General features: G+C 45.2%; 1 long non-coding RNA gene across 1 annotated transcript; it reads right to left on the bottom strand.

Moving 5' to 3' along the window:
• Nucleotides 1–46,096: 46,096 nt before the first annotated feature.
• LOC138416895 (uncharacterized) lies at nt 46,097–92,296 on the bottom strand. The gene is made up of 3 exons (XR_011247872.1): nt 92,081–92,296; nt 48,428–48,631; nt 46,097–47,582 (listed from the first exon to the last, which is right to left on the bottom strand). It is a non-coding gene; the product is annotated as an uncharacterized lncRNA (long non-coding RNA).
• Between the last annotated feature and the right edge of the window lie 51,883 nt (nt 92,297–144,179).

Here is a 144,179-nt window from a genome sequence, read left to right as displayed (position 1 = left end):
AGTGACGTTTGCAAAGGTGTTCATTGTAGCACTATTTACAACAGCCAGGACATGGAAGCAACTTAGACACCCACCGACAGACGGATGGATGAAGAAGCCGCGGTGGGTGTACACAGTGAAGCACTTCTCAGTCATCAAAAGGAGCGCATCTGAGCCACTTGTAGTGAGTAGGTGAGCCGGGGACCTGGTAAACAGAGTGAAGTGAGTCAGAAAGAGGTAAATAAATGTTGCGTGTTAATGGATACGTCTGGAATCTAGAGAATGGTACTGATGGGCCAGTTTGCAGGGAAGGGATGGAGACGCAGATGTAGAGATGGGCTTGTGGACCCAGCGGGGGCGGGAGGCTGGGCCACACTGAGAAAGTGGCCCTGGCGTGCACACTCTCACGAGCCACACAGGCCCGGGCTGGGAAGCTGGTGGCACAGGGCCTCAGGCCAGGGCTCTGCGGTGACCTAGGGGGTGCGGCGGGGGAGGAGGCTCAAGAGGGAGGGGGTATACATATGACTGATTGGCGACGTTGTATGTCAGAAATCAGCACAACATTGTGAAGCAATTTTCTTCCAGTTTAAAAAAATGGTCAGCTCTCTGCCATGCTCTGAGAACGCTTATAAGTAATAAGCTGGCTCTTAAAAAAAATGGCCAGCTTTGTTAAAGCCAACTTTTTGCAATATTTGTTTCTCTATCTCCCTCCCTCCCTCTTTTCCAATGATCAAAACACGGCAGGATGCACCTATGCACGGCAGCCCGCACATTGTCAAGAATTAGGCCCAAGTCATTTTCCTCACAAACTCCAAGGATCTTTTTTAGACTTAATTGGCCAAGAAGGAGGAGAGTCCAAATGGCTGCTTGGGTGTAATTGCCACCCACCGTTGGTTCTTCCCACCTCTGAACAGGTGTAGAAGTCATGAGTCATCCCTCTTGATTTCTTTTGGCATTTTGCAACTCATTGTTTTAGAGGCCAAACTGTTTTGTGAAAAATCTAACTTGTCATGCTGTCAGAAAGCTTTCAGGAAGCTATTTGACATTTCAATATTTTTTCAAGTCAATAATCTAGGAGATGCTATACATATTTCTCTGGCTATTTCAAACATGTTTGTTGTGAAAGGAAACCATTTTCAGTGGAGATTAAGAAAATGCCTACAGTATAATCTCAGAACACCTGGTCTCATTGTAAAAGTTATGTGAGTGCTGTAGACTGTTTCTATCATCTTTTCTACCATCATGAACTAATCACTAATCACAGAGAGACTCTATTTTTGCTGGAGAAAGAAAATGAATTGTTTTCATTTCTCTATAGAAAATGTTCATGCTAGGGACTCTGGAGACATGTCGTTGACTACAGAACAAGAAAACACACTTTGGATTTCCCTGGTGGTCAAGTGGTTAAGAACCCACCTTGCAATGCAGGAGACACCAGTTCAGTTCCTGGTCCAGGGAATTCCCTCGTGCAGCAGGGCAACTGAGCCTGCGCACCACACGCCCCAGAGCCCACACTCCCTGCTCCCTAGAGCCCGTGCTCCACGCGCCCCAGAGCCCATGCTCCACACGCCCCAGAGCCCGCGCTCCACGCGCCCCAGAGCCCGCTCTCTGCAGTGAGAGGACACAGGGCAGCGAGAGGCGCGCACACCGCAAAGGCGAGGAGGCCTTGCTTGCCACGGCGAGAGACAGCCCCCTCGCAGCAATCTAGAACCAGCCCAGCCGTAAGTAAATAAAAGTAAAATCAGAAAACGTATTTGATAAAGCAATTCTAGAGTGAGAATGAAAGGAATAATACTGAAGCGTTGTTTAGGGACTCCCCTGGCAGTCCAGTGGTTAGGACGTCACCTTCCAATGCAGGAGTGCAGGGTTAGCCCCTGGTCAGGGAACTAAGTTCCCACATGCCGCATGGCCAAAAATCCAAGTAACATGAAACAGAAGCAATATTGTAACAAATTCAATAAAGACTTTAATAATGGTCTACATTAAAAAAATCTTCAAAAAAAAAAAGCCTCATTAATTGCGATGATTTCACAGCTGTCATTCCCATGCACTAATCAATGCTCTACACTTATTAGCTCATTGACTCCTTGACAGGCCTCATTATAATCATTTAGGAAGGTGGAAACTGGGGTTTAGAATGTTAAGCAACAGTCTCCAGACCACCCAGGTAGAGCCCAGCTCCCAAACTCTGTTATCAGGATCCTAAGCTGACTCGGTATCTGCTTTTGCCTGCCTTCCTTATGTCCTACAGGTAAACTTACATTGAGCCCCCCTTAACTGCTGAATGCAGCCTCATTAAAGTACTACTGCCACTTCCAAAAAAGAGAGATGACAAACAACTTCAATGTTTTTTTTTTTTTAAGTGTCAATGACAAGATAGAATTGAAACCTCTCTTGAAGTTCTATGTACACATAGAGTATTAAGAACAATGCCAAAATAATCACAATATTGTCCCATGAACATGGAGTATCCAGGACTTCCCTGGTGGCTCAGTGGTAAAGAATTCGCCAGCCAACCCAGAAGACTCGTTCAATCCCTGATCTGGAAAGCTCCCACATGCCTCAGAGCTGCTAAGCCCACTTGCTTCAACCATAGAGCCTGCACACCCTCGAGCCACACTCCACATCCAGAGAAGCCTGCGCCCCACAACCAGAGACTGGCCCCCGCTCGCCGAAACTAGAGCAAAGTCCGAGAAGCATCGAAGACTCGACACAGCCAAAAGTAAATCACTGAAATTATTTTCTAAAAAAAGTGTCAGTTCCTACTTTGAGTATGTTTATGCACTTGACCTTCAACCAGAGCTACACAAAAACCTGGCTTAATTGGAGGACAGGCCTGCCTGGTAGGACAGGCAGTGGGGGCTTTCAAAGGTCAAGGACATGATCCCAAGCTGGTCATCCATGTGACTCACTCAGACAGCCGGAGCCGACTTCTCTTGCCTCTTCTCCTCACCGCCCTGGAGCATTTGTTTAACATTTGTATGCAAGCATTTCTGGCCAAATTTATAGTTTTAAGGAAGAGCAGGGACAAGGGTCATATTCACTTGGGTGTCAGGAAACTTAATTCTGACTGTAACTTAAATCTTTCTTTGGAACAAAGTAGATGAAGCTGATCTTTAGAGTCAAAGAGAGATTAAATTAGAAGGAGGCTGTGTCTCTAATTTCCCAGGGGTGCTGAATTGGCATGCTCCGGATCTAGCTTCTGCATTTTCTGTTGCTGTTGTTTATATGTTTGCTTCCATTCTGAGTATTGTCCTTTATACTGGGGAGAGCTTAGGCATTCAGAACACAAGATTGGTTTCTCTTTTTGCCAAGTGCAAAGTTTGTTTGCAAGAAAGCAATTGTTTTCTAAAAGGATTCTAGTGAGCAATTAGAACTATGGTCAAAGAGCCGTGAGTGTGGGCTTCACACACAGCAATGGCGAAGGCTTCTTTTTGTGATTACTGACCTGAATACAGTGTAAAAGAGAATGTTTGAATGCGTTCTTTCTTGGGATATGGAGTATAAACCATATGCATCATGATTCACTCCAGTTCTGTCTGACTCTGTGACCGCGTGGACTCTAGCCCACCGTAGCACGCACGCATGGGGGAACACCAGGTAAGAAGACGCCTGTTTACAGGGGAGAAAACAAAGAGAAAGCTTTCACTGATCACTTATTAAATGTTAGAAACTGTGCCCATTAGCTATGGGTGTCGATGACAAGGATAACTATACAAAATCAGCAGTAACCACTTCAAACGTCGCTGAGCACCAGTACATGCCAATTTCTGTGCGTTCTCTCTAATTTTCTATGCATCCTTTCTATATCACCCAGCAACCCCACAGGGTGAATATTCTTTTTTTATCTCTACTTTACAAGTCAAGAAAAGGGACTGTGGCCCAAAGAAGCTGGTTAACTTGTCCAAGTCTGGAAAAGTGACAGCTTTGATTTGAACCCCAATCAGCCAGCTTCCTCCTCCAGAAGCCAACTAAGGAGAAGGATACAGTGAAACAGCGTGGCTGAAAGGCATTTAACCAGAAGTAGCAACAGGTTTATTAACTGATGAATCAGCTACAAATTCTCATACAAATTTAAGTAATCACTGCTTAACATACTTCAACTGAAAAAAAGAAAACGCACACACTTTCTGGGGAGTCAGCAGGAGCCAGTCTCTTATGACTTTGCAATGGGTGGATATCTGTTGATTCAAAGAGCTACTCTCCATCACCGTCTCTGAAACACTTGCAGACCCTCCCCTCCATTTTCAGCTCCTATGGCTTAGACGGAGGCCTAGGTCTGCTCAGCAGTGTGATGTCATGTCCCTGACCGGTGTGAAGGGTCCACGGATGGACACAGGATCCGAGCCATCCAGTCTCAGAGAAAGGTGGGCTGTGTGCTAACATCTGGGGAACCGTGTTCTGTTTTGCCCTGGACTGGCTAGATGCCTCCTGAAACTAATGCCAACAAAGTAGAGGAGAGATGGAGAGAAATGTGCTTGTGATGATATCATTTCTGCCTCTGACCAATCCCAGTCTTAGAGCAGTCTCACCTGTGGCCTCTAAAGTTACTTACGCAGTAGTGATTTTGGCATTTAGTCAGGCTGGGCAGTTTCTTTCTCATGTAATCGGATGTGTCTGATTCATGATTGCATATATCCTATCTAAGGCTTCCCAGGTGCTCAGTGGTAAAGAATCCACCTGCCAGTGTAGGAGACGCAGGAGACGTGGGTTAGATTCCTGGGTCGGGAAGATCCCCTGGAGAAGAAAATGGAAACCACTTCAGTATTCTTGCCTGGGAGAGTCCATGGGTAGGGGAGCCTGGAAGACCACAGTCCATGGAGCTGCAAAGGAGTCAGACACCACTGAGTGACTGAGCATGCGTGCAAGAAGGGGACACCCTGCCTCAAGGGAGGATGCCGGGGCACAACATGAGCTGTGGACTTCCCATCTGCACACCTACCTGGGACTCTCTGCTTCATTATCTATTAGTTAGGTAACCTTGAACTAGTTCCTTCATCACTCAGAATGTCTTTTTCTATTTCTAATGGTGGAAAGTAAAGAGGAACTAAGAGCCCCTTGATGAAGGTGAAAAAGGAGAGAGTGAAAAAGCTGGCTTAAAGCTCAACATTCGAAAAAGGAAGATCATGGCATCCAGTCCCATCACTCCATGGCAAATAGATGAGAAAACAATGGAAAAAGTGTCAGACTTCATTTTGGGGGGCTCCAAAATCACTGCAGACAGTGACTGCAGGCATGAAATTAAAAGACGCTTACTCCTTGGAAGGAAAATTATGACCAACCTACTCAGCATATTAAAAAGCAGAGACATTACTTTGCCAACAAAGGTCCATCTAGTCAAAGCTATGGTTTTTTCAGTAGTCATGTATGGATGTGAGTTGGACTATAAAGAAAGCTGAGTGCTGAAGAATTGATGCTTCTGAACTGTGGTGTTAGAGAAGACTCTTAGACTGCAAGGAGATCAAACCAGTCAATACTAAAAGAGATCAGTGCTGAATTTTCACTGAAAGGACTGATGCTGAAGTTCCAATATTTTTAGCCACCTGATGCAATAAGCTGACTCACTGAAAAAGACCCTGATTCTGGGAAAGACTGAGGGCAGAAGGAGAAGGGGATGACAGAGGATGAGATGGTTGGATGGCATCAGCAACTCAATGGACTCGAGTTTGAGTAAACTCCAGGGGATACTGAAGGACAGGTAAGCCTGGTGTGCTGAAGTCCGTAGGGTCACAAAGAGTCAGACACAACTTAGAAGCTGAAAAGCAATAGTCATGTGACCTTGAAGTAGCCCCTTAATCACTCAGAATGTCTTTTCTGATTTCTATAAAACATGGACCTAAAACTCCAGTTCTCTGATGTTGAAGGTAATGTGAGGAACACATTACTTCAAGAAAGAATTTTGAGAGGAGCAAAGAACTACATGGATAGAAGGATTCTTATCTACAATCTAAGCCAACTAGGACAGTAAGATATTGTGTCTCTCAGTCCAAGCGTTTTCTTTAATCAAGGTGCTGAAGTACTTCTGATCACTTTAAAGGCTATAAGTTGACCCTGTGCTTTCCAGGGAAATAGGAAAACCATGATGATATTTATCTTACTCTGAAATAAACCAATATTTCCTGTTTGCATTATTCACTTTACAGGAAGTGCAGCATTTATTTGCACCTGCGATTAGGAAGCTTAAAAATCTAAGCCTCAAAATTGTGCTCTATTGAAATGAATGTCAGGCTTTATGTAGAGAAAGGAAGACTAAGGCAAGTTTTCTGAGTCACAGGTGAGTAAGTAATTATGTTGCAGCTCATTTTGAGAAATGGCACCTGTGAGGTTTTGAAACAATATAAAAATAACACACAATCTGGATTGAAATTAAGGTGTGGCAAATCGACCTAAATATTTCTCACATACAAAAAAAAACAAAAAACAAAAAAATCTACCGCCACTCATTAAATTGTTCTCCTTTGAAAGGAGAATAGCGTGCCTTTCTTTGATAGACAACTATTCAGCTTACTAACTAGGGAAACACTGTAGATGGCACTTGTCAAGAGTTTGTCTGAAATTTTAGCACCCACTCAAGAGCGTATACAGATGAAGGGCTGCAAGTCCTATAAAGTGACTGCCTGCGTAGACATGTGCGTGCGGTTGTTAACTGGCGTGTATCACGTGTTTCAGCCCCACGCACTTATTTCCCGAAGCAGACTTGCCGTCTGAAGTGCGTTTCTTGTCGTTTAGTCTCTACGTCATGTCCGCTGCTTTGGGGACCCTCCAGGCTCCTCTGTCCATGAGATTTTCCAGCAAGAATCCGGGAAAAGGCTGCCATGTCCCTCTCCAAGGGGTCTTCCCAGCCCAGAGACTGAACCTGAGTCTTCTGCGCTGGCAAGCAGGTTCTCTGCCACTTCACCACCAGGAAAGCCGCATGTGGTGGGCGATGCTCCTTATTCAGTCTATCAGGCCACATACAGATGATCTCTTCCAGAATCACCCCAGTAGACACACCCAGAACAACGCTTCACTCTCCATCTGGGAAGCCCTTATCTCAGTCAAGTTTTATAAACTGTTATCTTTTTCCCAATCTTCCTCAAAGACACCCAGGTTTCTGTTCATTTGTTTGTTTTTGCCAGGATAGCAGTTCATCAGGGGAAGGAAATAATCAAACATTTTCCGGATTATTGGCACTGACTCTGAACTGATACTGATTTCAGAAGACCCCAAACATCACTGCGGACCTCTGGTCAGATCGACGGCATTTTAGCTCTGGTTCGTCTCACAGAAGGTCCGGAGACTCCCCTGACCTACTCTGTGCTTGTCTCCCCAGGTCCAGAAGCATAATAGACAAACCTAGCAGCTGATGAATTCTCACACTGCGTCTCTGCATAGGAAGTAGGGGCTCTTATGGTGGAAGAGGCCACGTGGAAGCCATTAGAACTGCCTCAAGCCCAGGAAAACGGTCAATCTAAAGCAATACTGCAGGGCTGGAGGATCGAGAGGTCAGTGTCCCAATCAGCGCTCAAAAGACGCAGGACTGGTGATCCCCCCCCCCACATCCTTGTTCAACAAGCTTGCCTTGCTTTCTAGGGCAGATCACACGACTTCTCAGCCTTCATAATCATGTGAGCCAATTTCTTTCTTTTTTTTTTTATTTTTTTAATTTTTAGTTTTTTATTTTTTAAATTTTAAAATCTTTAATTCTTACATGCATTCCCAAACATGAACCCCCCTCCCACCTCCCTCCCCATAACATCTTTCTGGGTCATCCCCATGCACCAGCCCCAAGCATGCTGCATCCTGCGTCAGACATAGACTGGCGATTCAATTCACATGATAGTATACATGTTAGAATGTCATTCTCCCAAATCATCCCACCCTCTCCCTCTCCCTCTGAGTCCAAAAGTCCGTTATACACATCTGTGTCTCTTTCCCTGTCTTACATACAGGGTCGTCATTGCCATCTTCCTAAATTCCATATATATGTGTTAGTATACTGTATTGGTGTTTTTCTTTCTGGCTTACTTCACTCTGTATAATCGGCTCCAGTTTCATCCATCTCATCAGAACTGATTCAAATGAATTCTTTTTAACGGCTGAGTAATACTCCATTGTGTATATGTACCACAGCTTTCTTATCCATTCATCTGCTGATGGACATCTAGGTTGTTTCCATGTCCTGGCTATTAGAAACAGTGCTGCGATGAACATTGGGGTACATGTGTCTCTTTCAATTCTGGTTTCCTCGGTGTGTATGCCCAGCAGTGGGATTGCTGGGTCATAAGGTAGTTCTATTTGCAATTTTTTAAGGAATCTCCACACTGTTCTCCAAAGTGGCTGTACTAGTTTGCATTCCCACCAACAGTGTAGGAGGGTTCCCTTTTCTCCACACCCTCTCCAGCATTTATTGCTTGCAGATTTTTGGATCGCAGCCATTCTGACTGGTGTGAAGTGGTACCTCATTGTGGTTTTGATTTGCATTTCTCTAATAATGAGTGATGTTGAGCATCTTTTCATGTGTTTGTTAGCCATCCGTATGTCTTCTTTGGAGAAATGTCTATTTAGTTCTTTGGCCCATTTTTTGATAGGGTCGTTTATTTTTCTGGAGTTGAGCTGCAGAAGTTGCTTGTATATTTTTGAGATTAGTTGTTTGTCAGTTGCTTCATTTGCTATTATTTTCTCCCATTCAGAAGGCTGTCTTTTCACCTTGCTTATAGTTTCCTTTGTTGTGCAGAAGCTTTTAATTTTAATTAGATCCCATTTGTTTATTTTTGCTTTTATTTCCAGTATTCTGGGAGGTGGATCATAGAGGATCCTGCTGTGATTTATGTCTGAGAGTGTTTTGCCTATGTTCTCCTCTAGGAGTTTTATAGTTTCTGATCTTACATTTAGATCTTTAATCCATTTTGAGTTTATTTTTGTGTGCGGTGTTAGAAAGTGATCTAGTTTCATTCTTTTACAAGTGGTTGACCAGTTTTCCCAGCACCACTTGTTAAAGAGATTGTCTTTACTCCATTGTATATTCTTGCCTCCTTTGTCAAAGATAAGGTGTCCATATGTGTGTGGATTTATCTCTGGGCTTTCTATTTTGTTCCATTGATCTATATGTCTGTCTTTGTGCCAGTACCATACTGTCTTGATGACTGTGGCTTTGTAGTAGAGCCTGAAGTCAGGCAAGTTGATTCCTCCAGTTCCATTCTTCTTTCTCAAGATTGCTTTGGCTATTCTAGGTTTTTTGTATTTCCATACAAATCTTGAAATTATTTGTTCTAGTTCTGTGAAAAATGTGGCTGGTAGCTTGATAGGGATTGCATTGAATTTGTAAATTGCTTTGGGTAGTATACTCATTTTCACTATATTGATTCTTCCAATCCATGAACATGGTATATTTCTCCATCTATTAGTGTCCTCTTTGATTTCTTTCATCAGTGTTTTATAGTTTTCTACATATAGGTCTTTAGTTTCTTTAGGTAGATATATTCCTAAGTATTTTATACTTTTTGTTGTAATGGTGAATGGAATTGTTTCCTTAATTTCTTTTTCTACTTTCTCATTATTCGTGTATAGGAATGCAAGGGATTTCTGTGTGTTGATTTTATATCCTGCAACTTTACTATATTCATTGATGAGCTCTAGTAATTTTCTGGTGGAGTCTTTAGGGTTTTCCATGTAGAGGATCATGTCATCTGCAAACAGTGATAGTTTTACTTCTTCTTTTCCAATTTGGATTCCTTTTATTTCTTTTTCTGCTCTGATTGCTGTGGCCAAAACTTCCAGAACTATGTTGAATAGTAGCGGTGAAAGTGGACACCCTTGTCTTGTTCCTGACTTTAGGGGAAATGCTTTCAATTTTTCACCATTGAGGATAATGTTTGCTGTGGGTTTGTCATAGATAGCTTTTATTATGTTGAGGTATGTTCCTTCTATTCCTGCTTTCTGGAGAGTTTTTATCATAAATGGATGTTGAATTTTGTCAAAGGCCTTCTCTGCATCTATTGAGATAATCATATGGTTTTTATTTTTCAATTTGTTAATGTGGTGAATTACATTGATTGATTTGCGGATATTGAAGAATCCTTGCATCCCTGGGATAAAGCCCACTTGGTCATGGTGTATGATCTTTTTAATGTGTTGTTGGATTCTGATTGCTAGAATTTTGTTGAGGATTTTTGCATCTATGTTCATCAGAGATATTGGCCTGTAGTTTTCTTTTTTTGTGACATCTTTGTCAGGTTTTGGTATTAGGGTGATGGTGGCCTCATAGAATGAGTTTGGAAGTTTACCTTCCTCTGCAATTTTCTGGAAGAGTTTGAGTAGGATAGGTGTTAGCTCTTCTCGAAATTGTTGGTAGAATTCAGCTGTGAAGCCATCTGGACCTGGGCTTTTGTTTGCTGGAAGATTTCTGATTACAGTATCAATTTCCGTGCTTGTGATGGGTCTGTTAAGATTTTCTATTTCTTCCTGGTTCAGTTTTGGAAAATTGTACTTTTCTAAGAATTTGTCCATTTCTTCCATGTTGTCCATTTTATTGGCATACAACTGCTGATAGTAGTCTCTTATGATCCTTTGTATTTCTGTGTTGTCTGTTGTGATCTCTCCATTTTCATTTCTAATTTTATTGATTTGATTTTTCTCTCTTTGCTTCTTGATGAGTCTGGCTAATGGTTTGTCAATTTTATTTATCCTTTCAAAGAACCAGCTTTTGGCTTTGTTGATTTTTGCTATGGTCTCTTTTGTTTCTTTTGCATTTATTTCTGCCCTAATTTTTAAGATTTCTTTCCTTCTACTAACTCTGGGGTTCTCCAACTCTTCCTTTTCTAGTTGCTTTAGGTGTAGAGTTAGGTTGTTTATTTGACTTTTTTCTTGCTTCTTGAGGTATGCCTGTATTGCTATGAACTTTCCTCTTAGCACTGCTTTTATAGTGTCCCACAGGTTTTGGGTTGTTGTGTTTTCATTTTCATTAGTTTCTATGCATATTTTGATTTCTTTTTTGATTTCTTCTGTGATTTGTTGGTTATTCAGAAGTGTGTTGTTCAACCTCCATATGTTGGAATTTTTAATAGTTTTTCTCCTGTAATTGAGATCTAATCTTAATGCATTATGGTCAGAAAAGATGCTTGGAATGATTTCAATTTTTTTGAATTTATCAAGTTTAGATTTATGGCCCAGGATGTGGTCTATCCTGGAGAAGGTTCCATGAGCACTTGAAAAAAAGGTGAAATTCGTTGTTTTGGGGTGAAATGTCCTATAGATATCAATTAGGTCTAACTGATCTAATGTATCATTTAAAGTTTGCGTTTCTTTGTTAATTTTCTGTTTAGTTGATCTGTCCATAGGTGTGAGTGGGGTATTAAAGTCTCCCACTATTATTGTGTTATTGTTGATTTCCCCTTTCATACTTGTTAGCATTTGTCTTACATATTGTGGTGCTCCTATATTGGGTGCATATATATTTATAATTGTTATATCTTCTTCTTGGATTGTTCCTTTGATCATTATGTAGTGGCCTTCTTTGTCTCTTTTCACAGCCTTTGTTTTAAAGTCTATTTTATCGGATATGAGTATTGCCACTCCTGCTTTCTTTTGGTCTCTATTCGCGTGGTATATCTTTTTCCAGCCCTTCACTTTCAGTCTGTATGTGTCCCTTGTTTTGAGGTGGGTCTCTTGTAAGCAGCATATAGAGGGGTCTTGTTTTTGTATCCATTCGGCCAGTCTTTGTCTTTTGGTTGGGGCGTTCAACCCATTTACGTTTAAGGTAATTATTGATAAGTATGATCCCGTTAACATTTACTTTATTGTTTTGGGTTCGGGTTTATACACCCTTTTCGTGTTTCCTGTCTAGAGGATATCCTTTAGAATTTGTTGGAGAGCTGGTTTGGTGGTGCTGAATTCTCTCAGCTTTTGCTTGTCTGTAAAGCTTTTGATTTCTCCTTCGTATTTGAATGAGATCCTTGCTGGGTACAGTAATCTGGGCTGTAGGTTATTGTCTTTCATCACTTTAAGTATGTCTTGCCATTCCCTCCTGGCCTGAAGAGTTTCTATTGACAGATCAGCTGTTATCCTTATGGGAATACCCTTGTGTGTTATTTGTTGTTTTTCCCTTGCTGCTTTTAATATTTGTTCTTTGTGTTTGATCTTTGTTAATTTGATTAATATGTGCCTTGGGGTGTTTCGCCTTGGGTTTATCCTATTTGGGACTCTCTGTGTTTCTTGGACTTGGGTGATTATTTCCTTCCCCATTTTAGGGAAGTTTTCAACTATTATCTCCTCAAGGATTTTCTCATGATCTTTCTTTCTGTCTTCTTCTTCTGGGACTCCTATAATTCGAATGTTGGAGCGTTTCATATTGTCCTGGAGGTCTCTGAGATTGTCCTCGTTTCTTTTAATTCGTTTTTCTTGTTTCCTCTCTGATTCATTTATTTCTACCATTCTATCTTCTATTTCACTAATCCTATCTTCTGCCTCCGTTATTCTACTATTTGTTGCCTCCAGAGTGTTTCTGATCTCATTTATTGTGTTATTCATTATATTTTGACTCTTTTTTATTTCTTCTAGGTCCTTGTTAAACCTTTCTTGCATCTTCTCAATCCTTGTCTCTAGGCTATTTATCTGTGTTTCCATTTTGATTTCAAGATTTTGGATCATTTTCACTATCAATATTCGGAATTCCTTCTCTGGTAGATTCCCTACTTCTTCCTCTTTTGTTTGGTTTGGTGGGCAACTCTCCTGTTCCTTTACCTGCTGAGTATTCCTCTGTCTCTTCATCTTGGTTATATTGCTGCGTTTGGGGTGGCCTTTTTATATTCTGATAATTTGTGGAGTTCTCTTTATTATGGAGCTTCCTCACTTTGGGTGGGGTTCTATCAGTGGCTTGTCAAGGTTTCCTGGTTAGGGAGGCTTGTGTTGGAGTTTTGGTGGGTGGAGCTGGGTTTCTTCTCTCTGGAGTGCAGTGGAGTGACCCGTAATGGGTTATGAGACATCAAAGGTTTTGGGATAATTTTGAGCTGCCTGTATATTGAAGCTCAGGGGAGTGTTCCTGTGTTGCTGGAGAATTTGCGTGGTATGTCTTGTTTTGGAACTTGTTGGCCCTTGGGTGGAGCTTGGTTTCAGTGTAGGTATGAAGGCATTTGATGAGCTCCTATTGCTTAATGTTCCCTGAATTCAAGAGTTCTCTAATGTTTTCAGGCTTTGGGTTTAAGCTTCCTGCTTCTGGTTTTCAGTTTTATTTTTACAGTAGCCTCTAGACTTCTCCATCTATACAGCACCGATGATAAAACATCTAGGTTAAAGATGAAAAGTTTCTCCACCTTGAGGGACACTCAGAGAGGTTCACTGAGTTACAAGGAGAAGAGAAGATGGAGGGGGTAGTTAGAGGTAACTGGAATGAGATGCGGTGAGATCAAGAGAGGAGAGAGCAAGCTAGCCAGTAGTCTCTTCCTTATGTGCGCTCTATAGTCTGGACTGCTCAGAGGTATTTACAGAGTTATACGGGGAAGAGGAGAGGGAGGAAGTAGACAGAGGTGACCAGGAGGATAAGAGAGAGGAATGAGTAGGAGAGAGACAAATCCTGCCAGTAACCAGTTCCTTAGGTGTTCTCTACCGTCTGGAACACACAGAGATTCACAGAGTTGGATAGAGAAGAGATGGGGGAGAAAAGAGACAGAGGCCACCTGGTGGAGAAAAAGGAGAGGCCAGAGGAGGAGAGAGTGGACAAGCCAGTAATCTCGCTCTCAGGTAAACTTGGGTAGTGAAGTTTGGGTTTTTAAATGTACAAAATTGACAACAAAGATTAAAAATCTGGAGTAGAGGTTGGATTTTCAAAGATACAATATTAAAGAAAAGCAGAAGGAAAAAGGAAGAAAGAAAAAAAAAGAATTATTAAAAAACAAACAAACAAACAAACAAAAAAAACCAAAACACCAACAACCATCCAAAGAGTATATATGGTGTTTGCCTTAAAAAAAAAAAAAGTCTTTTTTTTTTTTTTAAAAATAGTAATACTAGGTTATAGAAATAAAAATTAGAGGAGAAATAGAAGACTTAACAATTAAAAAAAAGCTCGGAAAAAAAAGAAAAAAAAAGCAAAAGGCAAAAAAAAAAAGAATGATTTTAAAAATATTAAAAAATTAAAAATATATCTGGCTCTTCTCTGATGTTATGGGCCGTGTAGGCTCACTTCCAAGGTGGTTTCCTCTGTTTAACTTCTTCTGTTTGCTGGTTTTTAGGCTCACTAGTTCAGTCGCGCTGTGGGGAGGGGGGATGCTGCAAACAAATAGCACTGTCGTATGTACACAGTATCTCTGCCCCGCTTGACCTGTCCTTTCTCGCGGTGCACAAACCGCTCTGGCTCTACGATGCTCAGCCGGGAACCGTCTGGGGCCGGCCCTAGGCTGCGTGCACTTCCCCGGTCCAAGCCGCTCAGGTTCGGCGCTCAGGCAGCCCTCAGAGGCACAAATGCGGCTGGGACTGCGCTTTGTGCTCTTCCCAGGTCCGAGTAGCTCAGGAGTTTGGCGAGCGCGATCGCCGGGGCTTGTCACCTTTTCCGCCGCTGCTGCTCAGCTTTCTGGGTGGACTGCTGGCGCACCCCGTGAGGCAGACTGTGACTGTCCAGCACCCCCAGAAGTCTTAGCAAAGGAGCCTGCTTGCAGTTAGGTAAGTAAGTCTCTCCGGGTCTGCAATTGCCCCTTTCCAGTCCTTACGGCTCTGGCTGCCTGTCCCCGGCGGGGGATGGTCTGCAGCCGGCTTTTTCCGTTCCGTCCTTTGTTCTGTGCTCGGTCCTGGCGGTGTCTTATGTTCGAGCTTTTCGCGTGGTAGCTATCCCACAGTCTGGTTTGCTAGCCCAAGTTAGATCGTTCTGGTTGCGCGTGGGGCGTTCCTGCCCGATTCTTGCAAAGCTCTGCAGCCCGCGCCTCCCGCGCGTCCCTGCCCTGCCCCCACTTCCCAATGGCGGATGCAGGCGTCTGTGCTGCTTTTCCGCTGGGGGAGTTACTGGTGGGCTTGCAATCTCTTGGTTTTAATTATTTATCTGTTTTTCCTTCCTGTTATGTTGCCCTCTGTGTTTCCAAGGCTCGCCACAGACTCGGCAGGGAGAGTGTTTCCTGGTGTTTGGAAACCTCTCTTCTTAAAATTCCCTTCCCGGGACGGGCTTCCCTTCCCGGGACGGAGCTCCCTCCCCACCTCCTTTGTCTCCTTTTTCGTCTTTTATATTTTTTCCTACCTGTTTTGAAGAGAATGGTCTGCTTTTCTGGTTGCCTGATGTCCTCTGCCAGCCTACAGAAGTTGTTTTGTGGAGTTTGGTCGGCGTTGAAATGTTCTTTTGAGGAATTTGTGAGGGAGAACGTGATCTTCCCGTCCTATTCCTCCGCCATCTTTCCCTCCCCCCCTGAGCCAATTTCTATAATGAATTTTTCTCTCTCTCCCTGGGAGAATGCAGATTTATACAATTCATCAGGGACTTGCTTGTGCTTTTTTGTATAGAGTTAAACTTCTGACTCTGCCATGTATTCGTTACGTGATCTTGAACAAGACACTTAGCCTTAATATCACAGGCACAGAACGCCTCTGTAGTGTCTGTTGCGTGGTAGGCGGCAGCGACATAAGCACGGGAAGCATTTAGGACACTGCCCCGCACACAGTGGGCACAAGCATGCACACGTGCACAGGCACACACACGGCATTAGCTCTTATTTCTGTTCTGTGATTAATTCCAGAAAATTAGAAAGTTATAACAATGTAAGAAAAAAATCACGCAGAATTCTATATCCAGAGATTCCAACATACAATATTTTGCTCTTAGTAATATTTAAAGTATTACTCATTTTTAAAAATTAGCCAAACTTGGATTGTAGTGAAGAACACATGTACTGTATCATGACCCTCCATGACCTATCTCTTTGCCGCATGCTAAGATATGGCTGCACGCATGTTCGGCATCTGTTGTTCAGTCACTCAGTCATGTCCAGCTCTTTGCAACCCCGTGAACTACAGCATGCCGGGCCTCCCTGTCCTTCACTATCTCCCAGGGCTGGCCTAAACTCATGTCCATTGGTGATGCCATCTAGCCATCTCATCCTCGGTCGTCCCTTCTTCTCCTGCCTTCAATCTTTCCTAGCAACAGGGTCTTTTAGAAACAGTGAGTCAGCTCTTTGCATCAAGTGGCTAAAAGTATTGGAGCTTCAGCATCCGTGCTTCCAATGAATATTTAGGGTTGATTTCCTTTAGGATTGACTGGCTTGATATACTTGCAGTCCAAGGGACTCAAGAGTCTTCTCCAGCACCACAGTTTGAAAGCATCAATTCTTCGGCACTCAGCCTTCTTCATGGCCCAACTCTCACATCCATACATGACAACTGGAAAAATCATAGCTTTGACTATATGAACCTTTGTCAACAAAGTAATGTCTCTGCTTTTTAGTACGCTATCTAAGTTTATCACAGCTTTTCTTCCAAGGAGCAAGTGTCTTTTCATGGCTGCAGTCACCATCTGCAGTGATTTTGGAGCCCAAGAAAATAAAGTCTGTCATTATTTCCAGTTTTCCCCCATCTATTTGCCATGAAGTGATGGGACTGGATGCCATGATCTTCGTTTTTTGAATGTTGAGTTTTAAGCCAGCTTTTTCACTCTCTCCTTTTTCACCTTCATCAAGGGGCTCTTTAGTTCCTCTTCACTTTCTGCCATGAGGATGGTGTCATCTGCATATCTGAGGTTATTGATATTTTTCCTGGCAATCTTAATTCCAGTTGGTGCTTCATCCAGCCTGGCATTCTGCATGATGTACTCTGCATATAAGTTAAATAAGCAGGGTGACAATATACAGCCTTGGTATACTCCTTTTCCCATTTGGAACCAGTAATTGTTCCATGTCCAATTCTGTGTTTAAAATTTTCATCATAACTATATAAAAAAAAATAAGTGATTTAAATAAAAATGGGTCTCCTATGAAATACGTATTTATCTTTAAAACAACTGTTCAAAAGATAATACCTAATCTCTCGTGAGAATAATGCCTCATGAGAATAATAATCCCTCATGAGAAAATATCATTATTCACATTTTTATAAACAGCTTCCATTTTTTTTCCAAAAACACAGATATTTGCATTTTTTAAGAAAAGCAGTATCAGAATACACATTCTATTTTGCAGTCTTTTTCTTTTTCAAAGATTATACTTTGTCCCTCTTTTCATCTAAATAATCATACTTCTATAACATTACTTTTTATGACTGTACAATGTTCCCTTGTGTGGTATACTATAATTTACTCTAAAAAATTATCTGTAATTGAAGATTTAGGCAATGGAGCGTAGTGACTGAAAACAGAGGCTTAGGAATCGGAGAAGCCAGCCTTCACGTCTCAGATCCATCACTTGCATTTTGGCGCCACGTACAGATTCCTGCCTCTGCTGTGAATCAGTCATAGTTTCCTCTGCTTGAAGAATACTGGACTCTGAGATAACTATTCCTACCTCACAGACTTGTTGTGAAAATTAAAAGAGAAACTGTATGAAAAGCACTTAGCTCAATGGATAATGTGTTTAAATGCAATTTACCTTGCTGTTATCACTCGTTTATTGTTATTATCATTATTATTATTTCTGGTTTAGAATGTGGGGGTATAAGATAGAATAAAAGAACACAACACATACGGGAAATAATTGCTTCTCCTTTGGGGGAAACTCGTGGCTAACGTGATAAAGTGTCTACTCCGTCACCCATACGGTTCTAAGTTCTCTGAACGTATGTTCATTCTGTTTTCTTAAAAAGCACGTTATCATTAATGTCACAGATGAGAACACTGAAGCACGGCGACCCCAGTAACCTGTCCTACCTGACCCGCGGCAGGGTCACGATTCACACCCTTCTGACCTGTCTTGGGAGCCCATGTTCTCTTTTCTTGCTTCGGGGCACACCGCATGGCCCAGGGGCCCTCAGACCCCCCTCGCCCCCCGCCCTGGTCAGAGGCCACACTCAGTCCCCTGCACTGGAAGGCAGATTCTAAACCGCTGCCCCCAGGGAAGTCCCTGGAACCTACGTTCTTAATGACTAATTTCCACTAGCTTCCAAAACAAAAGTTCCAGTGATAATTATTTCCCAAACCTGAAGCTGGCCTGGTCTAGTTTGTTCAACATTCCACTTTGGCCCCTGAATTTTTGCCAGGAATGGTATAAAGCTGTATTATTAAATAAATAAAGAAAGAATAAAACAGTTGGAAAGGACAACAGGAGAAAATAAAATGGAATTTTGATTACAACCACACTTATAATCTATTCAGCATACTGGTTGCACATATACTAATATCTTTAATCTTCACAAGGGCCAGATAAAGCTTTTGTTATTATTGCTCTAACAGCTGAAGAAATGAGGATGGGAGGGGCTGACTGTTTTTCTCAAACCACCACGGCCAATGGAAGCAGAGCTGAGATTTGAGCCAGGACTTAACAGGACATCAACACTGACCCTCATTTGTTACCCGTCCACGGAGCAGCACCCAGCATATGGTGGCTACAGGTTTGGTCCATCAGGAGCGTGGAAAGCCTTGAATCCAACTAAAGACTGGAAATGTTTTCTCCAGAGTCAGTGGTTCTTCACATGGCTAAGCTTTCTTGACAGGCTGACATCACTTCAGATCAGAAATGGTGGCCTGTAGCCATCAGTCATTTATTTACTCAACTGATACGGTTTTGAGCACCTAAAATGTGCAAAACATAGGCTCCAGGAAGAAAGAACAGACAGGGTCCCTGAGGGCAGGCAGCGTGCATTCCAGGGATGGACATTAGAGCGTCCCTAGGGACAATGGTCCCTAGACATTAGAGCTCAGCAGGGTGTAATTTGCAGAATGTACTATGCTGTGTAATGAGCACACTGGTTTTATTTTGGGAAGTGTGAGCAAAGCTGAGAGCAGAGAGGATGGTGGAGACTAGAGCCTGACAAGTTTGCACAAGTGAACCGACACAGGAGGAGGAGAGAGCCATTCTGTGTGTGTTTAAAATATTCCCTTCCTGTCAAATCCCTGCTGTTGCACCTCCCCCTGGTATGCACAGAAGAGCAAAACAGAAAGAAACGAACACAGAAATATTAGTTTTGCAGCTTTGGCTCCATAAGGCATCAGAAAACATTCTCGTTTCCCCACCAGCAATGCTGTTCACACAGCTGGGTCTGCAGGAAGCAGTCATCAACAATTTGTCAGGGTCTCATTTGATGTTTAATAACACCACCAAATAATTTACTTTTGGAAGAAAGAGAGGGATTTGAGTCCAAAATAAATTTTAGGAATAATTTCCAAACACCACCAAAAAGAAAAAAAAAAAAAGGCACCTTGGTAGGTTACAGTCTCTATTTTATTTTTAATAGATTCCTAGAAATATAAAATCATGCCAAAGTTGTGGGTTTTCATGTCAGAAGCTTCCAGAGTGTCACTCACTGGAGCATTGCTAGTAAACATCAGTTTATGAGAATGCAGGACAAGTCACTGGAAGGTCACACCTGTTCATTCAGATTCTACTGCCGAAGCAGCACATTCTCTGCACATGTCCCAAGACTGGGGGCGTTGTTCTAAGGACGCACACACTCTGTCGGAAAATGAGCTGCACGTGGACTCTTCCGTACATCTCCGCTGGTTAGTTCACCATGTAGAATATTCCTCCACGGGCGCCGATGACTAGCGGCTGCCTGTGTGGCGCAGAGGCTCTGAGAGAGAAGTCTGGACCTCAGTGAACGCAGCATCTGCTTCCCAGGAAAAGGTCTCAGGCAAGGGGAGATGCGTGCAGTGCTCCTCACACTGGTCAATATTTTCCGTATTCTGCTGGGAGTCAATCATTATTTTCACCCGAGAGCAACTTCATTTCCAGGATGACAGACCAGGAAAGGGGCGTCCTAAACCCCAGAGGGGAGCTGCCTATAGAAGGGGAGTGGACGGAGCAACCTAGCTCTCCCAGGCCTGGAGTCCCTGGAGCACGGCGTCAGCCCGCAGTCAGATTCTGCAGCGGGCGCGGGACGGCGGGGCGCGGCCGGAAGGCTGTGGACTGGAGGCAAGGCTCCGCTCCTCTCGCCTGCGTGCACCTGTGCCTGTGCTGAGGTCCCGGCCTTGCACTTTGACGCTGAGCCCAGCCTGCTTCGGTCAGTAGCTCTGGGGAAGTGTCAGCCTGGCAGTTCTGTGCTTCGCACGTTTCTGCCTTTCCTCTCGGGCCTCTGCGACTGTCACTAAGGGCCCATGTGTGCTGAGATCACTGGTCCAAGGATGGGAGACACGCGGAGTCATCAGCCCCCAGACCTGAGGACGCCCTGGGCCACGGCGGGCGGCGGCCCCTTGCTGCCCCGCCAAGCCCCGTCTAGAGTGACTGTGTCCCAGTGGACTGAAGTCCATGAGGGTAAGTTGTGCTTGTTCTAAGCCAGCTAGTTTGGTTGTGTTTGTGTGTGTGTGTGTGTGTGTGTGTGTGTAATAGGAAATGGCAACCCGCTGCAGCATTCTCTCCTGAAAATTTCCCTGGACAGAAGAGCCTGGAGGGCTAAGTCCGTAGGGTCGAAAGGAGTTGGACAGGCTGAGCACCTGTGCACACCCGTAGCATTGCTCCAGGAGGAGCAAGCCCGCAGTTTCCCCTTCGTGTTTCCACTTGGGGGAAAGGGAGAACTATATTCACACGCCATGAGCCTTGAAGGAGGAATTAGGGAGAATGTTCGTTCATCGAGCCTACAAGCTAACCTATGAAATACGGAAGGTAGTAACTGGCGGGACGGCTCTTTGCTCACTGTTCCGGCGATCTGAGTTGCTCACGAGTCTGTGCCGGGTTGGAATGTGTCCCAGATCCTTCTCTGGGAATGGCTGACTATCTGTGGGAGCTGAAGTCAGGCCTCAACGAGCAAGGGCTCCCCAGGTGGCTCTCATGGTAAAGAACCCTCCCGCCAGTGCAGGAGATGCAAGAGAGGCAGACTCGATCCCTGGCTGGGGAAGATCCCCTGAAGACGGCATGGCAGCCCACTCCAGTGTTCTTACGTGGAGAACCCCATGGACAAGGAGCCTGACAGGCCACAGTCCACAGGGCTGCAAACCGTCGAACATGACGGAAGTGACTTAACATATACACTCAGTGAGTAGCTGTGATTAATCAAAAGTTCCTGGCCGGATAAAGCTTCAGTCTCTGGTTTGCCTGTAAAATTCCTGCTGTTGGATTATGGTTCAAGGGTGGAGCTCTGATCCTTGCCTACTGTACAGCCAGCATGATTTTTAACTGAAATTTCAACTGAACAAGTATTTCTTTCCAGTGTATGTGATCTCATCCTCATCCTGTGGCTAGCAGAAGCCAAGGTGGTCTGAAGGTACCGCTAGGCAACTTTTTCCTAACTGTTTCTAAAAGTATTGACAGGCACGCAAGGGCCTTGTTCCCTCTACACTCCAGTCGATTGTAGACGTGTTGACTCGTCTGTTTGGGCAACAGTTACATCCTGATGACTTGAAGGTTCCTCGACCGTTTCATCTTCTGGCAGCTGGGTAGAGAGACACGGCGTGAGTGAGTATCTATAGAGCGGTCCTGGATGCTGCTGTAGCCAGCAGGGTCGTGTCAGACTCTCACGTGTTTCAGCTGACGCAGTCAGGGTCCAGGCGGGAACGGGTCTGACTGTCTAACAGAAACGAGAGCTTTTATGACCACCTGAAGGCATTTGATGCAATAAGGTGAGTTAGGAACTAAAAGATTTGATGAACAAGTAATTGATAAACGGCTGAACTGGTGGCTTAGAGGTAAAGAATCCACCTACTGTTGCAGGAGACACGGGTTCGGTCCCTCATTTGGGAAGATCCCACAGGCCGCGGAGCAGCTAAGCCCGTGCACCGCAGCTGCCGCGCCTGTGCCCTGGAGCCCGGGAGCCCAGCTCCTGAGGCCCACGTGCCCAGAGCCTGTGCCGGGCAACAGAAGAAGCCAGCACAGGGGAGGCCCGTGCACGGCAGCTGGAGAAAAGCCCGCAGCGACAAAGACCCGCTCAGCCGCAAACACGTGTTCAGAATTACTGAGAAGCAGAAATGGCGTCCTAACGAATTCCGTGAAAGGGAGTCCAGTCATATGCTGCATCGGCTCCAATAATATATTGCAGGTTCTGATGGGAAGAACTCTATCTCAGTCAACAGAAGGGAAATAGGTGTTAGGACCTGATGTAAATCATACTGTTTGGAGGATTTGTGTTCTTAAAAGCAGTGTAAACTTCCTCCCGGTTCAGTGTCTGTGGGAAAAGACGGGAGTCCTGGAAGTTTCTTCAGAGGTCTCTCTGATGACTATTTGGCATCAACATTGTCAAATGAGCTCACATTCTATACAATGACTGTTAGACCAGAGCCCAAGAGAACAGGGTTCAACTTGACTCTCCCCTAGTTTTCTTCACCTGTTGAAGGGATTTGGGTAAGTAGGTGACAGGCCCCTAGATCCTGAGTTCACAGGATCTAAGCTCCATAGCTGAGTCCACATATCAGCAGTATCACGTGGGTTTAATTAAAAATGCAGCATCTTAGCCAACCCCAGATTACTGGATCAGAATTTGTATTTTAACAAGCTCTTTCGGTTCAGTTCAGTTCAGTCACTCAGTTGTGTCTGACTGAGATCCCATGAACTGCAGCACACCAGGCCTCCCTGTCCATCACCAACTCCCGGAGCTTGCTCAGACCCATGTCCATCAAGTCAGTGATGCCATCAACCATCTCATCCTCTGTTGTCCCCTTCTCCTCTTGCCCCCAATCCCTCCCAGCATCAGAGTCTTTTCCAATGAGTCAACTCTTCCATGAGGTGGCCCAAGTATTGGAGTTTCAGCTTTAGCATCAGTCCTTCCAAAGAACACCCAGGACTAATCTCCCTTAGGATGGACTGGTTGAATCTCCTTGCAGTCCAAGGGACCCCCAAGAGTCTTCTCCAACACCACAGTTCAAAAGCATCAATTCTTCGTGCTCAGCCTTCTTCACAGTCCAACTCTCACATCCATACATGACCACATGAAAAACCATAGCCTTGACTAGATGGACTTTTGTTGGCAAAGTAATGTCTCTGCTTTTTAATATGCTGTCTAGGTTGGTCATAGCTTTTCCTCCAAGGAGTAATCGTCTTTTAATTTCATGGCTGCAGTCACCATCTGCAGTGATTTTGGAGCCCAAGAAGCTCCTGAGGTGAACTAAATGTGCATTAACTTTTGGGCGGTGCTACCCTAGACCAATGTTCCTCTAACTTCAATCTTTACCAGTCACTTTCATGACCTCTTATATAATCATGTGCCCTTATTTAATTGCTGTCTTAACTGCTCTTTTAAACCTAAATACATTATTGAAAATTAAATGGAAGTATTATTTGTTAGATGTACTAGGTGACAATGTAAAAAAAAACAATGAAATAAAACAATGCTATTACATTTCTACAGGTTATTTGACACAGTGGTGAAGACTAACTGTGTTGATGAGTGAAAAACAGCGGGGACAATGCCTGTCATATAATAAATAAAGGCCTTGGGACTTCACTGGTGGTGCAGTGGTTGAGAATCCCCCTGCCAGTGCAGGGGATGGGGGTTCAACCCCTGGTCTGAGAAGATTCCTCAAACTGCAGGCCGTGTGCCACAACTACTGAAACCTGCATGCCTGGCTCCACAACAAGAGAAGCCGCAGCAGTTAGAAGCCGGATGCAGAGACAGAGAGCAGCCCCTCCCTGCAACTAGAGAAAGCCTGCGTGCATCAGTGAAGGCCAGCATGGCCACAGATAAACAAACATCTTCAGCAGTCCTTCTAAACGTAAGTTGTACCAAGCCCCTACTTTGTCAAACCCCTCATGGTTTCCCATCTCACACACAAGAGGACGCAGATTCCTGGACTCTTTGTAACTTGGCCTCCAGCATCCATTCTGACCCAAGCTCTTAACAGTTTTCCTTCTGTCCACTGCCCTGCAGTCACCTCCTTGCTTCCCCGGGATAAATCGAGACATGCCTGCCTCAGGACATTTGCGCTTGCTCCCCTTCTGCCTGGAACATTCTGGCTCCAGATATCAACTTGACTTGCTCTTTGACTTCTGTGAAGTCTTTGTTCCAGAGACCTCACCTCTTTTAATCTCTATCCACCATTTATTTTCCTTTCCAGCTCATACTTATGTTTAATAATCTTTCACTCTCTGTACATTAATTTTGTTTCTTTTCACTACAAAATAACCTCCATGAGAAAGATTACCTTCCTTAAACGTAAATACCCAGGAACTAGAACAGACTTTATTTTCTTGGGCTCCAAAATCACTGCAGATGGTCACTGGAGCCATGAAATTAAAAGACCCTTCCTCATTGGAAGAAAAGCAATGACAAACCTAGACAGCATATTAAAAAGCAGAGACCTTTGCTGGCAAAGTCTAAACAGTCAAAGCTATGGTTTTTCCAGTAGTCATGTATGGATGTGAGAATTGGATCATAAAGAAGGCTGAGAGCCAAATAACTGATGCTTTAGAACCATGGTGTTGGAGAAGACTCTTGAGAGCCCCTTGGACTGCAAGGAGATCCAACCAGTCAATCCTAAAGGAAATCAGTCCTGAATATTCATTGGAAGGACTGAAGCTGAAGCTGAAATTCCAATACTTTAGCCACTAATGCAAAAAACTGACTCATTAGAAAAGACCCTGATGCTGGGAAAGATTGAAGGCAAAAGGAGAAGGGGACGACAGAGGACGAGATCATTGGATGAGTTTGAGCAAACTCTGGGAGATGTGAGGGACAGGGAAGTCTGGTGTGCTGCAGTCCATGGGGTCACAAAGAGTGAGCGACTGAACAACAACAAGCCCTGACATTTAGGAAGTGCTTAATAAATAATTGCTAAATGGATGTATAAATGAGTGATAAAGATTTGCGTTAGGTTGTTTTAGTTAGCTATTGCAATATAGCAAAACATCCCTACACTAAGTGGCTTAAATCAAAGACAACTTTCTTCACTCAGACCTCAGCAATAGAACAGGACTTGGAAGGGAACGCTTGTCTCTGTGTCACTTGCCCGGTGGGTCAGCTCAAAGGCTGGGGGCAGAAGTTAATACATTACTTAGTCCTAGTCTAATCAGGAAGATTCCACTGGACTTGTAAAAGAGTAGACAGTTCCAAGAGCTGAGTTCAGTGTGAATATAATAGGAAGTTAAAGCAGTCTGAAGATGAAATAGATGCTGAGGCAGGAAACGGAGTGTCACTGATTCTTTTTAACTTTATTGCTGAATGGTCATCATCGAAACATCTGCAGACAATGCACGCTGGAGAGGACGTGGGGAGAAGGGAGCCCTCTTGCACTGTCGGCGGCACCATGAATGTAATCACTACGGACGACGGTGTGGCGGTTCCTTCAAAAGCGAAAAGTAAAACTACCATGTGACCTAGCAACCCCACTACTGGGCCTACACCCTGAGAAAACTACAATGAAACTACAGTCATTCAGAAAGACGCTCCCCCCCATGTTCAGTGCAGCACTGCTTACAGTGGCCACGACATGGGAGCCAAAGTGCCCCCAGCAGGTGAAGGCGTGAGGGAGCCGCGGCGCGGGCGCGCGACGGGACCTTCAGCTCCGTTCAGTTCAGTTCAGTTCAGTCGCTCAGTCGTGTCCGACTCTGCGACCCCATGACTCGAAGCCCGCCAGGCCTCCTTGTCCATCACCAACTCCCAGAGTTCACTCAGACCCACGTCCATCGAGTCCGTGATGCCATCTAGCCATCTCATTCTCGGTCGTCCCCTTCTCCTCATGCCCCCAATCCCTCCCAGCATCAGGGTCTTTTCCAATGAGTCAGCTCTGCACATCAGGTGGCCAAAGTATTGGAATGTCAGATTCAGCATCAGTTCTTCCAATGAACACCCAGAACTGATCTCCTTTAGGATGGACTGGCTGGATCTCCTTGCAGTCCAAGGGACTCTCAAGAGTCTTCTCCAACTCCACAGTTCAAAAGCATCAATTCTTCGGTACTCAGCTTTCTTCACAGTCCAACTCTCACATCCATACATGACCACTGGAAAAACCATAGCCTTGACTAGACGGACCTTTGTTGGCAAAGTAATGTCTCTGCTTTTGAATATGCTGTCTAGGTTGGTCATAATTTTTCTTCCAAGGAGTAAGTGTCTTTTAATTTCATGGCTGCAATCACCATCTGCAGTGGTTTTGGAGACAAAAAAATAAAGTCAGACACTGTTTCGCCATCTATTTCCCATGAAGTGATGGGACCAGATGCCATGATCTTCGTTTTCTGAATGTTGAGCTTTAAGTCAACTTTTTTACTCTCCTCTTTCACTTTCATCAAGAGGCTTTTTAGTTCCTCTTCACTTTCTGCCATAAGGGTGGTGTTATCTGCATATCTGAGGTTACTGATATTTCTCCAAGCAATCTTGATTCCAGCTTGTGCTTCTTCCAGCCCAGCGTTTCTCATGATGTACTCTGCATAGAAGTTAAATAAGCAGGGTGACAATATACAGCCTTGACGTAACTCCTTTTCCTATTTGGAACCAGTCTGTTGTTCCATATTACTCAGCCATAAAAAGGAGTGAAATTAGTCATCTGTATTGATGTGGATGAACCTAGAGTTTGTCATACAGACTGAAGTCAGAAATAGAAAAACCATATCGTATATGAGTGCACATATATGGAATCTTGAATAATGGTCCTGGTGCGCCTGTCTGCAGGGCAGGAACAGAGATGCAGATGCAGAGAATGGACGCGGGGTCACAGTGCAGGGAGGCGGGATGACCGAGAGAGCAGCACTGACAGAGACACGCAACCACAAGCTGCTGGGAAGCTTCTGTGCAGCCCCAGGAGGGCAGCTCAGCGCTCTGTGATGACCTGGAGGGCCCGGGAGGGAGGGGTGTGGAAGGGAGGCCCGGGAGGGAGGGCGTGCATACACACACAGAGAGCTGATTCACTCTGTGAACAGCAGAAACTAACACAACATTGTAAAGCAACTACACGCCAATTTAAAAAATAAGATTTTATATTGATTAAAAATTTTGTACCTTAACTATATACCAAAGCAGTTACTTTTTTGATATTGTTTCCTTTCCAAAAATAAACAACTTCCTTCACATAAATAAATATACGCTGAGTGACCCAGAATTCTCCAAGCCAGACTTCAGCAATACGTGAACCCTGATGTTCAAGCTGGTTTTAGAAAAGGCAGAGGAACCAGAGATCAAATTGCCAACATCAACTGGATCATGGAAAAAGCAAGAGAGTTCCAGAAAAACATCTATTTCTGCTTTATTGACTATGCCAAAGCCTTTCATTGTGTGGATCACAATAAACTGTGGAAAATTCTGAAAGAGATGAGAATACCAGACCACCTAACCTGCTTCTTGAGAAATCTGTATGCAGGTCAGGAAGCAACAGTTAGAACTGGACATGGAACAACAGACTGGTTCCAAATAGGAAAAGGAGTACGTCAAGGCTGTATATTGTCACCCTGCTTATTTAACTTATATGCAGAGTACATCATGAGAAATGCTGGACTGGAAGAAACACAAGCTGGAATCAAGATTGCTTGGAGAAATATCAGTAACCTCAGATATGCAGATAACACCACCCTTATGGCAGAAAGTGAAGAGGAACTAAAAAGCCTCTTGATGAAAGAGGAGAGTGAAAAAGTTGGCTTAAAGTTCAACGTTCAGAAACGAAGATCATGGCATTCGGTCCCATCACTTCATGGGAAATAGATGGGGAAACAGTGGAAACAGTGTCAGACTTTATTTTTTTGGGCTCCAGAATCACTGCAGATGGTGACTGCAGCCATGAAATTAAAAGACGCTTACTCCTTGGAAGAAAAGTTATGACCAACCTAGACAGCATATTCAAAAGCAGAGACATTACTTTGCCGACTAAGGTCCGTCTAGTCAAGGCTATGGTTTTTCCTGTGGTTGTACGGATGTGAGAGTTGGACTGTGAAGAAGGCTGAGCACTGAAGAATTGACGCTTTTGAACTGTGGTGTTGGAGAAGACTCTTGAGAGTCCCTTGGACTGCAAGGAGATCCAACCAGTCCATTCTGAAGGAGATCAGCCCTGGGTGTTCTTTGGAAGGACTGATGCTGAAGCTGAAACTCCAGTACTTTGGCCACCTCATGTGAAGAGTTGACTCATTGGAAAAGACTCTGATGCTGGGAGGGATTGTGGGCAGGAGGAGAAGGGGACGACAGAGAATGAGATGGCTGGATGGCATCCTGGACTCAATGGACGTGAGTCTGAGTGAACTCCGGGAGATGGTGATGGACAGGGAGGCCTGGCATGCTGCAATTAATGGGGTCGCAAAGAGTCGGACACGACTGAGCGACTGCACTGAACTGAACTGACCCAGGAAGACAAACATCCTGGAGGATTCCAACCCAGGAAAATAGGTCCATTATGCTTCCTTCTATCGCCAAGGTCTCTGGCTCCTAAGAGGGGCTGTCCAGGTGGCGCTAGTGGTAAAGATCCCAGTGCAGGAGACATCAGAGATGAGGATTTGATCCCTGGTTCCAGAAGATCCCCTGGAGGAAGGCACAGAAACCCACTCCAGTTTCCTGCCTGGAGAATCCCATGGACAGAGGAGGCTGGTGGCTTACCATCCATAGGGTTGCAAAGAGACAGGATTGAAGTGACTCAGAACGCAGGCACGCTGGCTCTAAGAACCGCCAATGTATTCCGCAGCTTCCCCAGACTTCACAGCTAACTATACTGATGAATTCTTTTTCTATTTGGAGTCCTAACATTCTCATCACACAGAAGACTGGTTGAGGACCTAATTAGTCTGCGAGGGAGACGCATATCCTGATTCAATTAAATTACCCAGCCCTGCAGAAAACAATTACTTATTTTTTAATAGGTACAGTAATATGTCTGGAAGCCGTATTAATTGAAGTAGAAAGTTAAAGCTGGAGACAAAGGTAGAAGGGTCGTGTGTTGTTTCATGATCCGTGATTAAGTCTCTGAATGTGCTTGTGTGTACTGAGGATCTCACCAACTATCGCTAACGCTGCCTGCTGCATGAATAATTGATAAGCAAAAATAAATGAGGGGAGAAATGTATTAGCATGGCTCTCAGTCTTTAAAAGTTAAAGCTTTGTATGATCTTTTTTCCCCAATACATTGAGAAAGGTCAGAGTGACAGAAAGACTGCTCCGTGCTCAGTAATGCTTTTCAGATTTTTGTGTTTAATCATTGCAGGTACGTTTATGTACAGCAGGTTGGTGAAGAACTCAGGACTGAGACAAATGCAGTTCTACCTCTTAGCAACTATGTGACCTGGAGGAATTTATAACCTTTCTTAACAAACTTTGTATTTCTTGCCTTCAAGATGGACAGAGTATGGTGTCAGCCTATTGGACATTTTATGAAATAATCTGATGCATTTAAAGTTCTTAGGAAACAACTGTTGGCCAATAAGGGCTGCCGATCATCACTCTGTTGTGACTTTTAAACAGCTGTCTATGATGTGCGCAGACTGAAGACCCCTTCAAACAGTCTACAGACCTCAGGATTTCCCAGCCAGTATTTTGGGTAACACTGATTTTTACGTTTATACCTTCAGTCACTTAAATTCACCCTATTATCTTAAAAAGTTTGACAAGTTTATTCTTCTAATATCTGTTCTAGGCAAACGACTCACCTTCTAAAATTAGCACAAGAGCTAGGCCCTAATAAGACAAATAAACACAAAATATATACGTTTAAAGTTTAAATAGTGGGCATTTTTCTAAAATGATATATAGGTGTTTGGCTGAATTAAAGCTGGGAGATTTGCAACTTTAAAACTGTAAATAAAACAATGATTTCAATTCCATTTGTTAATCTAACAAGTTTCTTTGCCGGTCAATTAGCCAATCGTTTGTTTATGGAGAAATCAAGGTTAAATACATTGGTCATCAACAATTTAACTCCAGTGTGTGACTTGAGAGACTATTTTCAATCATTAAAGTTGATTCCCTAATCAGTTTATAAGCTGTGTACATGGTCATTCAACTCAATCGTGTTGGACTCTTTGTGACCCCAAGGACTGGAGCCCGTCAGGCTCCTCTGTCAATGGGATTCCCCAGGCAAGAATCCTGGAGTGGGTTGCCGTGCCCTCCAGGAATCTTCCGGACCCGGAGATCCAGCCTGCATCTCCTGCCTTCTGCTTTGGCAGGCACGTTCTTTTCCACAAGTGACACCTGGGAAGCCCTGTGTCTAAGCAGCTCAGCTTTAACCAGGCACTGGCATTTTGAAAGCATTACCAGATTGTTCATATTCTTCAGAGAGTTAGATAATATTATTAGTCATTTATTGCAACTATATTAAATGTCATCTTTAGTGGTTTATTTGAAAACAATATAAATACACAAAAATTTTTAAAGCTCTATTTGAGGGTCTGGCTTAGCACGAATAGGGGCAAAATCCTGAAGCCCCGCATCTCGAGCTTGGTCTCTCTTGCCTCGGCATACTGACAGAGGGCCTGGGCCATTCTCTGCCGGGAGGTGGGGTGTCCTGTGTGTGCTCAGGCGCTTAGCAGCATCTCTGGGCTCTAACCACTAGAAGCTGATGAAACCTCCTCTCTTCAGTGTCTCCAGACTTTGCTGAGTGTCCCCTGGGAGGGAGGGAAAAATCATTCTCTGTTGAAAAACCCTGTCCTAAACCAATCATTCCAATAATTTTTGAAAGATATCAAAGTCCTTTCTGGTTCATGTGAGTTACTGTATTATGTAAGAAAAGCAAAATCTTGTTGCATTCGTGACTTTTCTACTTTATTCCTGAATCCCAGCTCCCTTTTCTGTATTTCCTCATTCCTGCCTTATACTAGGAATCTTTTTTAATTTAAAATTTCATTAAAAATTTAATTTAAAAATTTTCTAATTTAAAATTTCAACTGGATTGAAAAGTTAATGGTAACCGCATAGTTTATTCAGTAAGGAATGTTCCCTGCTGAATAATAGGTGGATAAAATTTATTGATTTGCCATAAAAGTCATACATTTATAAAGTGCCCAGAATTTTAGAAAATAGTTATAAAAAAATCTAAATCCTTGGTGCAACACAGTGAGCTGGTAATAAGTTTTGAGCTGAATGATAAGAGAGGTGTGAAATATGTCGGTAGAATTTGTATGAACTTCGTGTTCTGCAAAGCTTGTGGAAGCTGAATAGGAAACTGCAATACGGACGGTGAAGTCCACCAGCCGCGCAGTGAGAATGGTTGCAGGAATCCAGGCTCGCGTCTCTAAGCCTCCCCTCTCTGGGGCTCGCGCGCTTCATACTTGCTGTGCCTTTGACACTGACACACTTCACGGAATGCGTGATAGAGCAGGAGCGCTTTCTGCTTGGAGTCAAAAACCCAGAGAAACAATAAATGTTTATGGAAGGTAGTAACAGTTTAGGGCTCCATCCCCAGCCGACACCAAACCTAGGAAGTCTTGCTGGAGGCAAGCACTGCTGGGATTCTGTTCTGTCGGAATCTCCCTGCGCAGAATTGGCTCCTGTTTCTGTCCCTGCTGAGGGGAACAGACTCGAGGTGAAATAAGGAGTTTTTTCTTCCTCTTTGATGACAGACAGCCCCACTGCCTAGTTGTAAAGCCTTGTGTGTCTAAATGTTTAAAATACACTTTCTAATTTCTTTCCTGTTTTAGGAATTCTATTCTGGGTCTCCAAAATTTCCTAACTTTCTGACAGCTCTCACAGTTCTCTCTCAAATCCCGAGCTCTCTCCTGAGTCTCAGACTTAAATTTTCAACCATATTTAAAGTATATCCATGAAGACACTTACCAGGTGTCTTTCTCAAGCTTAGCATGTTCGAAATTGGACCAAACCTGTTTTCCTTTTCATATTCCTTCCTACTTCTCAGTTAATACTGACTTGGCCCAGGAAAGAATTTCGAGGCCGTCCTTGGTTCGAATCTGCCGCCCTGTCCTCCTGCCCAAACCGGTCGTGCGCTCATCTCTCCTTCCCAAACGGCGCGGCAGCCACCCGCTTCTCTGCGTTTCCACCGCCCCCCTTGCTGCCTCCCTTCCTGGAGCAACCCGTGTCCCCAGCCAGGACTGCAGGCCTGTCTGTTTCCAGCCCTGCCTTCTGACAGTCCACAGTATCTTTAGCACACAACAGAGTGATAAAAAGTAAAAAGAAATCAAAGTCAGATCACATCATTCCTCTGACTAAAAAGAAAAACCAAGCTAATAGGAAAAGTGATCAGGTTTGTGGTTACTTGGCAGGGGAGAGGGGCTGGTGCTGGATGAAGGTAGTCAAAAGGTGAAAACTTAGCTGTAAGGTACAGAAGCCCCAGAGATGTAACGCACGATACAGTGATGGCTATGGAGTTGGTCCTGGGCTTCCCTGGTGGCTCATGCAGGAGGCATGGTCTGCGAAGATCCCATAGGCCTTGGGGCAACTAAGCACGTGCATCAGGACGACTGAGGCCCGTGCACCCTAAAGCCTCCGGCACACAGGAGAAGCCGCTGCAATAAGCAGCTCATGCACCAGACGCAGAGAGGAGCCCCTGCCGGCTGCAACTAGAGGAAGCCCATGTGCAGCAGGAAGATGCAAGAATAAATACATTAATTTAAAGACAGAGCTGATCCCAAGATGTTCACCACAAGAAGAAAACAGTTTCTCTTTTCTTTCTTTTTCTTGTACACACAGAAGATGATGAATGTTAACTAAATTACCGTGGTAATCATGTCACAATACATTCAAGTTGAAATGTGATGCATTACACCTTAAACTTATACAGTGTTTTATGTCAGTGAAAGCTCCATAAAACTAGAAAAAAGCTAAAAAACTAGAAAACTAATTTCAGGCTATTTTAAAAAGATTCTGCAGGGCAAGGGCTGGAAACAGCCTTTCAGTATATCTTACAATTGTCAGGCTTTGTGAGTTTAGGTTTTCTATTTCGTCCTGCAAATGATAACAAAGGGAAAAGGAAAATCAAAATGGTTAAAGGGACAGAAACCAGGTCATTTGGAAAAAAATTTTTAAATGATTGTCTAGCCTGAAAAAGTGAAAAAGAAAAAAAAGCCTCTACTGTGATCTAATGTGTGTGTGTGTGTGTGTGTGTGTGTTCAGTTGCTCAATCATGTCTGACACTTTGTGACCCCCATGGACTGTAGCCCACCAGTCTCCTCCATCCATGGGATTTCCCAGGCAAGAATACTGGAGTGGGTCGCCATTTCCTTCTCCAGGGGATCTTCCCAACCCAGGGATTGAACCCATGTCTCCTGTATTGGCACACAGATTTTTTGCCACGGTGCCACCTGGGTCGGGGAGATCCCCTGGAGGAGGGCACAGCAACCCACTGCAGTATTCTTGCTGCAGACTCCCATGGACAGAGGAGCTGGGGGCTATAGTCCGTACGGTCACAAAGAGTCCGATACAACTGAAGCAATTTAGCACACACGCACTGAGTATATGGTCTTAGCAAAGGCAATCTGAAGAACCCAGATGAAAAAAATTAGCGATTTGAAACTGAAGGAGGACATTACCAAGGGAAGAAAGACACTAAGCATGATTCCTGGGATGAATAGTTGACCATCGAAAATTAGAGAAGACTAAAGATCAAAATTTACTAGAACCCTGCAAGCCGACCAATTCCCTCGTAGCTGCAAAGCACTGTGTTATGAGAGCGATCCACAGAATACACCCTGTGTAACACAAAAGGGACTCTCCTGGGAGTTTATGGTCACATAAGAGGGCACCCAGATAGAAGACCCTAAAGATGGACACTGCATCCTCTGAGAACAGCTGGTGTTCTCAAGGCAGAACTCTTTTGAAAGCTCCAAGCCACTCTGGAATTCACCTGTGTTGTGGTGCGCTTAGTCGATCAGTCTTGTCTGACTCTTTGCGACCCCATGGACTATAGATGGAGTAAAAAAATGCTCAGTGGTAAACCAGAGGACTTATTCCCATTCTCATAATGGCTACCTAAAAGACTGTGTGGAGTATTAAAGTCTCCCGCTATTATTGTGTTATTGTTAATTTCCCCTTTCATACTTGTTAGCATTTGTCTTACATATTGCGGTGCTCCTATATTGGGTGCATATATATTTATAATTGTTATATCTTCTTCTTGGATTGATCCTTTGATCATTATGTAGTGGCCTTCTTTATCTCTTTTCACAGCCTTTGTTTTAAAGTCTACTTTATCGGATATGAGTATTGCCACTCCTGCTTTCTTTTGGTCTCTATTTGGGTGGAATATCTTTTTCCAGCCCTTCACTTTCAGTCTGTATGCATCCCTTGTTTTGAGGTGGGTCTCTTGTAAGCAGCATATAGAGGGGTCTTGTTTTTGTATCCATTCGGCCAATCTTTGTCTTTTGGTTGGGGCATTCAACCCATTTACGTTTAAGGTAATTATTGATATGTATGATCCCGTTACCATTTACTTTATTGTTTTGGGTAGGGGTTTATACACCCTTTTTGTGTTTCCTGTCTAGAGAATATCTTTTAGAATTTGTTGGAGAGCTGGTTTGGTGGTGCTGAATTCTCTCAGCTTTTGCTTGTCTGTAAAGCTTTTGATTTCTCCTTCGTATTTAAATGAGATCCTTGCTGGGTACAGTAATCTGGGCTGTAGGTTATTTTCTTTCATCACTTTAAGTATGTCTTGCCATTCCCTCCTGGCCTGAAGAGTTTCTATTGAAAGATCAGCTGTTATCCTTATGGGAATCCCCTTGTGTGTTATTTGTTGTTTTTCCCTTGCTGCTTTTAATATTTGTTCTTTGTTAATTTGATTAATATGTGTCTTGGGGTGTTTCGCCTTGGATTTATCCTATTTGGAACTCTCTGGGTTTCTTGGACTTGGGCGATTATTTCCTTCCCCATTTTAGGGAAGTTTTCAACTATTATCTCCTCAAGGATTTTCTCATGGTCTTTCTTTTTGTCTTCTTATTCTGGGACTCCTATAATTCGAATATTGGAGTGTTTCATGTTATCCTGGAGGTCTCTGAGATTGTCCTCATTTCTTTTAATTCATTGCAATGAAAAGAATAAAATACTTAGGAATGTATCTACCTAAAGAAACCAAAGACCTATATATAGAAAACTATAAAACACTAATGAAAGAAATCAAAGAGGACACTAATAGATGGAGAAATATACCATGTTCATGGATTGGAAGAATCAATATAGTGAAAATGAGTATACTACCCAAAGCAATTTACAAATTCAATGCAATCCCTATCAAGCTACCAGCGATATTTTTCACAGAACTGGAACAAATAATTTCAAGATTTGTATGGAAATACAAAAAACCTTGAATAGCCAAAGCAATCTTGAGAAAGAAGAATAGAACTGGAGGAATCAACTTGCCTGACTTCAGGCTCTACTACAAAGCCACAGTCATCAAGACAGTATGGTACTGGCACAAAGACAGACATATAGATCAATGGAACAAAACAGAAAGCCCAGAGATAAATCCACACACATATGGACACCTTATCTTTGACAAAGGAGGCAAGAATATACAATGGAGTAAAGACAATCTCTTTAACAAGTGGTGCTGGGAAAACTGGTCAACCACTTGTAAAAGAATGAAACTAGATCACTTTCTAACACCGCACATGAAAATAAACTCAAAATGGATTAAAGATCTAAATGTAAGATCAGAAACTATAAAACTCCTAGAGGAGAACATAGGCAAAACACTCTCCGACATAAATCACAGCAGGATCCTCTATGATCCACCTCCCAGAATTCTGAAAATAAAAGCAAAAATAAACAAATGGGATCTAATTAAAATTAAAAGCTTCTGCACAGCAAAGGAAAATATAAGCAAGGTGAAAAGACAGCCTTCTGAATGGGAGAAAATAATAGCAAATGAAACAACTGACAAACAACTAATCTCAAAAATATACAAGCAACTTATACAGCTCAATTCCAGAAAAATAAACGACCCAATCAAAAAATGGGCCAAAGAATTAAATAGACATTTCTCCAAAGAAGACATACGGATGGCTAACAAACACATGAAAAGATGCTCAACATCACTCATTATTAGAGAAATGCAAATCAAAACCACAATGAGGTATCACTTCACACCAGTCAGAATGTCTGCGATCCAAAAACCTACAAGCAATAAATGCTGGAGAGGGTGTGGAGAAAAGGGAACCCTCCTACACTGTCGGTGGGAATGCAAACTAGTACAACCACTATGGAAAACAGTGTGGAGATTCCTTAAAAAATTGCAAATAGAACTGCCATATGACCCAGCAATCCCACTGCTGGGCATACACACCGAGGAAACCAGAATTGAAAGAGACACATGTACCCCAATGTTCATCGCAGCACTGTTTATAATAGCCAGGACATGGAAAGAACCTAGATGTCCATCAGCAGATGAATGGATAAGAAAGCTGTGGTACATATACACAATGGAGTATTACTCAGCCGTTAAAAAGAATACATTTGGATCAGTTCTGATGAGATGGATGATACTGGAGCCGATTATACAGAGTGAAGCAAGCCAGAAAGAAAAACACCAATACAGTATACGAACACATATATATGGAATTTAGAAAGATGGCAATGATGACCCTGTATGCAAGACAGCAAAAAAGACACAGATGTGTATAGCGGACTTTTGGACTCAGAGGGAGAGGGAGAGGGTGGGATGATTTGGGAGAATGGCATTGAAACCTGTATACTATCATGTAAGAATCGAATCACCAGTCTATGTCCGATGCAGGATACAGCATGCTTGGGACTGGTGCACGGGGATGACCCAGAGGGATGTTGTGGGGAGGGAGATGGGAGGGGGTTCATGTTTGGGATCACATGTACACCCGTGGTGGATTCATGTCAATGTATGGCAAAACCAATACAGTGCTATAAAGTAAAATAAAGTAAAAATAAAAAGTTAAAAAAAAAAGACTATGTGGAATTTACACACCAGACTTTCATAAACTCTAAATAAGAATCTTAAATTGTAGGTTAATAAGGCCTTGCAGACATTAAGTTATGGAAAGTTAGGGATTATATTTACCAATTCTCTGAGTTCCTGAACCTTCTCATAATGCCTGTGACATAGCAGATGCTCCATGAACATTCACCAAAAGCATTAAAGCAGATGAAAAAGTATGAAATCCATGATTGTGACATAGTTTATATCTTCCAGAAATCAGTGCCTCCGCCTCTGGAAAGCTCCTCTGCTCAATGGGCCGTATCAGTTCCTTCTCTGATGCGCTGGCCTCTTATGGCAGGGTACTCATCTGCCTGTCCTCACACTAGACTGTAACCCCATGGATGCAGGAACCTTCTCAGTTGACTGGTATATACACAGAGTGGCCTCCATAGATGTCAAATAAATGAATGAATGATTGCTCTGTGCTTTGTAACATCATTCATTTCTGTGAATTCCAAGATCTAGCATGGTGTTTAGTACATAGCAGGTACTGAAAATTACTAATTTTGTGAAAGAATGGGTCAATAGCTTTCAGTCTTTAGAATCAATATGAACACAGATAGTTGGAGCTAGACCTCTGGAGCATGGGTCTGTCATATCTTACAACTAGAACAAGATTAAGCCCTTCAGGCATCCTAAATACTGGGCTTGCCTGGTGGTTCAGTGGTTGCAAATCCATCTGCCCACGCAGGGGACACAATTCAGCCCCAGCTCTGGGAAGATCCCACATGCTGCAGAGCAGCTAAGCTCAAGCACCACAACTTCTGAAGCCCACTGCCTGGACCCCGTGTTCCACAACAAGAGAAGCCCACGCTGCAGCTAGAGAAAGCCTACACACAGAAACGAAGGCTTGGCAGAGCCAAAAGTGAACAGGTAAGGCTTTACCATAAGAAATCCTGAACACTGGAAGGACTGTACAATTTAAAATGAAAATAAAACCTAAATGAACAGCGGGAAAAAAACTTGTTTCTAGAATGTCAGATTGTGAAGTCCATCAGAGGTGGAGGCGTCCTCCCCATGGGGACCTGCAGTTCAAGAACAAGCTGCTGTTTCTGTGATTCCTCCTACAGCCACAGGGGCTTGGCCAAGGTCTCACCTCTCCCCAGCGGGACAGCCGGCTCAGGCCAGCGGTCGTGCCTTCTCCGGGCACCCCGGCCTCGCTTCGCATCGCTGGGTATTTCTGGACATGCCTCTGGTATGGCGATTCGTGCCGATAGTTCCTGCGTCGCCTTCCCAGGAAGCTAGAGCCAATCAAAGCGAGGCAAACGTGGACAGGCTGATGGTCTGGGTCTGAGAAGGGCCCCCCAAAAGTGAAAGGCCCTTCCTGGTCACCTGCGTGGAAAGAGCTGCCTGCTGCCCTGACATTAGCTCAGTGGCTGGGGAATCAATCAGCTCGGAAAGGCGCGGAGTGCTGCCTTCCATGGTGGGAGAAAGAGAGCGCGTCTTCATCTCCAAAAGCTACAGAGGCTTGGAGCTGGAGGGGCTTTCAAAAGAAGGTGGATGTTACACAACAGGAGATAAAAGGGGACTTGAAACCATCTGTGAGGGGTAGCTGGGCATGGCGGGCGGCAACAGAAAGGACGTTCTTACAACAGTGTAGTACTCAACCTTAATTTGTTAACTTAGAACAAACCATGGACCTTGAGATAAAAGCTAAAACTTTTCATAAGAACACATAGGAACAAATCTTCAAGACCTTAGGCTAGGCAGAGATCTTCCAGGATGCAAAGTGCACATATTATAAAAGAAAAACAAACTGGATTCAAAATTGAGTAATGCACTGCTGTATTGTGCTGCTTGGATGCAGTGTCAAGCTGGGCCTCAGCCCCGCAGTTCTTCTGGAACAAAGATGGAAGGCAAAGTGTGTTAGTTTGGTTTCTGGTTCTCTAAATTAGAATACTAACTGTGTTACACTTAGGAGAGGATGATTTTGCGTTTGGGGGGCTGTCTTCCATGTGGAATGGTTAGCAGCCTCCTGGCTTCTATTAGGCACTCTCGGCATCATCCCCACCCCAGTCACGAGAGCCCAAATTGTCTCCAGGTCCTGCCAGAGGGTCCTCAGCGCAGGGGTGGGCTCTGCAAGATCACCCCCAGTTGAGAACTACTTTCTGTTCAGTTGTTAAGTCACGTCCGACTCTTTGCAACCCGTGGACTGTAGAATGCCAGGCTCCTCTGCCCTCCACTGTCTCCCAGCGTTTGCTCAAATTCAGGTCCACTGAGTCAGTGATGCTGTCTAACCACCTCATCCTCTGTCACCCTCTTCTCCTCCTGCCTTCAGCCTTTCCCAGCATCAGGGTCTCTTCCAATGAGCCGGCTGTTCGCATCAAGTGGCCAAAGTATTGGAGCTTCAGCTTCAGCATCAGTCCTTCCAATGAATATTCAGGGTTGATTTCCTTTAGGATGGACTGGTTGGATCTCCCTGCTGTCCAAAGGCCTCAGTAGAGTCTTCTCCAGTACCACAATTCAAAAGCATCAATTCTGAGAACTACTACTTTAAGTTAATTGATACTATTTATGGTAAATGAAACACTCAGAAAACTCCAACATTGTCTATCATCATCAGTAGCTCATGTGTGGGGCTAGAATAAATTGTCTCCTTTTCCTGTACATGGACATGGGGGAGAATAGAGAAAAAAAGATGGCCTCAGTGTGATTCTCACAAAGAGAACAATGTAACACCAAAAGAAAGGGAGGAAGGACGAGAAAAGAAAGAAAGGAAAGAAGGAAGAAAGACCCTACACAGAGGACGCAGTTAAAATGCAGCTGACCTGTCAACTGCCAAGGGCGATAATAACTAAGAGGTGAACTTCATTTGTTACGGGAAGATCTCAAAGATTAGCAATTAACCAACACTGTCCATCCAAATCACTGAGTCACTCTTTGAGTGGAAAGTGCAAAAGAGAAAAGGTTCTTAATAACATGTAACGCTGGCTTTGGGCTGGGAAGCCTTGACCCTGGGCCTGTTTAGTTGGGGCACATGTCCTTTCCCTAGGAGACACCTCCTGCATGTTCCCCAGGTCTGCCTGAGAGAGCTGGCCAGGCTGGTCTCCCACCGAGGAGGGACCCGGGACCCAGGGCCCAGGCACATGTGCGCTTGGAGCTGGGTGCAGAGATGGTGGGCCAGGGCGTGCGTCGGCTCCTGCAGCCAGCCACGTCCTGAGCAGCAGCCGGCTTTTGTAGGTGGCTCTGTGGTTTCGGAGGGCTTCTCGGGTGGCACTGGTGGTAAAGAGCCCATGCCAGTGCATAAGAGGCATACGAGGCGCGGGCTTGATCACCGGGCCCAGAAGATCCCCTGAAGGAGGAAAGGCAGCCACTCCAGTATTCGTGCCTGGAGAATCCCAGGGACAGAGGAGTTTAGCGAGTTATGGTCCACAGGGTGGCTAAGAGTCAGGCACAATGGAAGGGACTTAACATAGCCGCAGAGAATGTCCAATTTTCTCCATTTGGAAAATGGCCCTAGTATTTGTGGAAACAATTTTTCTGCTGCGGGGAAATTGAAGAAATAGATTGTAGTCTATCCATAGACCACTTTCCTGGAGATTAAATGAATGGACCAGACCTACAGGCGTCAACCTGGGTAGCTTTTCAAAGCTTCCTTGTGCTACAGAAGACAGACTACAAAGACACAGTTCAAGGGGTGATATCATGTGCATTTCGCAAACACACAAAACAGAATTGGGCACTGTTTGTGGATGTATATTTCATACGTAGTAAAAGCAAAAACAAAGTGCATGTAAATACTAAGCACAAAAAGATTGTCTTGTTTCTGAAGGAGAGATGGAGAGGACGTTATGAAGGAATGGGTCTCCTGGAGAGCAGACAATGCTTACTGAGAGGAAGAGTGACGCGGAGAAGGCACGGCGCAGCGTGCTAAGATATGGGGATCTGGGTGATATTTACATAGATTTCGGTTATTTCTTTTCTTTTTGGTTAACTTTCACTCTTTAAAAAAGAGTAAGATTGGGAACAACGGGACATCCGCATTAAAAAGAAAACTCTAGACACAGACCTTGTACCCATCACAAAAATTAGCTAAAAATGAATCACAAAGTTAAATGTAAAACTCAGAACAGGAGGAAATCTAGATGACTTTGGGTTTGGCAATTACTTTTTTTTTTTTGGCAACGACTTTTTAGATGTAACACCAAGGCACGATCCACGAACGAAACAATTAACAAACTGGACGTCGTCAGAGTGAAGAGCTCTTGCTCTAAGAAGGACCCTGACACAGAGAGGATATTTGTAAAAGATGTGTCTGATAAGAGAGCTAAGTGTTGGCAACAGAAAAATAAACAGCCTAGTGAATCGATGGTCCAAAGACCTTGACAGACTCCTCACCGAAGAGGACAGACGGCTGGCAAATAAGCATGTGAGCACAGTCCACAGTGCGCGTCCTGGGGGAGAGCCGGTGAGAGCAGCGCTACAGGCCTGCGGGAAGGGCACTGCCTCCCCCACGCTGGCGAGGACGCGGGGCCCAGAGGCTCCCATCCAGGGCTGGGCGGGCGCGAAGGCCGGCAGCCGCTTTGGAGGACAGTTTGCTGTCAGAAGTCCCGGGACCCCCGGGTCGGAGAGGATCCCGGGTTAGCACCAGCAGCCGCCGCGGCGGCCAGCGTGTCAGGAGGTCCCGGCGCCACGCCTCGCCGTGCTGCCTCGGCCAAACTCCCACACGCCGCTCTGCGGCAGCGGCCACGTGATTTCCTCTAATCTTGGTGACGATGCCCAGCTGTTTCAGCACTGAGTCTGATATTGCTTCTTTGTCTTATTAACCTCCCTTTAATTTATTTCTATTATTACAATGACAATGATCAATTTTACCAAACGTCCTTTATTCTTCAGTTTAGTTTAGTTCAGTTCAGTCGCTCAGTCGTGTCCGACTCTCTGCGACCCATGAACCGCAGCACACCAGGCCTCCCTGTCCATCACCAACTCCCGGAGTTCACTCAGACTCACGTCCATCGAGTCAGTGATGCCATCCAGCCATCTCATCCTCGGTCGTCCCCTTCTCCTCCTGCCCCCAATCCCTCCCAGCATCAGAGTCTTTTCCAATGAGTCAGCTTTAGCATCATTCCTTCCAAAGAAATGCCAGGGTTGATCTTCTTCAGAATGGACTGGTCGGATCTCCTTGCAGTCCAAGGGACTCTCAAGAGTCTTCTCCAACTCCACAGTTCAAAAGCATCAATTCTTCGGTGCTCAGCCTTCTTCACAGTCCAACTCTCACATCCATACATGACCACAGGAAAAACCATAGCCCTGACTAGACGGACCTTTGTTGGCAAAGTAATGTCTCTGCTTTTGAATATGCTGTCTAGGTTGGTCATAACTTTCCTTCCAAGGAGTAAGCGTCTTTTAATTTCATGGCTGCAATCACCATCTGCAGTGATTGTGGAGCCCCCCAAAATAAAGTCTGACACTGTTCCCCCTGTTTCCCCATCTATTTCCCATGAAGTGATGGGACTGGATGCCATGATCTTCGTTTTCTGAATGTTGAGCTTTAAGCCAACTTTTTCACTCTCCTCTTTCACTTTCATCAAGAGGCTTTTTAGTTCCTCCTCACTTTCTGCCATAAGGGTGCTGTCATCTGCAGATCTGAGGTTACTGATGTTTCTCCCGGCTTAGTTATATTTTTCCTTTCATCTCTCACTCTGCTCTGTGCTGACACACTTTCTTTCCAAGGATGTGCCATCATTGTAAACAGAGTCTCTCCAGCTGGCCCTAGCTAGTGGAATATATTCTTTTCTTTTGTGTTTTTTCCCCATAATTTTTCTAGCAGAGACTCCTAATTCCTCACCTGTGGATGGAGTCTGTGATTCTCCAGCTATAAAAGTGATTTCCTCTATTCTTGTTGTTTTTCATTTGCTCAGTCAGTCCTGACTCTTTGTGACCCCATGGACTGCAGCACACCAGGCTTCCCTGTCCTTCACCATCTCCTGGAGTTCACTCAGACTCATGTCCATCGAGTCGGTGATGCCATCCAACCATCTCGCGCTCTGTCTCCCTCTTCCCCTCCCACCTTCAGTCTTTCCCAGCATCAGGGTCTTTTCCGATGAGTGGCTCTTTGCATCTAGTGACAAGAGTACTGGAGTGTCAGCTTCAGCATCAGTCCTTCCAGTGAATATTCCGGGTTGACTTCCTCTAGGATTGACTGGTTGGATCTCCTTGCAGTCCAAGGGACTCTCGAGAGTCTTATCCAGCACCACAGTTCGAAAGCATCGATTCTTCGGCACTCAGCTTTCTTTATAGTCCAGCTCTTACATCTGTACAAGACTCCTGGAAAAAACCATAGTTTTGACTGTATAGATATTTGTAGCCAAAGTAACGTCTCTGTTTTTTAATGTGCTATCTAGGTTTGCCATTGCTTCTCTTCCCAGGAGCAAGGGTCCCTTAATTTCATGGCTGCAGTCACTGTTCTCAGTGATTTTGGAGCCCAAGAAAGTAAAGTCAGCCAGTGTTTCCACTGTTTCCCCATCTGTTTGCCATGAATTGATGGGACCAGTGCCATGATCTTAGTTTTTTGAATGTTGAGTGTTAAGCCAACTTTTTCACTCTTCTCTTTCACTTTCCTCAAGAGGGTCTTTATTCTTCTTCACTTTCTGCCATAAGGGCGATGTCATCTGCATACCTGAGGTTGTTGATATTTCTCCCAGCAATCTTGATTCCAGCTTGTGCTTCATCCAGTCTGGCATTTCACATGATGTCCTCTGCAATGAAGTTAAATAAGCATATGAATAATATACAGCCTTGACGTACTTCTTTCCCAATTTTGAACCAGTCTGTTGTTCCATGTATGGTTCTAACTGTTACCTCTTGGCCTGCAAACAGGTTTCTCAGGAGGCAGGTCAGGTGGTATTCCCATCTCTTTAAGAATTTTCCGCAGTTTGTTGTGATCCACACAGTCAAAGGTGGTAGTGTAGTCAAGGAAGCAGAAATGAACTTTGGAATTTGGAATTTCCTAGCTTTTTCTATGATCCAGCGGATGTTGAGAGTTTGGTCTCTGGTTCCTCTGCCTTCTCTAAATCCAGCTTAAACATCTAGACATTTTCAGTTCACATACTGTTGAAACCTAGGTTGAAGGATTTTGAGCATTGCTTTGCTAGCATGTGAAATGAGTGCAGCTGTGTGATAGCTTGAACATTCTTTGGCATTAACCTTCTTTGAGATTGGGATAAAAATTGACCTTTTCCAGTCCTGTGGCCACTGCTGAGTTTTCCAAGTTTTCTGGCATATTGAGTGCAGCACTTTCACAGCATCATCTTTCAGGATTTGAAACAGCTCCACTGGAATCCCACCACCCCCGCTAGCTTTGTCCCTAGGGCTGCTTACTGAGGCCCACCTGACTTCACATCCCAGGGGGTCTGGCTCTGGGTGAGTGATCGCACCGTCTGGTCAGCCAGGACATCAAGGCCGTTTCGGGCTGTCCTTCTGTGTCATCTTCCATCTCTTCTTGATTTTTTCTGCTTCTGTTGGGTCCATACTGTCTTTATCCTTTTTGAACCATCTTTGCATGAAATGTTTCATTTGTATCTCGAATTTTCTTGAAGAGCTCTCTAGTCTTTCCCATTCGATTGTTTCCCCCTATTTCTTTTCATTGCTCACTTAGGAAGGCTTTCTTATCTCTCCTTCCCATTCTTCGGAACTCTGCATTCAGATAGTTATGTCTTTCCTCTTCTCCTTTGCCTTTTATTTCTGTTCTTTTCACAGCTATTTGTAAGGCCTCCTAAGACGACCACTTTGCCTTTTTGCACTTCTTTTCCTTGGGGATGGCTTTGATCCCCGCCTCCTGTACAATGTTGTGAGCCTCTGTCCATAGTTCTTCAGGCACTGTGTCATTCGGATCTAATCCCTGAATCTATTTCTCACATCCTGTTTATAATCATAAGGGACTTGACTTAAGTCATACCTGAATGGCCTGGTGGCTTCCCCTATGTTCTTCAATTTAAGTCTGAATTATTAGTAAGGAGCTCGTGGTCTGAGCCGCAGTCTGCTTCCGGTCTTCTACATCACTGGCTACAAAGAATAAAATCAGTTCAATTCCTCATCTTAATGGATCTGTTTACACATATCAATCAATTAATTAGTTTAAGAGTTATTGTAACACTAAGACTTTTTAACATTCTTCAAATCAACCTTACTTTATCGTATCAAATTTATCTTGTATAGCCATGGACAGAATTGACTAATATTTTATTTCTATATCAATATTAATATGTGAGATTGATACCTTTTAGCTTCTCATATAAAGCTTTGTTAAGTTTTGATTTCAAAGTCATGCTTCATAAAATTTACTAGAAATATTTTATTATTTTACTCTGCTCTAGAGCAGATTGTAGAGCAGTGGGGATTGGAGCAAATCAGTCACAAGAGCCCTCTCGAGACGCATCCATGTAGCAACGGTTTTACCACTCATTGCTTTCCTTTTCGTTTTTTATGATTTTTTCCTTGAATAAAGTGCAAGAACTTACATTTTCTGACAATATTATCCATTTAACTGAGTTTCCCATTCCTTAATACAGAGAAAGGACTGTGTAACAGTCCAGAGAGCCTCTTGATGAAAGTGAAAGAGGAGAGTGACAAAGCTGGCTTAAAACTCAACATTCAACAAACTAAGATCACGTCATCCAGTCCTCACTTCATGGCAAATAGATCGAGAAAAAATGGAAACAGTGGCAGACTTTCTTTTGGGGGGCTCTAAAATCACTGCAGATGGTGACTGCAGCCATGAAACTAAAAGACACTCGCTCCTTGGAAGAAACGCTATGACCAACCTAGACAGCATATTAAAAAGCAGAGACACCACTTTGCTGACAAAGGTCCGTCTAGTCAAAGCTGTGGTTTTTCCAGTGCTTTTGTACGGCTGTGAGAGTTGGACTATAAAGAAAGCTGAGTGCCAAAGAATTGATGCTTTTGAACTGTGGTGTTGGAGAAGACTCTTGAGAGTCCCTTGGACTGCAAGGAGATCCAACCAGTCTATCCTAAAGGAGATCAGTCCTGAATATTCATTGGAAGGACTGATGCTGAAGCTGAAACTCCAATACTTTGGCCACCCGATGTGAAGAACTGACTCATTGGAAAAGATCCTGATGCTGGGAAAGATTGAAGGTGGGCGGAGAGGGGGACGACAGAGGATGAGATGGTTGGATGGCATCACCGACTCAGTGGACATGAGTTTGAGCAAACTCGGGAGACAGTGAAGGACAGGCAATCCTGGCATGCTGCAGTCCTTGGGGCTGTAAACAGTCGGATGTGACTGAGCAACTAAACTAATTAGAACCAAAGCAACTGAACAGTGACAACCACCAGGCATTTTTGCTTTGCAGGCCACACTGGCTCCATCATAATTATTCGGCTCAGTAGTTATAACGTAAAAACAGTGACAGATTTGAACATAGCTGTGTTCCAAGAGAACTTTCTTCACAAAAACAAGCATCAGACAGGGTTTGTATACCTGTGAGTTTCAAGAGAGACGGTAGAGATCTCCGTACCTGTTTCCCCGTGTCATTCTTACTCAGAAATCCCTCAACTGCCACCTATTAACCTCCCCCAGATGTTTTTCTAGCTCAAGCACGAGTAGGTCTCTTTATTTCCTGGTCTCGTCCTCCCCACCTCTTGTCCTCAAAGCTTGTGTCCTCCACGTGACTGAGCACATCAAGCGCTGGTCTGGCTCACTTCCCCGGCCCTCTCTTCCACACCCTGATTCGCCTTTGAACTGCTTTGATTCCCTCACAGAATCGTCTGTGTCGGCTTTGGCAGACAGTCTCTTTCCCACCTCTCTGTGGGGCGCCCATGGACATTAAAAGAGGACTTCTAAAGGCACACATCGGAAAGGAAATGCTCTTTTGCCAGAGAATAATAAATCCGTGCTCTCCGCCACCCGTCCAGCTCAACGTCAGGGCAGGTTCTAGGGGAGGAATGAAGGGAAGAAAGAAACAGGAGGAAGAAGAGAACAGAATGAACAGCCTCGGCCTTGTTGCCTCCGTTCATCTCCGTGTGTGCTCAGCCGCTCAGTCGTGTCCGACTCTTTGCGACCCCGTGGACCTTCGCCTGCTTGGCTCCTCTGTCCATGGGATTCTCCAGGCAAAAATTCTGGAGTGGGTTGCCATTTCCTTCTCCGGGGATCTTCCCAACCCAGGGATCAAACCCATGTGTCTTGCCACTCCTGCCCTGGTAGACAGGTTCTTTACCACGATGCCTCCCAGGAAGCCCTAGGTACCCACTTTCCTCTTGCTTATAAGAGCCCAGGAAGGAAAGTGTTGAGGAGAGCTGTGGTCATCAATCCCGTGAGAGGCAAAAGCAGCAGGAGGCTCCCCGTGAGCAGGGAGAGTCCGTCCACTGCAGAGCCGCCCCTGCAGCCGGCGCCTTCTCCGGGGGCAGCTGAGGACGCGCGTCTCCGCTCAGGCTGCCTGCGGTGCTGACCTGGAGCCCACGGTGCGGCAGCAGTGGTTCAGGGAAGCCTGACACTCGGTTCTGAACGGGCTCAGCCCTCAGCAACAGGCCAGCTGCTGACAGCTACAGCTTGACCTTTGGAGAGATGAAGGGGCTGGAAGACCCTCGAGCCTGTGTTCATCAGAAGCCTGGAGAAGGCAGAGGCAGCGGTGAGCACACAGGGGCGGTGCCAGCAGTCAGGGAGAGTCCACGGCGCAGGGTAAGGCCTCTCAGGTCCGGAGAGAAGGCGCACGCTCTGTGCTCCGGAGACGGCCGTGGCCAGGGGCCAGGATGAAGAAAGCAGGAGCCTTCACCTGCAGTCAAGGCACTTCCGTGTTCCAAGTACAGTTGCTGAAACGGAGTTCTTCTATTTTGGGAACGCATGTAAGAATTAAAGACTTTAAAATTTAAAAAATAAAAAACAAAAACAAAAAAATTGCAATGATTTCTAATTGCATTTAATTCCCTATCTGAATATCTGACCAGCTGTCCAGTATTTGACAATCCACACCCTCTGTTAATGATCCTGCTCAGTCCTCATGCTTATCCTAAAGGGCCTGCTCATTCCAGTTCTGTGTCCCATGAATTCTCCGTCTCTCTGCCCCCACATCTATATCCGACTGCCCCCGTCTCTCTGCCCCACGTGTATATCGAGTGCCCCCGTCTCTGCCCCACGTCTATATCCAAGTATCCCCGTCTGTCTGCCCCACGTGTATATCCAAGTACCCCTGACTCTCTGCCCCACGTGTATACCGAGTGCCCCCGTCTCTGCCCCACGTCTATACCGAGTGCCCCGGTCTCTCTCGCTCCCCTCCCCCATGGCTCCCAACCACTCGGCACCTGCAGCTATTGACCCTGCACTTCACCCTCAGCTACCTTGCAATTACATAAGACTCTTGACATGACCCTTGCACATAATATATTGATAATTATTTTATGCAGTCTTCTCCACTCTCATTTTTTCTCAGAGGTCTTCCAAGCTCCCCTTCTGATTGGAATACTAACTTCTTAAAATTAAATTGCTCACAATGGGAACTATCTTTGCCTATGAAAACTTTCTTCAGTATAATGCAGTCACCACACTTTAGGTCTCAGACTTTACAGGTGGACTTTCGTTGGGCAAATCTGAGATATAGTTAGAGCTGGCTCCTCATCTGACTTTGACCTTTGGGATTTTCATGTGGCCCCTGTTACTGTTACCTTAATACCTACCCTTGCCAGGTTCTGACCTTCCACAGGTAAGTCTTAATCAGAACTTAGTATTCAGTGTTCCATTTTCTAAGGCTCCATTGTAGCATTTTCTTCTAAAATCCCTTATATGGTGCCATGGTTCAAAACAGAAATGCTGACGATCTGGGTTATCGTACGAGTTCTATCACATTCTGCGCGTCCTGGGAGGAAATCTCTTTTTTGTTTCTGCAAATGGAGATGATTAAAAAAAAACCCATGTGAAGTTGTCATATAAATAAATTAGGACTCTTGGCATACAGACATTATCCTAAAAGATTTAAAAGGGGAATGTGGCAATTAAAGAATTACGTGTGGAAATTTTGGCATTGTAAAGAGAAATTTAAACTAAAAATGAGTCTCAACCCACTGGTGAAATTTAACCCAAGCTAACAAACTCGTCTTGCTGATGAGGGTTCTGAGAACGGGAGGCTTCTAGCTGAACCCTTGATCATTGTTTCAACAACACAAGCTGTTTCAGCATAACAGAGAGACTCTCTGTGGAGTGAGAGGGCACCACAGCTCAAGCGAGAGGATCGCCGGCGGCGGGCCCGCCGCGTCTGCTCAGACCATCGGCTTCTAGCAGGACGGATTTTCATGGTCCCCTGGCCACGTTTTTCAGAGTATCCTCCTCTCTTTGTTCCAGACCTAAACGCTCACATTCATGGGTTGGTCCTACGTCTAAGTCATCCCCACTGGCTTCCTTCAACCTGCTATGCAATGCCATGATGCGTGATGAAGATTCAGACGGTGTTCCTGCCTTGGAAACAAGTTTATCTGTACCATTTTCCTAGATTCCATAAACACGCATCAATACACAATATTTTTTTTTCTCTTTCTGACTTACTTCACTTGCTATGACTGACTCTAGGTCCATCCACATCTCTGCAAATGGCTGACATACACACACTACCATGTATAAAGCAGAGAGCTGGTGGGAACCTGCCGGAACCCACAGGAAGCTCAGCTCAGGGTTTTGTGATGACCCAGAGGGCAGATTGGGAGAGAGGCTCGGGTGGGAGGGATATATGTCTACACACAGCTCATTCCCTTCTCTGCAGAGAAGAAACTAACACACTGTAAAGAAATCACACTGCAAGTAAAGCAAACAGTTCTGAAAAACAAGCATTCAGACTCAGGCAGGTCTGCATTTGGACCATTGTTCTCCCAAAGGTTTACCTGCCGCAGGGTCACCTGTGATGGAGCAAGAGGCTTCACTGTTTGAAGCTTCCTGTCCTGCTCAGTGTGGACACAAGACTCCTCTACCCCCCCAGGTCAGTGTGAGGGGTAACACCACAGGAGGTGTGGTCTTCCCTGCTGGTTCAGGCAGTAAAGAACCTGCCTGCAATGCAGAAGACCAGAGTTCGATCCCTGGCTCGGGAGGATTCCCGGAGGAGGGACTGGCAAAACACGCCAGCACTGCATGGGCAGAGGAGCGAGGCGGGCTACAGCCCATGGGTTGCCGAGGAGTCGGGCATGACTAAGTGACTAAGACTTGCACTTCTCCCCAGTTAGCACCTGCGGTGTGCTCAATAAAAAGGAGCCAGAAACTCCATTAGCTGCTTAAGATGTTTAATTAAAAAAAAAAATTTGGTGTTGAATTTCTTTAAGGCAACATCTCATTTAAAAGTGAGCATTTCTGGTGTAAAAGGACACTTTCAGCACTCCTCTCCTGTCCACCGTGACCAGGGCACCACGCTTCCTGTTTAGTCAGTACTTTGTCATCATGATTTAGTAGCAGACTAGCCTCATCTTTCTAACGCTCAAGAAATTAGAGACAATTGAGGCTGACAACACACACGCCGTGTGACCAGAAATGAAGATCTACGGAAATATCGGTCGCTTCCAGGAGCAGGAGGGAAGGCGAGGGCTTGGGGCAGATGGAGGCGGTGGAGAGGAACAAGGTACACCCTCCGGAGCTTAATCCTTTCAAAAGAGCATTTCTTCCCCGGATTTGATGTAGTTTCCCAGTCTCAGGAACATGAGACCCCTGTGATCATGCTGATGTTCGTTTTTACTGTCTCCATTAATCATATTAACTGGATAATTGCTGAGTGCAGAGGCTATGGACCTAGAATCATCTGATCCATGAAATCAGCCGCACCCATAATTCAGCTAATAAAATCACACAAGTGGAGAGAAAACAGTTCCATTAATTTGTCTCTGTGAATTCCACATCTTGGCTTCAATTTGCATCGCATTCAGCAGCACTTTCAAATGCAAGTTCACATCCTCAGGGGGTTGTGTGCTAAGGAAATGGGAAGTCAGAGGATAAACATGGCGTATTAATTACTTCATTCTTTCATTCACTCAACAAACATTTACCAAGTGTTTACCCCATGCCAGGTGCTGCCTAGGCCCCAGAGATTCAGCAAGGAACCCCAGTTCTCTCTGGTGTCTACTGAATAGTGCAGTGAGACAGGCCGTACAGTGACGGTCACACAGGTCTGGCTGCAGCGTGGAGGTACTTAAAGACTCGGTGGGAAAGTCAGTTAAGTGGGAATAAACTCAAGCGTTTTTACAACTTTTAAAATGGAATATTTATTTATTTATTTGGCTGTGCTGGGTCTTAGCTGGGCTACCCTGGTGGCTCAGATGGTAAAGCCTCCGCCTGCAACGCAGGAGACCTGCGTTCGATCCCTGGGTCGGGAAGATCCCCTGGAGAAGGGAATGGCAGCCCACTCCAGTATTCCTTCTGGGAGAGCTCTATGGACAGAGGAGCCCAGCGGGCCCCCAGCGTCCACGGGGTTGCAAAGAGTCGGACACACTGGGTCTTAGTTACAGCGTGTGGGATCAGGCCCGCAACCGAGGATGGATCCCGGCCCCTCGCCTGGGAGCGGAGAGTCTCAGCCGCTGGGCCACCCGGGCAGTGCCTACAGTCTGTTCACAGTAAGCGGTGCACACTGTTCTCTGTTGCTACCTCTGTATCTGAATCCTGTCCGCCCTCTGATCGCGGAGGATAAGAGGCCTGTGCAGACTTCCTGATGGGAGGGACTGGCTGTGGGACAACTGGGTCTTGCTCTGGGGGGTAAGGCCACGCTCAGTAAATCTTGAATCCAGTTTTCTGCCAGTGGGCGGGGCCGAGTTCCCCCCTTGCAGTTTGGCCTAGGCCAGACGAAGGTAGGGTGCGGGCTGTCTCCTCCCAACAGACTTAGCAGCTCTCCGTGCCTCCCAGGAAGGCAGCTGTCAGCATCCCTGACCCCAAGGCAGGCTGCTGGCAACCCGGGCACCCACCGGAGACTCCCAAACACTCACGGGCAGGTCTAGCTCAGCCGTGTGGGCCCACTGCTCCCTCCTCCTGGTCCTGGTGAGCACAGGCTTTGTTTGTGCCTCCAAGAGTCTCCGTTGCCCCAGTCCTGCGGATGTTCTGTAATGAAACCCCACAGACCTGGAAAGTCGGATTCCCTGGGGATTCTCAGTCCCTTTGCGGGACCCCCAGTTTGGGAATCTGTTGTGGGGCTGAGAACTTTTGCAAGTGTGAGAGCTTCTTTGGCATAATGGTTCTCCAGTCTGTATGCTGCCCACCTGGGGTCTGCAGTGGGGCTACTGTGATCTCCCCCGGGAGGGGAGGCCACACTCAGCCTGCAGGACTGCTGCTGCAGGAGCCTGTGTCCCTTCTCAGGCTGCCGCTGACCCCACAGGAGACCTGTAAATGGTCACAGGTGGGCCTGGCCCAGTCTGTTGTGGGGGCCTCTCGTTCTTCCCCTGGGTCCCGATGTGCATAAAGGTTTGTCTATGCCCTCCAAGCATCTGAAGAGCCAAAAGCAAACAGGAACTAAAGAAGAGAGTGAAAAAGCTAGCTTAGAGCTCAACATTCAAAACACTGAGATCATGGCATCCGGTCCCATCACTTCACGGCAAATAGATGGGGAAACAGTGAAGCAGTGGCATATTTTATTTTCTTGGGCTCCAAAATCAGTGTGGACGGCGCTTGTAGCCATGAGATTAAAAGACGCTTGCTCCTTGGAAGAAGAGCTATGACAAACCTAGACAGCATATTAAAAAGCAGGGACATCCCTTTGCTGACAAAGGTCCATCTAAATCAAAGCTATGGTTTTTCCAGTAGTCATATGAAGATGTGAGAGTTGGACTATAAAGAAAGCTGAGTGCCAAAGAATTGATGCTTTCAAACTGTGGTGCTGGAGAAGACTCTTGAGAGTCCCTTGGGCAGGAAAGAGATCCAACCAGTCTATCCTAAAGGAAAGCAGTCCTAAATATTCATTGGAAGGACTGATGCTGAAGCTGAAATTCCAATACTTTGGCCACCTGATGCAAAGAGCTGATTCTTTGGAAAAGACCCTGATGCTGGGCAAGATTGAAGGCGGGAGGTGAAGGGGATGACAGAGGATCAGATCATTGGATGACATCACCGACTCAATGGACTTGAGTCTGGGCAAACTCTGGGAGATAGTGAAGGACAGGAAATTCTGGTGTGTTGCAGTCCATGGGGTCACAAAGAGTCAGACCCTACTGAGAGACTGATCAACAAAAATACGTGAATTACTTTTCCCAGCTTTATTGAGGTGCAATTGACAAATAAAATATCTATATTTAAAGTGTATATGTAACTTACTTTTTAAAGTAAAACATCACTTCAGTCTATTCCCCTTTGGGTTTGCTCTTCTCCATCCTTAGAGTCTTGTTAGTGGAAATGTTTGAAAAGTAGTGAAATATTCAAAGCTAAATAATGTTTGGGAATAGTACTTAAGGCTTGATTGATTGTGTTACCGACTCCAAGCTTTCTCGGCTCTCCCCACGACAGGTCCAGAGGCGGCACTGAGGTAAGGAATACAACTTTAGACCGAAAAGATGGCAGACTAGTTCTCAAAATAAAAGTAAGAGGGATCTGGCATCTTACGGGGTCTGGATGCCAAGTTCTTTTACAGATCAGAGATGGGGGAGGTGAGGAAACAAAGTAAAAAGTTCTTGGAATGGCATCTCCTGGAATAGCAAGCCTCAGGCAGGGGGATGTGTTAATCCATTTCTTCCTGCTATTAACAGGTGGGCTGGGTTCTGAACAAAGGCGAGTTAGCTTAGCAGTCAGGCAGAAGGGCAGGATTCTCTGAGGCAGGCCTTTATGTGTGATTACAATAACAAAAGCAACGGAAAGAAAGTCAAAGAGTTCCAACAAGGAGTCAGAAGTGATTTCTCTCTGCACCAGTTACACCTTCAGGAGCTTATTTTTTGCAAAACTGTCCTGGGCCACCTCTACAGAAGGCGACAGCAGAAAGGGCCGTGGTCTTGGCTTGAACAGCCGCCTCCTGCGTGAGCATCTTGCCTGGCAGCTGGTGCCGTCATTAAGAGCGCCTCTCGGCCGTTTGCAAAATACATGGGGGTTTGCTGTCATAGTTGCTGTTGCCCTGTCCCTGGTTTTCCCGAAGTCTACGTAGGGATAGGATTCGGTGTTGTCCACACATATATCTGAGTGGCTTCCCAGGTGGTGCTAGTGGTAAAGAGCCCACCTGCCAACGCAGGAGACACAGAGACATGCCTTCCATCCCGGGTCGGGAGGATCCCCTGGAGGAGGGCCTGGCAGCCACTCTAGAACTCTTGCCTGGGAAATCCCAAGGACAGAGGAGCCTGGTGGGCTGCAGTCCATGGGGTCACATGGAGCCAGACACGACTGAGCAACTCGGCATGCGGCATGCGTGCATATATCTTACAATGATCTTTATTTAATGCCTACCTGAACTAACTTTTGATGGGGAAACACATCAATGTTCTGTTACAAGATATTTTTTTTTCCAGTGCCCCCTAGCTGAATGGGATTCTGCAATCTCATTTTTGTCAGTGTATAAAAACAAATGCTATGCTTGGTCAGATTTAATATCAAGTGAACTACTGAAGACTTAGATTTGGCTTTAGATCGCTTCTATCTCCTCAAATAACAAATAAACAGCACGAACAGGTGGCTTCCTCGAGTCAGCATGACAATTCCTTTACCTTCCTGGGGCTGTTGAAAAGCAAAACGTATCAGCGTGGACACCTCCGAGGAAACATGGGAAGGCATACAGGAGAAGGGAAGGAAGCAACAGACTGAGTATTTATCCTATTCGTTTTTGTTGTTGAGTCGCTAAGTCATGTGTGACTCTTTGCCACCCCATGGACTGCAGCACGCCAGGCTCCTCTGTCCTCCACCATCTCCCTGGGTTTTCTCAAATTCATGTCAGTTGGTTGGTGATGCTACCTAACCATCTCATCCTCTGCTCCCCCCTTCTCCTTTTGCCTTCAATCTTTCCCAGCATCAGGGTCTTTTCAAGGAGTTGGCTCCTTACATTAGGTGGCCAAAATATTAGAGCTTTAGCTCCAGCATAGGTCCTTCCAATGAGTATTCAGATTGATTTCCCTTAGGACTGACTGGTTTGATCTCCTTTGATATTATGTATACAAATGATAACTAGCACAATATTTCCTCTTGACTATAAATCAAAATAAGAAGAGTAAAATATTGTCTCAAAGCATAAAAATATTGTCTTTCTCCTTCCTTTATATGCTCACGTCAGGAGACAGAATCATCAGTCCATTCCTAGCATTCAGTTCAGTTCAGGCGCTCAGTCATGTCCGACTCTTTGCGACCCCATGAATCGCAGCATGCCAGGCCTCCCTGTCCATCACCATCTCCATCTCCCGGAGTTCACTCAGATTCACGTCCATTGAATCAGTGATGCCATCCAGCCATCTCATCCTCAGTCGTCCCCTTTTCCTCCTGCCCCCAATCCCTCCCAGCATCAGAGTCTTTTCCAATGAGTCAACTCTTCACATGAGGAGGCCAAAGTATTGGAGCTTCACCTTTAGCATCATTCCTTCCAAAGAAATCCCAGGAATGATCTCCTTCAGAATGGACTGGTTGGATCTCCTTGCAGTCCAAGGGACTCTCAAGAGTCTTCTCCAACACCACAGTTGAAAAGCATCAATTCTTCGGTGCTCAGCCTTCTTCACAGTCCAACTCTCACATCCATACATGACCACAGGAAAAACCATAGCCTTGACTAGATGGACTTTAGTCAGCAAAGTAATGTCTCTGCTTTTGAATATACTATCTAGGTTGGTCATAACTTTTCTTCCAAGGAGTAAGTGTCTTTTAATTTCATGGCTGCAGTCACCATCTGCAGTGATTTTGGAGCCCCCCAAAAATAAAGTCTGACACTGTTTCCACTGTTTCCCCATCTATTTCCCATGAAGTGATGGGACCCGATGCCATGATCTTCGTTTTCTGAATGTTGAGCTTTCACTCTCCTCTTTCACTTTCATCAAGAGGCTCTTTAGTTCCTCTTTACTTTCTGCCATAAGGGTGGTGTCATCTGCATATCGGAGGTTATTGATATTTCTCCCGGCAATCTTGATTCCAGCTTGTGTTTCTGCCAGCCCAGCGTTTCTTATTATGCACTCTGCATATAAGTTAAATAAGCAGGGTTACAATATACAGCCTTGACGCACTTCTTTTCCTATTTAGAACCAGTCTGTTGTTCTCTGTCCAGTTCTAACTGCTGCTTCCTGGCCTGCATGCAGGTTTCTCAGGAGGCAGGTCAGATTTTTAAAAAGAAAATAGATCGGGGGCTTCCTTGGTGGCTCAGTGGTAGAGAATCCCTCCGCCAGGGCAAGAGACGCGGCTTCCGTCCCTGTTTGGGAAGATCCCACACGCAGCAGAGCAGGTCGGCCGGGGCACCCCAACAATTGGGCCTGGGCTCTGGAGCTGGGAGCCGCAACTGCGAGCGCACGTGTGACCGCTACTGAAGCCGGAGCGTCCAGGAGCCCGCGTTCGGTAACGAGAAGCCTCCACAATAAGAAGCCGGAGCCTCAGCCAGCAGCCCCACTTGCCTCAACTAGAGAAAGCCTGAGTGGCAGCAAAGCCCAGCATGGCCAAAAACAAGCAAACAAAAAATATTAGAAAGAAAACAGATCAAGAGAGATCTTCTTAAGTGGTGCTTCTCAATTTAATTTCATGAAAAACACAGATGCTGAATTAAAAATTATATACTCGAATCCAAATCAATAAATACTGAATTGTGTTGTTTAATTGTATGAATAACCAACTAAGTTTTAAGTTAAATATTAAACTTAAAATATTAAATTTAAATGATAATTACATAATTAATAGACTAGCATTTTAGTGAAGCGTGTGCTCCTTTTTTTTTTTTCCAAGAAACAAAACAACTCTACGATGTACACATGTTTCCTCATTTCTTCCTCTGAGGAATCTCTCTATTATTACAGGGAAGTGAGAGCTCCTATGGTAGTTTTCCCCAGATTTCCTCAGTTGGTATATGATGGAGCCAAAATTTGAAACCAGCACTCTTGGCCTTCAGGACCCATCATTTCCCACGATCCTCCGACATTTCCCACACACACTCATTTCTCTGACATTTGCTCTAGCTCAAGATGTGGACTGTAACGAGCGGATGATGCAGGGCCGGGGTGAGGGGGTGGCAGTAGGCACGGTCCTGTCTGTAAAGTATGTGCTGAATTTACCTGCCGCAACTCAGTCCTCTTCCAGGAAAATACAGCTTTTCCTTTCCAAAGACATTTCTACTCTGTTCTGAACGTATGTACTGTCCACAGAGCCTTTCAGAGCACCACCATCCCTCGGTGACAACTACTGGTTCATAGATGAATCCATCACCCAAGCTGAGCCAATACCAGCCCTACTTGAGCCGTTCATTGAAACTATTAAGAGAAAGACACCATCTCTTTAGTTGATAAGCTGGTGGAATACAAGCCTAGAATAATCTGTAGCCTTCTTACTATACATGGAGAAAGGCTGCTTGGGAATTGAGTCAACCACGATGAAAGCTGATCTGAGATGGGGAGAAACAGGCTCATATTGTTCGGATCTGAGCTTCCGGATCTGGCCTTACCTGAAGCAGGTTTACCCCTGGCAATATACGAGTCAGTAAATTCCCTGTTTCGAACTGGGCTTCTGTCACTTGCAGCTATGAGTTTCTTCAAATACATGCTTTTTGTAGACTAAAATTTGGTCGATAAGATGCAAAGTAAACAAAAATAACTCATGATAAAAAGGATAATACCTCAAAAGGGTGTGTGATAAGGATTCATATCAGCTGTGATGATGAGGAATACCTTCTTGAATCTATGTATATGAATTAATACGCAGCATTCTAGGAATCTAAAAGCTAACTTCAAAAGCTGTCTTAAATGCACATTGTTGAAACTAATTCAAAAGCAACATTTTAAATGAATTACATTTAAAATAATGAAAGATGCTAGACCGTGTGTTACGGTGTTCCCGAGTGACAGGTTCGGCGGTGGAGGGCTGCTGCTGTTGTTTAGTTGCTAAGTCATGTCCGACTCTTTTGGGACCCTCTGGACCGCCAGGCAATGCTGGAGGGTTACTTTCCTTCCAAACTACTGCAATCAAATTTCTTTTCTCCAGCGTTCAGTCAAGTTGTCCTTGCAGAGGAGTGAATTATGGGCATAAGTGCAACTGTTTAAGTGGAGAAGCCCTGAAAATAGCACTTACTGTTCACTCTGCTAACTTTGGTGTGTTCCTAACGTTCTCTGTTTTGTAGTTTCTGAAAATTATTCTGGGCTGTGACTGCTGAACAGAAAACAATGGGGAACACTGCCAACCCCCTGTTGAAACTGATCCGACTGCCACATTGGATAATTAATACATTTTAACGCCATTTATTCATACCCTCTGTCTACAAGCATCAAATTCAAGAGGTACTTGCCAAAACTTCCTTGTTAGACTTCCTGTGGTGTGAAAACCACATGTTCTGGCAAAATTAAAACACAAAGGATTACTATGCAAAGCAATGAAAGATGCCCACAAACGAAAACGTTAATAAGACACGTTTCTCGGGCATTTTGCCTAAAAAGGCACAAGAAACGTTAAATCAGTTTTGTGTTTTTTCAGGGCCCTATAAATTCATAGCATTATTTCTAACCCTTGAAGTCAGCCAAACTCAGAGGGCTGATAAAGATGAGTTACCAGCAAGATCCATTCTGGGATGGGCAGAGGAGACAAGACAAGGAGACTCGGGTCAGGCTTCATAGACATTAAGCCCCGCGTTTAGGGCTCTAACATCAGGCGCAAAACTCAGTTACAGACGGACACTGACGGGTTGAAAGAAGGGACCACTGAACTTTAAACCTGGTTCCTCAGACTGGAGGATGCTGCTCCAGGAATTCATGTGTGTGTTTGTGTGCTTTCAATTCAAAAATTTTATAACTGTCTTCTGTGTAGCACACATTTTCATTGAAAACTTTTTGTTAAAAGCATTGTTAAGAATGAATGTCAATCTATACATGATTTTTATACTTCTGAGTGGAAGTTCATTATGATGTTTAAAACGATGCAATATTTTAAAGGTGTACATAGATCAGACCTTTATTGCTCCTTGAGATGCTCTGGTATTTAAGGACATTTCTGGAAGATATGACCTTTGCACATCTTTCTACTTTTCTTTCCCCAGAGTTCTCAGTTCTTGCCTTTGTAACTTTTGCCTTAGCCCCTTCTCTGGCTCCCAATGGATCTGGAGGTTCTATGGACTTTCCCTGGTACTGGGGTCTCAGTTCTCCTTACGCTCCCTTGTATTTCTCCCATGGCTTTAGCTTTTGGCACTAAGGAAGGGATTCTCCTTGGGTGTGCTCAGTCACTCAGTTGCGTTCAGCTCTTTTGCAATCTTGTGGACTGTGGCCCGCCAGGCTCCTCCCTCCATGGCATTTTTCCAGGCAAGAACACTGGAGTGGGTTGTCACTTCCTTCTCCAGGGGATCTTCCCAACCCAGGGATCGAACCCTCATCTTCTGTATCGCCTGCATTAGCAGGTGGATTCTTTACCAATGAGCCACCTGGCAATTTCCTGCTCTAGAGTTAAAGCCCCAACAAAACTTCTTTTTGCCCAAAAACTTGGGCAACCCTTGTTTTCTGTGAAGAAGGGTCCCTAACATACTCCTCATCAAGGCGTGGAGCTAACTGCCCACTTCCTGTTGGATACCTATGATAAAAGGCTCTAAATACGCCTCACTGATAAGCTGCAGTTTTTCCTTGCCTACAGTTTTGCTTTTTGTGGTTTCAGTTACCCATAGTCAATCCTGGTGTGCAAGTATTAAATGGAAAGTTCTAGAAGTAAACAATTCATGAGGCTCACACTGCCTGCCATGCTGAGCAGTGTGATAAAGCCTTGCCCCACCTGCTCTGTCCTGCCCTGAACATCATTGTGGTTACGTGTTCCTGGCATCCAACCCTCCACGTCGTCAAAGCTCCACATCCCAAGGTCACCCAAAGCAGACGCTCTTTCTTCTGATGTGTCCAGAAGGTCCACGGCAGCCTAACGCTGCCTCACAGGGCTGATGTCATCCTGCTCATTTCACCTCATCACGCAGACATTTTATGACCTCACATCCTCATAAGAAGGGTGAGTATAGTAAAATCGAGTATTTTGAGAGCCACACTCACATAACTTTCACTTCAGCATACTGTTATAATTCTTTTATTAGTTTTTGTTATTACTTCTTGCGCCTAATTTATGAATTAAGCTCTATCATAGGCATGTGTGATAGTCACTCAGTGGTGTCCTACGCTCTGCGACCCCGTGGACTGCAGCCCACCAGGCTCCTCTGCCCATGGGATGCTTCAGGCAAGAATGAGGAGTGGGCTGCCACGCCCTCCTCCAGGGGATCTTCCGGAGCCAGGGGTCAGGCCTGCCTCTCTTCTGCCTCCTGCGCTGACAGGCAGGCTGTTTACCACTAGCGCCACCAGGGATTCCACTAGAGGCTCAGCACCATCTGGGGTTCTGGGCTCTGCCTGGGGCCTTAGATGAGGCGGGATACTGAAAAGTGATATCGGTACACAACGCATCGACTATAGACGCTAATAACCTCCGTTCTTTCTCAGGTCCCACTGCGACATACGGCTTCCCAGGTGGCTCAGTGGTAAAGAAACCGCCTGCAACGCAGAAGACAAAGGAGACACGGGTTTGACCCCTGGATCAGAAAGATCCCCTGGAGAAGGAAACGGCAATCTGCTCCAGTATTCTTGCCAGAAAAATCCCATGACCCAAGGACCCTGGCGGACTAGAGCCCATGGAGTCACAAAGAGCAGAGCATGGCTGAGCATCTGGGCACCCCCGAGACATGACAATGGTCAGTCTTCACGAGGTAAAAGTCAGCGTTAGAAGACCACAACGTTTTCATTTTCTTAAGACTAAGATTGACTTGCTTCTAGGTTGTCTGGGAGCCCTGAGAGAGAAGGCCTGACCGGCCCTAGGTCTCCTGGAGTGAGAGTGCTAGAACTCTCCAGGCAGGAACCCTGGGGAGGGCAGCACCCCCTTCTCCAGAGCACCCCCACCCAGGGACTGAGCCCAGGTCTCCCACGCTGCAGGCAGATTCTTCCCCAGCTGAGCTGTCAGGGGTGCCCGGGGGCCCTTAGAATTTTTTGAAAAAGCCTTCCTAGGTAGGCCTCATAATTTCTTTTCAAAGAAAGACTTTAAGAAAGGCTCTAGACAAATTAGCACATAAAGAAAAATTTGCAGGAGCAATGTAACTCACTAAACCACAGATAGAACATGACTGGGGAGATGTACCTATCAGAGATGCTTTGGAGATGCAAAACCGGGCTTTTCAGGGAAACAGGATTCTAGGCCACTAAGATTCTATGGTTGTTCCTCAGGTAGCGTAATCACGAAAAAACCGATACATAAGTGAGAGTGAAGTGAAAGTCGCTCAGTCGTGTCCGACTCTTTGTGACCACATGAATTATACAGTCCCTGGAATTCTCCAGGCCAGAATATTGCAGTGGGGAGCCTTTCCCTTCTGCAGGGGGCCTTCCCAACCCCGGGATCGCGCCCAGGTCTCCCGCACTGCAGGCAGAGTCTTTACCAGCTGAGCCCCCGGGGAAGCCCACGTAGGTGCAAAGGAAGGAGAGAAACAGAGAAAGTGGACCCCACACAGCGACTGAGGAGAGGGCTCCAGGGTCTTGGGGCAGTGGAGGCGCCTGCCTTTTCAGAAGTCTGTGACAGTGAGCAGAGGGAAGCAGCTGAAGGGAAATGCAGGCAGGAAAAGGCAAAAGGAAAATTGTCCCGGTCATGTTCTGTTTGCCCTTTGCCCAGGTCCGCTCTGCATTCTATGCTGACATTGCCCAGGAAGGCCACCCTGTGTGGCCTCACCCCAGTGACACTAACGAAACAAGGGTGGCTCCAGTGAAAAATACAGAGAGCAAAAGAGAAAGAGGCAGGGTGTCTATTCTGCGCTGCTCCGGTCCGCCGAGTCAGTTTGGGCAGGAGTACAATCCTGCGGCTGCACCAGGGCCTGGTGCAGCGGACCAGTACAGCTGGGCCCCAGGAATCTCTTCCCTCCCTGCCCCACCGTCTATGTCTACTCACCCGCTGCCACTGACCCCTGAGCCTTCACAGTCCCCTGTTGGCTCCTCAAACTATCCGTGTCTTTCTGCTAGGCCTCTCAGTATGCATGTATGGATGTGGAAGTTGGACCATGAAGAAGGCTGAAGAACTGATGCTTCTGAACTGTGGTGCTGGAGAAAACTCTTGAGAGCCCCTTGGACAGCAAGGAGATCCAACCAGTCCATCCTCGTGGAAATCAGCCCTGAATATTCATTGGAAGGACTGAAGAATCAGACACGACTAAGCGTTCAACGCACACACACACACACACACACAGACACACACACACACATGCGCGCGCACCCTGAAGCTCCTGAACTTCGGCCGCTGGATGTAGAGAGCTGGCTCATTGAAAAAGACTCTGACGCTGCGAAAGATGGGGGGCAAGAGGAGAAGAGGGCATCAGAGGATGAGATGGTTGGATGGCATCACTAACTCAATGGACATGAGTTTGAGCAAATTCAGGGAGACGGTGAAGGATGGGGAAGCCTGGAGTGCCTGCAATCCACAGCGTCATGAAGAGTCAAACAGGATTAAGCGACGGAACGACAGCATGCTCAGAGACGGCTGTTTTAGGAAAATGACAGGCTCCCCCTTGCAGATCACTAGAGTGAAGTAGAAGTTATGAGATAGCCAGAATATCAGCAACAGTGAGATGGAAAAGAAAAGCTGTGACAGAACCCGTCCTAAGTCTGTATGTTTAATTATGTGGTGCCTAGAGAATCCCAGGGATGGGGGAGCCTGGCGGGCTGCCGTCTATGGGGCTGCACAGAGTTGGACACGACTGAAGCAACTTAGTAGCAGCAGCAGCAGGCACAGGCCCGAGTTCACTGAATGCAAAATCCCTTGTTCGTCACCCTGTGCCTCTGAGTACATGTGTGTGCATGACTGTACACATACTGCGCATGCGTGGCTGTTCAGTCGCCAAGCCGTGCCCAACTCTGCAACCCCAGGGACTGCAGCACGCCAGGCCTCCCTGTCCTCCGCCATCTCCCGGAGCTTGCTCAAACTCATGTCCATCGAGTCGGTGACGCCATCCGACCATCTCACCCTCCATCGTCCCTTCTCCTCCTGCCTTCAATCTTTCCCAGCATCGGGTCTTTTCCAAGGAGCTGGTTCTTCATATCAGGTGGCCAGCAACACATTTGTATAAATACATGCGTATTTCAAAATCAAATATTGATGTATTTATTGAACATCTATTGAGTGTCTATTCTGTGTAAAATACTGCACTCCATCGACTGCCACAAACAAGACGGGCACAGCCCCTGGGCCTCGGCCACTGTTTAGTAAACAGCAGCCTCGGGCCCCCTCACCTGCACTCACCACCGCTGCTGTGGGCATGGAGCGCGTTGCGAGGGCCTGTGTTCTGCAACACAGCTCTGCTGCCTGTCATCCCACGTTCCCAAACTGTGAAGTCAGGAGCTGAGATACACGCTGTTTCTCTTAATCCCACCGCTGCCATTGGTCAGGGCCTGATTTGGTTTTTTGCTGGAGGACTAGGTGGTTATTCACCCTGAGAGTTAAGCTTTTGAACACCCACTCCAAGCTAGAGAGCCACTGAAGGAAGCCTTGTGCGTATATTACGATGTTTGCTGATTTCAGGCCCGATCTGGGAGGTGGGATGATGAACCAGCCATGTAATTGTGATTATACGCTTCGTTAATTCCAAACGTCATTTACCCTGTGTTGTCTAATGTATAAAATAAGTTAAACTGACTCCCTCCCACCCTACCAATCTCTACTCCCGCCCCTCTCGTGTTCATAAACATCTGGAGGGAAGGTTTCATGCGGATTCTGTATTCAGGATAAATCCAAGCAGCTGACAGCCCCCAAATGTCTGCTCTTTGCTGAGAGCGGTCTGCGTGGGGCTCTCTGCCCGCTAGTGAATGCCTGGATCACGCGGTGCTGGGAGAGGCCGGACAGGATGACTTAATACGAGCTAGACAGAACCAAAACTACTGTAACGGAACAAAGAGAGCCCGTTTCCAAATTTCCTTCCTCAAAATAAAATGAGGGCCAGACATAGAAACGGGAACATTTCACAGCGTGGAGGAGAGCGGCTGGCAGTTCTCAGGTGCTGGACCATCTGACGTCACGGAGTGGGACAGGCAGGACTCTGTCCTTAGTGCTGGCTGTATGGAAGAGCTTGCCTTCCCCCTCTCACTCAGCCAAGAAGCTGCAATCGAGCTAAACTCATTGAAAGTCATTAGCTATCCCAGGAAGGCCCAGAGGACATCCACAAAGGTGCCACTGTAACTCCTAAGAGTCTGTAGAGAAAATCAGGAGCAAGACGCCAAGTGAGTGCAGGAGGGTCTTTGTTCCACTAGAGATGCCACTTGTCATGTTGGGGCTCGAGATAAAATGCCCAAACTACAAACGTGTCATCACATATCTCATTCAGCTAACATGTCCATATAGTCACAATCCAAGTGTCTACTGGCTACTACAAGGACTGACGCTGAGGCGCCAATACTTTGGTCACCTGATGTGAAGAGCCGGCTCGCTGGAAAAGACCCTGATGCTGGGAAAGATTGAGGGCAGGAGGAGAAGCGGGCAGCAGAGGATGAGATGGTTGGATGGCATCACCAACTCAATGGACATGACTTTGAGCAAACTCCAGGAACCAGTGAATAACAGGGGAGCCTGGCATGCTGCAGTCCCTGGAGTTGCGAAGAGTCGGACACAACTGAGCTACTGAAAAACAACGACTGCTTACGTGGAAATAATTTATTTTAAAGGCAAAAAAAAAAAAAAAAGAAAGAAACATCCATTCTGTTCACGAAACCTTCCACCAAGAGTGAGTGCGGGCATGTGCCTCTGGTTTTGCGTCTGGGTGTATGAATTTGCATAATCTCAATACTCTCTCCGACTATTTAAATGTTTGCCTCTAATACTTTTATACTAAGATTTCACTGTTCTCAAGCTCTTAATTTTTTCCCACCACTTATAAGTGAAATGGGCTTCCCTGGTGGCTTAGAGGGTTAAGTGTCTGCCTACAATGCAGGGGACCTGGGTTCAATCCCTGGGTAGGGAAGATACCCAGGAGAAGGGAATGGCAACCCACTCCAGTACTCTTGCCTGGAAAATTCCACAGACTGAGAAGCCTGATAGGCTACAGTCCATGGGGTCGCAAAGAGTTGGACATGACTGAGCGACTTCAGTTCACTTCATAAGTGAAATATATATTCACCTATCATTTTTGCTCCAAGCATGCTATATTTTCTGAGCCCTTGATGACCTAAAATCAATCGCCTTTATCTGTGAACTACTATATGGAAGAAAAGTTATGAGCAACCTAGATAGCATATTCAAAAGCAGAGACATTACTTTGCCAACTAAGGTCCGTCTAGTCAAGGCTATGGTTTTTCCAGTAGTCACATATGGATGTGAGAGTTGGACTGTGAAGAAGGCTGAGTGCCGAAGAATTGAGGCTTTTGAACTGTGGTGTTGGAGAAGACTCTTGAGAGTCCCTTGGACTGCAAGGAGATCCAACCAGTCCATCCTAAAGGAGATCAGCCCTGGGATTTCTTTGGAAGGAATGATGCTATAGCTGAAGCTCTAGTACTTTGGCCACCTCATGGGAAGAGTTGACTCATTGGAAAAGACCCTGATGCTGGGAGGGATTGGGGGCAGGAGGAGAAGGGGACGACCGAGGATGAGATGGCTGGATGGCATCACAGACTCGATGGACGTGAGTCTGAGTGAACTCCGGGAGTTGGTGATGGACAGGGAGGCCTGGCGTGCTGCGATTCATGGGGTCGCAAAGATTTGGACACGACTGAGCGACTGACCTGAACTGAACTGAACTATATGGCAAGGCACAGAGTAACTGTAGAAAGCTGCAGCTGACCTCTGGCTCTGTAACTTCAAGTGCTGTATATAATCGTTCTGAAGCCAGTCTGTTTTGCCTTGCTGTGTCAGGGAACTATTTTCCTTTCCTCATTAGGGTTCTTGATGCTGTTTAAAAATTATGACCATCTGCACCTCCTGTGGTTCTCTTCTCTTCTGATTTTGCTCAGAGCGCAGCATCCTTTCTCAGATTTCCTTTTTGTATTTTGCTAAAATCAGAGGGACTACCACTGTTGTTGTCATCATAAGCAGACAGGCTCGTATTCCATACTTTTTGCTAGTTCTGTTTTGGTCTTTTCTTTTGGAACCCAGAGCACAGATCTCTTAAACCTTCATTCTGTGTCTCTAAATTGATTTCAGGTTATGGACTCCTTTTGCTATATTTTCAGAAAACTTTTCACATGTATCCCTTATGCCAGGGATGTGCTTCAGCTTCAGAGGGTCTTCAGTTCCTCAGCGTCTCTGGTGTGGAGCAGAATGCCACATCTTCACTTTCAATTTCCTTGAAGTGAAGTGAAGTGAAGTCGCTCAGTCGTGTCCAACTCTTTGCGACCCCATGGACTGCAGCCTACCAGGCTCCTCTGTCCATGGGATTTTCCAGGCAATAGTACTGGAGTGGATTGCCATGAGCCATCCCTAATCTCATCCGTCTCTTCTAAGGTACATGACCTGCGCAGTGCCTTTTTCACCCGTGACTTTCTGCTACTGTTTCAGAGAATGCCCTTTTCTGCATTCCCTTGTGGATGATGAACACATCCACGCAATTTCTCCTTGTTGTTGCATGAGTCATTTCCAGAGGGACCATCTTTGTGACACCTGGAGGTCATTTTCTATTTTTAGAGTTTTTGGAGATTATTTTTTCTAGACAATGCTTCACTTGTTTTCCCTTTACTCATATTTGAATAAACTGAGACCTCATCAAAGTGAGTGGGGATGGTCCTTGACCAAGGTCTACAGCCACTTCAGTGGGGCCTTATGAAGATCTTTGAGGGGCCAAGAGAGACCCAGATTGCTTGTATTTTTCTGGCTCCTGATATATTTAAAAAGGAAAAAGAAAATTGCAGTATAATATTAAAAATGTTGTGGCATATTTAAAATATTCAGACTTTAAAAATTGCTACTTTTTAATATGTACACATGGAAAAATAACTGGATCTATAAAGTTATTTAGAAAAATATCTAAATGTAGGCTTCTTAGTGAATTTTATGTAAATGTCCTTCCTAACATCCTTCATCGAGAGTTTCTGGGTCAAGTTTCTTTTTCAGGCTAATAGCTTGAGATTAGCTAACATACCGGTCACAGTGATCACATATATTTAACCTAATATATTCATTTTAACCTAACTGTTCATTGTTTCTTGTAGCTTGTACTCTTTCAGGCATCACTGATCGTTCCCGTTCACGTGTTTTACCCAACTCTGAGGTGAGGCAAAAGTGTCACCAGCTGGAGAACAGCAAGACTTTTCTTACTGGAGACATCTAGGCTGGAGGACATACTGTGAGGGAGCAAAACGGGCTGCATCCACGGAGCCTCCAGCCTCTCTCCTGCCTCCTCTAGTTCCTGAGAAGCAGGACGCACTTGCACCCCTTGATCAAGACCCTGTCAGAGCAGCTCCAGCCTGGCAAGAACCAGAGACCCGCCTCCCCCCCCGCCACCCACCAGGTGGCCTCAGCTCTGCAGAAGGCTGGGGATATTTGGGAATGAGAAGGATAGGGCAAAGTGATTATCTTTGAATTTAAAATCTTCCTCTACCCACAATGCTTAAACCTCTGATTATCAGAATGAGTGGCACGTGAAAGTAAGGAGAAAAAAAAAATTTATCATCTCCAGAAAAGTCTGAGCACAGAGCTTCCTGCTAGCAACACAGTCTTCCTGGGAGACGGTTCCCTTCTCAGGGCACCTTCACCTCAGCTCCCTACACTTTCACCCCACCTTTCTCGCTCTGTTGTTTCCTGTGAACGCCCATCTGTGAACTAATATAGAAAGGGGGCAGAGTCAGAGAACTGCCTCATTTGTTTTTGCAAGGAAGGTCGAGTCCTAGGACTGAAACGCAAGAAGAGGGCCCTTCAGTCTCCCCGTGTCCTCGGTGCTGTTACAGACGCTGCGCAGATTCCATGGCGCGCTGTGCCCGAGATTTTCCTCAAAGCCCAGCACTAGCTTCTTTGAGCCCTAATGATCACTTCAGGTTTTACACTTTTCCCTTGTTTCTATCTCTTCATGGATATTTTAATGGGATGATATTGAGTCAGGTGTCAACTGAAATAGACTAAAAAGTGAAACATGCTTTTGAATTGTGGTGCTGGAGAAGACTCTTGAGAGTCCCTTGGACTGCAAGGAGATCCAACCAGACTATCCTAAAGGAGATCGGTCCTGAATATTCATTGAAAGGACAAATGCTGAAGCTGAAACCCCAGTACTCTGGCCACCTGATGCGAAGAATTGGCTCATTGGAAAAGACCCTGCTGCTGGGAAAGATTGAAGGCAGGAGGAGAAGAGGACAGCAGAGAAAGAGATGGTTGGATGACATCACCGACTCAATGAACATGAATTTGAGAAAAGTCCAGGAAATAGTGGAGGACAGGAAAGCCTGGCATGCTGCAGCCCATAGGGTCCCAAAGAGTCAGACACATCTTGGTGACTGGACAACAGCAACAGCAAAAAAGAGTAACTTTTCTTTTTTTTCTTTCAAAAACTGTAGACCGTGAGACTTTCAAAGTGCTTTCTACTTTTAGAGAGATAAAACTTCCATTGTTCTGTGAGCGGTTTACCTTCAATACATTACACCTAATTGAGTCAACAATGATACCTTGATATAAAAACATATTCTGTTTGGGGGCAGACACATTTTTTTACATGTTATATCTTGCCTTTTGCTCTGATTTTCAGAAATTGGCTGCATTGGAGACATGCGGTTTCCCTGCATCACGGAGAGGAACACAGATGATGTTAGCTGGTCGGGGGACATGCTTGCTCAGTGGAGGAGAGATCTTGGGCAGAGTTTACAAGACTGGGCTTTGCTGATGCAGGAAGCTGAGCAGGGCATGGTTGCCATCTATGGTCCAGGCCTCACGGGCATGCTCGTCATTTTTCATCAGCTAATTGGTGACAGCTGTGTCATGCTTTTTAAGATATGTCCCACTGATGGCTTTAAAAGAAGGACAGCATGATAAAAGAGTGACAAGTGACATTATGTCCCAATTAACATGTCTTCCTCTGATGTCATCCCGTGTTCCTCTGATGTCATCACAATGGGAGCCAAGGACAGACCTGAACACACACTGGGCCTCTTTACTGCAGGGAATGCAGGCCTTCTCCATCCTGAAGTCCCTGATGGCATTTCTGGCTGCTGGCTGTGGTAGTCGCTCAGTCGTGTCTGACTCTTTGTGACCCCATGGACGTGACCCCATGGACTGCAGTCCGCCAGGCTCCTCTGTCCATGGGATTCTCCAGGCAAGAATACTGGAGTGGGTTGCCACTTCCTCCTCCAGGGGATCTTGCCGACCCAGGGGTCAAGCGCACATCTCCTGCATCTCAGCAGATTCTTCACCACCTGAGCCACCAGGGAAGGCCCTTATGGCATCACTAACAAAACTGTCACAAAACTTCTCAAAGTCTAATGTGAACCCACATCTCCTGGGGATCTTGCTAAAGTACAGATTCTGTTTTGGAGTGAGGCCTGAGATTCTGCATTTATATCAAGTTCCCAGGGTGCTCAATCTGACCGGCCTACAGAGCACACTTTGAATGAAAAGGAGCTAAGATACATCTCCCGTGCGAGTTTTAACACATATGTAATACTTGTAGGTCAGGAAGCAACAGTTAGAACTGGACATGGAACAACAGACTGGTTCCAAATAGGAAAAGGAGTACATCAAGGCTGTATATTGTCACCCTGCCTATTTAACTTATATGCAGGGTACATCATGAGAAACGCTGGACTGGAAGAAACACAAGCTGGAATCAAGATTGCCGGGAGAAATATCAGTCACCTCAGATATGCAGATGACACCACCCTTATGGCAGAAAGTGAAGAGGAACTAAAAAGCCTCTTGATGAAAGTGAAAGAGGAGAGAGAAAAAGTTGGCTTAAAGCTCAACATTCAGAAAACGAAGATCATGGCATTGGGTCCCATCACTTCATGGGAAATAGATGGGGAAACAGTAGAAACAGTGTCAGACTTTATTTTTTGGGGCTCCAGAATCACTGCAGATGGTGACTGTAGCCATGAAATTAAAAGACGCTTACTCCTTGGATGAAAAGTTATCACCAACCTAGATGGCATATGCAAAAGCAGAGACATTACTTTGCCGACTAAGGTCCGTCTAGTCAAGGCTATGGTTTTTCCAGTAGTCACGTATGGATGTGTGAGTCGGACTGTGAAGAAAGCTGAGTGTCGAAGAATTGATGCTTTTGAACTGTGGTGTTGGAGAAGACTCTTGAGAGTCCCTTGGACTGCAAGGAAATCCAACCAGTCCATCCTAAAGGAAATCCTGGGTGTTCACTGGAAGGACTGATGCTGAAGCTGAAACTGCAATACTTTGGCCACCTCATGGGAAGAGTTGACTTATTGGAAAAGACTCTGATGCTGGGAGGGATTGGGGGCAGGAGGAGAAGGGGATGGCAGAGGATGAGATGGCTGGATGGCATCACCAACTTGATGGACATGAGTCTGGGTGAACTCTGGAAGTTGGTGATGGACAGGGAGGCCTGGTGTGCTGTGATTCATGGGGTCGCAAGGAGTCGGACATGACTGAGCGACTGAACTGAACTGAACACTTTTAAGAAGGCCATGAACAACCCAGGTGTTTGATAGCGTCCTTTTTCAATGAAGTAGTGAGTACAAGAAGAAGGATATTTTTGTTGTTGTTGCTTCCTCTGATGTGTGTGCTTCTAATATTTTACATAATAACACTAAATGGATTTATAAAAGTCCTAAACCCTCATGTTAAATATTGGCCTTCAGTTCAGTTCAGTCGCTCAGTCGTGTCCAACTCTTTGCGACCCCATGAATCGCAGCATGCCAGGCCTCCCTGTTCATCACTAACTCCCGGAGTTCACTCAGATTCACGTCCATCGAGTCGGTGATGCCATCCAGCCATCTCATCTTCGGTCATCCCCTTCTCCTCCTGCCCCCAATCCCACCCAGCATCAGAGTCTTTTCCAATGAGTCAATTCTTCCCATGAGGTGGCCAAAGTACTGGAGTTTCAGTTTTAACATCATTCCTTCCAAAGAAATCCCAGGGCTGATCTCCTTCAGAAAGGACTGGTTGGATCTCCCTGCAGTCCAAGGGACTCTCAAGAGTCTTCTCCAACACCACAGTTCAAAAGTGTCAATCTTCAGTGCTCAGCCTTCTTCACAGTCCAACTCTCACATCCATACATGACCACAGGAAAACCATAGCCTTGACTAGACGGACCTTAGTCAGCAAAGTAATGTCTCTGCTTTTGAATATACTGTCTAGGTTGGTCATAACTTTTCTTCCAAGGAGTAAGCGTCTTTTAATTTCATGGCTGCAGTTACCATCTGCAGTGATTCTGGAGCCCAAAAAAATAAAGTCTGACACTGTTTCCACTGTTTCCCCATCTATTTCCCATGAAGTGATGGGACCCAATGCCATGATCTTCATTTTCTGAATGTTGAGCTTTAAGCCAACTTTTTCACTCTCCACTTTCACTTTCATCAAGTGGCTTTTTAGCTCCTCTTCACTTTCTGCCATAAGGGTGGTGTCATCTGCATATCTGAGGTTATTGATACTTCTCCTGGCAATCTTGATTCCAGCTTGTGTTTCTTCCAGTCCAGCGTTTCTCATGATGTACTCTGCATATAAGTTAAATAAGCAGGGTGACAATATACAGCCTTGATGTACTCCTTTTCCTATTTGGAACCAGTCTGTTGTTCCATGTCCAGTTCTAACTGTTGCTTCCTGACCTGCATACAGATTTCTCAAGAGGCAGGTCAGGTGGTCTGGTATTCCCATCTCTTTCAGAATTTCCCACAGTTTATTGTGATCCACACAGTGAAAGGCTTTGGCATAGTCAATAAAGCAGAAATAGATGTTTTTCTGGAACTCTCTTGCTTTTTCCATGATCTAGCAGATGTTAGCAATTTGATCTCTGGTTCCTCTGCCTTTTCTAAAACCAGCTTGAACATCAGGGAGTTCATGGTTCATGTATTGCTGAAGCCTGGCTTGGAGAATTTTGAGCATTACTTTACTAGCATGTGAGATGAGTGCAATTGTGTGGTAGTTTGAGCATTCTTTTGCATTGCCTTTCTTTGGAATTGGAATGAAAACTGACCTTTTCCAGTCCTGTGGCCACTGCTGAGTTTTCCAAACTTGCGGGCATATTGAGTGCAGCACTTTCACAGCATCATCTTCAGGGTTTGAAACAGCTCAAGTGGAATTCCATCACCTCCACTAGCTTTGTTCATAGTGATGCTTTCTAAGGCTCCCTTGACTTCACATTCCAAGATGTCTGACTCTAGATTAGTGATCACATCATCATGATTATCTGGGTCATGAAGATCTTTTTTGTACAGTTCTTCCGTGTATTCTTGCCACCTCTTCTTAATATCTTCTGCTTCTGTTAGGTCCATACCATTTCTGTCCTTTATCGAGCCCATCCTTGCATGAAATGTTCCCTTGGTATCTCTAATTTTCTTGAGGAGATCTCTAGTCTTTCCCATTCTGTTCTTTTCCTCTATTTCTTTGCATTGATCGCTGACGAAGGCTTTCTTATCTCTTCTTGCTATTCTTTGGAACTCTGCATTCAGATGCTTATATCTTTCCTTTTCTCCTTTGCTTTTCGCTCCTCTTCTTTTCACAGCTATTTGTAAGGCCTCCCCAGACAGCCATTTTGCTTTTTTGCATTTCTTTTCCATGGGGATGGTCTTGATCCCTGTCTACTGTACAATGTCACAAACCTCATTCCATAGTCCATCAGGCACTCTATCTATCAGATCTAGGCCCTTAAATCTATTTCTCACTTCCACTGTATAATCATAAGGGATTTGATTTAGGTTATACCTGAATGGTCTAGCAGTTTTCCCTACTTTCTTCAATTTAAGTCTGAATTTGGTAATAAAGAGTTCATGATCTAAAAAAAAAAAAAAAAAAAAGAGTTCATGGTCTGAGCCACAGTCAGCTCCTGGTCTTGTTTTTGTTGACGGTATAGAGCTTCTCCATCTTTGGCTGCATAGAATATAATCAATCTGATTTCAGTGTTGACCATCTGGTGATGTCCATGTGTAGAGTCTTCTCTTGTGTTGTTGGAAGAGGGTGTTTGCTATGACCAGTGCATTTTCTTGGCAAAACTCTATTAATCTTTGCCCTGCTTCATTCCACATTCCAAGGCCAAATTTGCCTGTTACTCCAGGTGTTTCTTGACTTCCCACGTTGAAGGTCAGGAACAGCGGGGATGAGGAGATACCCCTCGTCCAAGGTAAGGAGCAGCGGCTGCGCTTTGCTGGAGCACCCATGAAGAGATACCCCACACCCAAGGTAAGAGAAACCCAAGTAAGATGGTAGGTGTTGCAAGAGGGCATCAGAGGGCAGACACACTGAAACCATACTCACAGAAAACTAGTCAGTCTAATCACACTAGGACCATAGCCTTGTCCAACTCAATGAAACCAAGCCATGCCTGCGGGGCAACCCAAGATGGGCCGGTCATGGTGGAGAGGTCTGACAGAGCGTGATCCACTGGAGAAGGGAATGGCAAGCCAATTCAGTATTCTTGCCTTGAGAACCCCATGAACAGTATGAAAAGGCAAAACGATAGGATACCAAAAGAGGAACTCCCCAGGTCATTAGGTGCCCAATATGCTACTGGAGATCAGTGGAGAAATAACTCCAGAAAGAATGAAGGGATGGAGCCAAAGCAAAAAGAAAAGCCAGTTGTGGATGTGACTGGTGATAGAAGCAAGATCCGATGCTGTAAAGAGCAATATTGCATAGGAACCTGGAATGTCAGGTCCATGAATCAAGGCAAATTGGAAGCAGTCAAACAAGAGATGGCAAGGGTGAACGTTGACATTCTAGGAATCAGTGAACTAAAATGGACTGGAAAGGGTGAATTTAACTCAGATGACCATCATACCTACTACTGCAGGCAGGAATTCCTCAGAAGAAATGGAGTAGCCATCATGGTCAACAAAAGAGTCCGAAATGCAGTACTTGGACGCAATCTCAAAAATGACAGAATGATCTCTGTTCATCTCCAAGGCAAACCATTCAATATCACGATAATCCAAGTCTATGCCCCAAGCAGTAACGCTGAAGAAACTGAAGTTGGATGGTTTTATGAAGACCTACAAGACCTTTTAGAACTAACACCCAAAAAAGATGTGCTTTTCATTACAGGGGACTGGAATGCAAAAGTAGGAAGTCAAGAAACACCTGGAGTAACAGGCAAATTTGGCCTTGGAATGTGGAATGAAGCAGGGCAAAGACTAATAGAGTTTTGCCAAGAAAAATACTGGCCTTAAAAATGGCAAAGGCAGGAGATAGTTACCAACATGAAAAACTTTGCAGGAAGCTAGGATAATAAATGATTAGCTTGTGAAGAGGCAGTAATTTAGAAAACCAACTAGGGCATTGAAGTAGCTACAATATTCAAACCCCCATCAGTCACTCCCTGAACTCTAGTGTTAGCTCTCCCCTGAAAGAAGAGACAAAAGTCTAGGAGCTAACTGAAGAGAGAGAACACTGCTGTAAGCCCAGACGCCGCCCTTTGTTATAAATGAAACAAATCAGGCATATTTACGGTATTCCTCAAAAACGAGTCACATCTGGACTTTATTTCTCACGCCAATAAGTCTGTGTCCAGCCCCAACATTCTTTCTTCCTCATAAATCGTCTCTGTCCACAGCCTGTGTCTCCAAGATCAAATTAAATGGAGATGCTCACTTCTGTGAAGAAAGTGGACGGCAGCAACGTGATGGACCTAGAGCGTGTCAGGCTGAGTGAAGCCAGACAGAAAGTGGGAAATAACCTAGGGCATCCCTTCCAAGTGGAATCTACAAAGAAAAAGAGAAGAAATGATACAAATTAAGTTACTTACAGCACAGAAAGAGACTCCTGGATGTAGAGAAGGAACTTACCATTGCCAGGGGGAGGGGATGTTGCCGTTCACTTGCCAAATTGTGTCCAACCCTCCATGACCCCATGGACCACAGCACACCAGACGTCTGTCTCTCACCAGCTCTCCGAGTCTGCCCAAGTTCATGTCATTGAGTCGTGATGCCATCCAACAGTCTCATCCTCTTTCGTCCCTTCCTCCTTCTTCCTTCAGTCTTTCCCACCATCAGTTTTTTTCCAATGAGTTGGCTCTTCACATCAGGCGACCAAAGTATTGGAGTTCAGCTTCAGCATCAGCCCTTCCAGTGAGTATTCAGGGTTGATTTCCTTTAAGATTGACTGGTTTGATCTCCTTGCTGTCCAAGGGACTCTTCAGCGTCTTCTCCGGCACTGCAGTTTGAAAGCATCAATTCTTCGTGCTCTACCTTCTCTGTGGCCCAGCTCTCACAACCACACATGACCACTGGAAAGACAGCAGCCTTGACTACATGGACCTTTGTTGGTAAAGTGATGCCTTTGCTTTGTGACGCACGGTCTCAGTTTGTCACAGCTTTCCTGCCAAGAAGCAGCCATCTTTTAATTCTATGGCTGCAGTCACCGTCTGAGTGATTTCAGAGCCCAAGAAGAGAAAAGCTGCCACTGCTTCCAAGTTTTCCCCTCCTATTTGCCATGAAGTGATGGGACTGGATGCCATGATCTTAGAAATGAAACAAATGACCTTACTTACAAAACAGAAAGAGAGGGACTTAGAGAGAGAACTTAACAGTTGCCAGGTGGAAGGGAGAGTTAGGGAGTTTGGGATGGACAAGTACATACCTCTGTATTTAAAATGGATAACCAACACAGTGGACTCTGCTCAGTGTTGTGTGCCAGCCTGGATGGGAATGGGGTTGAGGGAGAACAGACGTATGCATACGTAAGGCTGAGTCCCTTCACTGTTCACTTGAAACTACCACAGGATTGTTAATCAGCTATACCCCAATAGAACATGTTTTCAATGTTCAAAAAAATAAAAAATTTAAAAAAATAAAGTGCATCAGGGAACTTATTGGAGAAAGTGAGAGTGAATGGTATTGATTAAAAAAAATGCCAGGCATTAGAGAAGAAGCAATCCTCCTGAAGTCTCTCCCTGGAAGGCAAGGTGATTAGGAGGAAGCAGAAAAGGCAAGCTGGCAGACACTGTGCGTCCCCACACCCTCCAAGCCATGTAATTTCAACTTTGATCAGTATTTGATTTGATGGGAGCCTTCTGGGGTTTATATAAAATCACAGGGGAAGTTACGCATGGAATTCAGTAAGGAGGAGAAGGTCTCTGAGATCAGATACAAAGCTCATTTAAAAAATCACATCAAGGGACCTCCCTGGTGATCCGGCGGTTAAGAATCCACCCTCCAGTGCCAGGGCTGTGGTTCGATCCTGGTCGGGGAGCTGAGATTCTGTATGCCGCAGGTAACTAAGGCCACACACCACAGCTGGAGAAGACTGTGATGCGACTGCTGAGCCCAGCACTCAAGAGCCACAGAGGAGAGCCCTCCTTCTCAACAGGAAGCCCGTGACCCCCAGCTGGAGAAGCCCACACACACAGAGAAGACCCAGGGCAGCCACAGTCTTAAGAATAAATAGATAAAGATGCAAAGAGTTATGTCAAGAAAGGGACAGATTCCTGGGATGGATGGCTTTATCTCCCACCCTGTCTTTTATCAGAAACGTCCCACAGAAAGTGGACAAGGGACTGAATGGGATCTCCATCTCTTTCTGTCGCTCGTGTCTTTTCTCCAGGCATGTGAATAATGGCAGTTTATATTCTCATCCCGAGCCGTACAAGGCTGCTTTCACTACAGTGTATTCAGTTTCGATCCCACATTTCTGTGAGGTAGAAACGCTGATCACAACAGTTTCTCAAATACGGAAGAGGAGCTGAGGCCCTTGGGGTAGAAGTTACATCATCCGCTCCTAGAAGAGTCAGGGGCCGGTTCTTGGGCTCCCTGATGGGGGTACAGCCCGCTTCTCCCTCTGAATATGCCTCCCTCCCGTTACAGTGACAGCTTCACTGTGGTCTCTAGCCCGACTAAGCTAAAGAGAAGATGCGTCACTCCTGAAATACATCATTCGTGAGGAAACTGGAGGTAGCGAGGCATGTGTTCACAGGTATGGGTGCTTTCAGTGACTCAGGTCAGGAATACAGAAATAAATGAGGAAAGAAAGGGTTTTTTCCTACAGAAAAAATAATCAGATTACATCAATGCTTAAAATTGATGTGGAAAAGCGTTAAGTGCCATAGGTCAGAGTGAAAGGAATACCTGTCCGCTGGAAGCCTCCTGGTGCGAGGGAGCTGGGCTGGCAGGCGGACACTGGTCTTTCCCGAGCGTTCCTCGTCTTGCTTTAGCCTCTGACCGTCACTCACTCGTCAAAGAAATTAGGCTGAATCCCACTGCAAACCTAACTGCCTCGGAAACCTCCTGTGGGCTCCAGACCCAGAATTCACTCTTGACTACCTGTGACTCATCTGGTCTAACTCTTCCTGAGCTAATCCACTGCTCCGCTCACTAACTGATTTCTATTTCATTTCATGGCCTCAGAGTGTATGCATTTGGATGCTTTTCAGCTTAATCCAAATCAATATAAAAGCATTCTGAATTAATTATGCACAATAAATAGTTTCAAAAAATGAACCCCCTGAAACCAAAAAAACAATAGGAATTGCTCTCAAATGAGCGTCTTGTAAAGACTGGAAAAAGTAAAGCTTTAAGATATCTTTAGCCTCCAAATTAAAACTCAGTCAAAAATCAGGGTTTCTGAACAAATCACAGATGAAGATCCTAAGGGTCTGACTCACTTTCTGACATATTCAATTATGCAGATTTTCAGGACCATGGTATCAACTGTGAAATAGGGGCCTTATGAATGGGGTCCCCACAAGCCTTAAACAGACACTTTCCTACATGTGTGATGAGGGGGCTGAAGTCATCTCTTCTCCTTCTAGCCTTGAGAGCGGCTTTGGCAGATCCACGGCAGGCAGTGTGCGCCAGCCATGCATCTCTCATTTATAAGTCTTACCCAGACTGCACAGGCTAAAGGGGGCTCAAGCAGGTCACAGAACTACAATGATCAGAGCTCTTAGCCTCCACGCATGGCTTGAACAAGGGCGCAGATTATCTCACGAGCTTGCTCTCAGGGCTTCCCTGGGGGCTTAGTACTGAAGAGCCCACCTGCCAAAGCGGGAGACGCGGCTTGGGTTTGACCCCTGGGTCAGGATGAGCCTCTGGAGAAGGAAATGGCAACCCACACCAGCATTCTTGCCTGAGAAATCCCATGGACCAGAGGAGCCCAGTGGGCCATAGTCCATGGGGATGCAAATGAGCTGGACATGATTCAGTGACTAAGCAGCAACAATACTCACTCGCTCTCACACACATTCTTTGTCTCCTTCTTCTCACTCTCAGTCCAACACATTGGTTCAAAATTCAGAGTCTTTCCGCAAGGCTGCATTGTGGCTGCAGCGGCGCCAGCCCTTATATCCTATTCTGTTCCCATCCAGAGGAGAGAGTGTTCTCTCTCAGAAGACTGAGAAAATTCTCACGGCATCACAGTGACTCTGAGAGGTCACATCAGTTCAGTTCAGTTCAGTCGTTCAGTCGTGTCTCACTCTTTGTGACCCCGTGAATCACAGCACGCCAGGCCTCCCTGTCCATCACCAACTCCCAGAGTTCACCCAGAGTCACATCCATCGAGTCAGTGATGCCATCCAGCCATCTCATCCTCTGTCGTCCCCTTCTCCTCCTGTCCCCAATCCCTCCCAGAAGCAGAGTCTTTTCCAATGAGTCAACTCTTCACATGAGGTGGCCAAAGTACTGGAGTTTCAGCTTTAGCATCTTTCCTTCCAAAGAAATCCCAGGGCTGATCTCCTTCAGAATGGACTGGTTGGATCTCCTTGCAGTCCAAGGGACTCTCAAGAGTCTTCTCCAACATGACAGTTCAAAAGCATCAATTCTTCAGCGCTCAGCCCTCTTCACAGTCCAACGCTCGCATCCATACATGACCCCTGGAGAAACCAGAGCCTTGACTAGACGGACCTGAGAGGTCACATATCCATCTCTAGATCAAGATCCCTGGGGTGAGCCTGCACTCACTGCAAGTAAAGAGGCACCGATGCACTCTGTAGAAAATGAGGCTTAAAGAGTTACCCAGTGAATTTCCCTCCCAGCCTTATTGAGATATAACCGACAATTACTGCATATATTTAAGGCATAAGATGTGATGATTTCATGAATTCATATTTGCATATTGTCAAACTACCACTAGAATGAAGTTCATTAACATACGCATCACCTCACATACTTTTCCTTTCCTCCCTTTCCTTTCCTTTTCTGGGAACACTCAAGATCGCCCCTCAGTCAGAGGCTCCTAAACGCTCCCCAAAGAGTCTAGCGGAGAGCCTGGCATCGAGCACAAGGGGCATTTGCCAAATGAAATGAGGGATACATTGTTTAAAGATCTAAATTCCAAGTAAATAAAGTATCAGAACATGCAAACCTCAGAGATACTGAGAGTTTGGTTCCAGACCACTGAAATCAAGCAAGTATTTCAACAACGCAAGTCACACAAGGGTATGGGTTTCCCAGCGCACGCATTATCACGATGCTGCAGTCTATGAAGTGCACAAGGGCATCGTGTCTAAACAAACAATGCACACACCTTAATTCAGAAGAGTTTTACTGCCAGAAAATGCCAACCACCACCTGAGCCTTCGGGTAGCTACAGCAGTGATGCCAAAAGCCCACTGATGGCACATCCCCTACCATTTACATAAAGCTTCACAATGATGCGTGCTGTCTCACTTTGCTTCCGTAACTATGCAGTTAGGCTCTATGTTATGCCCGTTTTATCTACAAATATGAAATGGCCTCAAGGTGGTTGAGTCTCTTGCTTTTCTAAAGACAAAAGAAAATAAAATACACAAACGTTAAGATGACCCCCCAAAATTCTTTCCTCTAAATTCCATGTCTTTGTGTAGTTCCTTCCCCCTGAATATAAGTGAGACTTGTGACTTGTTTCAATACATGGCAACGCTAGTAAGACATCACTTTCCTGATTAGATTTCTTTACGTGGCAAAGATTCCCATTATGGTAAATAACCAGCCTGCCGATGCAGGAGAGGCAGACACGTGGGTTCAGGCCTCGGGTCACAGAGGTCCCCCGGAGGAGGAAATGGCAGCCCCTCCAGGATTCTGGCCTGAGAAATCCCATGGACAGAGGAGCCTGACTGGCTATAGTCCACGGGGTGTCAGAGTCAGACACCACTGAGCGTACACACACACGCACACACACACACACACAGAGGATACATTGTATGAGGCTCCATCTCATGAAGCTGGAGCAAAAGGTTCCCTTTGCTGGCATGGTCAAGAGAGCAATCAAACTGAGGAAGCCCATGTCTCAGGATACCATGAGAGGCTCCTGAGTATTGGAGCTCTGAGGGTGCTTTCGGCTATAGTCTGCAAGAAAACGGGGGCCTTTCTCCTACAACTACAATGCAATGAATTCTGCCCCAAACCTGGGGAACCTGTGGGTGGGCCCTCAGTCAAGACTCTGAGGAGGCTGCAGCCCTGGCTGACACCTGGTTGCCCTGTGGTGAGATCCTGGGGCAGAACACCCAACTAAGTGGTGCAGGAGCCAGGAGCTACGGAGGCAAAGAAACCGAGATGGTAAATGAGAGGCCACCTGAGGCGAAGAGCCGACTCGTTGGGGAAGACCCTGATGCTGGGGAAGATTGATGACAAAAGGAGAAGGGGGCAGCAGAGGACGCGATGGCTGGACAGCATCGCCGGCTCAAGGGACCTGAATCTGAGCAAACCCAGAGATAGTGGAGGACTGGGAAGTCTGCCATGCTGCAGTCCATGGGGTCGCAGAGGGCTGGACACGACGGAGCGATTGAACAACAATAAATGAGCATCATTTTAAGCCACTAATTTGTTACACAGCATAGATAACTCACGCAGCTACAAAGTCAGTCTTCCTTGCACAACACCATCACAGACTTTGCCATGGAAACATGGATAGCCTTGTTAAGGACTCAAGCCTCCTACACAGTAAACAAGGATGAACCACTTTATTTTGTCAAGTTGGCAAAAATGTCTGCTGATTGTGGATGCTCAGCAAAAATAGAGACATACACAGCCTAGAGCAACAAGATTAGACAGGGGAAGAAAGCCATTTTATCCAATACAACTTCATTAATCATTGTTGACTGCTTACAAATCAGTGTCAAACTCTTTATCTACATAAATAAAATTGTTTTGCCTATCTTTGCTCATTGAGAAATAAAGAAATAAACTAAAACTGTCCAGTGTGGGTTTTCACCATATTTGGCAGGTCTATTTGCAATGCTCTGACTTAAACATAGGGTTGTTGCACCTCCAGATACATTTTATGGGACACGATGGTGAGGGGATGCAATAAGGTCATCGCAGTCAATCTTTCAGAGCAAGTCAGAGGGTGGGCCACCAAGACCACCAGGCTGGTCTGCAAACTAGCGGCCTCGGTGACATTCTGAAGCTTGTTTGAGGCAAAACTGTGGGCTTTGCTAAAAAATGGCTGAATCAGGACCTGCACGTGAGCAGGATTCCTTGCTGACCTGTGTCCACAGTAAAGTTTGAGAAATGCCACACTGAGAACCTGTGTGACGCTCACTGGGGGAGATCTGCTAAACCCACCAAGATGCTCCGGGCACCTTGACGCTCATCAGGGGGGCACCTTGACGCTCATCAGGGGGGCACCTTGACAGTGGTTTGAAAACAGCCCCGAGCTGGTCTCCAGTTCGTGCTGATCATTTGCTGCTGACCTGCGTCCCCATGCTGTGTGTTTCAGGGAGAGGAGCAAGGGCGAAAGGCGGAGACTTGAGCAAGTGAGAGGGAGCCAGCTTGTATGAAAGAGAGCACATCGCACAGACAAGACTTTGGTGGGCACCGAGTGATTTTCCGAACCTCTCCTCTGAGCCCAAAGCATCAGCCAGCACCCGGATCCTCGGTCCTGGGAAGCCTATAGCAAACAAGTGCTCTGGCCTCACCGCAGACAGCTGAGACCAGAATCTCCAGGTGTGGGTCTCAGGTGCAAGTATTTTTCAAAGCTCCTCACACAGCTGCTCAGGTTTGGGTACCACAGTCTGGTACTGGGGGGTGTCAGATGGAAGTCTTTCAAGCCAAGGTAGTGATCCAGCAGCTACCATCAACAGGCTAAATCCGGCCCCATGCCGGTGTTTGCAAACAAAGTTTTATTGGAACACAGCTATACTCATTTTTTTTGTTGCTGCTTATCGCCACAGTGGCATGGACGATAGACCTGAAATATTTACCATCTGGCCCTTAAAGAAATGCTTTTACAACTCTGAGATAAGCTCATGCAGTGGTTGTTAAGAAGAATTATCTAAGGAAAAAAAAAGCCCATCCAAGAGAAACTGAATTTTTGCTTCCTCAGTCTTAACAGGCAGAGGATTGTGAATTTTAGCGAGTTTGTGCGTGTGAGTTCACATACTGAGATTGAGGTATAATTATTTCGTTTTGTTTTGCCAGGAATTCTAGTGAGTATAGCCTATCCTGTGAAGAAAAAAAAAAGTGATATTCTATCCTGCAACTAAGCACAAGTCCTAGCTACTTGCTTCAAACAAAGCATTTAAAAATAAGAATAGGTATTTAAAAAAATAGATGGGTGGCTTCTATTTTTTAAAGCAAGAAGAAAAAGAAGAACACATGTTGCGTGCCAATGCTGCAGAAACAATTCACTTCTTGAAACCACAGGCCTTCAGGAGAGCCTCAGCAAGAGTGCCATCTATATTTTCATAGAAAATGTGTCACTTGTTTTGGGGGACTGTGCAAATCAAGTTCTTTTCTTTCCTTTCCTATCGGCTCCCCTCTCCCATAACTTTATCTGGGGTCTATCCTTTAATATTCATTTGCTCTACCAAGAGAGTGTCTTCCTTTGGAGGAGTTTGGGCCCTGCTGGAATATATCTATGTTGACTTTCTGTCCATGTTTCCTTTTAGTCAAGTGTCACTAACTTACTGAACCTCTTCAAGCTTCCCTTAAGCAAATGTCAATAATGACCTTTTGCGGATGTCTGAGAATTAATCAGAAGCATTATACATCATCAGTTATGGTGCTGGGTACAACGACCGCTTTTGCTGTTTGAGGGGAGAGAGTTTCTCCACCATTCCTCCTTTCGGATCGTCTCCAGCTTCTCTCCTGCTGACTCTGAGCGTGAGATCCTGCTCGCAGGGCGGCTCTGCACACTGCAGACACTGTCGGATCGTCTCCAGCTTCTCTCCTGCTGACTCTGAGCGTGAGATCCTGCTCGCAGGGCGGCTCTGCACACTGCAGACACTGTCGGATCGTCTCCAGCTTCTCTCCTGCTGACTCTGAGCGTGAGATCCTGCTCGCAGGGCGGCTCTGCACACTGCAGACACTGTGGGATCGTCTCCAGCTTCTCTCCTGCTGACTCTGAGGGTGAGATCCTGCTCGCAGGGCGGCTCTGCACACTGCAGACACTGTGGGATCGTCTCCAGCTTCTCTCCTGCTGACTCTGAGGGTGAGATCATGCTCACAGGGCGGCTCTGCACACTGCAGACACTGTGGGATCATCTCCAGCTTCTCTCCTGCTGACTCTGAGGGTGAGATCCTGCTCGCAGGGCGGCTCTGCACACTGCAGACACTGTCGGATCGCCTCCAGCTTCTCTCCTGCTGACTCTGAGGGTGAGATCCTGCTCGCAGGGCGGCTCTGCACACTGCAGACACTGTCGGATCGCCTCCAGCTTCTCTCCTGCTGACTCTGAGGGTGAGATCCTGCTCGCAGGGCGGCTCTGCACACTGCAGACACTGTCGGATCGCCTCCAGCTTCTCTCCTGCTGACTCTGAGGGTGAGATCCTGCTCGCAGGGCGGCTCTGCACACTGCAGACACTGTCGGATCGCCTCCAGCTTCTCTCCTGCTGACTCTGAGCGTGAGATCCTGCTCGCAGGGCGGCTCTGCACACTGCAGACACTGTCGGATCGTCTCCAGCTTCTCTCCTGCTGACTCTGAGGGTGAGATCCTGCTCGCAGGGCGGCTCTGCACACTGCAGACCCCGCAGCGCCTCTACCTTTGGCTTCCCAGGTGGCTCAGCAGTAAGGAATCTGCCTACAATGCAGGAGCTGCCAGAAACATGGATTGGGTCGGGAAGACCCCCTGGGGCAGGGCATGGCACCCACCCCAGGGTGCTTGCCTGGAGAATCCCATGGACAGAGGGGCCTGGCGGGCTACAGTCCACGGGGCGCCAAGAGTTGGACACGACTGAAGCAGCTTGACACTGCGCACCTGCCTTCTGCCTTGATTCTCTGGTGGCTCAGCGGTCAATAATCCGCCTGCCAACGCAGGAGAGGCAAGAGATGCTGGTTTGATCCCTGGTTGTAAGGATCTCCTGGAGAAGGAAATGGCAACCCAGCCCAGGATTCTTGCCTGGAAAATTTCATGGACAGAGGAGCCTGCAGGGCTACAGTGCAGGGGGCCGCAAAGAGTCGGACACGACTGAGCGTGAGCACGCACACAGGCTACCTTCCACCCACTCGATGCCAGTGACATCTGCCCCCCACTCAGCTGTGACAGCCAAAACTGTCTTCAGATAATGTCAAATGTCCCTGCAGGAAGAGTCATTCCTCACTAAAGACTGCTGCTCTAAGGAGAAAAACCCAGCCCTTCTTTATGGGTATACGTGTCCCGAGATGTACATGTGCTTACATACATGGACGTGTGTGTTTGTACAGGCTGTCGAAGAGACATCTTAGTCGCATTTTTAAAGTTCACTTCAATGAATGTAATGAGTTGCTGGCTTTGCAGTCCCTATTTTTATTCCACGTTTTCTTTTATGAAAAGGCTAGATGGACCTCATCTGGTTCCTTCACATCAGACAGGGTAACGCTGAGCATCTGTCTGCCAAAAAGCATGACATCGAAACTTGGACTGTCTTCCTGTTTCTCACTCAATCCATCTGCTCTTGGTTTGCAGCATTAGGAAGCAGCTGATGTGGTCAGCATGTCATCAGAGTGATTTTCAATAAAACTTTATAGAGTCAAGACTGTTCCCCAGCTATCAACATATCCAGTAGTAAAAGTCATTCCAGTCCAGGAGAAAACTCGACATGTCTCAAATTCTACAACCCAAGACCGCATGGTAGGAACTCTACAGCGCATTCTAGTCCAAAGCCCTGGGCTGTACGACTCTAGCATCTGTATTTACAACCACCACGGCCCCCACATGCTCTGTTCTATCACTTTCCTGAATGCCCCACACTGGACCCGAGAAGTGCACAATATTCCCAATAGCCTGGACCGAAGAGATGGAAATGATCCAAAAGGCACGGGTTCTTTCCAGCCGAATGGCGGGGTCATTCCACTTTAATATTACAACGTGTTTTAACTTGTAAATACTTTTTAAAAATTATTTTTAGTTGCAGGATAACCGCTAGACAACACTGCGCTGCCTTCTGCCACACGGCACCGTGGATCAGCCATGAGCACACATACGCCCCTCCCTCCTGAGCCTGCCCTCCGCCCCACCCTTTCCGGGGGTCTCAGAGCACCGCCGTGGGCTCCCGGTGTCGCACAGCAAATCCCACTGGCTGTCTACTCTACACACGGGGGTGCACTGTCCCCCGCTGCTCCCCACTCGTCCCTCCCTCTCTGTGCCCGAAGTCTGCTCCCTGCATCTGCACCTCCCATTCTTGCGCTGCAAATACGCTCGTCAGTGCCGCTTCACTAGGTTCCACGTGCATGTGTTAATATACTGTGCTCGTTTCTCTCCTTCTGATTGAAATTGTAAATACTTTTCTTTGCACCCATCTCTACACTTTAAATTTCCTTTGAGCTTGTTTTCTGCTCAGGAATACAGTTTTCCCAGCCGGGCATTATCCCTTAACTAATGTGCTCTCCTGCTTTCTGGGATGGACACACCTGTCTCCCCTTCCCGCCCCCTTCCCCCGTCCAAGCAAGCACTCACACGCTTCCTCTCAGCCTTTGCCCTTGTCACCTCCAGCAGACACTGTGAACTCTGCCGAGTTAAGCGCAGCACTGCAGATGTTGCAGTTTATGAGGTTTAGGGCAACAATTCATCTTTTCCTCCTCCGGAGCTGTCACCGCTGCCCTCCAATTCTCCACCCTTCAAAATTAGGGGCAGAGAAGATGAGCAGCTGCTTTTCCTGCTGCTCTGAATAATTCATGCCAGTTTAGCTTCAGCTTGGTGATATCAGTGGCCTTGTTTAATACCGAGGGGAAGGAAGGGCCTCTTGAGATTTTTCCAAAGCATGAATTTTAAAGGAATAAGATTTTTTTAAGCCTCCAGAGTCTTCTGACTTTTTCTCCAACACAAATAAAACACAACAAAAATTAAATTGACAACGGAACTTTCATTCTTTTCAAGATTCTTCTTCAAGATGATATTAATCAAGCACATTTATTTACATTTACTTTAGGAGCCATGCCATCCAGCCAATAATCTGTACTGAGTATCCCCTGTGCTACAGGCACATTACTGGGCAGCTGGGGGGCTGGGGCGGGAAACACTGGCATCCCCCTCAACCAGGGAGGCTACCTGCTGGAGGAGGAGATGGATACACATCAAAAGAACTGCCGAATAACCATTCACAAGACAGCAGACACCCTCTGCTATGACTGTAGACCCACTGCATTAATTTATCTTACAAATGCTTATATTTAAGGGCTGTGCACCAGAGGCTACTGGACAGTGAGGAAACAGCAGTGCGTGAGCAAAACAGACACAGCGGCGGCCTTGATGGAGCTACGCTCAAGTGCAGGACCCGGTCGCTAATCATCCGCACGCACGTCAAGGCACCAGCTGAGATGAGCGCAGCGAGAGCACGCTCCCCAGCAAGAACACTCTCCAGGAGTTCTCACGCACCCGCTCATCCGCTCACGCCTTCATCTGAGTGCTGTACGAGCGCTTCCTCCTCCGTGCTAGGCACTTAGATTTCAGCACTGGCGGCGGTGAGACGGGCTCCCTGACCTCACAGGACTGCAGTCACGTGGGGGAATGAAGAATTAAAGAAGCAAAGACAAGATGCTCATGTACTCGAAACTGTGCTAAGTCCTGGGTCAAGGCTGCAAATAGGAAATACACTAGACTTTTCACGTGGGTCACCTTATGGAGTGCTCACAACTGCCCTTTCTATGTGATTAACTTGTTTACACGTGTTGGCACAGTGGTAAAACAATCTGCTCTCCAATGCAGGAGACCCAAGAGACGCAGGTTTGATCCCTGGGTCAGCAAGACCTCCTGGAGTAGAAAATGCCAACCCTCTCCAGTATTCTTGCCTGGAGGAGCCTGATGGCTGCCATCCCTGGAGCGGCAAAGAGTCGGACATGACTGAGCCACTGAGCTGCACGTCGGCAAAGCTGAGCCTCACAGACGTTTTAGGGACACGGGACCAACAAACCCCATCGAGGCACCACCACCATGGGTTCCCGTTGCTTTAGGATAAAATTCAATCCCTGACTATTTCCAAAGTCCTGGAAGAACCACCTTGTGTTGGAGACGGACTGGGGGGTAAGCAAGAGCTATTGGCCATCACACGCGAGGCCAAGACTAAAAGCAAAAATCAACATTCTATCGAGTTCCTGACCTCCATAGCTCTGTGCTTCTAAAAAGAACCCATTCAGCTCTAAATATTGCAAAGCTTGGCTCTAGTGTAGTGTGACTTACTGTGTTTTTTCGTGTTTCTGTCCTTGCCCAGATTTTCTCGCGTCTGTCTCTGGTTCAGCAACATGGCCCTTGAACAGCTGCCAGATGCTGTTCTACAGCCCTGGCCAGATTCCACTCTAACTAGTGTCTGTTAAGGAACTAGTACACTTTTGTTCATTCTTTTGTTTTTTGAATAGGAAAAGACACAAAAATTTTACTCAAAAGATATTATGGTGTATTGGGATCACAGTGTATTGGGAAAAATTTAAGCATATAATGAAAATCAAGTGTGACTACATTTGTCTTGGATTTTTTTTTCTCTGTAAAGAAAATCTCATTATTAAAATCCCTGTAAGGAAAAAACAGGTTTTTAAAAATAATAACAAAAAACTTTGTGTAGATGGAATTTTAAAATCCTTTAACCCCAACTTGATTTTTTTTCCCCCATGAAAACTATTGTTTTCTAATACTCTTTGTGAATAACTTGGCTCCCATATTGAGAGGAGAATTGTGATGTAATTAAGAGCATGGACTCAGGACTCCTGTCTGGCCTCAATTCCATTTCTGCCAACCTCTAGCTGCAACTTTGGACAAGTTTCTGAGACATATTGTGCCTCTGTTATCCTATCTGTAAAATGAAATAACCATCATAGCTATTACTATCAAGTTGCTAAAAGGCTTAAATGAACTCCTAATTGGAAGTGCTTAGAGTAATGTTTTGTGTCTCACAGACACTCAAGAAGGGTTGTTTATTATTGTAGAAGAGAGCAGCAGAGGATGAGATGGTTAGGTAGAGTCCCCAGCTCAATGGACATGAATTGGAGCAAACTGGAGACAGTGGAGAGCAGAGGGGTCTGGTGTGCGGCAGTCCACGGGGTCACAAACAGCTGGACACAATAACCAGTTGTTAACATTATCATTTCACAGCAAGAGACTATTTTCCTATACTTTTTATTGCTTTTAATTTTACACAATACTTTTGCATTTCTTATCCAAATTGACCCTAAAACCACTGGCTAAGATGAGGAAAACAGTGCTGCCTGCTATATATGAGGAGCCTGCAGCTGAGAGCTTGAGACTCTCAGGTTTCTTTCATGGCACAGGAACCCTGTTCTCTCACACCTTCCCCACCCCCGCGCTCGGCTGGGAGTCCAGACGGACTTGAGCTCTACTGGTCACTTGGTCTTCATTTGATACCTCTCATCAGTTCTTTCACAGGAATCGGACACGACTGAGTGACTTCACTTTCACTTTTCACTTTCATGCATTGGAGAAGGAAATGGCAACCTGCTCCAATGTTCTTACCTGGAGAATCCCAGGTACGGGGAGCCTGGTGGGCTGCTGGCTATGGGGTCACACAGAGTCAGACACAACTGAAGCGACTTAGCAGCAGCAGCAGACTGACCAACATTTCTGGGGAAGTTAAAAGCCACCTTGTAGGAAGTAAGTTGGAGAAAGCATTTCTGTCCACAAATCCAGAGGAGACAGCTCCATATGTCTCTGAAGCCATTAGATAATACTTGTGATGATGCCAAATTAGAATGGAGTCTGATGGGTCCAGCCAGGGCGTTCTCATTGATAAGAGTTAATTGCATATTTTCTGTAAACCACCCAGTCACCCTACCCTAGAGGCACAGAGCTCACAAGAAGGCTGCAAGTCTTGCAGGACGGATGCAGGCTGCACCTGTGAGGGGAAGTGATATCTTAACATGCTCTGTCCTGATCTCAGTTATTAGGCAGCTCCCCTCTGCACTGAAGGGTAGTAAATAAGTATTTAAATGAATTAGGGAGTACATCAAGGCTGTATATTGTCACCCTGCTTATTTAACTTAAATGCAGAGTACATTACGAGAAACGCTGGGCTGGAAGAAGCACAAGCTGGAATCAAGATTGCTGGGAGAAATATCAATAACCTCAGATATGCAGATGACACCACCCTTATGGCAGAAAGTGAAGAGGAACTAAAAAGCCTCTTGATGAAAGTGAAAGAGAGTGAAAAAGTTGGCTTAAAGCTCAACATTTAGAAAACGAAGATCATGGCATCTGGTCCCAATATTTCATGGGAAATAGATGAGGAAACAGTGGAAACAGTGTCAGACTTTATTTTTTTTTGGGGGGGGGGATTCTAAAATCACTACAGATGGTGATTGCAGCCATGAAATTAAAAGACGCTTACTCCTTGGAAGAAAAGTTATGACCAACCTAGATAGCATATTAAAAAGCAGAAACATTACTTTGCCAACAAAGGTTTGTCTAGTCAAGGCTATGGTTTTTCCAGTAGTTATGTATTGATGTGAGAGTTGGACTGTGAAGAAAGCTGAGTGCCAAAGAATTGATGCTTTTGAACTGTGATGTTGGAGAAGACTCTTGAGAGTCCCTTGGACTGCAAGGAGATCCAACCAGTCCATTCTGAAGGAGATCAATCCTGGGATTTCTTTGGAAGGAATGATGCTAAAGCTGAAGCTCCAGTACTTTGGCCACCTCATGAGAAGAGCTGACTCATTGGAAAAGACTCTGAAGCTGGGAAGGATTGTGGGCAGGAGGAGAAGGGGACGACCGAGGATGAGATGGCTGGATGGCATCACAGACTCGATGGACGTGAGTCTGAGTGAACTCCGGGAAATGGTGATGGACAGGGAGGCCTGGCATGCTGCGATTCATAGGGTCGCAAAGAGTTGGACACGACTGATCGGCTGAACTGAACTGAACTGAACTGAATCAAAGCATTGCTTCAGGACTTGAATTCATGGATTTAACTAAGCATTATATGTTAAAACACATGGCACTGAAAATGTCTACTTCTTCCTTTCTTTGCAGATAAATACAATATTATTGTACCATTTCAAGGAGTTATGCATTTTTTTCTTCACTTAAAAATAAAATTTTTCACTGAATGACTGAAACTCTTTGCTGATCGAGTATATGGCCTAGAGATATGGTTCTATTTGAGTGCAAAGGAAGCTGAGTAACCTTGTAATTATTATAATATTGTTTCCTATGAACAGAATCAGAAAGTTGAATCGAGTAATTAGAGGTTAGTAGTTAGTGGTTCGTGGTTAGTAACCAAACTGAAGGCCACATTGCTCCAGCCTGCTAGTTTATGCAGGAATAGGACTACTGTGTAGCCAGATATTTTTAAGGGAATCCAAATCAGTAGATTATTATGTGAAGTTTCCAGATTGTTAAAAATTGATCGTAAAATATATTTAAGGTAACACACCAGGCATCTGCTTCTTGCCAAGTCGAATAATAGGAATTGTACTTACTACCCTTTAGCAAAAAACCACACAAGATACTTAAAATAATGGACACAGTAATGATGGACAATGATCCCGAGAGGTAGGACACACAGGAAAAAATCCATAAAACAAGAAACGGATAAATTTGACTTTACCACAATTTAAAACTTCTGCTGTTCAAAAGACAATGTTAAGAGAAGGAAAAGATTGGAAGGAAATATTTGTGGAGCACGTATCAGGTAAAGCACCTGTGTTCAGAATATATAAAGAATTCTCCAAACTCAATAATTACAAACATTACATAGTATTCCTTACATGTGGAATCTGAAACATTGACACAAATGATCGTATTAATATTTACAAAACAGAAATAGACTCACAGACACAGAGAACAAACTTACGGTTAATAAGGGCAAAGTGGGTAGGGACAGCTTAGGGGTTTCAGGTCGACATACACACACTATTATATGCAGAATAGACAACAAGGACCTACTGCACAGCACGGGGAACTACGCCCAATATTTTGCAATAACTTACATGGGAAAAGCCCCTGAAAAGTCACATGTATGCATGGCACTTCACAGAACACCTGAAGCCAACACACCCCTGTACATACAACATGCTTCAGTTTTAAAAAACAACTCAATAAGATAACAGTAAAAAAATCAACAAATATTTGAATGGACTTCACCAAAGAAGATATACAGATGGCAAATTAACACATCAAAAGAAGTTCAACATTATCAACCAGCAGTGAAATGCAAATTAAAGCCCTGATGAGACACCATTACAACCCATTAAAATGGCTTGAATTAAAAATGCTGGCAATACCAAATGATGGTGGACACGTGAAGAAGTTAGGATGTGAAGAAAATGGTAGTTGGAAATTAAAAACATTGCAACTACTTTAGAAACACAGTTTGGCAACTTCTTTAAAACCTAAATATACACTTATCTGATGAGCTAAGCATGCCATGTATAGGTATTTCCTGAGGAGAAAAAAAATGCATTGTCCATACAAAGATGTATACCCAGATATTAATAGAAACTGTATCTGCAGTGGCCCCAAATGAAAATAATCCAAATACCCATCTATTGATGGATAAACATATGGATGTGTTTAAACATATGGCACATGGATAAACAATGTGGTATGTCTATACAATGGAAGACTAGCCCACAAAAAGGATGAATTATTAATATCTACTACATCATGGATCTCAAAATAACTATGCTCAGTAAAGAAAAACAAACCAAAAGATTATGTTCTCTGCGAATCTTTTTTATAAATCTCTAGAACATGTAAACTAATCTGTCAATCTGGGCTCCTCTAACAAAAATACCACAGCCTGGTACTGTCTTAGAAACAATAGAAATTTACTTCTTACCTTTCTGGAGTCTGGGAGCATGAAGGTTAAGATTTCATGTCTGGTGAGAGCCTGCTTCCTGGTCCTGGATGCCATGTCCTCACCTGGGGGAAGGGGCGAGGGCGACCTCTGCAGCCTCTTTTTTAAGGGCACTGTTTGAACTGTGGTGTTGGAAAAGACTCTTGAGGGTCCCTTGGACTACAAGGAGATCCAACCAGTCCATTCTGATAGAGATCAGCCCTGGGATTCCTTTGGAAGGAATGATGAAGCTGAAACTCCAGTACTTTGGCCACCTCATGCGAAGAGTTGACTCACTGGAAAAGACTTTGATGCTGGGAGGGATTGGGGGCAGGAGAAGAAGGGGACGACCGAGAATGAGATGGCTGGATGGCATCAGTGACTCGATGGACATGAGTCTGAATGAACTCCGGGAGATGGTGATGGACAGGGAGGCCTGCAATTCATGGGGTCACAAAGAGTCGGACACGACTGAGCGACTGAACTGAACTGAACTGAATCCTATTCATGAGGGCTCCACCCTCATGACCTAATCACCCCTCAAAGACCCCACCTCCTAATACCATCACACTGGGGGTTAGGTTTCAACTGATGAATTTGGGGGGAACATAGACACTTAGTCTACTGATAATCTCTAGCGACAGAAGGAAGGTTGGGGTTACGTAGGGATAGGGTAGGGCAGAGAGGGGCAGGCGGGAGAAATCACAGAGGCATATGAGGATATATGTGAACTTCCCTGGTGGCTCAAATGATAAAGAATCTGCCTGCAATGCAGGAGACAGGGGTTCGATATCTGGGTCAGGAAGATCCCCTGGAGAGGGAAATGGCTACTCACTCCAGTATTCTTGCCTGGGAAATCCCATGGACAGACAAGTCTGGCAGACTACAGTCCATGGAGTCACAAAGAGTCGGACACAACTGAGTGACTAATACTTTCACTTTTTTTTTATACAGATATATTTAGGGATAATGGATACGTTTACCACCTTGATAGTGGTGATCATTTAATGGGTGTATATGTACAAAAAATTCTATAAAATTATACTTTTTAAATATGTTTGGAATCAAATGTCAATTACACCTCAGTAAAGCTATTAGTAAAGCTATTAGGCAATGGCACCCCACTCCAGTACTCTTGCCTGGAAAATCCCAGGGATGGAAGAGCTCGGTAGGCTGCAGTCCATGGGGTCGCTGAATCAGACATGACTGAGCAACTTCACTTTCACTTTTCACTTTCATGCATTGGAGAAGGAAATGGCAACCCACTTCAGTGTTCTTGCCTGGAGAATCCCAGGGACGGGGGAGCCTGGTGGGCTGCCGTCTCTGGGTTCGCACAGAGTCGGACACGACTGAAGTGACTTAGCAGCAGCAAAGCTATTAGAAAACAAAACAATAACATGGATTTTAAAAGATAAACACCAGGTCGGCAACACACAGGGACTCTGGGCTATGAGTTTGCAAACTCTGAACTGTGTTTATGACTTACTTTCAGAAAAATACACACGGCCCCGAACACCTATACTAAATTACAAAATGAAATGTCTGCTAAATGGGGGCTCTGCTGTTGGCTACTTTCGAACAAAGCAAGTACCACTTCCAACTCGTTCCTTGAATGATCCAAGCCAACTCTTTCTGAATGGTTTGATGGCTGCTGAGCAAAAGTTCTGATTAAAGTCCAGAATCTCTTAATAGCACAAGATGGCATGCGAGGCAGAACTCGTTTCCCTTTGGACGTTCACACAGAACTCCTCTTCACAGCGGCAGGAATTACGGGTTTAATAGCACCTGAATCTCTGCTGGCAAAGTCCCTTCCCAAGCCTCGCTTGCCTCACACAACAGACTCTCTCGGTGATGTGGAACTATTGTTCACAGGCACTGTGGAGACACCTTTCTGGAAGACTGCAAGACGTGAGGGGAATGGAGATTCTCCTTAGAGCGGGTTTCATAAATGGATGAGGTAGATAAAAAGGCCTAAACCCGCATTGAGGAGCTTACTGAAAGCGTCTACGTGTAACTGCGGATCGAACGAGCTGGGCGGGATGAACAGAGCTTTTCTTTTCCTCCTCCGCTCGCTTAACCTCGCTCCCTTTCCGACACTGACCTCTTCAGAAAGACGCCGGCTTCCTCATTCAGAAGAGTGGTCATTTTGGCAGGAAGAGGCTCCAGCCGGTGGAAACGCGGCGCGCCCAGCGCTGTGACGCCGGGCCGCCTGCACGGGCCTCGGCCGGGCTCGTCCTCCGCGCGGCCGGCCGGCTGCGGCCCGGGAGAGGGGCGGCAGGCGCAGGGCCTGCGGGGCCAGCGGGCCGGCCGAGGGCCGCGTCTGCGGAGCGTTCGGGCCCTTCCCTCGCGCGGGGCGCCGTCCTGAGAGCGGCCCTGCGGGGCCCCGCCGCGCCCCCGCGGAGCCCGGGGCCTCCCCTCGGGGCCGCTGCGCGTGCGGACGCGCCGGTGTGCGCGGGCGCGGGGTCTGCGGGCGCCCGGGGCCTCCCCTCGGGGCCGCTGCGCGTGCGGACGCGCCGGTGTGCGCGGGCGCGGGGTCTGCGGGCGCCCGGGGCCTCCCCTCGGGGCCGCTGCGCCTGCGGACGCGCCGGTGTGCGCGGGCGCGGGGTCTGCGGGCGTCCGGGGCCTCCTTCCCGACGCTCGTCGCTGCCTTCAGACGGTCAGCGCGGTCCGAGAGGCGCGCGCCTGCTCCGAGCCCAGGGAGGCCTGCAGGCAGCCGTCTCCGCTCGGCTAAGCCCTCCAGCCCTCGGCTTCCCGGCATTCAGCATCCGATGCTGAGGCCTCTGTCCCCACAGTCAAGGAGGACGCGTGTCTCTTTCTCAAAGTGGTTCTCTTCAAAATCTCTCGGTTGGATAGAGGTAAAGAATCCGCCTGCCAGTGCAGGAGACCCGGGCTCGATCCCAGGGTCGGGAAGCTCCGCGGGAGAAGGGCACGGCTACCCACTCCATTGCTCTAGCCTGGAGAATCCCATGGACAGAGGAGCCCGGCGGGTTACAGGCCCTGGGGTCGCACCGAGTCGGACACGCCTGAATGACGAGCACAGCCGCTCCTAAGAAAGTGACACCGTGTTCATTTCTCCACCGCGAGGTGCGATCACGGAGCACACAGCACGGCCGCTGCTCTGCCCAGAGACCAGCAGATCCTGGCCCCGCGGCCCCTCCCGCGCGGCTGGCGGGTGGGTGACGGGCTGCCGGGGCGCACCCGCAGAGTCCTAACCGCCTGGCAAAGCCTGCGCAGCTGGTGGAACCCGGAATTAAAATGGGAGAGCATTTGTCTCCTCTTGTCCATTTCTGGGCTTTGGAAAACAACAGGAAGATAAGGGAAGGCAACAGAAAAAGTCATACTAAATTTCATAAGCTTACATAGAAAAAAGGGCGCAAAGTCAATGCTGTAATTACAACTGGCCAATAGCTTATCTCTCTTTTCTCTGTGCTCCAGGGATGAGATCATACTTCAGTTTTCAGCTTAAAATTAATTCCACAAAAATCTACTTTATGAGAAGTTTTGAGAATTTTCTTGAACTACAATCCATAAATGAAAATGTGTGGAAACATGACTCGGAATAACTTGAACTCAGTACCTCAGTGATTATAACCTTATTTTAAATTATTTAAAACATTCAAGCTAATCATTTAAATTATCTAAAATTCTTTGTGCTAAAATATCCAAATGTTCAAAAGGAAAGTAGTTTGGGGTGATAGTGTTTTATTTAAATTAAACACATAATTGCCCAAATTATATTCTTTAAGGTTTTGGGGAGCTTGGGTTAATTCAATTTTCACTGTCTGCTTAAAATGGGGTATGTCAAAGAATATGGAACTAGGTTGGATATTTGCTAAGCTGCCACTTATCTCTATTACCTTATGATTCTATCTTTGCTATTTTTAAATGACAATATCCAGGCTTAAAATGATATAAAAGTGAATGTAAATGTAAAAGGCACTCCTCTTCCCATCACAGTCCGGTCTTGATACCACACCTCAAAGGGGACTATTGTGAACAGCTTAGTTCTTCAATCTACACAGACATACACACACAAACACACACACACAAACAAATATCCAGTGGCACACAAGCATACACAGTGCTTGCCTGCTTGCTTTTACCAAAAAAAAAAAAAAAAGCAGGGGGACGCCTCTAGGCATAGTTCTGTCATCAGCTTTCTGGGTTTGTGTTCTCCCGTCATTTCCTTCTATACATCATGGCTCTCCTTTAGCAGAGACATGCGTGATCTGTATTCCTTTTTAAGGCGGTTAACACAGCTAATATTTACTAGGCGAATTCATTTAATCATCTAGTCTTGTTGGTCTTTCAGGCAGCTTTAGGGTTTTTGTTTTGTTTTTCCAAGGCTGCCGTAATTATGAATGTGCTGTGCTTAATTGCTCAGCCGTGTCCAACTCTTTGTGACTCCATGGACTGCATGAATCCTCATGTGCCCACTGGGCACCTCTGTTCCATGGGAGTCTCCAGGCAAAAGCACTGGAGTGGGTTGCCATGCCCTCCTCCAGAGGATCTTCCCGACCCAGAGTGCGAACCCAGGCCTCCCACACTGCAGGTGGATTCCTTATCATCTGAGCCACAAGGGAGGCTCAAGAATACTGGAGTGGGTAGCCTGTCCCTTCTCCAGGGGATCCTCCTGACCCAGGAGTCGAACTAGGGTCTCTTGCATAGCAGGCTGATTCTTTACCAGGTGAGCTACCAGGGAAGCCCCAATGTCAATAAGAAGACTTAAAGGTCTGTGTGTGACATTTTCTTGTTCAGAGCTCCCATTACTCTTGCTTACATTTTAAAAAATAGAAACTGCAGATGTTAAGACAAGTGATTAACTCGAGGGTGAGGACAGGGGGCTGCATGGGAGCGGGTTTTGCTCTCTCTGGCAGTGACCAGGCAAGTGGAGTAAAATGAAGCGTGACCGAAACTCCTTCCCCGTGGGGGTAACAGTCTGCCCTTTGCTCAGACTTATCCAGAGATACTGCGTTGTAAGTGCCAGATGGTCTATGATGCTGCGGCTTTATTTTAGGGTTTTCAAAGGTTGGAAAGAATCAGACACTCCAGGCTGCTTCTCTGCTGCACATAAGACCCACAACCTTTCCACGGCCCCAGTGAGGGCCACCTGACCTTCGGTCCCTCTGAACGTCTTAGGGAGACACTTGGGTCCTTGGGAGCAGGCTAGCGTGCCTTTCTATGTTCATTTGGGAAAATATGCTCTTTATTAATCCAGACACGGTGCGCAGGCAAATGGAATGAGTAAAAAGGGACCACCAGGTCCATTACAATCAGAATCTTCTGTGTATGTAGATAAGATAAAATGGATTACATTATCTGCATGTGTACATTAACTGTTCATTTTTCATAGAGATAGTCCTGTTTAATAAGTAATAGCACCTTAGTCCATTAAGTTTCACGGCTAATATGTCCCTCCTCCCTCTGAATCTTGTTTAAAGAAGAAACATTTGGTTGGGTAATGTGCAGGATGTACCTTGGGGTACCAATTTATAGTACTCTCTTATCAGAAATTGCTTCCAAATGCCTCATATCCATATTTGAAATTCTGCAGGCAACAATTTCCTAAACCGTGCCTGTGGCGCTCCATGGCAGATTACTTCAGCTGACGATGCAGTGGGTCAGGTAGAGAGCGGACGGATAAACACAGAGGAAAACCAAACAAACAAAACGACTATCAATTTGGACAAGATTTCTTATTACACAGAATTTTAAAATTCAACCATTTAACTAGTGTATGTAAAGGCAGGTTTTATTCATCAATATTATAATTCCTAGAATATTGGCTAGAGCTGTCATTTTTTTAAATACATTATTTACGTAAATGTTATATAAATGTCTTTGGACTTTCTATCCCTTCTGTCTTTATTCCTGAAAACCCCTTTCATGGGTCTGAGTTTGGCTTATCGTTTAGCTGTTAGTCCAGGTCACTCCATCATGTCAGGCGAGACATTCCTGGGCCGACTGGGGAATGTGGAATGTGGACTGCACTTGACACTCGAGCTCTGTCTCCATGTTCAGCGTGCTGGCTGTGACACTGCCCTATGGTGGTTCCTAGCATGGTATTGCTCTTGGGACATACACACTGAGGGATTCATAAATGAGTAACACAAGTGAAGGACCAAGACGCCCAAAGCTCTTAATTGGGTCAGAACGATGTATTGTCCAGCAGGTGTACAGGAAATGGCAAAGTGTTAGCAGCTGGTTAAAGTGAAGGAGTCATCAGAGTTAACTATGCTACTTTTGTAACATTTTCTATATTTGATGTGTTTTCAAAATGAACAGTTATAAAAAGCAAAGTTGCCTCCTTAGAGGGGATGTCTCTCCATCACTGAAGGCTCCACTGCCCCACGCCGTTGATGCCGTCATTCACATCACAGAACAGTCACTTAGCGTCGCTAGAACGCCTTAGTGTCTAGTAACTCTGTGCCACCTTCCAGATAGAATGCCTGCAGGGCCTTTACAGTCACCGTCTCACTGCACAGAACATGTCACAGAGTGTTGCAAGATGCTCAAAAAGCATTTTTTTTCTGAAAATAATGTTTGAAAATCTTAATTCATGGCAAATTCATATCAATCACCCAACATGTTTTCTGAGATTACTATCCTTCTCGTAGTTGTCAGATTCTTGGGAAATGCAAATCATTTGATGTGAGCTGAAAGTGTAATGTCCACACATACACACACAGCCACACCAGCAAACACGGCAGAGCACGGTGACTTACTTAGCCTGCTCATCCCATTCACTGGCATCACTGGCAAAAATCCATCATGGACCGAGTAAATTTCCTTTAACGCTGGCACATAAAAAACAAACGTCTGGTAATGCTGGCAGAGCCGTGAGGAGACTCAGGCCGTGTCCCCGAGTACACACGTGTGCCGTGTGGGTGCTGTGTGCTTGTGGCCTCTGACTCTGCGATCCATGGACGTAGCCCTCGGGGCTCCTCTCTCTGTAGGTTCCCCAAGCAAGAACGCTGGAGTGCGCTGCCATTTCCTGCTCCAGGGGATCTCCCCAACTCAGGAACTGAACTCACGTCTCTTGCGTCTCCTGCCTTAGCAGGCAGATCCTTTACATCCGGGCCGCCTGGGAAGCCCCTATATGTGTTGTAAATATACACATGCTTTACTAAAAACTCCAGAGAAACGGCATGTAGTCACAAACATCTGTGCCCAGAACATGCATTTGTACAAGACACATCCCTTTGTTTCGTCCGTATTTAGAGAAGCCCAGCAGCATGTGGTCTGCCTGTTCCTTTTACAGGAATTTCTGGTCAATGTCCAACCTGTTTCTTCCTGATCATAACTGCTTTTCCAGCACGAATTATAAAATTGCATCTGATTTCTGTTGGATGTTGTTATTTGGAGGATTTTTGGAGTTCTAAATCTATGCTTCTCCTTTGGATGAGGAATGGGTGTTTTTCACCAAGATAACAGATGCAGCGGCATGGCTGATGTTAGTTACCAAGTCAGGTTTACATAACACACGGGGCGCATTCTTTCATGTTTTGAGGTGTTTTGATTTTTGTTGGGCAAAACAGGCATCTGGCAGATCACAGGGAACAATCCTAATAACGAAAAGGATCTCTCAACCTAAAAACAATGAGCTTCATGGGTGTAGCTCATTTTTTAGTTAATTGCCCTTAATTTATTCAGCTGAAATACCTCACAGTTTTCCGTGATTAAAGGGCACCATGTTTGACTTGTCATTGAATTAGTTTGATATTGATATAAATGAGCCATAAAGTATCTCCATGATTGCTTCCTGAATAATATAAATGTATTTTCTTTTGTTACTGGCTCAATAAAGAATGTGATATACCTGATCTGTGGGTTTTGAAGCAAATCTTCTGTAGTTTGAAAATGAAGGGGAGATGGACTTAATCAGCAAGGAATGTATTTCCACAAGAAATTAAAACGTCTGTTGGTAATGAAGCTTATTTACTGTGATGCAGAATGAATAATGGTACCAGTTTTCATTTCTCTCTCAAACCTGAAAGAAATAAATCTCCATTAAAAAAAAAAAAGAGGAAAAAAGGAAAAAAGCCCAGCTAGATAAACAGTTGTCTCACCCTAACCCCTGTGTTGAACAGTGGTCTAAGTTACATAGCATATTGACTGAATTTACTGTTTGCCTCAAAACTGTGTATTACAAACATATATAAAAGTAAATTTATTATAGGATAATTTAAGAAAATAAGAAAAGAAAATCTATGCATTTGCTAGGCATGTCTCAGATAAAAATAGCTTACCTGTACTGCAACCTCCTACACAAGCCATGTCGGCACTGTCAATATTGTTAGAGGCATCTAGCTGAGGGTTACATACAGGCAAGACACACTGAAAGGAGAACAGCTGGTAACTTCTAAATGTTGATATGTTTTGCCCCTAAAACATTGAATGAAACTCTCCCATTTTCTTTCTTTGAAGGACTTTTCCGTGTTTCTAGAAGATGTTGTTCAGTTGCTGAGTCATGTCTGACTGTGATCCTATGGATCACAGCACTCCAGGCTCCTCTGTCCTCCACTATCTTGCAAAGTTTGCTCAAGCTCAAGTCAAAAAGATGAGCCGTTTGAAAAATATACCTAGAATTTCAAACCTAGCTACACAGATCTGAACCCCTTCATTCTATTAAGTTTTCTCCCCTTATTTCTGATTTCTGACCATGTCCTTACAGCTTTTAAATGATTGTGAAAATTTTAAATGTGTTTCCTGGTCCTTTTAACTTGCCTTGGTGCAAGGAATCTGAGACAGAGCTGTCCAACAGAAATAAAATGTGAGTCACACATGAAATTATAGATTTTCTGGCAGCTACATTTTTAAAAGTAAAAAGAAGAAATTAATTTAATAGTATATTTTATCTAACACAAATGTGTCCCCAACATTTTCATTTCAACCTGTAATCAGCATAACAATGCTTTTCATAGTGAGTCTTTAAAGTTGAGGTGTAGAAGACTTACAGCACACGTAGTGGATGGAATGCCTTTGTCCTCCTAAAATTCATACACTGGAATCTGAAACCCCAGTGTGGTGACATGAGAGGGGGCCTGTGGATGGTGATTAAGTCATGAGGGTGGAGACCTCACCACTGAGATCAGCGCCTTTATGAGAGACACCAAAGGGCTTTCTCACTCTCCCCCCACCAAGTGAGGAGTACAAGGAGAGGGCAGCAGTGTGCAACCCCAAAGGGGGCTCTTGGTCGACCCTGGCATGGTGGCACCCTGATCTCAGCTTCCAGAACTGTGAAAAATAAATCTCTGTTGTTTATAAGCTGCCTCGTCGATGGTACTTTTTTTTTTTAGCAGCCCCAGTGGACTAAAATAGAACATCTCAGCTCAGATAACCACATTTCAAGACTTCAAGAACCACACACGGCTTCTGGCTACTGGATCAGAAACCACAATTCCAAGAGAAATATACAGAGTACTAGATCTGATATCAACAAGCCTCGAGGCTTGCAGTTGCCCTTCGTAAACTGTCTCGAGCAAGTTAACCAAGGCACTGAACCCAAGGGCTAAGTGTTTTAAATCTTTAAAATAAACAGGTCAGGGTAGATGGTCTTAAGTGTTTATTTTAACTCTAAGATGATGATACTGTTATCATATGAAGAAACTTTTGCTTTCTGGCTTCCCTGGGGTTGCTCTGAAAAACCATTATCCGTGGTTAAGTAAATAACATTCCCGCTGAGAAGCACTGTGGAGCAGTGACTCAGGCTTGTCCTGCAAGGAGCAGCTGGCTTGCAAATTGGAGCCCGCAGCTTAGAAGGCCTGCTCTAGGGATTCTTTTGGTGAAGGCTCATATTTAAAATCACAGTCTTTAAAATTTGCTTTTTACTTTGTAATAGTATCTTAATAAACATGACACTCATCCTCCAAACACATCCAGGTTTCTTACTGTAGCTAGTTCCAAGCGCACTGGTTGTTGACACCTGGAGTGTGTCTGCAGGGGTCACACGAGTGCTAAGTCGCTTCAGTCGTGTCTGACTCTTCGCGACCCTATGGACTATAGCCCGCCAGGCTCCTCTGTCCACGGGATTCTCCAGGCAAGAATACTGGAGTGGGTTGCCATGCCCTTCCCCAGGGAATTTCCTGACTCGGGGTTGAAGCTGGGTCTCCTGCATTGGCAGGTGGATTCTTTACCATCTGAGCTGCCAGCGAAGCCCCATTTTAAGTGAGACCATCCCCCAAATACCCTCCATGTTGCAAAATGTCAGTCATCTCGGTGCGGTTGTGCTGGATGGAGAACCCTGTTGCGCTGACATGGGTCTTAACTACGTTGCATGGTCTCCATATGTGGGTGGTGAGTGCATGCGCTCTATCATTTCATTTCACTCACAGCAAGGGAGTGGAGGGTCGGAAAGATTTGCTAGTTTTCTCAGGATCGCCCAATTGTTTCCTAGTGAAGACAGGATGGAGGGTGTTCTTAGCCACGAGGTCCTTCTCTCTAACTGTCCTTTTCTGCTCAGGCAAACCATTCCTCCAGGTCAGTCTCAACCCTGGCTGTATATGAGAATCACAGGGGGATTTTTATTTTTATTTTTTTAACTTAAAAAATTGCCTTACAATGTTGTGTTAGTTTCTGCTGCACAACAGCGTGAATCAGCTATAAATATGCATCTATCTCCTACCTCCGAGCCTCCCTCCCGCCCGCCACCTTCATCCCAGCCCAGGTCATCAGAGAGCACCCAAGCTGACTCACAAGGGGAGCTTTAAACTCCCCACTGTCCTGGCCCCGCCCACAGCACCAAAACCTACTAAATCAGAGGCTCTAAGCATCATCTGGTCTGGGGTGAGGCCTGGAGCTGGGTATTATTTCAAAGGTTTCCCATACACTATTATTTTCATCAAAAGCAGTAATGAAATCTTACCCTAAGGAATAGCTACTTCTATTTTACTCATTAAAATATAGGTCTGCACACACAAAGAGAAGTAGATGACTAAAATTGTGTGAATATGTGTGTGCCAAATGTACTTTTTACTAAATATTTTAAGTATAAGGACGGTGTGTGTTTGTCGTTTGAAATTTCAGTTCGTGCTCTTAAGCATTTGTTTGTATCATAGCCAAACAGCTTCAGAGACCGGCTGGTAGCCCAGTGTTTAATTCTCTTCCAATTTTTCCATCTCTCAAGTTCTCAGCTCTCACATCCCACTCTGAATTAGCCTAAAAACCGACTAACACATATTTTAAATTATGCATCATGTGTAAATATGTATGCAAAATATGTACAATTTGTATTTTAAAATAATTTTTTTGTATTTGCTTTTGCCACGTAACGGGAAGCCCTTGAGGGGACCCAGGCTCCTTCTGCTCATGCTTCTTGCCCTTACGCGCGCGATCACGTTTGCCTCCAGAATTTTGCAGAACTCCTGAGTGGGAGGAGAGCCTCCGGGGACAGGACAGGTCTGAGGGTTCCTCCTCGCAGCTGATTGGCCGGGTGCCTGTCACGGGCTCCCTCTGGTGGAAAAGGACACTGGGAAAAGCGTTTCCTTGAAGCGGGGCAAACTGGCACCACGCCCATGCTCCAAAAAATGAATGAGCAAGCCAGCAAAATTCCCCAGACCACTACCAAAAGCAGCAAAACATGTAGAGTTTTAGTGCTAAGGATGAAAGGCGGGGTCCTTGGGAACGGGGGAGCCGACAAAGGGGACGCCGTCCCCTGGCTGAGGCATCACGGCCTTCCGCCTGCATGTTCCAGCCCTGGATGCAGCCTGTGACTATAGGTTCGTTCCCTTACTGAGGCTCTGTGCGTGTGTCTACACACTGCCCTTTGTTTCTGTAGCGTCAACCAAAGCCTCCCTGGCACCTACCGTGTTGTTTGGCAAAGAAACGTATGGAATCTTTGGTCGCTGAAAGTTGAATGATGAGATAATGGGGTGAGGAGTAAGGACAGCAGGGGCTCAGTGTCCCCTTATCTAACCGAGACCTGCTCTTTCTAGTAAATTGATTTTTTTAATCAAAATATCTTTATTGTTTTAATGGCACCACACTTTAAAACAGTATTTTGTAATGTTTGCTTTCAATAAAAGTTTTGGCATAAATTACCAGACCTTGATTATAAGGAAGACCAGGAATGCTTTAACAGAGTCCATATACAATGCAGAACAATATATCATGAATTCCGTACCACAGAGCAAAGTTTAATGCAGTACATTAAATACAGACACAATAACACAGAAATGAAATGAAATTCACAGAAATGACATTGACATAAATCAAAATATTAATCAGTCATATTGAAGCTAACTTTAAAATTGCTCACTTGGACTGTTCTAGAAACTAGGAAATCTTGTATCAAGGTATATAATGCCATTTCACAAAAATCTAAACATCACAAAATCTTTTTTTTACACCACCAGTGATATTGAGTCAGACTGGCTGAATCCTGCTGTGGGGGTCTCCCCTTCTTTCTGAGCCCCACGTTCCCTCAGCTCTAATCCCTCACTTGACCCTTTTCCTCAGATTGCAGGTCATCAGTTAATGCCTTAGAAATTGGCATGGATGGTGCATACGCAGACTCAGCAAAGAGAAAAAGATAGACTTGGAAGAAAGTATGGCAAAGCATTATACTCTTGCTTCTTTGAAAGATGAGGTTTAGCTTACTTTGCAAAGAGTATTGAAAAAATCACAGTACCACACTGTGTCTTTTAGCAGCGATTTTAGAAAGGTCCCTTTACCCTTCCATCAGTTATTCAACAGAGCGCTCTAGTTGAGAGGCAGCCGATTCTCACTTCCCATGCTATAAAATCCTCAATTCTTCCTTTGACCTTAAATGACCTTGGAGAAAGCAGAAGTCCACTCTGCGCATCAGTTGCATTCTTGTAAGGTGCCCTGCTGAAAGCTCAGAGGCCAGGCTCGTGGTGACAGATAAACGAGATGCAGATGGCACGCACATTGGTTATTGGAAAACAGACACTTCTAATGAGATTGCGTTCTTCCCCTGTTTAAAATCTTCCAGAGTCTTTCCATTACCCTCGAAATAGAACCGACTCTTCGCTCACCGACGCCTCCTCGTATCTCTGAACTCACTGTGTGGGTGTCCCCACTCTCTGCACCCCACTCGGCCCAGCGCGCTCCTCTGCTTTGCATCTCACTAACTCGTCTTTCTCACAGAGCTCCTCTGTGTCTAGATGGCTTTACCGCCAAATTGTCCAATGGCTAATTCTCAGCATTCACGTCTCAGCCCCCACATTCTCTGTTAAGGGGCTTCCTTATTTAATTATTTGTCAAGACCCTCCCTAACCTAACACCCTCCTTTATACTCTTCATAGTACTATGTGAAATTATTATGCATGTTACATGTGAGTGTTCTGATTTCTCTACCTAACACAAAAGTTTCACAAGGGCATCGTTGTCTACCGGGAACAGTGCATTGTAAGTATTAAAGAAAACTACAATGAATAAATAATGTTTGGATAAAATGAATACATTTCAAATAGTCTGGTTCAACACACACATCCTCACTCAGCTTCAGAGAGCAGCTAGAGCATTATGAACAGGGCCTGCATACTTTGCTGTAAATGCAACTTATATATACAATGCCTGAGACGCACGTAACCCAGATGTCAGCTGGGACCTCATTCATCCATTCATTCCTCATGCGCAAGCCCCTAGGCTGGGCATGGGGACGTGACGGCACGATCTTACTAAGATGGTCATGAGTCTTCCGTCCCATAACTTACGGACATTTGAGACAGTCGGTGTTTTCTCTACAGCTTTGCACTGAGTAAGAAACGAGGCAGAGAGATTCCCTGGCTTTCTCTGTGCTCGTGTCATTCATTGCCCAGACGCCGTCACCCAGGCAGGGTACTCACCTTCTTCACGTGTGCACACAAGAGCTGCTACGGGTCCAGCGTATTCGTGAGTGAAATGAACTCATATAACAGGGATGCGGTTGTTGGAAAGGAGAGGATTCTTCAGTGAAGCAAGCACACAACACGTGAACACACTTCTTCTTGGAACCATTGACCGCAGCCTCCACTCTGCAGCTTCACACACCTTGTTACAGGCGACGCTTCACTCTTCCCTTCCCTCTTGGCCCTTCTCAACTCTCTCTTCTCCCCTTCTTGGAGATGCTCTCCATAATATTTTAATAAGGCTTATTGCTTGAGGTCTGTTGGCCAACATCAGGCCAATATTTCACCCAACAACCTATGTGCCTTTAAAAAAAACACAACACAACCATGCAACTAAAGCAGTATCTTTCCTGGATGCACCAGATGCCCCCTCTTACCATATCAGGATTGTTTTCATCTTATTACACTCACGTATATTGTCTGAGGCTTTCCAGGTGGCACAGTGGTTAAGGACCCGCCTGCCAGTACAGGAGACACAAGAGTCGAGGGTTCAGTCCCTGGGCTGGGAAGATCCTCTGGAGCCAGGAATGGCAACTCCCTCCAGTATTCTTGCCTGGAAAACTCCAGGGACAGAGGAGCCTGGTGGGCTACAGTCCATGGGGTCATAAAAAGCCAGACATGACTGAGCACACACAGATACTGTCAGAAGGAAAGGTTAGGGAAAAGGCCAATGGCTGGCAACCTGAATGTCAGGGTATTAATTACACACCTCACGATAATTTTTCATTCTGATAATAGCTGTTGAAGCATAATAGAGATTTCGCTGGCAGTCTGCTCATTAAGACTTTGCCTTCCAATGCAGGGGGCATGGGTCTGATCTCTGGTTGGGGAGCTAAGACCCCACATGCCTCAGCCAAAAAACCAACACATAAGCCAGAAGCAACACTGTGGCAAATTCAGAAAGACTTTAAGAACGGTCCACACGAAAACACCCTTAAGAGAAGTGTAACAATGAAAGCGTATGTTTTCTGTATGCGAGTCATTGTTTTAGACACTTTGCATATATTATCTTATCTGATTCCCGTGTTTGCATTATGCGGTAGGTCCCCAGGTGGCATTAGTGGTAAAGAATCCACCTGCCAGCGTAGGAGATGCAGGAGCCTGGGTTCCATCTCTGGGTTAGGAAGATTTCCTGGAGCAGGAAACGGCAACCTGTTCCAGGATTCTTGCCTGGAAAACTCCATGGACAGAGGGGCCTGACGGGCTAAAGTCCATGGGATTGTGAAGAGCTGAACACAACTGAGCACAGCAACATTATCCCTGTTTTATGGATGAAAAACTGAGGCAGAGATGGGTTAAATAATTTTCCCAGGATCACAAAGCCCTACAGACATTACTCAACATCGCAGCTCCGACCAGACTCACGACGTCCAAGAGCAGGAGGGTCAGAGGAAACGTTCTCCTTCCAAATGAGCTGAAATTGTATTTGTGAGCCCTGGTGACTTCCCTGCAGAGAAGGGAGTGACAGAGAAGCCTGGGCACGGGATCTGAGGGAGAGATTAAAGGTCACGATGTCCTTAACTTATTAAAATCAGAAGCCAGTGTTTACCACCGCTTAGTACGTGCCAGAGTCTGCTAAGCACTTGCAAAGCTTAATCATGTTTTAACCCCTCCAGTCTCCAAGGCAAGTATCATACGTATATTTTAATATGCTTTCAAATAGCTTAAAATCCTTAGGTCACAAATCTGATGAGCAGAGGAACTGGGCTTCTGCTTCAGTGAGACTTTTCACCTGCTCCCCTGTCCTACCCCACTCCACGCTGAGCTGTGTTTACCTGAAGAGGGGACACCATCAGTCACCGTGCCAGCCCATGGCTCCCTCTCAAGCTCACGTTCACACATCATCTCACCTCTTCCCTTGGGTTACTGTCATAAACTGCACATGATTACATGTCTCCCCTATTCAAAAGAAACAGTAAGAAAGGATACTGGTAAATTCATTCTAACTCAGCAACCCTTTTCAATTTCCACTGCATTTCATAAGGACCAAATAACAACAAGCTCATGGAGGTAGGCAGGATAACTTATGGAGACCTGGTTTTGCTCAAGATTTTAAAAATCACATTGTCTTGCATATTTACAGCAAATCTTTTCTATAAAAGAAATTTTTGACATGCCATCTTGCTACACAAATCTAATATCCCATAATTTCTTAACCACACATTGAATACTCCTGTTTGGTGAGGATAATGTTGAGGGTCTTTGAATTTACACCAGTTCTGGTGTGTTGGTTTTATATGTTTGTTTCCTCTGAGGGGCTTTGTATATTCTCGCCAGCCACACTTCTGAAATAACAGAGAAGCAGCAGGTAGTCTAGGCGGTAAGTAACCCTTTAGAATCATAAAACTTTTGACTTGGTGGCTCTGTCACAGTAGCTACTTGAAAAATGCTTTCTTTTTGCCAAGTGATATCACAAAGGCTTGGGGCTGGAAAACCTGTGAGCCATCTGAGACATTTGTCCCAGCTGAGAGATGGGTCTGTGAGATGCCTCCTATTCTGACCACCATCTGATGGCAACTCCAGGCTGGAATCTGTGTGGGAACTGGCCTGTTGTGCTCAGTCAATCTGCAGAACCGTGAGGGACAATAAGAAATGTTTTAAAGCACAGAGACTTGGAATGGCTTATTTTGCAGCAATACAGGCAAGGAGAACACTCTGTTAAGTGTTGCAATTTCAAGCCTCAATTTTCTAGGAGCATTTCATGTACAAACAACCACACAACAGCAAACATTTACAGAGAGCTTCAGATTTTCAAGGCATGGTCAGGAACTGCAACCCCTACACACTGTTAGAAACACATATACACGCACACAGAAGAATCTATGTGACCCTGAGTTGGGAAAATTTTTCTTAAATATGATGCCAGAATCATGGTCCATAAAATTTTTTAAAACTTCATTAACTGGACTTCACCAAAATTGGGAAGTCTTGCTCTTTTGCTCTTCAGAAGGCAGAGTTAAGAGAATGAAAAGGCAAGCCACTGACTATGAGAAAATATTTGCCAAACAGATCTCCTACAGAACTCTTATGCAGGGTACAGAATGAATTTTCAAAACCCAGAAGCAAGAAAACAATTTAAATAGAAAACGGGTGAACTATTTACCAGACATTTCACTGCAGAAGATATAAGGATGGCAAAGACACACGTGAAGGCTGGTCCGCACCCTAAGTGATTAGAGAAAGCATGGTAGTCGCTCAGTCACGTCGGACTCTTTGTGACCCCGGGGACTGTAGCCTGCCAGGCTCCTCTGTCCATGGGAAGAATCATGGGGCTGGTTGCCATTCCCTACCCCGGGGGATCTTCCCGACTCAGGGATCAATCCGGCTCTCCTGCACTTCAGGCAGATTCTTTACCAACTTAAATCCTTGGAGTGAACCTGCTCCACGTGTGAATCAATGGGGGAGAAACTACAGGGTGGAAAACAGATTATTAGTTGCCATGAGCTGGTGGTGGAGGGAAGGCTTGACTGCAAAGGAGAAAAATAAAAGAATTTTTTGGATAGTGGGAACGTTCTGTGCCGTGACTGTGGGGCTAGATACGATGCTATGCAATTGTCAAAGCCCATAGAACTGCGCCCCACAGAACAGATCTTACTGTATACACATAACAAACGAAACCAGCCACCACTGACAAGGCTGCCACGAAGGGGGATGGTGCACCCTGAGGACGACGTGAGACTTCAGATCTCTGCTTCTCAGTTCCAAGAGCCTGGTTCAGTATCTTTTAACTCCTCACGTAAACGGGCCCAGTGGAGACTGAGGCAGGTCTCGGGGGGAACAGACAATATACAGGCTGAGAGTCTTAAAAGAGTCCTAGGCTAACTATTTTGGAAATGAATCCAAATCTACTCTGGCTATAGATTCTTCATTTTTTTTCCCCTCTGGAGCACAAATTTTCACTTTCCTGACCTCTACATTTGTAATAAATTTTGTCTTTATCGCTCAAGTCAAAAATTGTTCTCAGTGGATAATGCATATGCCTGGATACCAAAAGATGACTCTCAAAATATTTTCAGAAAATGCACTTTTTAGATCCTCTCCTTTGTCTTATCATTGGGATCCTGATGGAATTTTGTTAGGCAGGTGAACATCAACATCTTAACTTTCAGAAACTTGGTATATCTAAGATCATGGTATCCGATCTCATCACTTCATGGCAAATAGAAGGGGACACAGTGGGGGCAGTGACAGACTTTATTTTCTTGGGCTCCAAAATCACTGCAGATGGTGACCGCAGCCATGAAATTAAAAGATGCCTGCTCCTTGGAAGGAAAGCTATGACCAACCTAGACAGCATATTAAAAACAGAGACATCACTTTACTGACAAAAGTCCATATAGTCAAAGTTATAATTTTCCAGTATTCATGCATGGATGTGAGAGTTGGGCCATAAAGAAGACTGAGCACCAAAGAACTGCTGCTTTTGAACTGTGGTGTTGGAGAAGACTCTTGCAAGGCCCTTGGACAGCACAGAGACCAAACCAGTAAGTCCTAAAGGAAATCAACCCTGAATATTCATTGGAAGGACTGATGCTGATGATGAAGCTCCAATATTTGGACTACCTGATGGAAAGGGCTGACTCATTGGAAAAGCCCCTGATGCTGGGAAAGATTGAAGGCAGGAGAAGGGGTGACAGACGACGAGATGGTTGGATTGTATCACAGATTCAGTGGACGTGACATTGAGGAAACTTTGCGAGATAGTGAAGGACAGAGGAGCCTGGCGTGCTGCAGTCCAAGGGGTCGCAGAGTCCAGCATGACTTAGTAAATGAACAACAACAACAAATGCCTGAAATGAAGGGATGGTACGGGGAGGGAGGGGGTTCAGGAGGGGAACACACGTATACCTGTGGCAGATTCATGCTGATGAATGGCAAAACCAACACACTACGGTAAAGGAGTCAACCTCCAATTAAAATAAATACATTTACATTAAAAAAAGTGGACATATAATCCTGAAAGTTGTGCCAGTCTCCATGCAAGATGTCACTTTAGCACCATTTAACAGAGGGATGGATAACAATCAGAACAATTAGCACACACCTCAGGTCACACCCTTTACGTGTATTCCTGGTCAACCCTGGAAACCAGAGTTAAGGCAGAGGGGAAATGATCCCTCCTTACTCTTCAAAGGGCTCTACAAGTGAGCATTGTGATACCGACATTTCTTGGATAGTTCACAGAGAAATTCAACAGTTCACAAAGAAAATTCAAATCACGTATAAAAATAGTGTCAAGGCTCTCAACTCTAGCTTCATTCTCCTGATTTTGAGGAAATCCTGAAAACAGCTTCTAGCATGCTTTCATTCCATGCAGTACTCACCAGTATAGCTGGCTTCCCCATGCTTAGAAGAAAGGGCCTCCAGTTCTCATATTTTAAGCAAGGTCAGGATGTCACAACACACTGTCCACACACACAGTATGAGGGTGTTCAGGGTCGGCCATGGCTGTGACCTGCAAGAATGGGATGAAAGCCAGGACAGAGACCAAACAAAGTTGCCCTTTTAAGTGAGTGCACAAGTGCCAGAGAACAGGCAGTATCCAGCATCTTCTCACTGTATCCAGCCTACCTGGGGATGCCACCTCCCAAGGCTTTCTCCAGCCGACACAGTCCCTGGATGAACAATGAGGACTTTAGATATTTTTCTCCTGTCCATGTTGCAGGTTCAGTTCGGCAGAAACATAGCAGGTGATACTGTCCAAAGGGAGACTTGGCAGTGATACACAGACTTTCTTTGTAGCTTGTTGTCCAGTAAAATGATTTAGAGGAAAAAGGGAAAATAAGGTGACTTGTCGTTTAGAGAAACCAAATAGCGAATTAGCATCTTTTCAGAGGCATGTAGGAGGAAAGTGGCTAGAGAGGAAGGCAACAGCGTGGCTTCCGAATCCCGTGCCCTTGACGCACACCACGAACTTGGAGAGGGCTCAAGGAGCTGCCCTCGCCACGTAACAATCGCCTTGCTCAGTTTACCTTTAGTGCACGTGATGTTTTTCTCCACAATAGATCAAAGGGTATTTTAAAAATCTTTCTTGATTCCAGAAGGAATTATGGCATTGTATGTCTGCCTCAGCTTTCATCCGTGGATTATAAAATGATTTGCAAATAGATGCCTCTCCTCTTCAAGATTTCCATGAGAGACAGGAAGGAAATAAAGAACTTAATCAGATAATTGATATTTATAGAACACCTACTCTTTGCCCTGTATACTCGGCATCACCTCATTTAATCTCCATCAGGAATCGCTATGGCAAATATTCTAAACCCCACTTTACAAACAAGAAAGTTGAGATTCAAAGAGATTAAATAATCTATTCTACATAACACATCTTTCTCCAATGCCCACAGCTAACCTTCCATCTCAGGACAGAGAAAACGTCATCGCATATCTGCCCCAAATCATAGAGGGATCCCTCCGTAAGTAGATGACCTTCCTGACTTCAAGTAAATGTTTCCTCACTAGCTTTCGTATGTTATCGTGGCTTTCAGAATAATCAAGAATGCAGGATCCGTGGTCAAAGTCCTTGATTTGGACCTTAGTCAACTTGATAAATGTTTCCTGAGCTTCAGTTTCCTTGCAGGTAAAATAGCATAGCAATAAAACCTGCTTTATAGAAGAGCCACTGTAAAGACCAAGCGATACACTGTGTGCCTTTCTATCCATCTAGGCTTCCCAGGTGGTCCTAGTGTTATTGAGCCCACCTGCCAAGGCAGGAGGCATACGAAACATTGGTTTGATCCCTGGATCAGGAAGCTGCCCTGGAGAAGGAAATGGCAACCCACTCCAGTATTCTTGCCTGGAGAATCCCATGGACAGAGGAGCCTGGTGGGCTACAGTCCACAGGATCTCAAAGAGTCGGACACGACTGAGCGACCTTGCATGCATATATATAGTGAGCAGGACTCTGCCTGGCCTCTATTAGTACTAAATCCTCTGTAAAGGTTGGGCAATGATATCATCATAGCAGTGGCATTTGAAAACTGTAATTAAACATGTGGCTGTGCATTCACTGACTCCTGTGTATGGCGTAAAATTGTATTTGATTGCTGACAAAAAAAAGAATATGGTTGTTTGGCTTATTTCCTGTTCATTATGACTCAGATCTAGCGCTCAGACAGGTGTGAATTTGGTGAAGTTTGGAATTTGGCAATCTTTTCTTTTTTAAAAGGAAATACAAAGATAGAAGAATAAAATTACAACAAATATTTATAAACGAGTCCTTTATTTGATAAATACTTCTTGGCAAATTACTTTGCCAAAAGTCAGAAAGCAAAAACAAAACAAAGAGAGAAAAACAGTGGTTATAGTGAAGAAAAAACGACCAAGGAGTGAAGACTATTGAAGAAGGCATGCTTTCAGGACTTAAGGCATCTCTTGCTTTCTTTTGCCCCCAAATCCATAAAATATCTGTGACTAACTTTTCCACACCATTATGTAGTTTGTGTAGGGTAAAGAGATAGAACCTCCGCAGAGCACGCAAATTTTTAGGGATCTGGGCTTGAGAGTTCAGTTACAGCGATGCTGCGAATTCGTAGCTGAGAAATCATGATTCACCTGCAGTCCAGGCGCTGTTCATTCCTTTTGTTCACAAATGCTCATTTTATTCTGATCAAAAAGCCCAGTATTACCTGGCTTTTGCCTGTATCACTAACCATATCCTGTACTACAGTCACTCACTGGATTAGTCAGACTGAGTTAGGCTGTGCTGCTTTAATGAACAAATCCGTCATCTCAGCGGCGTCACATGCAGAGGCCTTCCCGTCACACTCTGTTACTTATTTCTCCTCTAATTTAAAGCAGATGATGTTCCCTTGCTTCTTAAAGTTTATTGCCCATCTCCTCGGCCCCTGAAGCACAAGCTCTAAGAGGCAAGGATTTAGCTTATCTCTTTATCAGTTGGCATTGTAGCACTTAGCCTGGCCCTGGTACGTAGCTGGCAGTTAGTAAATATTTGTTGGGACAAATGAGCAAACCAAAACCTATGCAAATTAAAGTCAGTTCATACGTGACCAAAACTTACTTGACCAAAAACCTATCATCAGCATCATCTGTGCACGCTCAGTCATGCCAGCTCAGCGACCCCATGGACAGTAGCCCACCAGGGCCCTCTTCCCATGGAATGTTTCAGGTAAGAATAGTGGAGTGGGTTGCCATTTCCTTCTCCAGGGGATCTTTCTGACTCAGGGATCAAACCTGGGTCTCTTGCATTGGCAGGCAAATTCTTTACTGTCTGAGCTACCAGGGAAACCCCCAAACAATCTAATCCAATCTCCAATTCAACATCAGAATCCTCTATATACTATCCCGGGCACCACATCCCTACTCTACCTGAATACACCTGGGAAACAGGAAGCTCACCGCTCATTGAGGGCAACATGAACATATTTGCTGTTCATGAGTATTTTCTGTTGCAGCAAATACTCAATGTATTTGATGCGTGTGCAAGCCATTTAAGAATATTTCATTATACTTTTACCATTATAACAGCACTTGTGACTATTACAGCTATTATCACTTTTAGAATGTATTTTTAATTAATTTGTGTTAATTGGAGGATAATTATTTCGCAACGTTGCGATGGCTTTGCCATACATCAACATGAGCCAGCCACAGATACATACATGCATCCACCATGTCCAAAAACCCAGCCCCCTATCCCTCCGGGCTGTCCCAGAGCACAGGCTTCGAGTGCCCCGTCGCCTGAATCGAACCCGCAGTTTCACATATGGCGGCATGCATGGTGCTGTGCATGGCTGCAGCAGACCCGGGTCACCCAGCACGTGGCGTAAGCCATCTTGGAGGAGGTCATAAGTGGCCCATCATAGAGCCACCGAGCAGAGGACCCACACCCTGCAGAACAGTCATACCAAAGAAATTCTCACACTGTTAAGGAAGTTCTAGGACCCACAAAAGATTTCCCAATCTGGGGATCTGGGAAAGGGACTGAGAATCCCCAGGGAATTTGACTTTGGAGGCCAGTGGGACTGGATTACAGAACTCCCACAGGGCTGGGGAAACAGACTCTTGGAGGGTGCAAACAAAACTCGTCTGCACCAGGACCCACGAGAAAAGAGGAGTGTGTCCCGAAGAGACTGCGCTGGACTCGCCTGTGAGTGTCCAGGGGTCTCCAGTGGAGGCCTGGATCAGCGTGCCTCAGGCCAAACAACGGGGACAGAACACAGACCCACCCATCAGCAGAAAACGGGGTTAAACATTTACTGAGCATCAGAGCAAGACCCAGTTTCCCATACAGTCTCTCTCTCCCATCAGGAAGCTTCCATAAGCCCCGTGTCCTTATTCATCAGCGGGCAGACAAATTGAAAACCACAATCACAGAAAACTCCCAATCTAATCACATGGATCACAGCCTTGTCTAACGCAGTGAGACTATGAGTCACGCCGTGGAGGGCCACCCAAGACGGAAGGGTCATGTTGGAGAGTTTTGACAAAACATGGTCCACTGGAGAAGGGAATGGCAAACCACTTCAGTATTCCCTCCTTGAGAACCCCATGAACAGTATGAAAAGGCAAAAAGACAGGACACTGAAAGATGAACTCCCCAAGTCAGTATGTGCCCAATATGCTACTGGAGATCAGTGTAGAAATAACTCCAGAAAGAATGAAAGGATGGAGCCAAAGTGAAAATAAGAAACAGTTGTGATGTGGCTGGTGATGGAAGTAAAGTCTGATGTTGCAAGAGAACTACATTGCATAGGAACCTCTTAGGTTCATGAATTAAGGTAAATTGAAAGTGGTCAAGAAGGAGAAGGCAAGAGTGAACATCAACATTTTAGGAGTCAGTGAACTAAAATGGATTGGAATCAGCGAATTTAACTCAGATGACCATTATATCAACATTCAACCAATTCAACACTCAAAAAACTAAGATCATGGCATCCGGTCCCATCTCTTCATGGCAAATAGGTGGGGAAACAATGAGAGGCTTTATTTTCTTAGGTTCCAAAACACTGCAGATGGTGACTGCAGCCATGAAATTTAAAGATGCTTGCTCCTTGGAAGAAGAGCTATGACCAACCTAGACAGCATATTAAAAAGCAGAGGCATTACTTTGTCAACAAAGGGCCATCTAGTCAAAGCTATAACTTTTCCATCAGTCATGTATGGATGTGAGAGTTGGACTATAAAGAAAGCTGAGTGCTGAAGAACTGATGCTTTTGAACTGTGGTGTTGGAGAAGACTCTTGAGAGTCCCTTGGACTGCAAGGAGATCCAACCAGTGCATCCTAAAGGAAATCAGTCCTGAATATTCTTTGGAAGGACTGATGCTGAAGTTGAAACTCCAAAACTTTGGCTACCTGATGTGAAGAACTGACTCCTTAGAAAAGACCCTGATGCTGGGAAAGATTGAAGGTAGGAGGAAAAGGGATGATAGAGGATGAGATGGTTGGATGGCATCACCAACTCAATGAACATGAGTTTGAGCAAGCTCCAGGAGCTGGTGATGGATAGGGAAGCCTGGCATGCTGTAGTTCAAAGAGTTTCAAAGAGTCAGACACGACTAAGTGACTGAATTGAACTGACCATTATATCTACTAGTGTGAACAAGCATCCATTAGAAGAAATGGAGTAACCCTCGTAGTCAACAAAAGAGTCCAAAATGCAGTACCTGGCTGCAATCTCAAAAATGACAGAAAGATCTCTGTTCATTCCAAGGCTAGCCATTCAAAATCACAGTAATCCAGGTCTGTTTCCCAACCACTAATGCTGAAGAAGCTGAAGTTTAATGGCTCTATGCTGACCTACAAGGGGTTCTAGAAATAACACCTAAAAAAGATACACTTTTCATCATAGGGGACTGGAATGAAAAGTAGGAAGTCAAGAGATACCTGGAGTAATATCCACTTTGGGCCTTAGAGTACAAAATGAAGCAGGACAAAAGCTAACAGTTTTTTTCAAGAGAATGGACTTGTCATAGCAAACTCCCTCTTCGACAACATAAGAGACAACTGAAAACACGGACATCACCAGATGGTCAATACTGAAATCAGGTTGATTATATTCTTTGCAGCCAAAGATGGAAAAACACTATACAGTCAGCAAAAACCAGAATGGGAGCTCACTGTGGCTCAGATCATGAACTCCTTATTGCCAAATTCAGACTTAAATTGAAGGAAGTAGGGAAAACAACTAGACCGCTCAGGTATGACCTTAATCAAATCCCTGATGATTACACAGTGGAAATGACAAACAGGTTCAAGGGATTAGATCTGATAGAGTGTCTGAGAACTATGGACAGAGGTTTGTGACATCGTATAGGAGGGAGTGATCAAGACCATCCCCAGGAAATAGAAATGAGAAAAGGAAAAATGGTTGTCTGAGGTGGCTTGACAAAATCTGAGAAAGAAGAGAAGTGAAAGGCAAAGGAGAAAAGGTAGGTTACACCCATTTGAATTCAGAGTTCCAGAGAATAGCAAGGAGAGATAAGAAAGGCTTCTTCAGTGATCAATGCAAAGAAATAGAGGAAAACAATGGGATGGGAAAGACTAGCGATCTCTTCAAGAAAATTAGAGCTACCAAGGGAACATTTCATGCAAAGATGGGCTCGATAAAGGACAGAAATTGTATGGACCTAACAGAAGCAGAAGATATTAAGAAGAGGTGGCAAGAATACACAGAAGAACTGTACAAAAAAGATCTTCACGACCCAGATAACCACAATGGTGTGATCATTCACCTAGAGCCAGACATCCTGGAATGTGAAGTCAAGTGGGCCTTAGAAAGCATCACTACGAACAAAGCTAGTGGAGGTGATGGAATTCCAGTTGAGCTATTTCAAATCCTGAAAGATGATGCTGTGAAAGTGCTGCACTCAACATGCCAGCAAATTTGGAAAACTCAGCAGTGGCCACAGGGCAGGAAAAGGTCAGTTTTCATTCCAACCCCAAAGAAAGGCAATGCCAAAGAATGCTCAAAGTACCACACAATTGCACTCATCTCACACGCTAGTAAAGTAGTGCTCAAAATTCTCTAAGCTAGGCTTCAGAAATACATGAACCATGAACTTCCAGATGTTCAGGCTGGATTTAGAAACAGCAGAGGAACCAGAGATCAAATTGCCAATCCACTGAATCATCGAAAAAGCAAGAGAGTTCCACAAAAACATCTATTTCTGCTTTATTGACTATGCCAAAGCCTTTGACTGTGTGGATCACAACAAATTGGAAAATTTTTTAAGTGATGGGCATACCAGACCACCTTATCTGCATCCTGAGAAATCTTTATGTAGGTCAAGAAGCAACAGATAGAATGAGACATAGAACAGACTGGTTCCAAATAGGAAAAGGAGTACGTCAAGGCTGTATATTGTCACCATGCTTATTTAACTTCTATGCAGAGTATATCATGTGTAATGTGAGGCTGGATGAAGCACAAGCTGGAATCAAGATTGCCAGGAGAAATATCAATAACCTCAGGTATGCAGATGACACCACCCTTATGGCAGAAAGTGAAGAAGAACTAAAGAGCCTCTTGACAAAAGTGAAAGAGGAGAGTGAAAAAGTTGGCTTAAAGCTCAACATTCAGAAAACTGAGATCATGGCATCTGGTCCCATCATTTCATGGAAAATAGATGGGAAGCAATGGAAATAGTGACAGACTTCATTTTCTAGGGCTCTAAAATCACTGCAGATGGTGACTGCAACCATGAAATTAAGAAGCTTGCTCCTTGGAAGAAAAGCTATGACCAACCTAGATAGCATATTAAAAAGCAGAGACATTACTTTGCCAACAGAGGTCCGTCTAGTCAAGGCTATGGTTTTTCCAGTGGTCATGTGTGGATGTGAGAGTTGGACTGTGAAGAAAGCTGAGCGCCGAAGAATTGGTGCTTTTGAACCGTGGTGTTGGAGAAGACTCTTGACAGGCCCTTGGACTGCAAGGAGTTCAAACCAGTCCATCCTAAAGGAGATCAGTCCTAAATATTCATTGGAAGGACTGATGCTGAAGCTCAAACTCCAATACTTTGGCACCTGATGTGAAGATCTGACTCATTGGAAAAGACCCTGATGCTGGGAAAGATTGAAGGCAGGAGGAGAAGGGGACGGCAGAGGATGAGGTGGTTGAATGGCATCACCTACTTGACGGACATGAGTTTGAGCAGACTCTGGGAGTTGGTGATGGACAGGGAAGCCTGGAGTGCTGTGGTTCATGGGGTTACAGAGTTGAACTTGACTGAGCGACTGAACGGGACTGAACTGAACGTATACGCTTCAGTGCTGTTCTCTCACATCATCCCACCCTCACCATCTCCCACTGAGACCAAGTCTGTTCCTTACATCCCTGTCTCCTTCGCTGCCCTCCATGTAGCATCATTAATACCGTCTTTCTAAAACCTATATACATAGGTTAATATACAGTATTTTTCTTTCTCTTTCTGACTGACTTCACTTTGTATAACAGGCTCCAGGTTCATCCATCTCATTAGAATTAACTCAAATGTGTTCCTTTTTTTTTATAAAAAAGCTATATATATATATATATATATATATATATATATAGAGAGAGAGAGAGAGAGAGAGAGAGAGAGAGAGAGAGAGAGCTATAACTGTATAAACATATAAACTAAGCTATAGCTACAGCTAGTCAGTCAGTTCAGCCGCTCAGTCGTGTCTGACTGTTTGCAACCTCATTGACTGCAGCACGCCAGGATTCCCTGTCCATCACCAACACCTGGAGCCTCCTCTAATTCACATCCATTGAGTCGGTGATGCCATCCAGCCATCTCATCCTCTGTTGTCCCCTTCTCCTCCTCACTTCAATCTTTCCCAGCATCAGGGTCTTTTCCAATGAGTAGGTTCTTTGCATCAGGTGGCCAAAGGAATGGAGTTTCAGCTTCAGTTGTAAGTCCTTCCAAAGAATATTTAGGACTGATTTCCTTTAGGATTGATGGGTTGGATCTCCTTGCAGTCCAAGGGACTCTCAAGAGTCTTCTCCAACACCATAGTTCAAAAGCATCCATTCTTCCGTGCTCAGCTTTCTTTATAGTCCAACTCTCACATCCATATCCGAATATGGGAAAAAGCATAGCTTTGACTAGATGGACCTTTGTTGATAAAGTAATGTCTCTGCTTTTTAATAGGATGTCTAGATTGGTCATAATTTTTCTTCCAAGGAGCAAGCATCTTTTAATTTCATGGTTGCATTCACCATCTGCAGTGATTTTGGAACCCAATCTCATACTCTAGCAAAGTAATGCTCAAAATTCTCCAAGCCAGGCTTCAACATCATGTGCACCATGAACCTCCAGATGTTCAAGCTGGATTTAGAATAGGCAGAGGAGCCAGAGATCAGACTGCCAACATCCGCTGGATTAGAGAAAAAAGCAAGAGAGTTCCAGAAAAACATCTACTTCTGCTTTATTAATTACGCCAAAGCCTTTGACTTTGTGGATCACAAGAAACTGTAGAAATTCTTCAAGAGATGGGAATACCAGACCACCTGACCTGCATCCTGAGAAATCTGTATGCAGGTCAAGAAGCAATAGTTAGAACTGGACATGGAACAACAGACTGGTTCTAAATCGGGAAAGGAGTAGGTCAAGGCTGTGTCTTGTCACCCTGCTTATTTAACTTCTATGCAGAGTACATCATGAGAAATGCTGGGCTGGAAGAAGCACAAGCTGGAATCAAGACTGCCGGGAAAAATATCAATTACCTCAGATATGCAGATGACACCACCCTTATGGAAGAAGGTGAAGAAGAACTGAAGAGCCTCTTGATGAAAGTGAAAGAGGAGAGTGAAAAAGTTGGCTTAAAGCTCAACGTTCAGAAAATGAAGATCATGGCATCCGGTCCCATCACTTCAAAGCAAACAGAGGGGGAAACAGTGGAAACAGCTATAGCTATAGCTAACTAACATTCCATTGTGTATATGTACCAAAATTTCCTTATCCATTCATCTGCCAATGGAATGATAAGGTTGTTTTCTCAATAATATGAAGCCTTGATAATGTTGCTTCCATTTCCTAGCTATTGTAAATAGTGTTTCAATGAATACCCGGGTACATGTGAGAATTTTTAACTAGTGGCTCATAGAAGTTTGGTAATTTGCCCTGGGTTCACTCTTAGGGATTCAAATCAAAGCTTAATCTTAAATTAACCTCTTAACTAAAATGATCTAATGTTTTTCAGAAAGTGACCTATTCAGTTTGGGGATATCTCTGTTAGAAGGACATCTCTTTCTAAAAATAAATATAGATGATATTACTTAATATAAACCAAAAAATGTCTCCCTATAACTTCTCATCATTCATATTTTTTTCCCACTGATTAAAGTCACTCATATTATTGTTCTATTTTCCATCTGGAAGCCCCAACAAAATCTGAAAACAATCTTCAACACTGTGACTCTATTTCCAGACGATTCTCCATCATGTTTGCCATCTTCCTGAGGTAGAGGAGCCTGTCCATAGCCCTTGGAACGCGGCGCGCAGCCGGGAGCGAGCTTTCCCCATGTGCCCTGTCTCGGGCGCTGTGTGAGGAGCCCTCCTCACTGCTGATCTGCACACCATGTTCCAGCTTCACGGCCCGGCTGCTGCTTCAGCTCATTTAGCAAATGCGTCTTACCTAACAAGTTCTATTGCATTTCATCTAAAATACTACATACTAAGAACTATCACTGCAGATGGTGACTGCAGCCATGAAATTAAAAGACGCTTACTCCTTGGAAGAAAAGTGATGACCAACCTAGATAGCATATTCAAAAGCAGAGACATTACTTTGCTGACTAAGGTCCGTCTAGTCAAGGCTATGGTTTTTCCTGTGGTCATGTATGGATGTGAGAGTTGGACTGTGAAGAAGGCTGAGCATCGAAGAATTGATGCTTTTGAACTGTGGTGTTGGAGAAGACTCTTGAGAGTCCCTTGGACTGCAAGGAGATCCAACCAGTCCATTCTGAAGGAGATCAGCCCTGGGATTTCTTTGGAAGGACTGATGCTAAAGCTGAAACTCCAGTACTTTGGCCACCTCATGCAAAGAGTTGACTCATTGGAAAAGACTCTGATGCTGGGAGGATTGTGGGCAGGAGGAGAAGGGGACGACCGAGAATGAGATGGCTTGATGGCATCACAGACTTGATGGATGTGAGTCTGAGTGAACTCCAGGAGTTGGTGATGGACAGGGAGATTTGGTGTGCTGTGATTCATGGGGTCGCAAAGAGTCAGACGCGGCTGAGCGACTGAACTGACGAACAATCAGCTCTTGCATAATGCATTCTTCCAACCTAAATGTTCCCACAGATTTATTTTTATTAAACACTAAGAAGGAACAGAGAATACAGGTTTACCTGCCTTGACGCCTGGGAAGGACCCAACCTCCTACTCAAAGAACAAAGACTATTTGCCAAAATAAATTCCATTACACCACCATGAAAGGAAACATATCTATCCACCTGATGAGTCCTTCTTAGACACTGATAAGGGTTCCTGCACCCAATTTCAAAACATGTGTGTGGGGCACCCCACGCAACAAGCAAATCTCAGACACCAGCATGGTATATGAGAATACAACTCAATTTTACAGCATCTAACATGGGCAGGGTGCTTTCCCAGTGACTCAGTGGTGGGTAATCTACCTGCAATGCAGGAGACTCAGGGTCCATCCTTGGGTTTGGTAGACCCCCTAGAGAAGGAAATGGCAACCCACTCCAGTATTCTTGCCTGGAGAATCCCAAGCACAGAGGAGTCAGGTGGGCTACATACAGTCCATGTGGTCACGAGGAGTCTGACACCACTGAATGTATGTGCACACACACACGCACACACACACACTCGCACACACACACGCACACACATGCACATGAACACACGCACACACGCACATGCACACATGCACATGCACACGCACGCACATGCGCACACGCACACACGCACACACGCACACACATGCACACACATGCACATGCACACACGCACACGCACGCACGTGCACACACGCACATGCACACACGCACATGCGCACACGCACACACGCACACGCACATGCACACACATGCACACACACGCACACACACACGCACACACACACGCACACACACGCACATGCACACACGCACACACGCACATGCGCACACGCACACGCACACACACGCACACACATGCACACACACGCACATGCGCACACACACACGCACATGCACACACGCACATGCACGCACACGCACATGCACGCACACGCACACGCACATGCACGCACATGTGCACACGCACACACGCACATGCACACACATGCACACACACATGCACACACGTGCACGCATGCACACACACACACACACGCACACGTGCACACTTGCACACATACACACGTACCCTAAATACACATCTACTTTAGTCACCAAATATATATTTCATATATATATTCATAGGTCATAATGTCACAGAAGCACACTAAATTGTCACAGCAGTGGATATCCAGGGGAATTTTACCTGTAACACAGAGGGAGAGGGTTAGGAATACAGACAGCACAGCCTGCCTCAGCTCATGAGCTTGCACACACATGCACACGGCCCAGCTTCCTACAACAACATCAGGGTCAGAGCTGGCACGTGGGCAGTAGGCTGAGGATACCTGTGTGCAGGAGGGAACTGGGAGGCCAGTGGAAGAAAAACCCACCTGGGTTTTTAAGATGGACCATAGACATAGTAAAGAATCAGCCTGCAATGCAGGAGACCTGGGTTTGATCCCTGGGATAGGAAGATCCCCTGGAGAAGGAAATGGTGACCCACTCCAGTATTGTGCCTAGAGAATTCCATGGACAGAGAAGCCCAGTGGGCTACAGTCTATGGGATCTCCAAAGAGTTGGACACAACTGAGTGACTAGCAACAATTCCTTTGTTGAGAGAGCTCCACAGTGACTTCCAGCAATGACAAAGTCAGAAATTCATACGAACACCTGATTACATACCGGAAGCAATCCTCATAAAGAAAGCAGCTTTCATTCAAAATAACATCTTTAAAAAGATAAACAGTACTTTTAATGACATTCAAGAAGATTCTGCATCATTAAAACAAGGCAAGATGCTAAGAAATAGGGGACTGAGAATAAGATATTTTGGAAATAAAAATGCTAGCTAGTTTTTAAATGAAAGTATCAGTAGAGGCAATGTATCACATTTTTGCACTACATATAGCTAAAATAAAAGCATGATAGCAGTTTACTTAATTCTAAATAGAAATGTTGAGAGAACACTAAGATATAGAGAGATAGAAGATAGATTTAGGACCTCCAATATCTGCATCGTTTCCAAAGGGCAAAAAGCTAATGGAATAGTCAGCAGACCTGTGCTGTAAAGGGCCAGATGGGAAATATTTCATGGCTCCACAGAGTGGGCATGAGGTCTCTGTCACAGACACTCAAGTCTGCCCTTGTAACAGGAGAGTAACAACAAATGACTGTGTGGCTGGGTTACAATAAAACTTTATTTAAAAAATCAGGTGGCAGGCCAGATTTGACCTGAGAAATGTAGTTTGCTGATTCTTGAACTATGAAGTAGAGAGGAAACAAGAACCAGCAGCAACTTGCGCTGTTGTTTTAGTTGCTAAATTGCCTGACTGTTTGCAACCCCCTGGGCTGTAGCTCACCAGGCTCTTCTGTCCATGGGATTCTCCAGGCAAGAACACTGGCGTGGGTGCCACTGCCTTCTCCAGGGGACCTTCCCAACCCAAGGATCAAACCTGTATCTCCTGCACTGGCAGGCAGATTCTTCACCTCTGAGCCACCAGGGAAGCCCCAGCAGCAACTTAGCATCATGCTAAACTCAGGTTTGGATTCAATGGACCCGACTTGAAACTCCAAGTCTGTTGTTTCCTTGCTGCGTGATTTCCAACAGGTTCATTTCTCCAAATTGCAGTTCCATCACTGGTTAAGTGAAAATCTTGGACAGTGGGTAACTAAGAGAAAAGCATGATAACAGATCGTATTACTAAAGCAGGAAAATTAAATGGTACATGAAGAACTTATTGTTTCGGGCACAATAAATAACAATGCTTAAATCTGAATTTTTGTCATCAACAAAGGAACACAATTAATATATAAAGCACTGTTAAAAGTCAGTTAGAGGGCTTGCCTGGTGGCTCAGCGGTAGAGAATCCACCAGCCAGTGTAGAGACACCAGTCCGATCCCTGGTCTGGGGAGGTCCCGCGTGCCACTGAGCGACGAGGCCCTTGCACCACAGGCACCAAGCCTGTGCTCTAGAGCCCGGCAGCCCCACCTACTGACCCACGGGCCGCAGCGATCCACACCCAGTGCCCGAGAGGCCCTGCTCCTCAAACGGAGAGGCCGCTGCAGAGAGAAGCCGGCACACCACCACTGGAGAGGAGCCCCTGGCGCGCCACAGCTAGAGAGGGGCCTGCACAGCGTGAAGGCCGCCCGCAGGCCGGACACGCAAAGAGGCTCACCAGTCACAACAGGATAGGCACTCAGACATTTTAAAGGCGTTAGAATCAAGGAACTGCCAATTCACAAAGGAAGAAATCTATTAAATTCTTAATAGAGTGGAAAAAGGAATCTTAGATGGAATGAAAAATGCATGTGTATAAAATAATGATATCCCTGATTTGATAAGAGAGAGTAAAACTTTTTTCTACTTTCTGTTGTTGAATGTATAAGGAAATAAGCACTTTAATCTACTTGCAATGGTGCTCAAAACTGGTAACAACTGTAATTGAGGGCAAACTGACATTTCAAAAGGTACAGATATGTGTATACTGTTTGAGCCTGCAATTCCACTTCCAGTAATTATCCTAAAGGAAATAACTATGGATGGGGAAGAATTCACCTCAAAGATGTTTCTGACAATTTTCTTCGGAGACATTGCCAACAACAGTGATAAAAAAAAAACCTGTGAATACACAACAATAGAGTTTGGTTCAAATAAGCCATACTTAGCAAAACACTGCAAGGATCTTCTAAGATTTATTTTTTAACCTGTGCCTTCCTGTATTTTCTATAATATTCTTACATAGTGAGTAAGAAAACTAGGTTTTATTCTGAAACATAAATGTCAGAGTTTATGTTAGAATTTTTGGTTGAAAAGGACAAATACAATGCATTCTTTATATAATCAGAAACGGAATTTAATGCTTTGTCTCACTAAAAAAATGGAGGAGTGGGCTTAATAGCTTCCTTATAAAATGTATTTCTAAAAAAAAATACCCTGGGCCATAAATCTAACCTAGGTAATTTTTTTTTAACTTTTTTTACTCCTTTTAGTTTTAATTATTGTTTTACTTTACAATACTGTATTGGTTTGCCATACATTGACATGAATCCACCACAGGTGTACATGAGTTCCTAACCCTGAAATTGAAATAATTTCAAGCATCTTTTCTGATTACAATGGGGTAAGATTAGATGTCAACTACAGGGGAAAAAAAAAAACTATAAAAAACACAGACATACAGAGGCTAAATAACACACTTCTGAATAACCAACAGATCATGGAAGGAATCAAAGAAGAAATCAAAATATGCATAGAACCCTAATGAAAATGAAAACATAACCCAAAACCTATGGGATTCAGGAAAAGCAGTGTTAAGAGGGAGGTTCATAGCAATACAAGTCTACCTCAGAAAACAAGAGAAACATCAAATAAACAACCTAACTTTATAGCTAAAGCAACTAGAAAAAGAACAGAAGAACCCCAAAGTTAGTAGAAGGAAAGAAATCATAAAAATTAGAGCAGAAATAAATGAAAAAGAAATGAAGGAGACTATAGACCCATAAAACTAAAGCTGGTTCTTCGAGAAGCTAAATAAAATAGACAAACAGGTAGCCAGACTCATCAAGAAAAATGGAGAAGAATCAAATCAATAAAATTAGAAATGAAAATAGAGAAATCACAACAGACAACACAGGAAATACAAACGATCACAAGAGATTGCTGTGAGCAATTACATGCCAATAAAATGGACAACTTGGAAGAAATGGACAAATTCTTAGAAAAGTATAATCTTCCAAAACTCAGTTCAGTTCATTTCAGTCACTCAGTCATGTCCAACTCTTTGTGACCCCATGGACTGCAGCACGCCAGGCTTCCCTGTCCATCTGTCCATCACCAACTCCTGGAGCTTGCTCAAACTCATATCCATTGAGTTGGTGGTGCCATCCAATCATCTCATCCGCTGTCATACCCTTGTCCTCCTGTGAAGAAATAGAAAATCTTAATAGACCCATCACAAGCATGGAAATTGAAGCTGTCATCAAAATCTTCCAACAAACAAAAGCCCAGGACCAGATGGCTTCACAGGTGAATTCTACCAAAAATTTAGAGCTAACACTTATCCTACTCAAACTCTTCCAGAAAATTGCAGATGAAGGTAAACTCCCAAACTCATTCTATGAGGCCACCAATACCCTAACACCAAACCACACAAAGATGCCACCAAAAACAAAACAAAACAAAGCAAAAAAACCACAGGCCAACATCACTGATGAACATAGATGCAAAAATCCTTAACAAAATTCTAGCAAACAGGACCAACAACATTTTGAAAAGAACATATATCATGACCAAGCTCTCTTTATTCCAGGGATTCGAGGATTCTTCAATATTCACAAATCAATGTGATACACCATATTAACAGATTGAGAGATAAAAACCCATATGATTATCTCAATAGATGCAGAGAGAGCCTTTGACAAAACTCATCATCCATTTATGATTAAAAAAAATAAAAACTCTCCAGAAAGCAGGTATGGAAGGAACATACCTCAACATAGTAAAAGCCATAGATGCCAAACCCACAGCAAACATCATCCTCAACGGCAAAGCAGTGAAAGTGTTTCCTCTAAAACCAGGAACAAGACAAGGCGCCCACTCCCACCACTGCTATTCAGCATCGTTTTGGAATCCTAGCCGCAGTAATCAGAGAAGAAAAAGAAATAAAGAAATGTAGATTGGAAAAGAAGATTGAAAACTCTCATTGTTTGCAGATGACAAGATCCTCTACACAGAAAACTCTAAAGACGCCACCAGAAAATTACTACAGCTAATCAATAAATACTGTAAACTTTCAGGATATAAAAGTGATACACAGAAATCCCTTGCGTTCCCATACACTAACAATGAGAAAACAGAAACAGAAATTAGGGAAACAATTTCAGTCACCACTGCAACCAAAAAAAAATAAAATGCTTAGGAAAAAGTTTACCTAAAGAAACAAAGGCTTATACATAGAAAACTATCAAACACTTACGAAAGAAATCAAAGAGGACACAAACAGATGGAGAAATATACCATGTATGTGGATTGGAAGAATCAATATACTAAAAATGAATGTACTACCCCCAAAAATCTATAGATTCAATGCAATCCCTATCAAGCTGCCATGAGTATTTTTCACAGAACTAAAACAAATCTTTTCACAATTTGTAAGGAAACACAAAAACCTGGAATAGCCAAAGCAATCTTGAGAAAGAAGAATGGAACTGGAAAAATCAACCTTCCTGACTTTAGACTATGCTACAAAGTTACAGTGATCTAGACAGTGTGGTACTAGCACAGACACAGAAATACAGATCAATGGAACAAAATGGAAAGCCCAGAGATAAATCCATGCACCTATGGACACCTTATCTTTGACAAAGGAGGCAAGAATATACAATGGAGAAAAGATAATCTCTTTAACAAGTGGTGCTGGGAAAACTGGTCAACCACTTGTAAAAGAATGAAACTAGAACACTTTCTAACACCATACCCAAAAATAAACTCAAAATGGATTAAAGATCTAAATGTAAGACCAGAAACTATAAAACTCCTAGAGGAGAACATAGGCAAAACACTCTCTGACATAAATCACAGCAGGATCCTATATGATCCACCTCCCAGAGTAATGGAAATAAAAACAAAAATAAACGAATGGGACCTAATTAAACTTAAAAGGTTTTGTACAATGAAGGAAAATATAAGGTGAAAAGGCAGCTTTCAGAATGGGAGAAAATAATAGCAAAGGAAACAACTGACAAAGAACTAATTTCCAAAATATACAAGTAGCTCATGCAGCTCAATACCAGAAAAATGAACAACCCAGTCAAAGAGTGGAGCAAAGAACTAAATAGACATTTCTCCAAAGAAGATGTACAGATGGCTAACAGACACATGAAAAGACGCTCAAAATCACTCATTATCAGAGAAATGCAAATCAAAACCACAGTGAGGTGTCATCTCACACCAGGCAGAATGGCCACCATCAAAATATCTACAAGCAATAAATGTTCGAGAGGGTGTGGAGAAAAAGGAACCCTCTTACACTGTTTGTGTGAGTGCAAACTAGTACAGCCACTATGGAGAACAATGTGGAGATTCCTTAAAAAACTGGAAATAGAGCTGCCTTATGACCCAGCAATCCCACTGCTGGGCACACACACCGAGGAAACCAGAACTGAAAGAGACACGTGCACCCCAGTGTTCATCGCAGCTCTGGTTATAATACCCAGGACAGGGAAGCAACCTAGATTCCATCAGCAGACGATGGATGAGAAAGCTGCGGTACACACACACAACGGAATATGACCCAGCCATTAAAAACACATTTGAGTCGGTTCTAATGAGGTGGATGAAACTGGAGCCTATTATAGGGAGGTAAATCAGAAAGAGAACGCCAATACAGCGTATTAGTGCAAATATATGGAGTTCAGAAAGACAGTAACAAAAATGCTAAGGTAAGACAGCAAAAGAGACACAGGTGTAAAGAACAGGCTTTCGGACCCCGAGGGAGAAGGCAAGGGTGGGGGGATTTGAGAGAATGGCCCTGAAGCATGCGCATCCCCACATGTGAAGCAGACGACCGGTGCAAGCTCGGTGCATGAAGCAGGGCAGGCCAAGCCAGTGCTCTGGGACAACCCAGGGGCATGGGGTGGGGAGGGCGGTGGGGGGGGGCAGAGTGGGGGGCACATGCACCCCTGGGTGATTCATGTGGAGGAATGGCAAAACCGCTGCAGTGTCGTGAAGGCGTTATTTTCCAGTTAAAATAAATAAACTAATTTTTTAAAGTGGTCTATGTAATACTACCCAGCCATGAAGAGAATGAAGCCATGCTGTCGCAGCAGCACGGATGGGCTGGGGATGGTCACACTAAATGAAGCCGCCAGAAAGACAGGCATCCTGCGACATCACTTACGTGTGGATCCAAAATGTGGCGCAAATGGACTGTCTATGAAGCAAAAAGACTCGCAGACAGAGAGAGCGGACTCTGTGGTTTCCAGCAGGGAGGAGGGTTGGGGAGGAATGCACTGGGAATTCGGGGTTAGCGGATGTAAACCATTACATATATGTACAACTGAACCGCTTTGCTGTACACCCTTATTCAAAGCAGAGACATTACTTTGCCAACTAAGGTCCGTCTAGTCAAGGCTATGGTTTTTCTAGTGGTCATGTATGGATGTGAGAGTTGGACTGTGAAGAAGGCTGAGCGCCAAAGAATTGATGCTTTTGAACTGTGGTGTTGGAGAAGACTCTTGAGAGTCCCTTGGACTGCAAGGAGATCCAACCAGTCCATTCTGAAGGAGATCAGCCCTGGGATTTCTTTGGAAGGAATGATGCTAAAGCTGAAGCTCCAGTACTTTGGCCACCTCATGAGAAGAGTTGACTCATTGGAAAAGACTCTGGTGCTGGGAGGGATTGGGGGCAGGAGGAGAAGGGGACGACAGAGGATGAGACGGCTGGATGGCATCACGGACTCGATGGACGCGAGTCTGAGTGAGCTCCGGGAGCTGGTGGTGGACAGGGCGGCCTGGCGGGCTGCGGTTCACGGGTCGCAGAGTCGGACACGCCTGAGCGCCTGCCCTGCACTGAGAGACTAACACGGCACTCCAAACCCACCGCGTCTCATTAAAAATTTAGAAGTAGAGGCACGCTTGAACTCAGGGCCTGTGGCAAAGCTGCCCAAGCCAGCTTCTCTCCCTCTGTTTCCCCCTCTGTCGGCTTTACTTTCCAGCAGAGTGCAAAGCTCAAGTGAACGGAGTGATCCCAACCGCAAGGCGAACTCATTCAGAGACCTAACTCGCCAACTATCAAGTCGATCCAGTTTAAAATCAGAACCTGCCCCCCACCCTTCCTTCCTGATCCCTGCTTTAACTTTCTCCATGGCACTCATCACCCTGGATATTCTAGATACTCGGGCACTTCTTTCTCGTGTGTCTCCATTCTCTTGGCTATAAGCCCCTGATGATTCCAACATCTTTGTCTTTCACTCCTAAATCCCCAGTACCTAAACCCGCTTTGCGTACAGTAAGTGATCAAGAAACACTTGTCTAACAAACGAGTGAGTGAGAGGCTAAAATTGAGAAAGCAGATAAAAGATAACAGTGTGTCGTGCTCAGTCGCTCCGCTGTGTCCAGCTCTCTGCGACCCCGTGGACTGTAGCCCACGGGCTCCTCTGTCCATGGAGATTCTCCAGGCAAGAATACTGGAGTGGGTTGCCATGCCCTCCTCCAGGGGATCTTCCCAACCCAGGGATCGAACCCAGGTCTCCAACACTGCAGGTTGACTTTTTACCAGCTGAGCCCCCAGGGAAGCCCATGAATACTGGAGTGGGTAGCCTATCCCTTCTCCAGGGGATCTTCCCGACACAGGAATTGAACCAGGGTCTCCCGCATTGCAGGCGGACTCTTTACCAGCTGAGCCCCCAGGGAAGCCCCGAGATAACATCGTGGGACTCACAGTTCTAAGCGGGGCTGCTGGGCGGCTCGGCAGTAGAGAACCCGCTTGCCAATGCATTGGATGTGGGTTCAGTCCCTGGGTCGGGAAGATCCCCTGGAGGAGGAAATGGCAACCCACTCCAGTGTTCTTGCCTGGGGAATCCCAGGGAGGGGGGATCCTGGCAAGCTATACAGTCCATAGTGTCGCAGAGCCGGACAAAACTTAGCAACTAAACAACAATATCCCTAGGTTAGGGGGCTTTCCAACAGTAACGGCTGAGTCCCAAAGCTGCTTTGGCCCAGACTCTACCAACAAGTATTAGCTGTGATAAGGTAAACAGGAGTCAGAGGTGAAGTGAAAAACTAGTATTTCTGCTTTAGAATTCCTGGGGAGACAGAAATTCAGAAACCTGAACTCTGCCACCACCCAATGATGGAACCAAAAGCCAACAGTGGGCCCAGGAATGTGCCCTGCACTATACTCCCCAGTGACCCTTGTGTGAACTACAAAGGAAGTCCACAATCCCTGAAGGCGGACCCTGCTAGCAGGGGCACCCTGAAGATGGCTTCTGAGCCCGTCTGTGTATTCAGCAGAAAGGAAAGGCTGACAGTCTGCTCCTCGAGGTTCAGATCCTGGTGAAAACCAACACTTCACTTGCTTTGCTGAAAATCCCTGCCTGTTCCTGAGAGCCTCAGGAAGGGCAATATTGCCTGAGATGGTGAAAGGCAAGAAAATTAAATAAGTTTATGGAAATTCAAATAGGTTTGCAGTTACTCCTGAGTGCTACTTACTTTAATCAAAGTGTTTACCTTGACAATGGAAGATTAAATGGAACACTAATTAAGGAATTTTCTAATTATTCTTCCTTGTTGGGGATATCAACAGTGAAGGCAGATGGGTTTTTAGCCCTGACAGGATCGATTGTGTTCCAGACAAAGCTGAGTGTTGATTACTTGAGGGAGTCTATCACCGCTTTTCATCTGGCATCTGAAAGTATCCTTGACTTCCTCCCAGGGTTTCCCCTCACCGTTCTTTTTTATATGCAATTTCAAATCTTGTGGAAATCAAACCATTCAAATGATCAGGATAACTCAAGGGACAGGACAGTGTACCTAACTGATTACAGAGCTCCTGAGGACACCCCCTTGTTGAACTTGCTTTAGCAGAGGAGCGCGTTGGAGCTGCACGTTTGACAGGGGAGATTCTCAGGGACGGCTCAGTCGGCCGGTATTCGGCCGTGGGCCACGGGGAAAAATGATTTTAGGGGAATGTGGAAGACAACACGCAGGTGTCGCCACTATTCCAAAGTGTGTGTATCATGTAGGCACACCACACTCACTTAAACCAATACAATTCACCTATGTGTGCTTAGCAGCTAATTTAAAAATAATAATTACAATGAGATAAAGGGGTGGCTGTATCTCGCTCCTGGCGGCCCTGAAGCAAGCAGGATGTGGGGGCACGAATGTGGTTTCCCTCCTCTGGCCTCAGTCCTTTATCCCTCACATTGTGTGACGATGATTCTAGTGTATACAGGTCAGTCATTTGTTCATTGGCTTTGGCCCCTAAACACAATTCACCTGCTTCATCTGGTGTTCAACTCAAGAGCAACTATTCCAACACCGGAGGAGCAGCTGGCAGGCGTGGATATTCTGTGATACATTTTCAAGGGTAATTTTGATTGGACGAGATGTTTGCCTTACCTACTGACTGGAGTGTATCCATTTCCTAGTACACACACACAGACACACACAGAGAGACGTGTGCAGAAACGCACACATATGCACTCACTCATATCTATAAGAGCCCAAATAAGCTGGGCCTTTCCGCACTGGTTTTCATCATGAATCTACTTTCATCCTTTCCAAAAGAGGCACGGGAAACACTGCGCATCCGTAAACACGACTGGGGGCTGACACTTAATCTGTAGATACTGTGGACATGTAAGAAGGAACTGATGCCTGGGAGAAACTATAAGAAAGACTAGAATAAAGAGGTGCCTGTGTATTACTGTTACCTCTTGCCCCACTCACACGCCCAAGCATTTATTACATTCTAGAATACAAAAGTGCCCACAGAAGTTCCTCTGAGGATACATCTATACACTGCTCAAGACCAGGAAGACCAGCCGCAGAGCGAGCGTGCTCCGAAGAGGCCTCTCCTTCGGCTCATTGAAGGGCAGCCAGGAAGTGGCTTGACCGATCCATGACTGTTGCTCAGAGGAAGAATCCTGTTTAGCTTCAGAGCAGAACCACTCATGTTTTTCTACAGAACCATTAAAACAAATGATTCTTCTATGCATGCTGACCTTCCTGACAAAGAAAAGGAACTTCGGGTGGACTTTCAAGAGCATTGGAGCTCAGATGCAAATCTGTGAAGGAAAGAATGTTTTTTATCATGTCTAGACACATAATTACGCTTAATTTGCTGAACGAAAAGGAAGAGCCTCAAGTGAATTATTTTAGATTTTCCTATTTGCCTTTTGAGTGCCCTGGTAAATGGAGATATAATTCTACTCAAAGGTCATTGCTATTTAAACCCAGTCCAAGTCCTTGCCCTCCCCCAGCTGTTAAGTGCACACCTGATTGTTGCTGGAGCTCTGATGGGATGTGCAGGGGGCCCGAAATCCTCTGCTGGCAGGAAGCAGCCCACCCCACCGCCAGAGCCTTTGTAAAGTCTCAAACCAGCCTCTGAACCCTGCTTCTAATGTTCTGAGGAAATGGAGGTGCCTTCTTTCTAGATTTCCTTTCAGAATGGTGTGCTCTTCCTTCTCAAATAAAGTAGTTTGGAGACATTGCCAAATATTTTGTTTCCAGTATTAAGCATTCTCATAAGTTAGCCTTTCAAATAGGGCTTCAAATATCACTTTTGGCCTGCAATTGATATCTGGTTTGCATTCTCACACTTGGGACATTCTTTCCCCCTTGCTGAATAGTTTGCAGGATCTTAGTTCCCTGTCCCGACCAGGGATCAAACTTGGGCCCAACAGTGACAGCACAGGTCACAATCGCAGGAGCGACAGGTCAGTCCCGTACCTGGACTCTCTAACCAGGCTCGGAGCCTCGCATTGCCAGAGTCCTCAGACAGAAACCGCCCTCAGTCAGCAGTGCGTGTGAGCTAACGGAAGCAGATACTCAGTGTCACCATGCAGTTCCCTTTAGGAGGTTCCTGATTTCTTTAGTCAAGAGCTCACCTGCATGGATTTGAAAAGAAGGCAAAAGTCCTTCACCTAAAGCACTTTGTAAAACTTAATGGAATGAGCAAAGCAAAGTGTATTTCTGAGACGCTGCCTCGTGAAACAAGCCTAGTTCTATTCATTATGGTGCTCTTCTTTTAAGTAACTTGAACTGGCTCTAATCTAATCTGAGATAAATCACAGATTCGAAAAGAAGTCTCCCAAAGCTGAACCATGATCAAGCAAGGAGCTGGGCAAATCCTCTCCCCAGAGAGAAGCCAGAGAGATGGCCAAGTAAACACAACAACTTAAGTGTTCTCGGAGTCAACCAACATCACACGGCAATCTGAGAAGCGCTGAATTGTGAAAAACCTCCTCAACTCTTGATAAGAATGGTAGGAGTTTAGACGGGCCTGCTCCCAGCTTGATAGGCGTGCAAATTTTGCCCAGTGAGATAGGTCATGGAGACTGGCAGCTTCTCTGCCCTGATTGAAGGAGCTTCTGTGGCTTGGAGGAGTAGGCTGCGGCCAAGCCAGCAGCCTTGATGTTAGCAGTGACTACACAGCAATGGGTCAGGCGGGGCAGGCCACTGGATACAGCCCCCTGAGGATCCAAGGTCAGGGCAGCGTATTCTAGGCTGAGGATGCAATTACAGACAATGGTGTCTGGAGGGGCCAGGCCAGCCACACACTGAGGCGGCAACATTTGCACAGACCTGAAAGGACCCTGTAGAAACTGAACTCTAGGGCAGGAGTGAAAACCTTCTGAACCTTGAATGTGCTTCTCCTAGAAACAAATCCATGTGTAGAGACGGAAGCCTTACTGACTCAAGCCGAAGGGAGCATAAACTCTGTGCAATTGCTGGCTGATATAAATTCATGCAGACACAAGGGCGACCCCCTAGGAAGTTAGAGTTAAAAGCAAAATTAAGAAGCTTTAAAAGTCAGCAAGGTGCTTTGAGCTGTGGTGTTGGAGAAGACTCTTGAGAGTCCCTTGGATTGCAAGGAGATCAAACCAGTCAATCATGAAGGAAATCAGTCTTGAATATTCATTGGAAGGACTGATGCTGAAGCTAAAACTCTAATACTTTGTCCACCTGATGTGAAGAACGGACTCCTTGGAAAAGACCCTCATGCCAGGAAAGATTGAAGGTGGGAGGAGAAGGGGACAACAGAGGATGAGATGGTTGGATGGCATCACTAACGCCATGAGTTTGGGCAAGCTCTGGGAGTTGGTGATGGACAGGGAGGCCTGGCGTGCTGCAGTCCATGGGGTTGCAAAGGGTCAGACACGACTGAGCAACTGAACTGAAAGTCATCAGCAGACACACATCATAGAGACAATTAGCAGATTCACCTGGGTAAGTCACGGACAGGATAAGAAAGAGGAAAGAAGGAAGGGAGGAAGGACCGGCCAGAACCACAACCTCAGGGGCAAAAGCACTTGAATCCAGAATTTTTCCAACGTATTTTCTAAAGTCTCCATCATGAAGGACCTGGCAAGGGAATTCTCCCTTGGAGTCGCCAGGGGAGAGCTCCGTCCAGCTGACATCTGGCATCAGCCTAGGTGGTCCTGCCGCTGGCCCAGCGCAGCCCACCTGGGCTTCTGAGGGAAGAAACTGGTGACAAGTGGGGGCTGCTTCAAATGGCTCACTTCGTTATGCATGGAAAGTAGCAGAGATGGTCCAACCATGCCCAGCATACACGGCCGGGGGCACCTAGGAGCAGCAGAGGGCGCGTCAAGTAAGGTGGGGGGGGGGGGGGGCGGCCCAGGCCAGGGCCGATGCTGGAGGAGCGGGCTAAAAGGCTCGGCGGTGGTGGTGACGGGCACATTCTGTGAGCCTGGAAAACCCACTCGATAATTCTGTTCCGTGGGAGCTGAGAAAGACAAGCGCTTTGCCAGGCGCTGGGGGATGTGTTGCTGGGAAAAACACCCTCAGGACAAAGTTCAGGGTCCATTCTCTGTGAGTGTCAGTCGCTCAGTCTTGTCCCGCTCTTTGCGACCCTATGGACTGCAGCCCGCCAGGCTCCTCTGTCCAGGGGACTTCCCGGGCAAGAACACTGGACTGATTCAGTCCACTTCCTCCTCCACGGGGTCTTCCCCACCCAGGAATGAAGCGCAGGTCTCCCGCGCTGCAGGCAGATTCTTTACCCTCTGAGCCCCCAGGGAAGCCCATTCTCTGTAGACCACGGCTAACGGTGAGAGATGCCATTATTTAGCACAGTCAGTAAAGACAGGAATAGTGGGACCCTAAAACTAGAGAGGCCAGGTGAACAGGAGCACGGAAATGAGTGGCAGGCCAGCGAGGCAGCCAGAGGGCCGGACCCAGAGAGTGAGGGGGATCATTTATAGAGCTTGGCCCTGCATCCACACTGACGGGAAGTCCTTCTCAGGCGGCTCAGTGGCAAAGAACCCAGCTTCCAAAGCAGGAGATGCAGGCTCGATCCCTGGGTTGGGAGGATCCCCCAGAGGAGGAAACGGCAACCCACTCCAGCATTCCTGCCTTGAAAATTCCATGGACAGAGGAGCCTGGAGGGCTGAAGTCCATAGAGTCACAAGGAGCTGGACACGGCCAAGTGACTAAGCACACCTCCCCAAGTGTGCCGCTGTGTGTACAATCAACAGATGTACAGAGCCCCAGGAGCTGAGAGAAGGTGCCTCAGTAAAACCTTACAGTCCGTTCCCCAGCTTCGGCAGGAAAGCCAGCGCTCAGAGGAGGGATCCTCTGGCTGAAGAAGAGGCTGGGTGCCTGGGAGGAAGAACCCGGCCAGAGGCACCACGTGGTAGCGATTCCTCTTCCGCCCACAGGACCCGCAGCTGGCTGCCTCGGTAGAGACACTGGGGAGAGAGAGAAGAAACCCAGATATTTAGAGGCTGTTTGAAATGCCTCAACTGAAAGAATTTGCCTTGCCCAGCTGCCCTGGGGGCTCAGCTGGTTAAGAATCCGCCTGCATTGTGGGAGACCTGGGTTCGATCCCTGGGTTGGGAAGATCCCCTGGAGAAGGGAAAGGCCGCCCACTCCAGTGTTCTGGCCTGGAGAATCCCATGGACTCTACAGTCCGTGGGGTGGCAAAGAGTCGGACACAACTGAGCCACTTTCACTTTCAAGGTGACAACTCCTTCCCAGGCAGCCCACATGCAATGAATTGTCAAGAGAGAAATAGAAAAGCCCCAGTTCAGCTGCAGAGGCCCCATGGGGTTGGCCTAGACCTTCACAGTGGCTCATCACAACTCATCTCTTCTTCTCAGTTACCCTCTTCCTTCCCAGGAGGACACTGTGATAAGTTTCTTTTTATCTCCATCACAGAATCTGTCTGCCCAGAGGCTAACCAAAGATAACAGCAAGCACTCTGTGCTTATCAGTGATTATATTTCAGCTACTGAGTGGCTTTATGTTGTTTTCTTAGTCATTTATTAAACAAAAATTCATCAGAAACGTATTACTTAAAAGTCAATCCTAAAGAAAATTAACCCAGAATATTCATTGGAAGGACTGATGCTGAAGCTCCAAAATTTTGGCCATCTGATGTGAAGAGCTGACTCATGGAAAAGACCCTGATATTGGGAAAGATTGAAGGCAAAAGGAGAAGGGGGCGATAGAGGATGAGATGGTTAGACAGCATCACCAACTCAGTGAGCTTGAATTTGAGCAAACTCCAGGAGACAGTGGAGGACAGAGGAGCCTGGCATGCAGTTCTCCATGAGATGGCAAAGAGTCGGACAAGACTTAGCAACTGAACAATACTTTTTAAGTCTTTCTTTGGATAAACAGAATCATAGCACAGATCATCTTTTAAAATTCAGAAATGAAAGGCTAGCCATCCATTGTGCATCTCGTTAATGCCTTAAGTGAAAAATTAATGCCAAAATATCCATGGTCTTTATTGCCACTATAAAGAAGGCCATGCAGACCCTGAAGTGGTTTTCCTTGGTGATTAAGCGAATATTTGCATCCATCTAATCATTCCTGCTGCACATCATGATACCTAAGGCCTTTTTCTTTTACAGTTCTAGTGAAAAAGCAGTATAAAAAATATGAATGTCATTTACTTTTTCATGTTAAATGAGCCAGTGATTAGAAAAAAAAAATAGAACTAGTTAATATTCTGCTCCTCCAAGATTTAGAGTGTGGGACTGTTTATGAAAATATGCCTTTGACAAGAATAAGGGTAAATGAGTCTATTGGATTTTATGAAAGCCCAGATTCTTTTTTTCCACCACCTTTATTGAGGTATGATTGACAAGAACAAAATTGTATCTATCTAGGTTTTAGACCACTAAACAAAAGCTTTTCATGTTCCTTTCCCTGGGGCATGTCAGGTGGGTTCTGCATTTGTAAATGAAAAGTGACAATATTTCTGACTCTGGAGATACAGGAAATGAAACATCAATGACATCATACTGTCAATAAAAGTTTCAATGGAAACTTTTAATGTATTTTGAATAAATTAGTTGTCTAGATTTGAATTTGGCACCATTCCCCTCAATAATGTGGATATATAACAATCCAATAAAGATAGTCAAAATGCGTCTTTGCATTGCAGGCAGATTCTTTATAGTCCTAGCCAGCCACCGGGGAAGCCCCTCCTTTGGTGCCTACTAAGTTACAAACTCAAACAGCCACAGGTCCTGGAACACACACACACACACACACGCACACACATTAGATTGTCTTTAAAGATTGGGGATGGTGGGGTTCGTGGCTAACAGTTACCTCTTCAAAGCATTTGAATTCCATATTTGTACCAAATCACACTTACAGACAACACAGTTGTTGTCAGAAGGTGAGGGCCGTCATGCACTACCTCTGATTCATATCACACGCAGGGCTTTCATTTTAAAAGGGCAATTTTAGTCTCACTTAGTCGGAAGAGTGTGGAAGAGACTTTGAAGTTGTTTATGGATGCTTCAAACTGTGACAAACCACGTCCAGGACTGGCAAACGTGCTGTTACTGCAGGGTTCCCAGGTATGCTGCGAGGACCCTGAGGTTTTATATTTCAGAACTGATTTTGATTCTTATGGTAATTGCCACTTTCTGTTTCACTGATTTATTTCTTTAAAACACAGACAGTTTATTTAACTTCCCTACACCTTATCACGGTATGTCTCTTAGCCCAGACAGAGAGAGTAACACAGATTTGAGAATATTATTGCAGTCGTGGAACACGTCCTTAGTGAGACAGAGAACTCATACAAATTCCTGCAGTCAGGATGGCCAGTGACCTCGGCTCCAGAAGACCCTTATTCAAGGCGACCTGATGCCCATTATGCTCTTCACTGCGTTGTCTTCCTCAGATTTCCTCCAGTACTTCAGCTGCATCAGTTACAACGATATCCGGGTCTGGAGCAACATGGATACCAAGAGGAAAATGATGAGAATGGGGACATGTAACTATGTGGAAGCAAAAGCCAAGAGATGCTGTGTTAGCTAAACTTCACAGGCTACACCAGGCAGGTTGCTTTCAGAGTATTTGACCTGGGACTTCTCCGGTGGTCCAGCCATTAGGAAAGCGCCTTCTACTGCAGGGGATGTGGTTCGACCCCTGGCTGGGGAAGGAAGATCCCACACGACACAGGGCAGCCACACCTGTCTGTTCCAACCAGAGAGAGAAGGCCGCGCAGCACAGCTGGAGCAGCCTGAACACTGACCGGAGATCTGGCCGAGTAAGAAGGGGAGCTAATTAAGCACCCAACTCGTTTCCAAAACAGAAGTAGGTGACGTCACGACTCCATTTTCCAGGAACAGAAAATTGAGGCGCAGAAAGACTAAGCGTTTGTCCAGCCTCACAGCACTGTCCAGAAGGGCAGCCACGGCTCCGCCCAGGCAGGCTGAGTGCACGGCCCGTGCTCCTAACACGCGAGCTGTGCAGACACTCAGGCGAGTCACCAAGCCTTCCACAGTCCATTGGAAGGGATGCAGAAGATAGATACGGAGCCTAGAAAGTCTAAGTGATTTGAGGACAGCCAGAGAGCAGACTATTTCTTAACCTATTTTTTTTGCCACCTCTCTATACCTTTCTCTATATATCCCAGTGTTATAGCATTTAAAACTAGCAAAATCATTGCTGAAAGCCTCATCGCATGCATAATATGTCATCGTCCTGACTCGCTTTAACTCAACACTAACAGCGACTTCAATGAAGCCAAGTTTTTATTAAACACACTTGCTCCGAACCAGGCTCCGCACTAAATCCTGTCTACACTTCACTGTGTTTAACCCCACCTTCATGCCTCTCAGTCTTCTCGTTTCCCCTCTTCCTGTGAGTGAGTGTTCCTCCCAGTCTCATTTCCTGTGTGTGATTCAACAACAGTTCAGCTGAGATTCACCAGGTCTCTTCCAGCCCTGTCCCTTCCCGAGTCTAGATCCCGGCTCCGCCCTCTTCACCGTGACCCAGCTTCGCATTTGCGACCATCTGCTCCTCAGGTTCATCTCAATGTCAAACCGGCAGAAAGAACACTTGTTTTTATCCAAATGGAAGCTGTTTTCTTCTGCAGGCGGCTCCTCACGGTGACTTCCACACGACCGTGGGTGCCACCTCTACCCCTGCCGCCTGCCGCCTGGGGTGACCTGCGGCACACCCCTCCCAGTCCCGCCTCACAGACTGCTTCTCCTGCCCCCGGCTTGCAGCTCTTTTAATCACTTTCTATCAACTCTTCCTCTTTGCCCCACTTGTTACACACTCCTGTAGACTCTAACAATTCCACCCAAATGTTTCCTCTCAACCTTTTAATCTTATTGCCAAACCAGCTTTCAAACAGTTCAGCCTGAGACAAGCTGGTGCCGGTGGCCCAGATGCAGCAACGCCACGCCTCCGCACTGCTCCTCCTCCACGACCACCTGCTGGTGCTCCCGCCGGTCCAACAGCCTTCAGGGTCAAAGGACAAAGGACACGGGAGCGTGATGACCCCGCACAGACTGGTCTCCCAAGGCAGCAAACTGGGTGACGGAAGTGGAGCAGGGTTCTAGCACAATCACCTCGATTCTTCACTTCATAAATTAACTTAATTGGACATTAAAAATATTTGTGAAATACCCCTTCAAGTTGCACATACAACTTCCTGACATTGTGAGGAGGTTGAGATATTTTAAAGGTTGTAAGGTCTGGCTGGTTGCTTTACAATTTATTTATAAGTATACTTTTGTACTCTGCTCATCACAGTGATAAAGGAAAAGCCTTTTTTTTCTTTCTCCAAATGTGTACTCTTATGATATTTCTTATGAGACGACTTTTCAATAAACTGGTGGTGATGATGTAGATTTTATAAATGAAAATCTTCTGGTGCAGGGGCAGGGAAGGAGTTCAGTGAAAAATGATCTACTTTGTTCCTAAATTTCATATGTGTCTTCCCAAAGATTATTTGAAAAGCAAGAAGTCTTTTCCATTTTAACTTGCTATCTACCTTGAACCTTCATTGTGGCTATCTATTTTCAGAGACCTCAATATGCACTAAGTCAAAAAAAGAGCAAAGTGACACCTAAAGTATTAATACAAGGAATTCACTTCACTGTGCTGAGCAGATTCACTGAGATTCTAATATTCTGCCTCTCGTGTGCATAGCCCTCAGCTCAGATATTACACTTTCAAAAGAAGAATTCATCAAGATCAAAAAATGGAAAACACAAACCAAATGGTGTTAAATGTATAAATATTATATACAATAAATGTATATGCAATGGTATAAAGAATTCACAAAAATTCAAAGAACTATTTCTCTATGAAGAGTATGTGATGTGATTAAAATGTCACAATGAAGAAATCATTTAATGCTTTATACGTTACAATTATGGTGAGGAATGATCATCTCCCTAGCCTTCAGTTCAAGTTTGGTTTTAGTGGCTGTCTCAGGACATTATTTGTCCTGTTATATACTCTTTTGAATGGCACTGATGTCAACTGTTCTTCATCATTGCCGCTAGTCACTGATGTGATCTTGTAAATAAGAAAGCAATAAACGCCTTTCAGTCCAAATATATAATTAGTGCTAGTTGTGAAGTATAGGTTATGACAAGATTCATAGTTCATGTTCAGATTTCCAGGTTAATAAACTCTACATGACAAAAAAAGAAAGAAAAAAACTCCCACATTCTCTCACTTAAATGATATTCAGAGGCTCTTATTTATCAAAGATTGAGTTACAGTAGGACAATTCTTATGTTTCATTTTTTTATTTCTCTGTATAGAAGAACTCTGCTGTTGTTCAGCCACTAAGTCGTGTCTGACTCTCTGTGACCCCATGAACTGCAGCACCATCAGGCTCCTCTGTCCTTCACTATCTCCCAGAGTTTGCTCAGGTTCATGACCATTGATTGAGTCGGTGATGCCATCCAACCATCTCATCCCCTACTGCCCCCTTCTCCTCCTGCCCTCAGTCTTTCCCAGCATCAAGGTCTTTTCCAATGAGTCAGCTCTTCCCATCAGGTGGCCAAAGTACTGGAGCTTCAGCTTCAGCATCAGTCCTTCCAGTGAATATTCAGGGTAGATTTCCTTTAGGGTGGATTGGTTTGATCTCCTAGCTGTCCAAGGGACTCTCAAGAGTCTTCTCCAATGCCACAGTTCAAAAGCATCAATTCTTTGGTGCTCAGCCTTCTTTATGGTCCAATTTACATTCACACATGACTACTGGAGAAGAACTCTAAATTCTTTCAAACACCGTGTAGGCAAAGGGCACCACGTGTTGAAGTGACCGCCCTTGACCTTGAAATGCTCACTTCCTGTAGTAGACAGCTGGCCGGCCCTCAGAGTGACATGGTTTCCTTACATAGCAGAGAGTTGTGCTAGAAGGGCTGATGAGAGTAAACATATCTGTAGTCCCCAAGGCCTCTTGCATCTAAGAGGCGCCGTACAACTACTTCTCACTGACGGAATGTGAGAAGGGATATAGGTCACTGCTAGGCCAAAGCAGTTAAGAAGACATGCTTTATCCAAGACTCTACAGGAAGGCAATGTCTCAAGAGGGAAGAAGTCTGGGACCCAGCATGACTGAAGGAAACCATCCACCAACCAGGTGTGTCTGCAATGAACGATGAGACAGCTGACCCGAATTTTCCTTTTGTATTATGCCTCTGAGATGGTAATATAAGTGAGTACCGTGATATAGAAATATACTATGTATTATGTACAAAATAGAGCAACGTATAAACTTATGAAGGGGCTTCCCAGGTGGCTCAAGTGGTAAAGAATCCACCTGCCGATGCAGGAGACACAGGAGATGCAGCTTCCATCCCTGGGTCGGGAAGATGCCCTGGGGGGAAATGGCAGCCCACTCCAGTATTCTTGCCTGGGAAATCCCAGGGACAGAGGAGCCTGGCGGGCTACAGTCCACGGGGTCGAAAGAGTCAGATACGGCTGAGTGACTGAGCACACACTCATGCAAGCTGACAAAATATGGAATAAAATACAAAGAGAACTGAAAATAGGAA

The sequence above is a fragment of the Ovis canadensis genome, chromosome 13 (assembly GCF_042477335.2).
Source record: "Ovis canadensis isolate MfBH-ARS-UI-01 breed Bighorn chromosome 13, ARS-UI_OviCan_v2, whole genome shotgun sequence".
In the NCBI taxonomy this organism is placed as follows: Eukaryota; Metazoa; Chordata; class Mammalia; order Artiodactyla; family Bovidae; genus Ovis; species Ovis canadensis.
This window is presented reverse-complemented; position numbering and strand designations above follow the sequence as displayed.